The sequence below is a fragment of the Pleurodeles waltl genome, chromosome 9 (assembly GCF_031143425.1).
Source record: "Pleurodeles waltl isolate 20211129_DDA chromosome 9, aPleWal1.hap1.20221129, whole genome shotgun sequence".
Lineage (NCBI taxonomy): Eukaryota > Metazoa > Chordata > Amphibia > Caudata > Salamandridae > Pleurodeles > Pleurodeles waltl.
The window spans coordinates 171,526,520-171,670,698 of NC_090448.1; the positions used below are offsets into that span (position 1 = coordinate 171,526,520).

At 44.0% G+C, this 144,179-nt stretch overlaps 1 protein-coding gene across 1 annotated transcript; it reads right to left on the minus strand.

Annotated features, from left to right (window-relative positions):
* Positions 1-9,999: 9,999 nt before the first annotated feature.
* On the minus strand, positions 10,000-116,857 carry SNTN (sentan, cilia apical structure protein). Its single transcript, XM_069206518.1, has 4 exons — positions 116,737-116,857; positions 73,594-73,634; positions 69,226-69,365; positions 10,000-10,415 (listed from the first exon to the last, which is right to left on the minus strand). Exons 1-4 carry the CDS (start codon positions 116,745-116,747, stop codon positions 10,257-10,259), a joined length of 351 nt encoding a protein of 116 aa, XP_069062619.1. The 5' UTR covers positions 116,748-116,857; the 3' UTR covers positions 10,000-10,256.
* Between the last annotated feature and the right edge of the window lie 27,322 nt (positions 116,858-144,179).

Below are 144,179 nucleotides of genomic sequence, written 5' to 3' on the forward strand. Positions count from 1 at the left end.
AACTCAAGCACTGCTGAACAGGGCAAGGGCCGCCAACTCAAGCACCGCTGAACAGGGCAAGCACCGCTGAACAGGGCAAGCATTGCCAACTCAAGCACCGCTGAACAGGGCAAGCACCACTGAACAGGGCAAGGACCGCCAACTCAAGCACCGCTGAACAGGGCAAGCACCGCCAACTCAAGCACCTCTGAACAGGGCAAGGGCCGCCAACTCAAGCACCGCTGAACAGGGCAAGCACCGCCAACTCAAGCACCGCTGAACAGGGAAAGGACCGCCAACTCAAGCACCGCTGAACAGGGCAAGCACCGCCAACTCAAGCACCGCTGAACAGGGCAAGGACCGCCAACTCAAGCACCGCTGAACAAGGTAAGCACCGCCAACTCAAGCACCACTGAACAGGGCAAGCACCGCCAACTCAAGCACCGCTGAACAGGGCAAGCACCGCCAACTCAAGCACCGCTGAACAGGGCAAGGACCGCCAACTCAAGCACCGCTGAAGAGGGCAAGCACTGCCAATTCAAGCACCGCTGAACAGGGCAAGCACCGCTGAACAGGGTAAGGACCGCCAACTCAAGCACTGCTGAACAGGGCAAGCACGCCAACTCGAGCACCGCTAGCCCATGAGTGGCAGGGGCACTGACGCAACAGGGACCGTCACGGGGTGAGTGATGCACTCTGGGCACCAGTCCCCCTCCAGAACCAGTGGAGACATGCATCCACTCCGTCTGTCCTTCCCAGGATGAAGCACTCTGGGCACCAGTCCCCCTCCAGAACCAGTGGAGACATGCATCCACTCCGTCTGTCCTTCCCAGGATGAAGCACTCTGGGCACCAGTCCCCCTCCAGAACCAGTGGAGACTGTCATCCACTACCTCTGTCCTTCCCAGGATGAAGCACTCTGGGCACCAGTCCCCCTCCAGAACCAGTGGAGACTGTCATCCACTACCTCTGTCCTTGGCAGGATGAAGCACTCTGGGCACCATGCCCCCTCCAGAACCAGTGGAGCGATACATCCACTACCTCTGTCCTTGGCAGGATGAAGCACTCTGGGCACAAAGGCCCCTCCAGAACCAGTGGAGACTGTTATCCACTTGAGAGACTGTGGCTTTGCACTCCCCAGGATAAAGCAGTGGGCAAACCACCCACTGAAAAGACTTGAGAGACTGTGGCTTTGCACTCCCCAGGATAAAGCAGTGGCAAACCACCCACTGTAGAGACTTGAGAGACTGTGGCTTTGCACTCCCCAGGATAAAGCAGTGGGCAAACCACCCACTGAAAGGACTTGAGAGACTGTGGCTTTGCACTCCCACGGATGCAGCAGTGGGCAACCCACCCACTTGTGAGACTTGAGAGACTGGCTTTGCACTCCCCAGGATACATCAATGGGCATTGAGCCCCCTCATGGATCTGGCGTTGTGCACTCATCCGGCTGAGGTGCCCCCCTTACTTTCCCCCTGAGGTGCCTGTTGTATTTCTATCTGATGCCCCTGCAGTGTTCTCTCTGTTTTGATCTGGTATCGTGTGTGGGCCTCACCCATGAATTTTGGGCCCAGTGGTCCACGGACTGTGAATAGTGCAATACCTTGACTACTATTCTAGGTGTATATTTTGTTAATAATAGTGTATATATGTATATTTTTGCTAACTGAATTTTTATATATTACAATAGTTACACTCATTTCCTTTTGTCTTTGCATTCTTCCTTGGGGGTTCGGGGGTGTAACTATAATGTATAGATATGTATTAGTGTGTGTGTTGTAGTGGGTGAGGGTGGGGGTGTTGCGTGCTGCGTGCTGCGTGCTGCGTGTCCCTGTTTTTTCCCTCCTCCCTCCTGTGTCGTAGGTGCAGTACTCACCGTGGTCTTCACTGCCGGCGTTGGTGCTCCTGGTACAGGAGCAAGAAGATTATCGCAGGGAGAATTTGGTGTCCTCCTTCCTTGTGGAGTGTGTAGAGGTGAGCGTTTTCCCTTCGAAATTCCTGTTTCTGCTGTGTTTTTATCCGCAGTGAATCCGCCCTGGAAAAGGTGGCGGATTGGCCTGTCATAATAGTGTGGGCGGTACATTGTTCTCCGCCTGTCTGTTGGCGGTGACCGCCGAGCTGTTTGTTTGTACTGCCGTGGCGGTCGGAGTGTTAAAGTGGCTGTCTTTGTTGGCGGTTTCCGCCACGTTCGTAATTTCCAAACTTTTTCCGCCGGCCTGTTGGCGGTCTTACTGCTGCTTTAACACCGTCCGCCAGGGTTGTAATGACCACCATTATGTTTAGGGGGTTTAAACACCGTCACCATTTTAACAGATCACAGAAACTTACAACTCCTTAAGTCCGCACGTGCTTTGTCTATTTGACAGTAGAGATGGTCCAACATTTTTTATGACTACGACCTCCTTGTCCAGTTCCAACCAGGTTGTAAGAATGGAAAAGATGGCACACTTTCTAGACTAGCTCACACCATTACAGAACAAGCAGAAGAACCACCCTTTATCATTTCATCAGACAAGATAGTTGGGGCCACTAACCTTGATTCAGACTTCTTGCAAGAAGTGCAACAAGAGCAAGAAAGTACAGTAGCCATAGAAACTCTTCAATACCACACTACTGACATTACTAGCCGTGGGGAATTAAAGTATGTAGCACAAAAGTTATACCTACCCACAAAAACACTAAAATGCAAAGCATATGAGTGGTGTCATGTCAGTAAACTTGCTGGTCACCCAGGGGAAAAAAATACTCTAGAAATCCTTCAACAGCATTTTTGGTGGGCATCCATATCCAAAGATACAAAGACCTTTATAGGAAATTGTATGACTTATGCCCACAGGTCTTTTGCAACCCTTATCTATACCACCTGCACCGTGGGACATGGTATCTTTAGACTTCGTAGTAGAATTACCAAAATCTCAAGCTGGATTTACCACCGTTCTAGTTGTGGTAGATCATTTGACCAAGGTGGCACACATAGTCCTCTAAAAGCCTTACCCTCGGCTATACAATTAGCCCATGTATTCCTACAATAAATAGTCATTTTACATGGTCTTCCTTCAGTAGTCGTGTCTGACTGAGGTACACAATTTGTCTCCAAATTTTGGAAATGTATTTGCCAGGAATTGGATATGGATGTCTACCTGCATCAAGTCATCATCCAGAATCAGATGGACAACCGAAAGAGTTAACTGGTGTATGGAAAATATTTACATTGTTATTTCCTAGGCTCAGAAGTGGATTGGGCTGAGTGCTTGTGGGAAGCCAAATTTGTGTATAACAATGTAATCTATGTATCCACTGAATATTCACCTTTTGACTGCACTTATGGATATCACCCTCCAGTGTTGGAATTGAGTGCAGTACCCCAGTTAACCACTCCTGCGGTACAAGACGTTTTACAACAATTGAGCGACATTCAAAAAAATGCGCTAGACAATCTAAAATTAGCAAAGCAAACTTACAAAATATATGTAGACAAAATAAGAAATCAGGTACCAAAATATGAAGAAGGACAAAAGGTTATCAACTAAACACTTAAATTTGAAAGGTGCACAAAAGTTTCATCCAAGGTTTGTGGGTTCTTTCACTATAATCAAAAGGATTAGCGAGGTGGCAGTGAAACTAGAACTTCCCACTTCTCTACCAATTCATCCAGTGTTCCACGTCTCCTTATTAAAACTGGTAGCATACTCTATGCATTGCCCAAAAATATCTCTTCCAATCCTAGTAGATAATCAACCGGAGTATGAGGTCAGGGTCATTCTAGACTCTTAACAAACTTTATTATTTATTGGACTGGAAAGGTTTTAGGCCGGAAGATCATTCATGGGAACCGGCAGGACACGTACATGCTCCCCGATTGGTTTGTCAGTTCCACCATCAATACTTGACAAACCAAAACCAATTGGGAGGGGTGTACTGTTGGGTCTGCAAACCCGAATATGCCCCAGTAAAAAACTACTAAGTTGATCATTTGCCTTTGCAAGGACCACTGCTTGTTTACAGAGACCACTGCTTGTTTGCAGAGACCAATGCTTGTTGGAACTAATGCTTGTTAGAGACCAATGTTTGTTTAGGAACACATGTTGCACAATCCTCCAGCATCTCTGTGACTCAGATTGGGTGTGCCTTCCTATGACTCAGACTGGGTGTGGCTGGATGCAGCAGGTATTTAAACGACACCTGACCTGAATGAATTGCTTGCTGTAAAGGTCACCGGCTGCAGAGAAGGAATCTCAGCTCCTCAGCTTTTGATCCTCACATTCTGTTCTATCCAGCATCTTGGAAGAAGAAGAGACAGAGGGAATTAAACCTTGAAAAGGGGGTAACGCGCTGCGTGTGCTTTGCGAGCAGTTGTTGCTAAAACTTGATACTTGCTATCTTCAAACTTGATAAGAGAATGCTCCTGGATGCGATGCACCTAAAAGGGCACATCTTTGGGTTTTAAGGTCATTGGGATGTTCACCACTAGTCATGCTAAAACTCTTATTGTAGTTACTTGCATTGTACCACAGAAAGGAGTTTCTATTGAACAATTATTATGAAAACGATAGACTGTGAATACGTTTATTGTCGCTGAGTTTAATGTGGCATTACTATTGTTGTTAGCAATACGATGCACTGTGAATACCATTATCATCACTAAGTTCAAAGTGACATTTGCATTATTTCAAATTGTTGCTGGTCATGAGGAACATTCTGTGTTTGGCGCTTAAACAAATTTGAAGCTTATCTTTGCCATGCTCAAAATTACTCTGTGATGTAACAGTGATAAGCCAGTTGTTCATGAAGTTGAACGCAATAGTTAAATCCTATGTTTTCATAGTAATACAACATGAACCGTAATCCTTGATATTAACCTTATGTTTTCAGTGTGATTTAAACATCGAATTCCGCTCCTCGCAATACTAGCACAGTACAATGATTAACCTATGAATATCTGGAGAATCTAATTCCCTGAGAGTTTGTTCTAATTGTTGTTGCCTATGTAAATGTCTATGAGTCGAGTGAGTCAGCATCTTCGGAAATCTCAAGGTGTAACACGCTAGATATCCACTGAATGTGAAGGAACATCTAGGTGGCCTTAACTGAGGTGATGAGGGACTAATCCAGGATCACAGTGGGAGTAGTTATAGACAGTATAGGAGGTTCAAGGCTCTTGTTTAATTAAAGGTAGTCCACATTGTTTCTGAAAATGCATAGAGAGAAGGAGAGCCATCAAGGTACATCTATTTTGCACATCATAGTTTAACATTAGAGCATACAAGGGTTATGAGATATTAGTTATTTGACTGATGTGTAAATTATCATAGGAAAGACAAGCTCTTCAAGAACCATCACCAGGCATCTAGATCCAGCCCTGCGACTCCAGTGTCTCTCTCCTTTTCCCATCCATCTCCTTTCCCCCGGGACATTGTGGTGCCGATCGTGTGTATTTAAGTGGGGGGCACCCAACATTTAGGTAGAATTGGGATCAAGCAGCTTGGTCAACATTGTGTCTCCATGGGACGAACAGGTTAGTGCTTGACAGTTTTCCAGCTGTAATCCTAAAGTCAGGCTGTCAAGCCTCAGCCACATAGCCAGGGGTTCGATGGCGAGTGTTAGTAGTAAAGGAGAAAGAGGGCAGCCCTGTCTCATACCTCTTGAGATTTTATATGAAACCAACATATATTGCCCAGTCTTTGCCCTGGCTATAAGTACCTCATACAGGTCTTTGAACTGTGTAAACATGAGGTGCTATTTTCCAAATTGCCTTAGGGTTTGGAACAGTGACGGCCACCAAAGGGTTTCAAAAGCTTGTTGGAGGCCGCTGGCCAAGCATGCTGATCACGGCAACTCCTCAGGAGCCATTTGATACAACCTCCATATGTTCAAGGATGTGCTGCTTTCTGGGGTGAACCAGTTCTGGTCACTATGGATCAGTGAGTGAAAGGCTAGGAAGAGTCCCAGTGCCAGAATCAGGATTTTGAAGTCTTTATTTAGAAGGAAGATTGGGCGGCAGATAGACTGTGCAGCTGTCGGTTCTCCCAGCTTTCGAAGCAATATCACTATTTCCTCATTGGCCATGTCAGGGAATCTACTAGTATCCAAGGCTGCTTCATACAGTTTTGTAAGCCAGGGGACTAATTGTGTGGCAAAGCCAGTGTAGAACTCTACCAGGAGGCCATCAGAATCCAGTGACTTGCCGATTGGTAATTGTTGGATTGCTTCCTTGTTGTCCTGTTCAGTGGTTAGGGCTGTGAGGCTCTCCAGTACATACTCAGGCATTGTCTGAAATTGCCTATTTTCCAGGAAAGAGACTATTACCTCCATGTCTATGTGGATGTGGTAGTGGAGTGCCTGATAATAGTGATAAAAGGCTGTATTGCCTGCATGTTGACCTCATGTCCTTCCTCTGTCCTCATGGAAAGTACTGGTGAGGGAGGTTGTCAGGGTCTAATTAACAACTCCAAGAGGTGACCCGCCCTATCTCCCTCTGCATGTGTACGCTCTGGGTAGGAGTTATAATCCAAACATCAAATTCTTTCCAACAGGGCAGAGTGATGTTTTCATTCTTCCTGGAGACTTGGCTCAGTGATAGGGTTGTGTGTTGCCTCCTCACACAAGGGATAACAAGGAGGCCTCCGGGTTCCTAAGTGCCGCAAACAGTACTCCCGGGAGTCCTATAGTGGTGCATAGACAGGGGCCCCTGATCACCACTTTAAATCACAAGTGAGGAGGCCATACCTTCATTTAATCTAAAGTAGTCCTTGATAGTGCCTCACAGGGCATCATGGATCATCGGATCTTCCAGCCATTTTGGCTGAAGTTTCCAGCTGGGGATTGGGGTCAGCACTCACGCCATCGAAACGTGACCTCCAGGGCAGATCTTAGAGCGTTTTGACTACGTATGGTCCATGGTATGGATGAAAATACAGTCTAATGGAGCAGGCAGTCTATATGGGGAGAATAGAAGGAGTATTCTTTCATGATAGGATTCCGAACCATTCGGTAGTCTGTTAAAACCCAATCATATACCCACATCCAGTTAGCCTTGTCATTATGAAAAGGAGGAACACAAGGTAGTCGGGGATATGATTGATGTTCCACAATATTATATACGGAGTTAAAGTTTCCTCCCACTGTTAGAGGGATGCCAAGAAGGCTGTCTGAAAGATATTTTGTGCATAAATACTGCCTAATACGAGTAGTGAATCATCTAATCATCCTCTTAGTAATATAAACCGTCCCTGCTGGTCTATGTACTCTTCCTGCACGTGAAAGGGAATGTTCTATTTTAGCCATATGGCTGCAGCCCTTGCATACATAGTGTATGTAATATGGTATAATGGTCCACATCATTTATGTCTCAGGTTATCCCCAGGGGGGTGTAAAATGGGCCAAAAGTCCAGACACCTGGTTGAAAGAGAACTGAGACCCCAGGTGCCATAGTCAGCATAGCAGGGGTTCACAGAGATGATCGTATTCCAGTTTACCTGCTCTCTGCTGGGTCTCATGGGTAGAATGATGGAAATTTCACTCTGCTGCAAGACATACCACTCACATCCTGAATCTCGGGACCACAGTAAAGGTCATTTGGTCTGGAATGCCACCTCTGCAGCCACCTCAAGGTTCTGTCATCTCTGATTTTCTGTGGTGTGGAGATCATCCAACGAATCTCTACCCTCCTCCTTCTGGCCTGGCGAGATCCCACCTGCTGCCATGATCATCAATAAGAGTCCGAAGCCCCCTCCTGTCTCCAGAATCTACCAGGAACTGGTCAGCCCAGTGAGGCTCTTGGTTTTCCATTACTTTGAGCTTCGCTGGGAAAAGTAGAGCATACTTCAGGACAACTTCTCTAAATCATCTCTTAGCCAAAAAGGAATCCCTCTGGCATTGAACTGCCTTGGAAAAGACAGAGAAGTAGCATTACCTTGGAGTTATCCACCATTAATGACACCACTGTCCTGGTATGTGGAGAAGATATTGAGCTTTATCACAATGGACCTCAGGGGTCTTTCAGAAGGAGCAGGACCCGATGAGTACACTCAGAGGGCATGCTTCACAGCGTACTTGGGAGGAAGGCCCTAGGGAAAAAAAAAAAATAGCCCTAAGCGAGGGTCATGGCACTGGAGCCTTCTGTTTTTTCTGGCAGGCACATGGATACAGAGGCAATTACACCATGTCCTGTCCTCAGCATCCTTAAACATGTCTTCCAGAAGATTTAAATGTATTGGTTGTACATATAGCTTTCGACTGTAGCACAAGTTCAACAAGGGTTGTGTCCATTGTATGTTTTTCTCTTTCAGCTTTTTTTGGTTGTCCCTCAAAATATTAAAATCTTTGGCTATCATGTCCATTATGTGCTCCAGGGCCGTGCAGAAGTCCTCTATGGCTGTGAGAATACGGGCAATGTCACTAGACTGCAATGGTGTGTCCAAGGGGCACAGAGCTGGGGCAGACTCATCCAGGCCAGTTGTTCTCATCTTGGGGGTAGATTGCAAATTTTTCTAATTTGGGCTTCCCAATGATGTAGCTCCCCAGAAGGGCCCCTCAACACGGCCCAATCAACACAGAAATGGCAGTGAGAGGTCGAAGCCTGCCAGTCCTCCAAAGCCTGAAGGAGGCACGAGCAGCAACAAGAGTTCCCACAGGGTGGACACAGGTCTCCAATTGACAGCTTTGCAGGGGGCAGTTTAGGGCCCAATCTCCTTGGCATGGTCACACACCCTCAAACTCCTCTACCAGGGGTACAGTCTGCCCACAGCCCCCCTGTCCCTCTGCGTGTCAGGGCAGCATGAGCAGTCATGTCCGGCTCCTGGTCCGGTCCCAGGCATCCTGCCCCAATCGGTTCACCAGCCGCACACTCCAGTAATAGTGTGGTCGAGCCCCACCAGTTTTGGGCTCTTGCTGCAGATGTCTATCAGGCCATGGAGGTAGGGGGCAGCCCCACATAGCATACCGCCTGACGGCCAAGTTTCCCCCATCATGGTGGGGGCCTCGACAATGACACCAAGAATTGCCACAGGAAGTGTCCATCTATCTCCTCACTTTTGGGTGACCAACGGCACTGTTTTTTCCAGCAGGCTGCATCTCACTGGATCCGTCCAGGGCCTGCCTTTTCACTCCGCATGTAGGCAGGTGCCAGGTCCCGAGGCTATTGATGGGAGTCTTGGGCGTACCTCTGCAGCCCCTTCTACCGCTGACCTGCCATGTTTGTAATGGCTCTCATCGGCCGATATGCATTTTCTCTGAGCATTCTAGGCCAGCAATGTGCTACATGAGAAAGATTGCCTGGTTTGATCAGTCTCTTTCAAACCAACTTGCAATTTGAGACCAGTGAGTTCCAATATCGAAACCTAGCAAATCATACTAAGGAAGAATCCTATAGAGGTGTACGGCACTAGAAGAGTTTCAATCTGCGGAATTGAGCGGAGTTACATAAAAACTCCACAAGATTCAGCAGAGTTCAGTGAGCGGGCAGAATTAGGGTATGGCTTGCGCAGATGTTTAGAGCTGGGAGCTGAAACCAGCGTGAACTGCGCCAGAGGGCGCTTCTTCTTTCTGCTGCTCAAGTACATTTTCTACTCGAGCTACAGCTTTCTTGCTGGGAGGTATTCTAGTGCCTGAAAATTGCACTAGGGGAAGCAAATTCTTGCTCACCAACCTAATGTTGGGGAGCTGCTCACAAGAAAATATGTTGCCGTGTGACGGATGGCAGTGTTTTGACAGAACTTTGTGCTCCAAGCGGAAAAAGGAGTGGGTAAGACTCCACAAGTTCCGCAGGCGGAGGGGATTTTTTTTACCCTCCTCTATAATCCTAAAGAATTGCAAACTGGTAATAGAGAAGCATGGCACAAATAGTAGCGTAAGGAAACCTTAGGAGGCTCCCCTGCAAGGAATGGTGAGGGGGCCCCTGGCAATACCCATACACCTGAGCTGACAAGCTTTATGTATAGAAGACTGCACCACCACACCCCACCCCACCCCTCACCACAGGGTTGCAGAGTTGTCCGTTATGCCCCTGGGTACATATGACTTTACAATTCATAAACTGTGATTTGGTATTCTTGGCAAATCATGAACCACAATTGTGCTCTTAAATCGACACCACAAATTTGCTGAAAATATACTCAGGAAGTTGCAGCTTCTCATAAATTGTTTAGTTTTAAACTAGTACATAATGGAAAACATTCTGTCCTGTTGTTCGACAAAGGTCACCATGTTTACTTTCCGGAAGGCAGAAAATCATAGGACATTTCACACATGAACATATACCTATGCAATTTCTGCAAGAACTCATTTAGTATTTTTCACCTTTTTAAGATCATAAAACAGTTCAGATAAAAGAGTAAAACTGAGTAAAATTATCATGAAGTCTTCGAAATCTATCCTGTTGTCTTTGTCTTCTTTGAGGTTTGCCATTAACTCCTTGTATTTGGGTTTTTCTTCTTGCCCCTGTAAAAAGAGGAATGTTATTCCATTTTTTGTCATGTATTCATTTGTGTTACGTTTATAGCTCACATGTTCAACCTATTTCTGTTTGAATAAATATTTAATATAAATTGCAGGTGAAATCTGACTATCTAGATTTACAATAGATCACGTGACAGAAGTAAATAGTCTGCTAAAATGAGTACTCCTTAAATTATTTGCAATCGCTAATGGCAATTTAACAAGTAAACACACCTAGGGATTGAGTTTGTGATGTTATTGACGAGTATCGTAGACCTACATTGTATGAACAGGCACACTGTTGACATCAGGAGCTGATAAGGCAAGGAAACTGTGCTAAGTAGAAAAGTATCAAGGGGGCGGCGGGCCTGGAGGCCAATGATCATTTTCAGATTTAAAATAATGGTGTTTGGGGCTATGAATGATTGTTATAGCCTGTGACCTTTAAAGCTGATTATTCCTGGAGGGGGGTACTAATATTTTTTATATTTTTGACTACATCAGGTAAATAATGTTCACTATATCTTTTTATTTTTTTAATACTTTTTAATTTTTCATATTAATAAATATAATGATCAGATGCAAACCCACCCATATCAAATAATATTAGTGTATGTCCAAAGTGAACCATGTCTATGAAATGTATACATTTTCCAACTTATACGTGCAAGAACATTAAAAAAAACGCCATGATTACCATATCAAACATTCCAAACATTGATTACAGAGCCCACTGTAATATACCAAGGTGCACATGTGATCTAAAATCCCCTTATGTCTGTGTGAGGTGACAACACACCACCCAAAATATTTGCTTGGGCATCCATGGCTGGCAAAAGCCACCTTCTCTACCATCATACATGAGTTCAGTATCTGTACACCAGGGCACGTATTATACAATGGGTGCACTGTCCCTGTATGCATTATGGCATACCTTTCCACGCCCCCATGCAAGTGAGGGAAAACCCTCTCATGATAGTGCTGGCACTACATGAGCAGCAGTGCTATGTGCTATCAGATTTACAGAAGGGGCCGCACAAGCATCTGCAGCCCTTTTTGTAATTCCACAGTGCTCTGAGGGCACACAAAGCGGACACACAAGCCTACTGCACCCCAGGACCCTGCGTAATATGGCCTCAGGTATCTATTTTAGTGGGCATATGACTACCTCACAATTGTGTAATGTTTTGTTGCTGAAATAAGATTGGATAGCCACAATCCTATGATCAAATCTTGCTGCATCACATTTAACTGTGGCCAATTGTCCTACATGAGCTTAACCATTATGTCATAGCATAACTAGTGTACCAGATGCATCATCAACAAGTGTTTCAAATATAGCAGAAATTGCCTTTATAAAACTGATATTAGTAATACCTGATGTTTCAATTGGGAGGAGTCTTGTATATCAGGGAGCTAGTCAGCATACTTGTAAAATGAATGTATCAGTCAGAGGCATCTAAGCTGTTGCAAGTTGCCTAGGGAGAACTCCTCATGAAGGATTGTGAACAATTTCATTCCATTTCCAACTCATACATCTTTCATTTTGAGATTATTAAATGATCTCACCTGATCTCACCTACAAAATCTAATCAAAGTCTGTTGATGATTTTGTCATACAGAGTTGTACAATATTGTTTCTAGGATAATTACCATTTTCCATCCAACTGCTACTGTGGCATCCCTAGAGGACATTCCTACCATACTAGCATATGTAGTAAATTGAGCTAGCATTCTTTCCCCATCAAAACACTAGGATAGCCTCTCTTCCCCATGGCATGTCTGTCAGTCACCAAAAACAGCTTTGACTGCAATGAAGATACGATCATTCAGATCTAGGTGTTGTGATGTCCATTAATCCTTCCTTACATCTGGAAGAACACTACCCTCACTATACACTACACTGCATATGGGCACCAGCGATATTATTGAGGTGCATCGATCTTGTAATAGGGTACAAAGTACTGCCTCTGAAAATGGAGTATTTTGTAGGATATTTATACATTTAGTTAAGGAAATGCTTATCTCTAGTGTTGTTCTAACCAGATGAGAGATGGAATACATTTGTTTTTAAAACAGGTGAGCTCAGCCCCAAAATTCCTTTCCTTAAGAAAGAAGAAGCACAGGTATTGGAGGTCCTCAATAGCAGCATAAATTGACATATCACACCATCTGAAGGACACCACTCAAGTAAAGGAAGAACAATTAATCTTAAAGGCAGAGTGGCAGCCCAACATACCTCCAAATGTATTCCTATGGAAATGTCTGAGTGAGCCATGTACAGATGGAGTTCATCAATGAACAGATATACACTGACCCATCTCAGTCCCCTAATCTGAGCACCCTGGGCAGCTCAAAATTCCTCCAAATGTCCATAGAAATGTCTGAGACAGCAATGTACAGACAAAGTTCATCAACTAACAGATATACACTGACCTATCTCAATCCCCTAGTCTGAGCATCCCATGTAACCTAGCAGGTCAGTGGCTATGGTACCAGGGCACAGAGTAGGGGGACCAAGGACAACCCTGCTTTGTCCCACTTTTCAGCTCAAGCACTGGGGACAACACCCTACAATACGAAGCCCAGCCCCAAACCAGTACTCTTAAGAAATAAGAGCATAAATGGTGATTCAATCAAGTTGAAAGAAAGAATATCTACTGATTCCTCAAACCTACAATTGTCTTCCACACATTAGTGTAAGTGACATAAATAGGTCTTGTGTATCTATGAAGCATAAAAGACAATTGATCAAAATGGACAACAGACTTTATGGCCTTTAATTGACAGTTTGCCGGCATGTTGGCAAGGAGTTTCAATTTTATGTAACCAGAGACATGGCTCTTTATGAGCGACCGTGAACCATTGGTTTCCTGGTCTTGTGTATTACTACTATTGTAGGCATTTGAATTTCATCTAGTAAGTAACTTTACTGTGTCAGAAGCAGAAACAGACAGAAAATGTGCTTAACAAACCTGCTGGCCACCCTCTTGTACAAAGTGGCCCGTAGACCCCTGGGATCCAGGAGAATCCCCCATTTAATTGCACAATCAGTACAGAGAGTTCCTCTTTTATGATCTCTTCATCCAGCTGAAGTCTCACTAGTGAACATCACCCAAAAGCTAATAATGTTTCACTGTATAGTAAGTGTCAATCATACAGAAATCAGTAGTGAGAGGTGAATTGATGTGCTATTGCTACTGCAGCCTTACACAGGGTTCCAGCTTTATTCTGTAACCCCTGTAACAAGACCTTCCTCCTTGCAGATGACCAGTTTGCTAGTTCTATGGCCAATCTTACAGCTGCCTCAATATTATGTCAAATAGCCATTTTGGCAGCAACATCTACCATTATCCTACACTGTACATTATAAACATAAAACTGTCCTAGAACGTAGAACAAGGGAGTCCAAAAACCATCTCTCTAACTCAGTGGGCTCCTGATTCATATTACTAACCCTCTGAATCATGGCTGTCCTCTACCCCATCACCCCATCATCATACTTATGGTTTGACCCTGAAGCAATGCCTTATAAGTCCCCAAAAGTGTAATAGCTAGAATAACTAACCCGCAGTATCCTTAAAAGAGTCAGGTCCACCAAGGAAGACAGGAGCCTTATTTAAAGTATGGCAGACAGGATACTCCATCAAAAATGGGCCTGCTATCCCAACAGGCCTATTAATGCCATGGGATAAAGTGCATTTTTAGCATGATGGATGGGATATCTACCACATTTGTGAAACAGTATTCCATCTGCTAAGCCCAAACTCAAGCACATAATCACTTCATCTCTGAGTTCCCACACCTCCAGGAGTCCATGATTCAGACACCATGCATAAAGAAGATTGTCTCAAGTGGACAATAATCTGGCACACCGCAAACTAGAAGCATTGAATCCCTAAGTGTAAACCTCTGCTGGAGTTTGTGTGTAATCTAGTCTTATTAAGGCTTGTCTAAGAGCTCTAGAGTCATAAAAGAACTGTTGTGATTCCACTTAAGTCATACATCAAACATCCATTAGGCTGTTCTAATCTCGACCAATTCCTGTCATCATTCCTAAATTTAAAATGACCAGTCACTTGGGACAGTTGTAACAGCAGCAGACCTACCTGCTCCAGCTTAGGCACCTGAGGTCTAGAGGGAGATGTATTGTGACCAATGCTAACTTTTTACCACAGCAACATAGTATTCATTCTCAACCAGTAAAAGATTGACCTTCTTAATCAAATCATGACCCCTCTGAGCGTGATGTAATGCCTGAGTAAGCCAAGTGCCCTATCATAGATCAATCTTAGGATTCAACTCTTTTGGATGATGGTGGGCAAGTGTATAAGTACAGAAAGTAGTAACCAGCTCCCTCCACTCCTCCATCAAAATGATCAGTACCTCAGAGTCATACCTCTTACTCTCTGATTTAATCAGGATGCACATTGGTCTCCCTGGATCCAGTCTAGGTTGGAAACTCCTTGGTTCATCTCCATCAAGAGGACCACAATTGGAGGGCTCACAGCATCCATCTACAGATCATAGGTTTTTGGACTCTTCTTGTAGGTCCATGGACCCCATCATCCATTACTTCCACTCCACAGAGTCAAAGTCAAAGTCCAACTCAGGAGTCAGGAGGTACCAAGACTTTCATTACACAGTAACTTGAAGTTGGGCCGGGAACAGAATCATGTGTTTGATATCTCTCTTCCAAAGGTCCTTAATGACTGCCACAAAAGCCAGGGCCCATTGATGTTGATAACTGTCTGGGGCCATTGATGCTCAGCAATGCCTGTTGCAATTGATGTTCTATCTAAGACCATTGATGTTCATAACTAGTTGTTGCAATTGAGGTATGTACAGCATTTACTCATTGATGTTCATTACCTCTAGAAGAAATACACTTCCCAATGCCTGAGGTTGTAGTTTTTGGTAATTCCTAAGGGTTTGTTGCTCATTGCTGGAAGTTGTATTTAACTGAGGACGGATATCCATAAGCATAGGCACATGGGAGACTGTTTACCTGCTAAAAGATGTTCATGTGTGTGAGGGTGACTGTGTGTGGGAGTGAATGTTTGTGCATGCATGTATGTGTCTGTGGGGTGGAGTGCATGTGGGTGTTGGTGTGTGTGAGACGTTAGATTGATGGTCTGTGTGTGCACGGATAGTTGTGAATATTTTGCTCTGTTAGCATCCAGGCATAAATCAATATTTTATGTCTGCTTGAGCCAATCTTTTTAAAATATTTTTTCTTCTCATTATATTTTTGAATATTTGGTGATTTTTGCTTTAAAATCAGGAATACATGATAGGATCTTGAATCCCTGTACTTCCAGTGAATTAAACCAAATGACAGAGTTTATACATACTATTAGAAGTATAGTACCCTACTCTCAAATAGTTCCCTACTGAAAAATACTAATTCCCCTGAAATCACTTGGGTCTGTTTCTTTTCGAACAATACCAGGCTTTGGCATTGAAGGAAATTGATTCTTCATGCAAAATATGATGGAAATGGTCAAAGCTGTTCAGCAGCGGTGTATATTAGGGCCAACTTTTTTCTCCATTTTCATCAACATGGTTGTTGACCATCTTAACACCTGGGAAGTCGATGCTCTGAAGCTGAGCAGAATTAAGATTCCTACACCCCTCTTCATGGATGATACTCTTCTTCTCTCCAGGACCCCATCCGGCCTACAAATCCTTCTATCTAAATTTGAGGAATGTTGTTTTTCTAAGGGACTCAAAATTAACTTATAAACAATTAAAGTAATGGCTTTCAGACCCCATAGAAATTTGAAGTATAGATTTACTTCAAGCAAACTGCCCTAGAGCCAGTCCAAACCTTTGACTTCATTGTTGTAAGGATTACCAACTCTCTATCCTGGTCCCCCCAGATCCTCAAGAGTAGACTGATCATCTCTCATAGTTCTTCCGGTATTTTAAAAACGCATACATCTTCACAATTGCAGGCACTTTCCCAAGCACTGAAGTTTATAGGGCCAAAGCTCAAACAGCCATGCTGTATGGTGCAGAATTATGGGGAACTACCAACCATAAACCTATAAAGGTTAAAGAGCTCAAGTTTATCAAATCATTGCTCAAAGTACCCCAGTGTGCACCATCTATAACTGTTGGCACTGCCCATAAAGGTATCAAACATCTTGCTGCCCTTAAACATCTCCTATGTTGGGTTATGCTCTGGTCCAATAGCGAACTGGACTTGTACACAAAGGATCTTCTAGAAGTCATGTACCTTGATACAGGACACAAAATCAAGTGGGTGTGCACCTAAATGAATGGTTTGCAAAATTAGGCCTGCAGTCATTCCTCACGTCCCCTGCATCTATCCACTCAATCTCTAAAGCACTCTTAACAAAGCTTATTGGGATTTTAGTGGCTCAGTGGCACTAATCTACTGTGAGAAAAGGCCTCTTTTTGTCTTGGTTAGCCCCCACTTTTTGCTTGGTACTTGATGTGGTCTCATAGTTGTTAGTGCCCAGGGCCCCTTCTAACCAGGTTCCCTGAGCCAGATATCTTTCCCAAAACTGTTGTGATGCATTGGCACAATTGGCATCACCTTTAGCTGCCACTATAAGTCCTCCCTAGTAAATGGTACTTAGGTACCCAGGGCATGGGGTACTAACAGTAGGCTCCTGAGGGCAGCAGGGGCCATGCATCCAGATACACACAGCATGGCCACGGTAGGCTGAGTGTCCTGGTGTAATCCTAAAATGCAAACTTGACATGGCACACAGCCTGTGTGCCCTGCCCACTTTACACTGCATGCAATATAGGTAAGTCACCCCTCTGCAGGCCTTCCAGCCCAAAGTCAGGGTGCACTATGCTGTCTGTGTGTGTATAGTTGCATGAGCAGTATGCCCCTACTGTGTCCTTGCCAAACCTGGGATACAGTAAGTAAACAGAGCAGCCATTTTACAATGCATGTGCTGGACACTGGTCAGTACGAATTTCACAGCTACATGATGGCTACTCTGAACCTTGGGTTGTTTGGTGTCAAACTACTCAGAATGATAAATCCAAACTGGTACCAGTATTGGGTTTATTATAAAATGTACCCAAGGGTCACCTTAGAGGTGCCCCCTGAAAACGCGAACTACCCTGGCACGGTTGCTGGCTGGTCACAACCAGTCTGCCTCCACCAGACAAGATTCTGGAACCCTGGGTTGAGAGCTTCTGCTCTCTGGGTCCCTGAACAGAGCTCTTCCCCTGTGGAGGTGTCACACCTCCATCCCCAGGAATGTGCACTGCTGCTAGCTGCAGATGGCCGCTCCCCTTGCAAACCCCCACTTTTGGCGGGAGCAACAGCGGGAAAACACACAAAGGGCAGGAGAAGTGGTCAGCCCCAGCTTACACCACCCCTAAGGTGTTGCATGTGAGGTGTCTCCTCTATTACAATTTCCTCCATCTTGCATGGAAGGAAAATAGCCAATCAGGTGTAGGGAAGTGACCTCTGCCCACAGGAGGTAGTCACTTAGTGGGTGTAGCCACCCTAAGGTCGATGACCCATTGATTACTACTAGGTACTCCCCTAAAAGTCCACTAAATACAGTATTAAGTGGGCTCCTCTAGACCAGTAATTCAGATTTCAAGGACAAATTAAGAATAGTAACAAAGAAGACCCATAGCTTGAGAACTGAAGTCCTGCTGCACTAAGAAAAAGGCACCAAAAACTGCCTGCTGCTCCCAGGACTCGACAATTGTCACTGAGGGGTTGCTCAGACATCAGACAGATTATGCAAACCACCAGAGGACCTCCACTCTTCTAAAAATTGCCAAAGATCCCTCCTTCAAAGTGAAGGCATCATTCTACTGCAACAAAGACCAAAAGACCAGGGACATGCAGATCATGGACTGGCTACTGAAGAAGGAACTGGACACCACAGCCAGACAAAATTTAATCCAACTGACCACAAGGACAGCACCTACCAGTGTGCCAAGTATGGTACCACTACGATCTCCAGTGGCCGAACAGTGAAATAGCCCCAGGCACTGGTCACTCCACATCAGACACCCAGAAGGACAGTCCACTTTGGACTAAAAAAGGAACAGAAGGAAGCCCCCTTTAAGGGATTTCAGAAAACACCAGGATGCCCCACTAGAGTGCCCCTGCTGACCTGCAAGTGACCCTCAAATTGACCTACCTCCGACTTCCAAGGGCACCTTTGTGCATGGCTCCTGCCTCACAGATTTGCTTTGCACCTAACCGCCTTGTGTCCTGCACCAAAGATCCAGCTGTGTCCTATGGGTCCCCACCCCTTGCAACCTCGACACTTCAAGGGAACCAACTGGACTGACTTTGAAGTCCACCTGTACAGTGCTTTTCCAAGTGGATCCCCACAGTGGCCTTGCACCAGCTCCAACGACTTTTCTGCAGCTGCTCCCGCTGAAACTGGGAGATGCCCAAACTTCTCCAACTGGTCCAAGGGCCTGTTGATGACCTTGACCTACAACCGAGAAGAGACATTGGTAAATGCTATGCTTGATTTTATACGCATATTTTAAATATTTCTCCATTGATTCTTATGCTGCATAATTACGCACAGAACTGAGACATTTTCTAAACTTTGAAATTCGTAACTTAAAGAGTGCTTAACCAATTTTGATGATCTTGGTCTCAAAACTTTTATAAAAATCTGAAGTATTTTTTGTAATTAGTCTTGAGTTATTCGTCTGAGTATGTGGTCTCATTTATTGATACTGTGAGTACAACAAATGCTTTGCACTTCTACAAGATTAGCTTAACTGCTTGTCCAAGCTACCATGAAAATTAGAACATTAGGTAGTCTAGGGCCAGATGTAGCAACGTAAAAATTAGCGAGGTGCAAAGTGCGAGTCCATGCGACTCGCAATTTGCACCTCGCAAATTGGTATGCAGTACGGTGTCTCAGACACTGACTGCAACTCGCTATGGGGTCGCAATGACCCACCTGATTAATATTCATGAGGTGGGTCGCAAATTGCGGCCCCATAGCGAGTATAGGCACTCGCAAACATGGAGGCCTGCTGTAGTCAGCAGACCTCCGTGTTCGTGACTGCTTTAAATAAAGCAGTTTTTTTTTTTTTAAGTGTAGCCCGTTTTCCTTAAAGGAAAACGAGCTGCACTTAAAAAAAAAAACGAAACCTTTAGTTTCGTTTTTTTTTCAGGGCAGGGAGTGGTCCCTTGGACCACTCCCTGCCCTGAAAAAATATTTGTGGGTCCATTCACAAAGTGGAAGGGGTCCCACGGGGACCCCTTCCAATTTGCGAGTGGGTTACCATCCACTTGAAGTGGATGGTAACTGCGATACGCGGTCGCAAATGGCATTGCATACCACTCAGACTCGCAAATAGGAAGGGAACACCCCTTCCTATTTGCGAGTCGGAAATGCATTTTGCGAGTCGGTTCCGACTCGTAAAATGCATTTCTGCATAGCAAAGAGGCATTTGCGCCTCGCAAACGGCGATTTTCGCCTTTTGCGAGGCGCAAATCCTTTGCTACATCTGGCCCCTAGTTTTTACCTCTGTAAACCAACGTGTGGTTGCCCGGACCCTCTACAGAGTGTGCCTCGTTTTCCACATTACATAGAGGGTCAGCCTCCTACATCTAATAACTTGGCATCTCTAAGTTCCCAAATTTCGACCTATAAACCATTTCCTAAATTTGAGGCTTTCCTTGATGAGATTTTCCCTCCCCTTGGGAAAAGTCTTTGTATCAAATTCCACTTTGGAACTCTACCTCTAAAAGCTTTCACCAACAAATGGCCCTCAGGTTCTCCTGTTTCATCTGAGTGCAATTTGTGTGGGTACACAGTTAAGGACATTGACCATTTTTAGGGTCGAGCCAGCGTTGCATGCGCTCGCGCATGCGTATCGCAGCGAGACCCTTTAGTTATTAGAAAAGGGCTCGGAGCCCTGTCGACGTCACATCAGTGTGTTTGATTGGTTCATGGGCTTGCCTAGTAAAATCTGCTTGCTTTCATTAGTGGAAGGCATGCACACGTCATGCCTTTTCCGGTGGTTAGCCCTCCTCGAGCGCAGCGACCAAGTACAGAAAACATGCGAGGCTCGCTGTTTTCTGTCGGATTGTGGACTACTTTTTCTCTATTTTCCTAGCGCGATTTCGCTTGCCAGAAGTCGAGCGCTTTACACAGTTATTTTCACTTTTTCGGGTTAGGTACATAAAAGCACTTTTGCCGATAGATGAATTGTCGGGTTAGGAGTTTACAACGCGATCAGCTCTAACATGAGCAAACGCGAGACCCGTTGCATTGCAAATGCTTGTTTGTTTTTTCTGTCCTCATTATGCTGGCCCTAGACACAAATGGATTCGCCCTTTGGGTCTTAATCTGGGCCTCAACAGATTTTTGACTGCCCACAAGATGTTTATCAACAATTCCTCCAGGTGTATAGTGTTCACAATCAGCAGATACTTGTTTGGGGATTGGACCATACACTGTAGTCTTTCTCTAACTCAGACTTAGAACTCCCCTTGTGAACCCGGATTAATAACTAGATTTTAAATCTTTTTTACACCAAGCTTGAGGTATGCTGAACCCAATTGGATCATGATGCTTAATTAGTATGCACTTTAGCAGATTGTTAGCCTTATCAGTTTTATTAATGCGCTTTATACCCACATTGTGTGCGTGCGCCTACCTATTAAGTTAGGACAGCATTTACCCCTATTTTGCCTAGGTTTATTTTGTTATATTCTAGTACCTCAATTTGAGTTAACATATTCGCTTGGGAATTCTGACTTACTACTAGTTCTCAAATACCTCTCACAGCAAGCCTGAGCCCCCCAGATTCCTATTGGTTATGATGCCTCATTATCATGGACCTTATCTTAATGCTAACTGTTGCTGTTTACTTAATGCACTTTATTTGCACAATTGTCAATTGAACTGTTACTGTATTCCGTGATTTTAAGGCTTGCTCTTTTTATTTGTTGTAAATAATGTGTAACAAGTTTTTATAATCTACTTCTATGGCCTTTTGACCGAAATAAAGTTATTTACCTACCATAACCTTGCTGTTACTGTGCTCATAGAAACCTTTTTAATCCATCATCAATGCCACTATTTGGTGTGATATTTCCTAAAAGAATATAAAATCCTCCATCTTCAATCTTTAAAATATTTATTCTTGGATTTAAAAAACATTATTACAATAAAACACACATAAATACTGTACTTACAAACTACCAGTTACTCAGATCATCAGATCATCCAAGAGGCAGGAGCAAGAGAAAAAGTACTTGTCCAAACCCCCCAAAAAGAACCCCTACATAATTGTAAGTTTATAATATTATTATATCAGTCACGGAGAGAGGGTTATCACCCAGATCATTCAATTTGTTCTCAGAGAGCTGAATTCAAAAATACCTGTAGGAGCCAGCAACTGGCCACCTCACGTGTAAAGTATCAATAAAGTGCCATGTACTGTGCTTTTTCATGCATCCGTAGGTGAATTATACTGCACCATCTTGCTTGTCTCCTATCTGATGACAGTAATACAAGGTAGGTCATTGGATTCATTGTTAAATTCCCAATTACGTATATAACTCTAGAGGCCTGTCTGCCTAAAAATAGGATAGCTTTATACTGTGCATTCCAGTACATGGAAGGGTACATTGAACTAAACACTCATTCATGTTTCCAATGTGATGCCAGTTGGATATGACAAGAGCATACCCCGGCGGACATTTCCATTAATGCAGAGGGTATGCCGGGGATGAAGTGTCACTTTTACTTTCTCCAGCGCAGATATAGCTAGTTCAAAGAATTTAAAAAAGCGGCTCATGAGCTGTAAATCCACCCCATGGAGCCACTCATTAATTGCTGCCTCAATCAACTTTACGCCCAGTTGGTTGAAGCATTCGCATAGGAGCTTTTTTTCCTAAGGGACAGTAGAGTGGACATAAGCGGATTATGTGTGCTATCGATTCCGAGCAATACCCAGACCCTCTGCAGCAGACACCCGCAGCACTGTTCTTCTGTGATTGTAATATGTTAAAGGTTAGCAACATAAATCCCAGTCTTACAGATTTATTTCTTGTAGATTGCTCCATGTTTGAAGCCAGCTATGGTTGCGGAACATCTAGGGCTTGGATGTTAATAAAAGCTGTGCTTTTGGCTACCTGAGGACATCCTCTCTATTAATCTTGAATGAAAACAACTTTGCCACTGACTTTACAAGCATTTTAAATTGATTGTAGTCAGTCTTGTTTTCCCAAGATTTTGTCCAATTGCAATATGCCATTTCCAGTGTGGATGTTGGAAACATCAGCAAACTCGTTCCAAATCAAGCTTTTTAATGATACTTCGGAAGCACTCCTCAGTCTTAAACTAGAATTAATGAATTATAAAAGAGTTGTAAGATCCACCATTCCAAGCTATAGCCCTGCTTTTTGGTAGGCCGAATACCGCCCTGATTGCATCTAAGTATTTTTTTCTTTAAGATATTATGGAGCTCTGAACCCCATGTCAGAGAACCATATAAAGTTGTCGGTACTAGTCTTGTCCTGAACTTCTCTAGGATGTAGACACTTTTCAGGCTGTTTAGATTTTCATGAATTTTCCACAATTTCTTTTACAGATACCTGATGCGAGTTGAAATTGCCCTTAGCTTATTTTTAAACAGTCTTTTTGCATCCAGCCATACACCTAGATATAGATAAGTTTCTTTAGCTGATTTTCTTTGATCTCTTATCCATCATTTGTACTTGGTGTTGGAGTTGCAAATTTCAGTTAATCAATCAATCAATCAGGATTCTTATAAAGTATGACTGCTCACTGGTAAGAGTCTCAAGTAGCTGAGTGGGTTGGGCGGGGTTGGATCTGCGGTTCAGTTGAAGTGCCAGGTCTTGAGGTCCTTCCTGAAATGCAGTAGCGATGGTGATTGCCTAAGGTGGAGAGGCAGGGAGTTCCAGGTCTTCGCAGTGAGTTAGGAGAAGTATCTTCCTCCAGCTGTGGTCTTGCGGATCTGTGGGATGGTGGCCACGAGCAGTTGGGCGGAGCGGAGATGTCTGGTGGGAGGGTAGAAGGAGAGGCAGTGGTTGCGGTATGCAGGTCTGGCGTTGTGGAGGGCTTTGTAGGTGTGCGTGAGGAGCTTGAAGATAATTCTTCTGTTGATAGATAGCCAGGGAAGGTATCACAGGGGCCAGGTGATGTGGCTGCGGTGTGAGATGTTCAGGATAAGTCTGATGGAGGTGTTCTAGATGTTCTGTAGTATCTTTAGGAGTTTCTGGGTGGTGCTGGCGTAGAGTGCATTGCGTAGTCGAGATTGCTGATGACAAGTTCATGGGTGTCTGCTTTCCTGGACTTGGTGGGGATCCTGTTTTCAATTTATTTCTGCTTGACAAATTCCAGGAGAGCAGTGATAGCTGATTTTCCTTTTTTATGCTAATATGGTGTTAAAGAGTCCATTCTCCTTCGCCATATTTACAATGTGGCACAATGTATGCATTGCGCCACTTTGTAAATCCTTGCGCCACATTATGTACTTCGCCTGGCATTATGTATGCAATGGGGGGCGTTCCCATGCAGGGAGGCCCATAAAAATGGTGCAGTGGAATTTACAACTTTTCACTGCACCATTTTTAGAGTCATTTTCAACGTCTGCCTAAGTCAGGCAGGGGTTAAAATTACGCACCCATTACTTTCAAAGGGCCTCCATTTACTTAGCAGGATTAGCGCCAATCATGCATAGTGCCACAATAACTTAAAATGTCTTTGACGCTATTGTCCAAACGAGCACCATGGTGCACCATATTGTAAATACAGTGAACACAAGGTCTTAGGGGGTGCAAAACAAAGGGGCACATCGAGCTGATGCATCACTGTCTTGTAAATATGGCCCTAAGTGTGAACTCATTCTGAGATTTCAGTGTTCTTCCTGGGCATGTCTGGATCATGGAATTGGTCCACGTGTGATTTAATAGGGTAGAAATTTAAAAGATTGCATCTCTTTTTTCTCTTATCCATTTTTTTAAATGTTTTTTCAGTATTTTGTTGTTTCTTGATAGCTTTTCTGGGCCTCTATCGCACTTGGTACCCCCATTCTCTACGTTGTTGTCTACAATGTCCCTCCTCAGCGACTGAGTGCTCTAGAAATGAGCCTTTTGCTTTGTTGTTGTTTAATTTATCGATAAAATTATCACTTATTGGGGGATCTGGGGAGATATTTGTAGATCTCTCACGTTGAGTACAGAGCTTGCAGCCCCTCTTATTTGTTTATGGTCTGGCAGTGTATTACTATGATCCCCTCTCCTGCAACCAATCATTTGAGAGTTCAGGTCTTCTCTTGTAGATGTTGCTCAAATGTGGATTTACCTTAAAAAACAAAAGAAAAGATATGTCTGGCAAAACGGGAACAGTTTGTTCAATTAAACATTACTGCCAGGAGAGCAGCTACAGAACCGAGGTCTGTGGACTGTCTATCGATATACATTGATTTGCAGAAGGTTTTTATACATTTCTCTGAAGACCATAAAGCAATAAAAAGCATTCCTTTCTTGGTAAAAAATGCAAACATTTGTCATGGAGTCATAAAAACAGTTCCAGATAATGAATGCAGGTGGGCCCGACCTTGCGTGGACACAATGTAGGCCAGTGAGTACGTGTCCATAAGTCCGATCCGAGGGATGCGTGACTTCTGTGTGTGTGTTATGTTCCAATTGGCTAACTACATGTGGCATCCAACTTTATGGTGTTTTGCGAATGCACGCACCCCTCTGGCTGTGTGCGTTTTATTGGGGCCAATCTCTGGGGACCACTGTGGTGTCGCTGCACTTGTCTGTGGTATCTGATCTGAGTTTCCTGTTTGTGCGGCAGTCAGCCAGCTAAGTATTATCCCACCTTTCAGACACTAACTTCAGGCCTAGGTCTCAGAGCCTGCCTGACCATGTACATATATGCGGGCGTTGACAGAAGGTTCACGACAGGGGAATCTAATAATAGCGATGCGACTTCGTTTATGTATATGAATGTATTGCAGTGCGCATCAACATCAATTACTCCAATATTGACATTGGTACCATTCTATTAAAGACGTATCTCTGACTTGTAGCCTTTGGTCCTTTTCGATCTGCATCCATTCTGTTATCATTGATTAGTAATTGCTTGGAAGCATCCCCAGTTTTCCAATGATATTGCCACAAAAGCAATGAAGTTCAAGTGTTGTACAATTAATATTAATTAACAATTTACTCTCCAGTCCTTACAGTTGTATATTCTCAAGAGAATTTCAAGTTGGACATCTATCTCAAGTGACTGTATGTTCCTGACAGCCAGGACTAAGCTCCAAAGCAATATCATTGAGTTCAGAGTGGCTACTGCCAGATCTAATGATACTTCATGCTGCCGGGGTGTCCACTTACTACTCTCCTGAGAACTGGGGCCATGACGTTCTGTTTGGCATGTTGAAGCCTTGAGATGTTTGAGTTGTTCCTTTTGCTGAATTCTTTCATCTATATGGGCTGTTGTATGATTCTCCATTCCCCATTTGCCAGCCTTGTTCTCAGTTGCACTGCTGATTTCCTTCCAGCTCCTTTTTTCTTCTCTGGCTAGCCACGCAGATGGCTTTCTTTCTACCATTTTGTTATATCCCTTCATATTTTTGCTTGACTGAAAGCTTGGGGATCCTGATCACTTTGGGGTCTCCACCTGGGTATTCATCCCCCATGTTCTACATGTTACTATGTATGTTTGACTATCTGCTGTCTGCTTCTCACAGTTTTGATCCATCTAAACTTTACTTGTTGGGCATTCCGTTCCACATTATTTGAAATATAGGGTTGTCGTTAGCCAATGGAGGGGATGTATGTTTTTGCTGTGTACTTCAGATTGTATCATACTCTATTCTCACTACACCATATCCCTTTTCTGTCCTGAACCTTATAATAGACCATTGTTCTGCCTTATTTGCATCATGACCTGCCCTAGCTGTCAAATCAGGCCTGGAATATCACCCTTAATCTCTTTGGGTTGTCCTGGGTTGTTTGAATTGATTCTGACATATCATCCCATGCGTATTCCTCAACATATTTTATGCACTTTCATGTCTCCATCGCTTTTATTTGGTTTCAGAGAACAGAGGATTCTATAATGGGTCAGATCAGGTCTCTGAATGCATTTGATGGATATATTTTCTCCCATAAGAAAAGGCTTTAGTGACGTTGGTGATTTCAATATTTTTCAGTATCAAGTCGTCTATAATATCTTCTATGTCTCCTTCACTATGATGCAGTTTTTTTATGTGCAAGTAAGCTCTTGCTTCCCTATCTGCTTTAGTTGGGAGCATAGCTGTACTTTTCCTGTATTATTTAGGGAGGCCATTGCCCCTGTGGATCTAGTAGGGGTGCTCCCAGCCTTTTGAAACTTAGCACTGACTTGGATTTGCCACATCTTGCATGTTCAAGGGAGGTAGGCCCCTGATTCTCCTCCCCTTTAACACTCTGATTGCATGGCCTTCAATCCCCTTTCCTTTCCACTTGCTTATAAAGAAACCCTGCTTTGGGTTGACCTTCCATGCTTCTCAGTAATTGGCAGCATGCGGATCTTTTAGTATAGCAGTAGTATTCCCCTTATTAGTATGAGTACCTCTGTGTGGTTGGGCCCCAAAAGTACAATGGAATGGGAGATTTAGGGAGTGGAAAAGATAGTGAGGGGGTTGGGAGAGCTCTGGGGTGCACAAATCACAGCTGCTTCTAAGTCGGCAGTCCCCGCCCACCACCATGCTGAACCCTGCACCACTGTTCCAAACTAGCTTTCCCTGGCTCACCTCCCACTTACCACCTGCTCACCTCCAACTTCTCCAGATTGATTAGTAAATGGTCAATGGGGATGAAAGTATTATGCATGTTAAACTGTATTTCCTAATTATGTCTGTGGTATATCTCTGGTTATATGGTTATGTGAACTTGGGATGGGCCTCAGTTATTAACAAAATGTAGGACTGGTCTTAATCAAGTATTCATGTTTGGCAAAATGGCTGATGACTGCCCAGTGCTTTAGAAATAGATGAATTCAACAGGAAACAGTTTGTTGTTACACATTATCAGTGATAAGGGCATTGGGTAGATGCTTTCATATTTGTTGTACGATTACTATTACGTGATTCTGACTAGAGCAGTGGCAATGTAGAGTAGCCTGTCTTTAGTTGCTTTGGTAAGTGGCTGTTCCTCTATTCCAGGAATGGCCATGTTGTTTTAGGAAACAGTATCTGAATGCCATGTAAATTTTGTGCATGTGTCTGTATGTCTCCTACGAGTACCTGACAAGTGAATCAGGATGAAGGACAGCGGTTGCCAGGCTGCGAGTTGATCTTATTGGGGGCCATGGTATAGCTTAGTGCTAAAGGTGGTACAATGTAAAGGAGAACTTCTCTGATAGTGTATTATGGAATGGAGGCAAGGCAAGAACAGGCCTAACGTGATATTAACTATGAGAGGGTATAAATTAGTTAAATATGTGTTATTGACCATTAATAATTAAGGCCTATGTTGTATCAGGAGTCCGATAACTGAAAATGCTGTTCTGAGAGATGTGGTCATATGTGATGTCTCCCTGGGAGAATACGTTGAAAGTGGCAACTTCAAATGGTTTAAAGGGAGTGTGGGAATCCAGTCTCCCATGTGGCTAAATCAGTGGGATTAGAAATGCGTGTCTGCACACACTCTCTCCTGTTGGATTTGGCTGTCAGGTAGGGGAATCTGTGTCTTTTGTTCCCTCTCTCGTCTTTGGTGTACTTTAGATAGAAAGTATTTTGACCAAGATACTCTTCGTTATATAATGAGTTAAGGTGTTTTATTAAATTGTAGTCTTATTCTCCCTATGTCCCATTGCAAACTATAAATCTTTAGGATAACCATGATCGGTCAGCCATTGACGTGACCACTGGTGCTGGTTAAATGTTGAGGTAGAGCAAACATGAACCTGTGTTTGTGTTCCCCATTATCTGGAAAAATAAGCTTCAGGATATGCCACACACTTCTCATGGATCGCTAGGATAGATTGACAAGACCTTTAAGCTTTACAAATGATCAATTTGGGATGGCATGCATTTTGTCCTGCTGCTACTGGAACAAAGCTATGTAGATGGGTAGTTAGCTGCTTGCCTTCCACGCAAGGGCTTGGGAAAGGTGCATTAATCCTTGGGGCGTCTTTTGATCTCAGTTCTATGAGTGCATGCCAGATGAGATCTAATGTGGAAGACCATAGGTGGTTTATAGATGTGCCAGTAAAAATGACTGTCCAAGCGACCCACTGACCCACTTTTCATCCTCACTGGAGGGGTTCCAGGCAGTGTGTGAGCTGGTGCGGTCAATACTTTTCCAGTAAGGCAGGGTGGGTGCATAACTTTGTTGGTCTTTCAGATAGCCAAATGTAGTTGCTTCATTTTCTAACTGGCAAAGTGATGGTTGTATAATATTAAATTGATAGAATCTCTTGTTTCCATAATCCATTGTGATGTCACAATGGTACTACCAATGATTTTTGATGGATGGAGTTCTGCAATATTGTGTAGATTCGGATGCAAGTAGGCAATCATTTTATTGATCTCTTATAAGAGGGCCTTTCGGAAAGTAAAAAAAAAGATCTTAAGGTGCTAAGTATGCTTGAAAGAAACCAATGTAATATATACACCTCTGCTCACAATAACTAGTAGATCCATGAAGATGAAATGGCATGTGCCAACTACATCCTCCGGTGCAAACAGGGGCGGGAAGCAGTGGTGCTGTGAGGCTCAGTCCCTTTCATTTGTTACCTAGCAAAAGCTCTCTGTATTTCGTAGGTAGTTCTTTTAAGGTTTAGAGAAAATGAGGAATACTTTTTTGCAAATGTCTCAATGGGGCGGTCAAAATGCCCAGTCACATGTCCATGTCAAACTGACTGCAATGCTCCATAAGGGACACTAACCAAGACAATAAAGAAAATCTCAATGTTGAATGAATCTCCTACTGATCAGAGAGCAAAGTGGATTGGAAAGGCAATTGCCTGTCATATATAAGATCTTTGTTTAATTATCTATTTGAAAATTTAAAAGTATGCCTTCACCAGTAAGGAAAATAATATGCACCGAGAAAGAGTTTAAGCTCATATATCCAAGCTAAATTGAACCAATGAGGGTAAGTTTAAAGAAATAATGCTTGTCGAAAAAAAATCCGGGTTTGATAGTATTATATTTTTTACTGTCATTTAAAACTTTAGGCGAAACACTGCTTGAGGAAGTGCCCCCTTCAGCAGACTCGTCACTGAGCGACGAACATTGTGTGGTTTATCGCCTCAGGCGCCAGGGTTTATTCAAAAACGTCTGTGTTTCCCCTTTGAAAACACACAAATAGAGATCAACTTTACTTGATGAACAGAAAGAAGATAGAAATAAATAATACCCCAGTTTCCCTAATTTAGCAGACAAAACATCTTCCTTAACTGTAATTTGAACTATGTAGCTTTTCTCCAAACTACCTTTCAACAGTGAATTTGAAAGTCAAGTCTGTAATAAACACAGGTGTAAATTATTCAATAGAGATGCAAAGAGTAACACGCCTACCTTCTGTTCTTTACATGTCGTGACTGAAATGTTCAGTGTTGTCCAATGGATCTATCACCTTAATTAATTTAATTACTGCTTTCTAATTTCCTTGGCTCAAAACCTCCTAGTAAGTGCTAATGTCAAATGTGAAATGCTACCCGTAAACAAAGTCATTCAATTATATTTTCGACAAATACAAACGTGTAGCATTTAACGTGAATTTTAATATTATTATAGTCATACAAACCTCTACATTTGTAGCAATGAAAATAGAAAGAAATGATACATCTGCAAATCAGCGAACACGTTTTTTTTTTTAAATTAACGCTGAAGGCTTTTTCTAGAAAAAAATGACAGTTATGCGCCTTTTTTTTTAAATTAAAATCTAAATATATATCAAAAACTTTTTTCTGACGATGTGTGATATAATTCGTATGGATTTTAATGTTCTTTACCTGGCTACGCCACAGTTTTGAAACGTAAATAAGTAGTACTCTGCATATATTCCTCTGTTAACCAAAAATGTTACTTGGTTTAAACTAGTTCATTAAGTTCAAACCAGTGTTCAATAGATGCCACGGAGACTAAGCCGAAATCGCGCTGAAATCAATATTTCGATAGAATACTGACCAACATGTTACAAATTTGCCAAGTCGTTTGACTTCGACAAATGCTTCTGTGAAAGAACAGTCCCATTGTACATCTCGTAGCATCAGGGTCATGGCGAAGTATTATAAGACTCCATCCATTTGTGTGCCCTGTGGTTAATCTTGTCCAAGTGGGCAACCCTGTCCTTTGCGGTTGGATGTGATGTCTTGAGCATTTTTCAGATTTGGATAAGGGCTTGGATGGTGCATTATACAGCAGACTTGTCCAAAAAGTAGCTCTTGAGTGTCAGTGCTTTGCACCAATAAATTATCAAAGAACGATATACAGGACCAGGACCACCTGAGTCCCAAAGTACTGGGGGCCAAAAGAATTAAAGAAAACCTTTGCAAGAAATAGTCAAAAAAGGTTTATTCAAAATTAAGATTCATATTGAAATCAAAAAGATGCTTAGGCAATCAAGCAATCGTGTTATAGTCCTAGCCCCTTGATATATCTCTGTAAAAAAATTGTTGTCCAGAGATTTTCATTTTTGATTTGTGTCCTCAGAGATTTTCATTTTTCATTTGTGTCATTAGAGATTTTCATTTTTCATTTGTGTCATTAGAGAAGTAATTTAGCCTGAGTAGACATTGCAAATTCAGGCTGACTTTTTTTTCTGCACATTTTTTAAAATGCCTGATATGGTGCAGTGATGATGTAATATTTAAGGAACCATGAGGCCTATATACTTCATTTTGGTATCATAACATAGGTTTTGGTGGGCTGAGTAGTCTTATAGAGACAGAAAATAACTCATCAGATCAACTCTTCCATCATTTTCCAAATTGGGGGCTGTAGTAGAGGTAGAAGAGACATATATGGAAATGAAACAAATAAGAATGGTTTTTAATCCTTTTATGTATACGCCAAACAATGTTTATGATCTGAATATGAAAAAAATAATGTTAATCACTCCTGTTTCAGAGACATTTTCAAAGTTCACTTTATTTATTTCAGCAATCCAACATAGAGACTGTCCAGTAACAAAGCAAAGAAAAGGCTGCAACACATCCAATACAAAGCACATCTTATAAGGTTTCAGGTGTAGGAAACTACTCTTCCAACATGGTGTGAAATGGCACCATGGACTGATAAACATGACACAACTTTGCAGAACGTGTGTTACATAAAGCAGGATAGTTTAGGAAGTGCTTAAGTATTTAATAATTAACAATGCCCTTCACTCTATAAGCAGGGGAAATGTATTTTCACTGCTAAACAATAAGTAATTTAAATAGATTAACAGTTGTAGAGTCATGGGCTCATTTTGTCAGTTTGCATGAGCACACTTATTTTAGTCTCAGGCCTGTGACCTGTGCCCTTTTACCTAGGTCATTTAATGTATTCCTTTTTATTATTTTAGCATGGTTTCATTTTATCATGGGTGTGTATTATTTTCATCAGCTGCCTTTCCACGCAGACATTTATTTGTTCTTTTGCTCAACATTTTATCTTGTGCCGCTGCTCAAGGTTTTACATGATATCCTATAGCCTATTGCCTGTCTAAGAGTACCGACTCTCCCTTACATAGAAAGATGCCTAAACACCACACTGACAAAATAAGGTTAGAGGGAACATTCTAGCCAGCCTTCTTACGCTGAACCATGTTGTCGCAACACTGCTGAACTTGGTCTTATCTCTTGAAACACTGGGAGGACTGACACTGTCTGAAAGGAAGCCAATGCCCCATTCCTAAATAATTAGCAGGGGTTTGCCTGTGATCCACTAAGTACAGGCAGATACATTTCTATCACTGCTATGCAGTCATGTAGATGCTAGAAATGTGGGTAGGGATTTAGATTCACTAGTGTCACACTGAAACTTTTTATCTGGTTCATGCTCATGGTCACAATAATAATCATACTAGGTTTCATTTTCCTAATGATCACAGATCAGTCTTTTTTACATAGAAGGCAGTTACTTCAGTAAATTATATTGAAAACTCTCCCGCATTTCTCTGTCTGTCTTCTCATATATGAGAGTTATGTAACTGAGAGAAAGGGGATAGATCTGTTCTACCATGACTTACCTGAGGAGTCAGAGTGTCATGCGTCAGGCTGCTATGAATCACTTTTGCTTTCTAGGTTCGGGTGAGGTGCTTCGAGCTAGTTGAAATGGTTAGGCCAGCAGCTGCCAGATTGTGTGGGATCAACTCAGTTGCCTACAAGCAGTGGTGCCAAAACCAGCAGTCTTACCTCCATGGTGAGAGTCCTACGACATGGCGCCACCAATGTTGGTTAGACACTATCTTAGTAGGGATCCCAAGTGTCTCTGTCTCTTTATATAGTAAAGACACCAAAATCACCTTAAAAACACAACACATATTGTTAATCTAGTGCAGAAAAAATGCAAACCAACCTTGGATATTTCCATTTTTTTTTCTGCCAGTCTCCAGCACCTCGAAGCAGGGATGTAAATGCCTTTACAGCACTTGGCTCCTAAATGGCATTTTGTCCCCTCCCTCAGGTGTATAAGAACAGTCCAGGATTGTTGGTCTCAGCTTGTGTAACATCAATATTACATGATATTGATCCTGAGGGGGTTATCCAATGTAGATAACATCTATCTCAGAGATGATGACCTCAACATACATTTGGCCGGGGTGGATCGCGTTGTTCTGGGATTTGCTGCACAAGGCTCCAAATTCATTTTCAAGGAAACAAAAATTGCTTTTGTTAGTGCCCTATTCTTAGGATACAAACTCTCAGGTGAGGAAAGAGCCTGGCACCCCACCTTCTAGAAAAATTACAATCTCCCATTACTACCAAAAAGCTACAGTCATTGCTGGGATTTTTTTACCTTTGGCAGGACATACATTCCAAATTAATGCACAATGCATAAAACCTCTATATGACATGATTTATCCAGATTTCTCAAGCAAACATTGAACACTGAAACATACATGCATACTCAGAGCATTACAACTAGACATGCTTGAAGCTAAACACCTAAATACACATGAAAATACAACAAACTTGGTCATCAGAGTAATTCCTGGTGCCATCGGGTTCACATATATAACATTCAATGGGGGTGACTCCGACCCATCGCACACAAATCTCATTTGTACTCCAAAGCTGAACAGTGTTTTGCACCACAGAAAAAATACTGACTGCTGTCAAAATGGCTGTCATAAAGGCAATACATCACACCCTGGAGAAGCTCATCATTGTCGTCACTCCTATACTAGTGAGAGAGCGTAGCTTACATATCCTATATTAAAATGAAATGTCTATATATTAATGTGTGATGATGCTGCATAGAAAACTATAATAATAGCGATTTGCTTAAACGTGCACTTGAATTGTGACCACGAAGAATGGCCACCAATGTATACGCAAACTAATAATGATGAATAAAATGTTTATGTTATGTTCAATTAAGCTTATATTGACGTTCGTATTGTTGAATCTGTATTGAAAATCTTCATAGGCCTTAAGTTAGCGTGAGCTGCAGTTTAGCTGCCTGGCTCTCATATTAAATGCATTTTTCTGTTTTCCAGTGTGCTGACTCACAAGGGGCCATGACCCTGCAAATGTTCTTTTTCTTCAAACTTGAAAGATGAATGTAACCATGTTAAATCCGTTCCCAAGTGCATCTTCGGTGCCTTAGTTTAAAAGTTATAAATTAATTGAAACAAATGTAGATTAATGAAATGTACAAGGTCACTTAGACCGGTGAACAACGAAACTGCTGACCCAAAAGATATGCCAAGAAATGCCAAAATATGAAGTAACGCCAGATGTGCCACCTCTGAAGACGTCAATTATGAAGACCAATCAAAGACCTGTGAATTAATGTGGGGTGACAATTGGGATTACCGAATGTTAAATTTGATGGGTTAAAGATAGTGGGGTATAGTAAATGTCCAATAGAATTTTGGGGGAATGCACTACGAAAAAGGGATAAAAACTCATGTCACTGAAAGGTCGAGAGAATTAGGTAGGAAATGCTATTGATTTTATCCAGAAACTCTGTCACTCTGTTTGGTGATTTGAGACTTATTGAAAGAATCATCCTTGCCGTTAGACTGCCCATTTACACTTTCCTCCTTATGAGGGAAGTGTCTCCTTTTGCCCTTTAGTTAAGTCCTGACTGATGGCGATTTGACTGATGTCCTGAAGATGAAGACTGAACCTGTGCACTGACCTAACCTTTGGAGGGTAATTATGACAATGCAATTGTAATTTGTCTGTTTGCTTTTCCTTTCTAGGTACCAATTGCTTGCTTTTGACAGAGACCATAGCTAGATGTTTTCCAAATTGGTGTTCTAAATTGTTTTGCATGAAGCCCAATATGCGAATGCTAATCAGTGGTTAGGACAGGTGTTACCAAATTGACGCAAATAGACAAACAACTGAGACTATGCTTTGTTGAACTAACGTGATATCAATACTCTGCTATACTTTGATCTATGTTTACGGCGTGCTATGTTCTGATGTTTGTGATTCCTGCGTTAATGAAATCTTATCACAGCTGCCATATCATGACTATGTTATTATGCTTCTTGGTATTGAGGTTAACCCATTTGCTCGTAGACTGTAATGAATAGGGAGTATAATTCATAAAATTCTATTAAACTGGTGTGGTTATTCATGGCTGGAAGGTCATGGTTGCGTCATCAATTTGATTAATGACTTTGACTAAAGTGAAATGTATTGTTGTGATAAATATTGATGACATTATTGATATGTTGATTGACATATTGATTAGCTGTCTCGTCCTACGGTGTCTCTCAACTGGGTCAAAAGATTCATTGCCCTAAAACGAGTCCTAATGTGCAATAAATTAACATAGAGGGACGCGTTAGCACTAGCACCTGAAGCTGTTACCAAAGCTAGTGTACCAAACACAAAAGCATTACATCCACGTTGGATTCAAGGGGCGACCTCTCTGATGGGGACTGATGTTGATTATGTTTTTGATCCAAAACTTCAGACCCAAGAATTCCTTCAATATGATCTTGAATACTCTCATGTCACTAACATCTTGCCTCTTGAACAATATCGGACCATCATTTATAATGATTGTTCAGCCCAACCAACTGTAGGTACAACACCAATACTCTGCTGCTTATGGAGCCGTTAGCGGGGTAATGAGGGATGGTAAATTCTTTCCTCAACATACCTACATTCAGAACCTAGGGGACTGCACAGCCCAACTTGCAGAGCTTAAGGCTCTAATCTTGGCACTGGAACACATGGATCATGAACTTTCAACATTGATTTTGTTTGATTCGTACTATTGTGTCCAATCCTTCAATGAATACTTTCACTATTGGCACTTAAACGAGCTCAGAGATTCCAAAGAGAACACCACCCCCACAAATTCTTGTGGTGGAGGGTAGCAGTTTCTTAAAGACAAGCTACCAAAGGCTCATGTAGTTCATACAATGGTTCATCAACATGTTGGAATACATGCTGTAGGATATACTTTGGCTGATGAAGCAGACAAATCTGCAGTAGCTACATCTTCTATTGCTGCAATTACTTGATCTCATACGAGGCTGAATGATGTCACACTGGCTGCTGTGAAGGCTTTGGCAAACAGCAAGCCCTTACCTAAAGTATATCCTGCAAAATATTACTACCGCTTAAATGCCCATAATGATGCATTTGCAAAAATACTAGGCATGGGCAGAGCTCATGGAGCGGCACTCCGCGGAATTCCACTGAGTTACCTAAAAACTCAGTGGAACTCCAGGTAGTTCTGCCCTAACCGTAATTAGAATAATTGGTTACATGAACTGCCGGAAACAGCCCCTTCACAGGTTTTGGGTGCTTGTTCACTTGATTCAGGAACCATCACCTGAGCGCACTATGCCAACACTCATTCTTCACACCACTGTCACACACGCACCAGAAATCATTGCACATTCCAAATGAGAAACACTTTGAGAATACCTCAGGCAGTGGCAGAAACATCCAAGATGCACTGCAGTGCTATCCTGGTGCCTTCACATCAGCTCCTCAAATTTTAGACAGTGTTAAATTTGTTTATGAGCACATAGTATTAAAAATGCAGTAGCTGTTTCATAAACTTCACCCGATTAAGGGCATTTAAAGCAAGTTATAAATGTAGTTTCAATATATAATTTTTGCTGAATAGCAAAGCCATTTACCACCAATTGGTGTGCCTGTGAAAGAAGCTTTCAGATAGCATGAGTAAGTCTGTCTTTGCACTAGCCGAACATGCTTCCTTAGTTGCTGCAGTTGATGGCCCTTGTCTCCACTCTCCACTCGCAGTTACTTTACAATTGTAATCTCCATGCTGTGCTCAACTCTGAGGCTGGGGAGTTTCAGCCAGTGCCACTGCACCGGCTGCCGCCTTACACTCCGCGAGCTGGGAGCCCTCCGTCCTAGACTCTTGTCCTGGTCTCTCTCAATCAGCACCACTCTCAATGGTTTCGCACATACACACTGATTTTTCACATCAGTTTTTCCCTCCCTAAGGTCAAGCAATGCTCCCGCGCCAGGAGCTCCCAGTCCAGACGTGTAGGAGGCTGGACTGGCTTGTAGTGAGTACCTAGTGGTACTTACACCTTGCACCAGGCCCAGTTATCCCTTATTAGTGTATAGGGTGTCTAGCAGCTTAGGCTGATAGATAATGGTAGCTTAGCAGAGCAGCTTAGGCTGAACTAGGAGACGAGTGAAGCTCCTACAGTACCACTAGTGTCATATGCACAATATCATAAGAAAACACAATACACAGATATACTAAAAATAAAGGTACTTTATTTTTTATGACATTATGCCAAAAGTATCTCAATGAGTACACTCAGTATGAGGATAGCAAATATACACAAGATATATGTACACAAAACCAAAATATGCAGTAATAGTATTAGAAAACAGTGCAAACAATGTATAGTTACAATAGGATGCAATGAGGACACATAGGGATAGGGGCAACACAACCCATATACTCCAAAAGTGGAATGCGAATCACGAATGGACCCCAAACCTATGTGACCTTGTAGAGGGTCACTGGGACTATTAGAAAATAGTAAGGGTTAGAAAAATAGCCCACCCCAAGACCCTGAAAAGTGAGTGCAAAGTGCACTAAAGTTCCCCAAAGGACATAGAAGTCGTGATAGGGGAATTCTGCAGGAAAGACACAAACCAGCAATGCAACAATGATGGATTTCCAGTCGAGGGTACCTGTGGAACAAGGGGACCAAGTCCAAAAGTCACAAGCAAGTCGGAGATGGGCAGATGCCCAGGAAATGCTAGCTGTGGGTGCAAAGAAGCTGCTACTGGACAGTAGAAGCTGAGGTTTCTGCAGGAACGACAAGGGCTAGGAACTTCCCCTTTGGAGGATGGATCCCTCACGCCGTGAAGAGTCATGCAGAAGTATTTTCCTGAAGAAAGACCACAAACAAGCCTTGCTAGCTGCAAGTCGTGCGGTTAGCGTTTTTGGATGCTGCTGTGGCCCAGGAGGGACCAGGATGTCGCCAATTGCGTCTGGGGACAGAGGAAGCGTTGAGCAAGACAAGGAGCCCTCTCAAAAGCAGGGAGCACCCGCAGAAGTGCCAGAACAGGCACTACAGAGTGGAGTGAAATGGTGCTCACCCGAAGTCGCACAAAGGAGTCCCACGTCGCCGGAGGACAACTTAGGAGGTCGTGCAATGCAGGTTAGAGTGCCGTGGACCGAGGCTTGACTGTGCACAAAGGATTTCCGCCGGAAGTGCACGGAGGCCGGAGTAGCTGCAAAAGTCGCGGTTCCCAGCAATGCAGTCTGGCGTGGGGAAGCAAGGACTTACCTCCACCAAACTTGAACTGAAGAGTCACTGGACTGTGGGAGTCACTTGGACAGAGTTGCTGGATTCAAGGGACCTCGCTCGTCGTGCTGAGAGAAGACCCAGGGTACCGGTGATGCAGTTCTTTGGTGCATGAGGTTGCAGGGGGACGATTCCGTCGACCCACGGGAGATTTCTTCGGAGCTTCTAGTGCAGAGAGGAGGCAGACTACCCCCACAGCATGCACCACCAGGAAAGCAGTCGAGAAGGCGGCTGGATCAGCGTTACAGAGTTGCAGTAGTCGTCTTTGCTACTTTGTTGCAGTTTTGCAGGCTTCCAGCGCGGTCAGCAGTCAATTCCTTGGCAGAAGGTGAAGAGAGAGATGCAGAGGAACTTGGATGAGCTCTTGCATTCGTTATCTAAGGAATCCCCAAAGACAGAGACCCTAAATAGCCAGAAAAGAGGGTTTGGCTACTTAGGAGAGAAGATAGGCTAGCAACACCTGAAGGAGCCTATCAGAAGGAGTCTCTGACATCACCTGCTGGCACTGGCCACTCAGAGCAGTCCAGTGTGCCAGCAGCACCTCTGTTTCCAAGATGGCAGAGGTCTGGAGCACACTGGAGGAGCTCTGGGCACCTCCCAGGGGAGGTGCAGGTCAGGGGAGTGGTCACTCCCCTTTCCTTTGTCCAGTTTCGTGCCAGAGCAGGGCTGAGGGGTCCCTGAACCGGTGTAGACTGGCTTATGCAGAAATGGGCACCATGTGTGCCCATGAAAGCATTTCCAGAGGCTGGGGGAGGCTACTCCTCCCCTGCCTTCACACCATTTTCCAAAGGGAGAGGGTGTAACACCCTCTCTCAGAGGAAGTCCTTTGTTCTGCCATTCTGGGCCAGGCCTGGCTGGACCCCAGGAGGGCAGAAGCCTGTCTGAGGGGTTGGCAGCAGCAGCAGCTGCAGTGAAACCCCGGGAAAGGCAGTTTGGCAGTGCCAGGGTCTGTGCTAGAGACCCGTGGGATCATGGGATTGCACCAACAATGCCAGGATGGCATAGAGGGGGCAATTCCATGATCTTAGACATGTTACATGGCCATATTCGGAGTTACCATTGTGAAGCTACACAAAGGTAGTGACCTATATGTAGTGCACGCGTGTAATGGTGTCCCCGCATTCACAAAGTCCGGGGAATTGGCCCTGAACAATGTGGGGGCACCTTGGCTAGTGCCAGGGTGCCCTCACACTAAGTAACTTAGCACCCAACCTTTACCAGGTAAAGGTTAGACATATAGGTGACTTATAAGTTACTTAATTGCAGTGTAAAATGGCTGTGAAATAACATGGACGTTATTTCACTCAGGCTGCAGTGGCAGGCCTGTGTAAGAATTGTCAGAGCTCCCTATGGGTGGCAAAAGAAATGCTGCAGCCCATAGGGATCTCCTGGAACCCCAATACCCTGGGTACCTCAGTACCATATACTAGGGAATTATAAGGGTGTTCCAGTAAGCCAATGTAAATTGGTAAAATTGGTCACTAGCCTGTTAGTGACAATTTAAAAGAAATGAGAGAGCATAACCACTGAGGTTCTGGTTAGCAGAGCCTCAGTGAGACAGTTAGTCATAACACAGGTAACACATTCAGGCACACTTATGAGCACTGGGGCCTTGACTAGCAGGGTCCCAGTGACACATACAACTAAAACAACATATATACAGTGAAAAATGGGGGTAACATGCCAGGCAAGATGGTACTTTCCTACAAGACGTCATGAACATGCTTGAGTCATGTGACAATCAGGTACCCCCTAGTGAGTCTGAAGAGATAGCCAGCCCTGTGAGCTTGGTTGTATGTCCCGTTCCCATGGCCCTTATAGATCACAGGGGAGCGATCAGACAAGCTGAGGGAATTACTATGTTTTGAGGCAAACCAATCAAATAACTTGAAATCAACAGCATGGGGTAGATGACAGTAATTGCACTGACTGAGTGGTATAGAAACATACGTTTCTGCACCGGTCAGTGCAAACATTGAATACAAATTGTCAGACAATTATACAATTTGTATAATTTTGCCAGTAATTCTTGATAATTGAGCATAACTCTTTGCTAATTAGTATTTGAAGCACAGTTAATACAATCTCAGTAGGTGACATATATTTTCAGAAACATTCGCATACTAATAGGATAAAGTCTAATTAATGTTTGTTAATTGCCACATTTGCTTACTAGCTCAGTTTCTAGTCACCCAAAATGTACATGTTTCCCGAAAGTCAATTTTGGAAGATATTTAGAGGGGTATTTAATATATACTACTCTCGCCACATCTTAAGGGGTTTGCCGACCCTTTCAATATCCATGGAAACCTTTGTCCAATAAGGCAAACGCCTGGAAGGCCACCCTCATGCACTCGAACCTTGTATTCTGTATGAGCTGTTCATTTCCACCAGCAGCTCTGAATACAGACACTTGTGTTCTGTTTGATTAAATAATTCCAGCAGCAGAATGTATTTAGTAATTCTGCATTACAAGAGAAAGGTGGAATAACTAAATTTCTTCAATTCCGTGGGCGGACTTAAAAGTTCTGGCCACCCCTACAAAATACCCACCCCTACAATATACCAGGGGTGGGTGTTCGTGTGATCACCAAGACCCAACATCAGATCTCATCAACGCAGCACATGAGGGGGTTGCTTTTGCCTATGATGGTGGTGGCTACCATCTCACTCTTGCTAAAACAGTATTGGTGTCCAGGTCTTTACAAACAAACCAAACAGTATGTCCTCTGTTGTGACATCTGCAAGCAAATAAAAGGGTCCATCATCAAATGCCCATTACAGCCCCCCCCCTTAGTTTCAAGCAAACCACATCAGTGTGTGTACCTGGACGGTTGTGGTCCCTTATGACCTGATGGTACATACAAATATGTACTAGTCGCTGTTGAGTTATGCTCCAGATTTCTATAGGTATAGCCACAACGATCAGCTGATGTCCCCACTGTTATTAAAGATTTGCAAGTCTTCTTTGGGACGTATGCTGTTGCAGTATTCCAGGGCCCTGCTTTTGCCTCCAGGACATTCAGGGACACCATGGTAACAATGGGTTTTACCCTGCATTTCTCGTCTCCCTACCATCCCAAGAGAAATTCAGGTGTTGCTTAAAAAAACCAAGACTTAAAGCAATTAACAGCTAGAGTATAAGGTATGGGCCGTAGTTGGTTGCACCACCTATATGGAGTCCAGAGCGCACTAGATATTCTGCCCAGAAGGTCTTTGCGAGGACGTTCTCAATATGAAGTCCTGTTTGGGATGCCTATGTATGTCCCAGATCTTGATTGTTCTGGTGAGGTGGCAGCAGAACACCTTTTGACATTAATGAACATGTCACTGTCTTGCAGTAATTACAACAGTTCTGTGATGAAAACTCATCTGCACATGCCGCCACCGAGGTAATGAGGGATTTTCCAGCAACACCCACCGGCTGGATTCCTAAAGTCGGTGATCTAGTGAGTGAAAAAAGTGGTGTAAAGAAGGAATTTGGCCCATTATATATAGCACTGGTTCCAGTCCTGGGAATACATGGTATCATTACTCTCATTTTACCACCACTGCCTGGTTCTGAAGAAAACTGTTTAATTTCAGTTGACAATGTCAAATTACACCATATGGCCAGTCTTGCACAGTAGACCACGAGGACTCCTGGATAGTTTCTCAACTTGTCCCACTGCCGTTCAGGATGTACCTCTACTAACACTCAACAATGAAGAATATTATTCCCTAAGCTGGGGGAGGGTGCAAATGAACTTTCATTATTTCCTGTCACCACACCATCAAAAAGTGGTGTAAAGAAGGAATTTGGCCCGTCATATATAGCACTGGTTCTGGTCCTGGGAATACATGGTAAGACTACTGTCATTTTACCACCGCTGCCTGCTTCTGAAGAAAACTGTTCATTTCAGTTGACAATGTCAAATTACACCACGTGGCCAGTCTTGCACAGTAGACCATGAGGACTCCTTGGTAGTTCCTCAACTTCTCTCACTGCCATTCAGGATGTATCTCCACAAACATTCAACAATGAAGAAGATTCTTCCCTGAGCTTGGGGAGACTGGAAATTAACTTTCATTAATTCCTGTCACCACACGATCGACAAGAAATGTCAAAGATTCTGAATGATACTATTCATATTCAACACAAATGGATGGAATTGTTTGCTATGAACCAGCAAGGGATACATCTGCCATTCGCTTTCAACTGCACTGCCTCCAGTTTTTGCAGAAACTGCTTCTGGTTATTTACCTAACATTAACAATTTGTTTTCAAACTCTTCAACATCATCTGCAGCACCTGTATCAAAAGCGCAACAGCTCTACATGTGGCTTAATCATACCTATCTTATTCATCCATTGTACTCTCTGTGGATACTTCCGGCTTTGCTTGCTTTTTTACCTTGGATTGGATTAGTGATTCTCTTCTTTTTGTGGATACATGGTCATTACCTTTCTGAATGCTCTGCTGTTGAACTGGTGAATGAGGTTTACATTTTAATTTACTGTTCTAAGATAGCCGAATGCCACATTAGAGCAGTAAACTTAAAAATGGTTGCCATGTGTTACAGTGCATATTCCATAACGGGTCACTAAACACACATCACAACACATGCATGTGCACTCATGCACATTGATGACCATCTTAAAATGGGTTTTCCTAAAAAGAAAACCCATTGCAAGATTGCTGGCCATACATGCATACGTGCGTATCGATGTATGTGCATTTGTGCTATTAGGAAAAAGCATTGGCCAGCCAACAGCTCAGCCTTTTTATATTTGAGATCTATTGGCTTTCCCAATGCTTTATACCACACATTTCCAAAAAGTTCCCTGCTAATGGATAATTACACGGATTTCGATATTTAATGCCCCAAAATTCATATTTCCTGGTATTTACTGGGGTTTGTCCCTTGATACATATCAGCAGATTTGACTTGACAAAATGTATCCGAAGGATAAGCCTTTTATTGGTCCTGGCCCACTCTGCAGGGTCACCCTAAACTTTTTGATGTCACGCCCGTCCTTTGCTAAAATAATTTTATTGCCTTTTTTGGGACTCTTTTGCACTTTACTACTGCTCACCAGCACTAAAATGCTTGTACTCTCTCCTTCAAACATGGTAAAATTGGATTACACCTAATTAGCACATTAATAAATTGGTACTACATGTACCCAGGACCTGTAATTTGAATGCTATTAGTGGGCCTGCAATACTTGTGCCACTCACTAAATTAGCCTTTTAAAACATGCCTCAGGCCTGCCTGTAGTGCAGTTTTAAATCAACCTTTTGCCAGGCCTAAAGTTTAGTTTTTTGTTTTTAATACATATGTCACCTGTAAGGTAGGCCCTAAAGGCACATAGGGCAGGGTGCATTGTATTTAAAAAGTAGGTTTACATGTCCTGGTAGTGAAAACTCCTTTTTCATGACTGTATGGCCTATCTTTCCCATTAATTAACACTGAGTTACCTTACATTTAATAACTGATAACTTCGGATTGGGAGCAGGTAGATAAATCATGTTTACACTCAAATTAATTGCATCTTAAAATCCTCCTTAGTGGTAAAGTTGGCATTTCTTGTTCTAACCATTTGTGCCTTTTGCCGCTATCCTGGGTCTCAAGCCTTTGAATGGCTATTGCTAAGGTGTGTCCATACCTGCTGGACAGTGACACAAAAGGGTCATAGGTGTGGACAGGATGGGCCATCATGCCAGAATGGGTGGGGGTGGAGGTGTGCCGTTCCCCACCTTGTTAAACCTGGCATCCTTGGTGTAGTCTCCCCTATCTTTTTTGCCTTTACTTCCAATGTTTTGACTGTGTACCAGACTCTGTTTTTGCTGGTTTTGTTACTCTGGGCACTTTACCACTGCTGACCAATGCTAAAATGCAAGGGTTCCCTGTGTAAAATGCATGTGTTTATGGCTTTTTCAGGATTGGCACATTAGCTTTACTAGTAAGGCCCTAGTAAAGTGCGCTAGAGTTGTCCAGGGCCTGTAAATCAAATGCTACTAGTGGGCCTGCCGCACTAATTGTGCCACCCACCTGAGTAGCCCTGTAAATATGTCTCAGAACTGCCACTGCAGTGTCTGTGTGTGCAGGTTTAAATTGCCATTTTGACCTGGCAACAATACCCACTTGCCAGGCCCAAACCTTCCCTTTTTATACATGTAAGGCACCCCTAAGGTAGACGTTAGGTCTCACCAGGGGCAGGGTGCAGTGTATGTTGAAGGTGGGACATGTACTGATGTGTTGTACACATCCTAACAGTGAAATACTGCCACATTTGGTTTTCAATATTGCAAGGCCTATCCCTCTCATAGGTTAACAGGGGGACTGCCTTTAAATATTTTTTAAGTGCAATTTCCCTTTGGGAGCAGATAGAGACTTGGAGTTTGAGATATCTGAACTCACAATTTTAAAATACATCTTTTGGTAAAGTTAGTTTTTATATTGTCCAATTGAAAATGCCACTTTTAGAAAGTGGGCATTTTCTTGTTTACACCATTCTGTAGCTCTGCCTGCTTGTGTATTCACTGTCTGGGTCAGACTGACACTTGGGCTGTTTTTGAATCTCTACTACGCAGTGATACAGTGGGAGCTGGGGTGTAGCCTGCATATCCTGATGGGTCATCTGGGCTAAAGTGGATGGAGGAGCTGAGACCTATACCTGAATGGGCTGTGCCTGCCCTCACACGATGCAGTCTCCAACCCCTTGGTGTGAGTCTGAAGCTAGGCCTGGGCAAGGCAGTGTGTTGTGAACAACAGAGACTGTCCTTTGAGGTTTCTCTACCGCAAAGGCAGAAAGGGGTAAAAGTAGTAGACCCAAAAACCCAGATTTTCAGATTAATTCTGTACTCAAGAGAAGCCTCTGACAAGAGGAGCTGAAGGAGGTGTACTGCCCCTTTGCCTGTGACTGTGCTTTGCTATGTTGGGCTACAGTTGCTGCTCCTGCCTGAGAGAAGACAAAGACTTGAATTTGTGGTATATTCCTGCTTGTGAAGTGTCTTCAATGGCTTGGATTGAGCTTGCCTCCTGTTTTGAAGTCTCAAGGCTATCAAAGACTTCCTCTGTCAGCATATGGACTCTCTGCTGAGACTTTGACCCTGCCAAGCGGTACCCTGCCCAGTCCCTGAGCCCTTGAAAGGTGAAGCTGGTAGAACAAAGACTGAAATCCACTCACACTAGCCGTGCGGGGAAAATTTCAACAACACCTGCAACGTGGCTGTAAAAATGATGCATCACCTGCATTGCGGCTGAGAAATTGACACAGCATCTGGATCGCGCTGGGAAATCGATGCATCACCTACATTGCAGCTGGAGAAACGATGCAACACCCGCTTGCGGCTGCTGAAAATGACATAACCCCCACACAGTGCGGTTTTCCATCACCGTGTGGCCAGATTCCTCACGCATCATTGCTGGGTGTAAAAATCAAAGTGAACCTGCTAGAAATCGGCGTATCACTCTCTTGCGGGAGTGAAAAACTGCATATTGCCTACCTGACCGGAGAAGAAATGATGCACTGCTCCACTTGCGAGTAAGGAAGCGATGCAGTGCTGACGTTTTTGATGCACGCTCACCTGTGCAGCTTTATTTGTGACGCAAACCATAAACTTTGTGTAACAACAACGTTTCCACTGTTTTCTATGGATTAAGATTCTATTATTATACCTTTTCTTGTGTATGTTGGGTTTTTGTCATTCTGGTCTTGTTTGATTTAGATAAATATTGGCTATTTGGCGTGGTGTCCATTTTGTAGTGTTTTCACTGTGTTACTGTGTGTTTTGTTACAAATACTTTACAGATTGCCTTTGAAATAAGCCTTGCTGCTTGTGCCAAGCTGCTAAAGGGGTGAGCAGGGGTTATCTTAAGTGAGTATCTCCCTTGCCCTGACTGGAGTGACGGTCCCTGCTAGGACAGAGTGCAAACTGACTGTCAACCTGAGACCCCATTTCTCACACACCTACACTTCAAAGGGCTTGCCTGGAGCACACACAAAGGAACCTGACACCACTCTTCTTATCACCTCAGACTTCTTGGAGCCTTGACATGGGAAGAACTTTCCAGAACCAGAAGTGGTGGTAGTATAGGGAATCCCTCACTTGAAAGACTGGCACCAGGTATAAATATTTGGACCCTAAAAACACATCTTCAGTACACTCTTTTATCTGTGGACGACACAGAAGAAGGACTGTCTCATCCCTCAGAGGACTTTCCTGCTGTTTGAGGTCAGCCTTGTTCCCCAGAGAACTGCTCTGCTGCTAGAGGTCTGCCTTGATCCACAGAGGACTGTTCTGCTGCTACCTGTGGGCTGTCCTGCTGCTTGAGGACTGCATTTTTCCCCAGAGCTCTGCCCTGCTTGAGGTCTACCTTATTCCTCAGAAGACTGTGCTGCTGCTTGAGGCCTGCCCTGCTCTCTGAGAAGGCACACTGGACCTTCTCCTTTCATCCCAGGCTTCTTGAGTGAATCGAATGGTAAGTTGGCTGACGTCCTGTTCGGAGCTATGGGGACACAACAATCACCAGAGGCCCCATTGCAACTGTCAGGTGACCTGCTGCAACTGGAAATGCTTGAGCCCTGCTAGCCTGTGCTAGAGCGAGTCTCTGATCACCAAGAGGTGTCTTCTCAGGTCCTCTCTGCCTGGCTAGTATCAGAGTGAACTCCTCTTCAAGAAAGGGAGAAATTTGAAAGTTTTGGGCTCTTTGTGATAATGAATAGGCCCGTTCACACCACAATCCTGCCGTCTGTGGCAACCGCTAATGCAAGACTAAGGTGAACCCAACTCTTTATGCTACAGCGACTGCTAGTGGCAAAGGCAATGCAAGATCTGCACTTCACCCTACAGCAAACATAAAATGTGGTGACTAGTAATGCGGAGAGTCTGTAATGACTGTCTGACATACCCTACTGGATCTTTGCACTACAGCATAAACCATCCGTGACTCCAGGCCTGCTCTTCGCACAACACCAATGACCATCCACGACACTCTCCCTACTCCTCGGAGCCTACTACGTTCTGAACTCTTTGCACCGGAATTTTAGAAGCTAACTTTTTCACGGGGACAAACCTGATCCATGTATCTGGCCCACACTTTATCGCGGTCAGCCTGAACGTGTCACTTTGCTCTAGTCTAGCACGACCAAACGACTGCAACTGGCACTTTGTGCTTTTAGGTGGTATGCTTACCTAAAACTTTGAAATTATATATCTCTGGTTCTGCTGGCTGGATTTTTGTCTTTACTGTATCCTTGTATTTATTACCATTTACATTATGTTTTTGCATTGGTTTGGTATGTTTCCTGTGTTGTATTATCAAGGTATTACTTTTTGTTTGCTGCATAAATACTTCATACTTTGCCTCTAAATTAAGTCTGACTGCTTTGTGCCAAGCTACTACAGGATTAGGCACAGGTTAGTTTATTGACTTTTGTGGCTTACCCTGACAAAGATTGTGGTTGTTGCCTCAGTGGGCCTTCCACTCCCTTCAACCAATTACGCAGTCTCTTACAACTTTTTTAACAAAACCCAAATTTCTAATATGTGCAGCAGCACAGTTTCTGGAATTCAAAACTGACCATACGAGGGCCTCAGTGTTTTGCTTTTGACAATGGAACCTGATTTAGCTCTTGGCGGAGAGAATACTCCATCACAAACGCCCTAACACATTCCCCTTAGGTTACTATGGGATCATAATATGGTGGATGGGATATCCATCATGTTTGTGATGGAGTATTCCCTCTGCCAAGCTCTAATGACCTGGCTGTGGTGCCATAGAGAAGTTGCAGACATATCTCCTGGAAATGTGTGTCTGTTGGCCATATTTTGAGATTCCTTTAAATGTTCTGAAAGTGGCTTTTAAGTATGCCTAATCCATTTATGTTAGAGATTAGATATTCTAATGGATGTATGACATGTGTGACATGACCTGCTTTGTTAATGTTTTTCAAAAGTAGGCAAAGTGGCTAGGGTCATTGATAGTTTGTAATTTGTTTAAAATGAAGTTCACCTATTATTATTTAATAATACTTTATGAACCAAGGTCTGTAAGGGTAGTGGTAGTTTGAGGAGCTCTTCCAGGAATAACTTGTTTAGCCTGGTGTATGGCAGATGAATGTAAGGAAAAAGAATGGGCTTTTTTCCTCTATGTATCTTGTGGCCATGTACATGAAGAAACTGTGCTTTGTGCTCTGTATTCTGGTGCACACGCAGTTTCTTGAAGAATGCTACAGACCAGCACCATCCTTTCTATATTACCCAATTTCTTTCTCAGTTTTATTGTGCCTTGTGAGAGAAATTAAGCCATAGTAATGCCTGACCTATTGTCAAACCATGTTTCTTTCAGGCCCTTCCCAGTGATTAAAATAGGCCTGGTCAACATCCACTGAGTTTCTAATATCAGTGAGCATTAGCAAGGCTGATTTTACAATATAGGTTGGTTTCAGTTGCACCATAAGGGAGGTGGGGGGTAGATAATTGTGTTTATTTGACTGGTGTGTATGCCTTCTTATCCTTTGTCATATCTAGCTATTGGAGTTCAGTCCTCTAGGTTTGGACTGATTGCAATCTTGGCCCTACTGTGATATCATCTCACATTCTGAGTTATGGGTATTACCTTTCTCTTTTATTCTTTTTAATGGTTACTGTTTGAGTGGCATAGTTTGTGATCTTTGTGATGTGATGCTCAAATCTCCTACCTTGGTGCATGGAGGTCAATTCACCAAAATGCCAGGGGTAAGGGAAAGTGATATCACACACCCTTTGACCTTCCCTTTCACTCACGTACAGACATGCTTACCCATACACATACACTCACACATACACACAATGTATCTCAATAAACACACTCTCATCGACAAGCATGCACACAACATACATTTAAAATAAAAAATTTATTCCCCCCAGCTGCTAAGGAAAGCAATATTCCAACCAATCGTACTTCATTTTTTAGTGCACTAATAGTGAATAAAGTCATATTTTTCACTTTCAGTGTAATAAAATAAATTGCCAGAAATGATGCAGAGTTGAGCACCGCCCGAGCCATCCCGGTGTTCCTGGCACTGATTTTGCCAAATCTGAGGCCAGGTGTCGCAAAGGCAGTGCCAGGGGTCGCAAAGAGCAGGCCAGTGGTCACAGCTGTGACCCCTGGCAAGCCCTAAATAACAGACACGCCTTGGTTGTTATTAAACATATTGGTGTATTGGCTTGAGAGGTGAATTTTTTTTTTAGACGGCCTCCCTGTTTGATTTGATTAGTTGTCTAGGTTTTGAGTTGTCTGTTCGGTGGTGATGGTGAGTTAGATTAGTAACCACAGCTTTTATGCTGGCTCTGGTGGGTTTGTACGCTTAATTCCAAGGAGTGGGTGTCCTGTGCTATGGTTAAGGGGTGTAGAATGCAGGTCTGTCTGTTTTGATTGGTCAATGGTGCTTCCAGATTTTGCTTGATGGGTTTGGATAGCCTGTCTTTTGCTTGCTTCTTAATTTCTTTTCTCCCTGTTACGTGATTTTCTGCGGACTGTGTTCTCTCTTGGTCTACCCCATTTCTAATACCAGTAGTGTTGGAGCTTGGCATGTCTGAGTTCCTAATGTGGTCATCTTTTGTCCCACTGGGGTCCTTGTGTTTATATACAGATTATTTGAAATTTTAGTCACTTATCAATGTTTGCGACATTTTCAATTTATGTATTTTGTACATTTGGTAGAAGATATAAGTCCAACTTTGTCATGCCTAGGTCTCCCCAGTATATCTTTAGTGGCAATAATTATAGGACAAAATCTACAAGAGTGTTGTGTTTGACAGGAGCACACTGATGCTACCTGAGTCTTTACTGTCTCTGCATGACATCTGGAAGATAACTGTGGTATATACCTAATATTTTTGATATGGAGAAAGTTTTCTTTTGTTTCTTTTTTACTACTTACTGGGGTTTAAATTCCGTTTCTGGTTTTCATGCAGCTCCTCATGTCTCAGGTTTTTAGCATGATTACAGTTGTGATTGCACAATATTCCTGTATCGTTAAATGCTTTATGTTTTTTGTGTCCAGTTGTTGTTTAAGCTAGTTGTTGTTTAGCATCTTTCATTTTTAGCTAGTCATTTAAATAGTGGTTTAATTGTTTCAATTTTGTCATGCCTATTATACTATATTGGCTCTTTCTTTTTTAGCTTGTTGCACCTTAGGTTTTATTGATGTATTTTCCCTGGACTCCTTTATAGGATGACTGCTTTGTGTATTCATTTTTGCTGATCCTTCTTCTATTGTCACCTGTTATTGATTCACTTTGCTTTGGGCATCAGTGAGTGTAGCAATATTTCTGTAATTTCTATACATAAAATCAGATCAGACTCCTCTACCAGCTCCTTCACTGTGGGCATCTGGAGACACAAGTCCAGAAAATCATTGATTATTTATCAACATCTGAATTTAGATGAACGTATGTGCCTGCTCATAGAAGCGTTCCCTAATTAGGCTTGGCTGCATTGTTATCTTTCAGTCTCATAGGTTTTTGCTTCTGGATCACTCCAAAACAATACATCACTCCTTCATGGGCAGTTAACAAGTTACCCCACAATCCTGGCTCTGATTCTTCTACCTGGTTTTCTGAGTTGTAGCTACTCACAGATCTAACTTCGAGGTGCTGGTTCCTCTTAGCATTCTTTGAACAATTTTGCTGAACGGGTTACTTAGGGATTCCCTTTGATAAAGGCTTTAATGAAAGGGAGCGAGAATTAATAGCTCCATGAGTTGATTTGCCACAGAAAGGATTCCATTCTTACCCCACACCCAAGTAACATGTTTGAGCTTAGATGCCATTTAACATTTGGTTTTGTTTTGTTTGGTGGGCAAACCATCAGCACTGCAGTTCAGCAGAGGCTCTTGCCTCCACTCCCCTGACAGGGAACCACCCACCATATGTATAGACCCCTGCCTGCCCCTTAGAGATCTTTGTGATTTAGGTACATCTGCCAAACTGGCAATGCTTAGCCAGTGAGTTTGTCCCTTTCTTAGAATATTTAATCCAAGTCCTACAGAGAAATTCTTCTACCCTTTGATTCTCTAAGACAACACACAGCACTACCCAACTGACCCTTGTAGAGGTAAGAGTTGAGATGAGATGGAGAGCAAGAGATACTTAAGACTTCTTCTGAGGGAAGGTAGGCAGGGTTCTTCATTCTTCTGATCCTTCTTTCAGGTCTCTGTAAATTTTCAGGTAAGGTTTGGCAACATACCATTTTTATCCTATTAACTAGCCAGTAATTGGTGTCTATCAGAGACACAATCCATGCAGCTTCCCACCACTAGCCATCTCACTATTTCAGTACATCCTGCTTCACTTGTTTGAAAACGTTGTTTGGTCCAAGAAAGCCTTTATTCAAAACGGCAGAAGTCAGACACTCTGTCCAGAGTTACTTGCATATCCAGCCCTATGGAAACAGGGAACCACCCTTAATCTGACAGAATGCTTTTGCCCTCTTGGGAGCAGAAATATTTCTAAGAGGGGTCCTCTGATGAGATGCTTTCTCCACACCAGGCCCTCCTGGTATCTTCAAGTCAAATGTCATGGCATAGCACAGGCCAATTAGGATACCACTCACAGATGGCACATCCTTGATAAGTGATCAGTGGTTACCCACCGCCTGCCATTAAAGATCAATTGTTTCATGGCAGTGCACCTTTCCACACCTCCTCTTGATGCCTATTAATGCCACGGATGAAGAGAAACCAACTGAACTAGTTTATTATTTCAGACAGCACAATATATGATTAGTAAAAGTTCCATTCGACTATAGAACTACCTTCATCACTATATTACATTTTTGATAAATGGCAATGGCTTTTAACCACATTTCTACATTTCCTTGCCCACAATTGCAAAAATAGTGTGTGGCCTTTCCACTTTGACACTTTACCTACACAGTGAAAACTACATGATGCAGCTGTGCACTACAGAAAAATGTTTTTTTGTTTTTAATAGATAGTATGTTGCACTTGTATATATTAGGTGATAGTTTCTACACATCTCAAAACACTTTACTTTGACATATCACTATCACTGTAGGGTTCCAAAGCTGCAACCGGCCATGTCATATTGGTAAGAAGACATACTTTTACAGTCACATATTTGGTTGTGTAAATGGACACTGCCTCCCACATGTGACATTCTACTTCTACACCACTGGTGCACTTCCTGTGCAACTCAACATTTACTTACTGGAAAGTGAAATAAGTTTTTTATGTGTGGCCAATTTTGTCACATGTTATAGGAGCACTGTGGGACTGAATTGCGGTTTCACAGTGCATAGAGTCTTCATACCAGCAAAACCCAATCCATAAAAGGGAGAAAAAATACTAGACCAATCATAAATGGTAATTTTGCTACAACTATTTTACCTGCACGATAACCCTCTCATTATAAAACATAATCACAGAGAAATTACTATCAGAGACATCATATCAGTATTCATACAATAGAAATGAAACAAAGAAAAACTACCATTGAGAAAAAGAGAAACACACAGCCCAGTCATACTGACAAAGAAATGGCAAAGTGAAAAATTAAATTAAAAACAATATTTCAAACTTAAAAATGTAGTTGCTGATTTTAGTAACACCACCATTGTCTATGTTGGAAGCCACTTACCTAGAGAAACATTATGGCAGGTACAGATGTTTTAAAAAAAATCTAATTTACAATTATTTCCTACATGCTGGAACAGGGAGTGCAGTCAGAAATTGAAGGTAGTGGACATTGTGGTTCTTTTAAGTTGGAGTAAGTATTCTTGGAAAGTTAAATCAGTGTTGCACATGTAAAGGCTGACGCCATGTTTAACATCTGCAAGTTGAGCATCTTGAGCATATATTGCCAGATTTATCGAGAGGTTGCATTCTCCTTGCATCGCACAGGATGACTCAAGGCAGCACAATTTCTTAATTCATATTTATAAAGCCATGCAAGGGGCGATTTGTGCCACCATTCACAAATTTGTAAAGAACAGGAATTCAGCGGAGAGGTTTTGCTACATTAAAGTTACATTACGAGCTGGAAGGCATTCCTTGGGTGGAACTTGTGCGTTCCCATGTATCAGTGCTTAATTCGAGCCCATGGTTGCAAGTCGGGCCCAGCAGGGAACTCATTCTGGTGGACCAGCACTTATTTTGCCCCATCAGACATCTCCAAAGGGAGGGAAAGACATACAAAGCGGAAAGAGGAAGAAAGAGAAAGATGGAAAAACGGTCAAAAAGGAAAAATGCAGGTACTAGCAAGAGTGATACAAAAGGGCAGAGAGTGTCTGGCGGGGGATTAAAGAGGCATGAGATTGATCCAAGATTCAGGAGTCTTTATATTCACTGTGCCAATATTTCATTACACTGGTTGTGGGCTTTGGAGTAAACCCCTGAGCACTGGCAGTAATTCTTATACAAATAAAGCACTGTGTGCATCCACCCATGGATTTGATGTATTTCAGATTTACAAAGGTTTGCAAATCTGGTATTGTATGTGATTGGTGTACCTCCCAAAGGATGAGGTAACAAAGAGAAAAATCTTTTTTTCTCCTTATTATTTCCTCTTTCTATTTGTGATACATTTTGCAGCACACATAGAAAGAGGAGTATACCTCTAAGAATTGTTTTTGAGCAGGAGGGTATCCTGCAAAAAGCAATCTTCCCATAACGTAATTGCCCTTGCAGGCATGACACAAGGGTGGCACAAGGGTGCGTGCGATAGCGCTAGGCAGCACACATCGCATCAGAAGTAGGAGGGATCAAAAGTGTGCCATATCTAACTCGATATGGAGCATTTTGGTCATCTCGGTTCATGTAACCCAGCACAGTAACTTTGCTTGCTGTGCTGTGTTGTGAATAACATTAGATAATATGTCCTCAAGGTTTTTTAAGCATCCTTATGGAAATGTCAATGTTTGTTACATAGTTTTCTCATGTTGACGATTGGACAAGTTTGTCTGGCTCCACACAATCAATACCACAGTTCTTACGCTCTTGCTGAAAGGCATTGTTATATTAGTTTGTGTTACTCTTAATTAACATAGAACATGTTGCCTGTTCAAAACATGGACGACTTTCCAAGTGAGAACGTTTTAAAAGCGTACCCTTTTGCACTTAAAGATTCGTGTTCTTTTTTCCAACTCTTTCTTATGGATATGTATACAAGTCACAGACAACGTGCAAAGGCCATAATTCCGGAATATTTACTTTCTCCTTTTTCTCTTTTTCATTTATCTGACAATTTTCTTTTTAAGAAGACACGTTCAAAGGTCACAGTTTTCTAAATTCTAGGTAAACAGTTGATAGTTTAGCCATTCGATTTTACAGTTGAAATATCTTTTTTACAAAAGAAACTTTAATGGCTTCGGATTTTTTTTGGCTTCTGGCTTGAGAGTGCGGCGGTCATCAGACAATTATGTGAGCATTAAGAGAGAGGAGCTTTGGCTACGCCCAAACGATGGGATCGAGGAGCAAATATTTGATAGGGCAGAAGAAATGCGTTTCCACTCAAAATGTGCTTGCACTTCACACAGCTATGAACCTGTACCTGTAGGATGAACTTTCAAGGGTACTCACATGACATTGTAATGCTATCAAAGTGTCTTAGATCAGTGGTTCCCAACCTGTGGCCCAGGGACACCTGGGGGTCCGCAAAGCCACCTCAGGGGGTCCGTGACTGCTTAGAAATTTAAATAATGTTAACAGATTAGGTCCCCAGCTTTCAGTAATGACTCCGTAGGGGGTCCCCAGATTGCAATTATGATTCAGTGGGGGTCCCCAGGTTCCAGTAATGATAAAGTGGGGGTCCACAGAAGTCAAAAGGTTGGGAACCACTGTCTTAGATTCCAAGATAATTTATGTTGTTTTTCTCCGGCAGGAGCACAGATGATGGAGGGCAGTCATTAACACATGTGGATATTTAGGCCTCTGTTGATAGTGCAGCTGTCATCTGATCATTTAACCTACACCAATATTATTCTACATGTCTTTGCCGCCAAACAAAACATATTTGTTCCACTGCTATTAACTTCAGTGTGACACAACATTCTTGTAGAGCCAGACCTATGAGCATTGCTAATGCTTGTATAAACAATGATTTGTAAGGTGCCTGAAGCAGTAACTTGTCAAATGTTTAAGCCACATAAAGGGAGTCAACTGCTTTGCTTTTCCTTCCTCTGGATGTTAATGTAGAGTCTGTTGCAGACCACATGTTTTTGTTCCAAATAAATATTGCTAAACATTATTGCTATACCTTTGACTAACCTGCAGGTAAAGGTCATTGTACAGAAAAATATATGTCAGTGTCAGTGGGTGATGATTATCAATGATGATTACAACATGGGAAGATCTGTTAATATTTATTTGAGAAATCATGGCTCTTAAGTAAAGGAAGAGTAGTCAGTTCCCCAACTGAGAAGAGACAGCACATGCATTTTTTGTGACATTTTGTGGTTCTTTATTTTTTAGTTACATTGGTGTTTTTGAGATTCTATTTGCAGTTTTTTTGGTCCTGAAGAAGGGCTCAGACTGAAATGTATTGGAGGTGGTATCAACTGCTTCTAGGAAACTCTTTAAGTTCCCACCAGAATAGCTTTTTTAATTTCCTCAGTAAGTGCATTGTTAAAGAAAGTGAGATGAACTGAGTGCAGCTCTTTAAAAGCACTCACCTAAGCCGCATTTTCCTGCTATTTAACATTCTCTCCTATCAGTAGAGTGCCAGTCAGACTGCCATCAATCATCATTTGCTGAGCTGACAAGCTCACAGCTTTTGCGACCCCCCTTGTGCCCACTGCACTGTGAGCTTTTCCACACAGGGCTCATGTTGTCTTTCCCCTGTGGCATCTCACGGCCTCCTGCAACCCATGGTCCCTCTCCAAGAGCTGTTCACCCCCTTGAAACTCCTGCACCATTGTTCCCTCTGTTTGATCTCTTGCAAGAGAACGTTGTGTTTTCAGTTGATTAGCTAAATCTGCCATTACTTATTGATTTTAACCTTTTGTGCTTATGTGTTCCACCTGCCTTGGTCATTGGTGCCAATTGCTGTGGCCTATTGACTCCAACGGCTGATGCTCTTTGGTTCCACCTGCCATGGTTAATTGATTCCAACCATCACTTGCACCTACCATCAGAAAAGGTAATATCTGTTATTTTAACATGTGCTCTCTCTCAGGTTTCCTTTGAAACTTTCCGGCCTTGCATGTGAGCCCATGCCTTTCTGGAACAGTCTCTCTCAAAGAATATAAATACCTTGTCTGAACCTGAGTCAGGGCTTGGCCTCGTTCCGGTCCTGCACAAGCATCTTCCCTGCACTCCTCTTCCGAGTCACCCAGAACCCTCCAACTCTCTTGCTTTCAAGCTCTCCTGTTGATCCCATGATCCTGATTACATTGACGTATCCAGTGTGCTTGTGTTCAGAGCTATGATTCCACCTCAAGTCTTCCGCTGGATTCCAGTTGAAGAATTAAAAACAGAGCTAAGTACTTGATCCTCACGTTAGTGCACCCTAATCCATAGATAAGGTAAAATTGGACATTATTTGTTTCTCTGTTTCTGAAAGTCCTAGTGCTCTGGACAATATAACTCATGGGCGCGCTAAACTTTAATTGTCTCAGAACTGAAGGTCTTCATGTCTGTATTTCTTGACAAGTTTTGCACCAAGAACATGGAAAGACTTTGAGTGCACAATCTATATATTCGAGTTTGAACTAAACATTCTTTGTTAAGACATTCTTAGGAGTGACAGAACCTCCAGCTCATTTTTGAATTGTACATGCTCCTAAACATTATTTGTGATGAAGCCTGTAATTTATATTATTGTAAATAACTGTTTAAATAATATATTTTGAAACCTCTTACTAAATAACTCTTTTTGTTGTTTCTAGTGCACTGCACTCACATCAACACTAAAAGGTCCAGGGAGTACAGATCCTCCTATGTAGTGTCCCAAGGCAGCAGAGCAGACCCAGTGATGCAAGCCTTTTTTCCCTTGTTTTTTCCTAACCCCCTTCCCTTCGAAAATAGTGTATGATTTTAGGGTTGTGGTTCCTTGATCATTGGCTGCCCTCTAGCAGGATAGAAGATCCAGCACTGTCTCTGCTGACAGAAGCAGTTGAGTGTATGACAACAACCCTGAGGCCTGTAAAGTCATCATCTTGGCAAAGTCACTGCATCCACCATTGGTGGCTGAGTGTTAATGTAGCCCCTGGTTGCTCCAGGCTGAAGCCCTGTAGCACCAGGCTCTTCACATCCACCAGGAGTTAGAGCCAAGCCACCCACCTGTTCACAACTAGTCATAGGGTGGGGTGGAGTCTGCAGTCTTACTGACTCCACCTCATCCTGTGACAAGTTGTAAAAGGTGGTAGTAGAGGCTGCAGGTGGCAATCTGGGAATTGGAGGCTGTGCAGCTTGTCAGCATGGGTTTTGAATTTGATAATAGACTGTGCTTGTTTAAAATATACTGCTCCCAGTGCTTCTTTTCGGAGTGTGTCACTGACTCAGGGCCGCAGACACGTGGGGCCACGCCACCATATATTTTTGACTTGCCCCTCTAAATGTGAGCACATGAGGTCACAAGATGATGGATTTCATTTGCATGTGCTGTTTAAAACAGACTTCCAAAACTACTCCTGTACCTGGGTGGATGGTGACTTGATTGTTTAGAGACGAAGTAGGAAGTCTGGGCCTGAGGCCCTGACCGAGTCACACTAAAGCTTGATGCCAGAGAGCAGTGCAACTGATGCATTCAATGTCAGTGCATAGCTGCAAACCTGGAACTCTCTTGCATTCCAACAGCAGTGCACTGAATGTAGTTTACACCCAGAATGTGCTGGTGCGTGACTGAGCACTTAAAAATCTATGCGTGTGGTCTCCCTGCCACACAGTCAATCTTCGTCCTGCCTGCCCCTGTAAGACCAAATAAAATTTTGCTCGGCTGTCTGTACCCTAATGGAGTTCTAATCATGGAATCAGAAACGTCCTAGTGGGAAGCTGGACTCATCTACTGGAGACTCCATTACCGCCATCAATGGTAGGTCATTGACTCTGCATACATCTGTAAATATAAAAACTTGCAGTACCCAGAGCACTAAAAACACAAGAGTGTTGTGCCACTGTGTTAAAATGGTGATGTTTTAAAATAATAAATAACGTAACTCTTATATGTTGAAAGCAACTCCTTTGTCAAACAGAGCTACACCTTTGTTTGCTCACAATTTAATTTCAAACAGTCCTGATGTTTTTTTAAGTGTACTTCATTTATGGCTCTCAAAAGGCACTCTCTGGTCAGGGCTGCTTGCGATAATAGAGAGCCTTTCACACTTCCAGTCCAGAGCACCGCATATGTACAGGTATCACCATGAGCAGCAGAGAGAGGGGAGAGAGAGATAAAAGGAGAAAGAAATGATTGGGGAACATAAGAGGAAAATCAATGTTAGAGACAAAAGAGTAAGAGATATTGTGAGAATGAAGAAAGACCATGAAGGAGAGAGAATGAGTCAAGAGGAGTCGGACAAAATGTTAAAGTTGCAGAGAAAGGTAAGTGGAGGTGTGTAAGGAAATGCCTCTTTTTGTATGGCCACCCCCCAAGTTTTTGGACTGATGTTGCTGGACTTTTGATTCTAAGAGTGTGCTGAGGTTTTGCAACCATACCTCTGTGCCAGCCCCCTGACTTTAAAATGTGTTAGGTACTTTGACCTATACCCAACTGGTATGAGCTAACTTACCTATAAGTCGCAAGTATGTGGTATTCAGGGTGTCTAGGGTATGTAAGTTAGAGGGTCATTCCAGGGATTGCAGCACTCAATGAACTACCCTGTGGGTGACACAGGTAAACTGAGTCTCCCAGTCCACCATTGCAGACTTAAAACTGGTTGCTAGCCACACATTAAAGGCAATGGCAATGGAAAAAACAAGCCCCCCCCAATATGTGAAAGACACCCATAAGGCAGGATGTCATGTATCATATTGTACAGGCAGAACATGTGTTTTACATGTTCTGGCAGTAAAAAAGTGGAGCTCTAGTTTTTATTGTGGAAAGACTTGGTCGCTTGATTGGTGAGTACCAGGTTGTATGCTGATCCCTCAGCTGTGCTAACTCCTGAATGATGCGACCAAAGTTGATACTCCAAGGCATCAAGCAATTCATTACATTAAGCCCAAGTTGAAATGAATGTGACGTTCCAGTGCGCAACTTTTACAAAGTTACTACTTTCTTGTCTTTAGACCCCTGTGCCCTTTCCCGTTCATGGGGCTGTGTCTCTGAAACAGCTTTTTTACCGCCTGGGGAGATGTGCTAGCAGCTCCCAGGAAGGACTACAATAAGGGCTACATAGGAGAGAGGTGTTACCTCCCTCATTCAGGAAGCCACATGAATGCTGGCCCAAATGGCAATCTTGAAAGGAGACGCCACCTTTGAAGGACAAATGGGGAACACTTGGGAGAGGGGCTGCTCTATTGTTTAGGAAGACAGGCTAGCACTACAGACAGGGTATGCGAAACCAGCTGTCAGTCCAGTTTTCCAGGGGTGTGTATCTACACCTCTGGGTTGGGTAGGGAACTGTGGATGCCAAGAGAGGGATTCTGCTAATGTTGAAGTGGGAACAATAGTGCATTCTGGGATAGCCAAATGCCACACTTTGCATGAAGTTGTCATCAAGAGGGCGCAAACCTGGTAGCCCTGGTAGGCTATTAACTGCATCTAACCCTAAGGGCACTTGATGAGCATAAAAATGCACTCTTGGTACCCCAAACATAATTCTTGAATAGAATGGAAGATGAAATGAAGAAGGACTGCCCTGCTACAGCAAGGAACTGGGAAACAGAGGTTGCACCAGTGTGGACTGCATCTGTTGAATTGGGTGGCTAGCAAAGGTAAAGGGACTGTACTTACTGTATCCTACTTATGGAGAAGTAATTTCCTGAGCTCAGCCAAAGCAAGAGACTCCAATGATCATTGGCTGGCCACCTATTTTTAGCACACAGACTCAACAGCTGAAGAAGCCTGCTGGAGTGAGTTGGTAGCCCAAATCTTCAAGCCTCTGTTTATAGTCACTGTGCTGCACCAGAGACAAGGACCTGATGCTCAAATATGCATTGGAGTGCAGCTTGGTCACCGAGCAAGATAAGTTATCACCTAGGAAAGGATTTGGCTGTAGCTGTGATACCGGATGACTGGTAGCCCAGGGGTGACTGGACTTTTATCAGGACGAGAGGACTTCAAGGGACATCGACTCCTGTGGCAGGATCACCTCACTAACTTTATGGACTGAGGAGTCGCTGCAGAAAACACTATTCAACCACATCTCATCCACAGTATCCTTGAGCACCTTCAGCATCCTGTATCCCGTGCACCAGGACCAGTTTGATAGGAACCTATAGCAAAAACATAAATGTGTCTGGAACTTACTAAAGACCGCTCCTTCCTTGGAGGTTACTGTTTCTGAGGGCCTTTCTGGCACCCTGACTGGCTCCCTTCCAGAGTTGGTCACCTAAAGTATCTCTAACCAACTGCAACACTACAAGCCAAAGTTTTTGCTGAAAACGTTTCTGAGTGTCACCGTTGTTGAATTTGTCAAAGCTTATTTACACTTTAGTGAACACATGTTGTTTAATGTACCTTTTAAATTCTGTAACTTCCAAACCCTCCAGTGGATCTTTTTCATTTTGGTGTTTGAAAATAAACAAAAATACAGTCTATTTTTATGCATTGATATTAGATACCTTGAGTTCCTTTTTGATTTCTTCTGCAATTGTTTTGGTGCTGTTTAAGTTCCTTATACTTTTTCCTTTGTGTAAGCCTTGCTGTTAAAAGCCACAGCTATCCAATGTTAAGTTAGAGGGCTTAACATACAAAACCAACTAGTCCTAAAGGAGTTGGTCAGTGTATTACGCAGTGAGGTCACACAAACAATACACAGCGTTTCCTCACATTGGTAGCTAGCAGTGGAACCCTTGAGACCACTAAGAATCTGCTTAAGTGGTAACTTAAAAAAAGATGGTTGTGCCTCCCAAGCATTTGTCAAGTTGTGTTGACTCCAGAGGGCTATTTCCAAAAGGAGTGCTAAAACTTTTGAAGGATTTGGGAAACATTTAAGAAAGTTGTGGCAATGTTTCATAAAGTTCAAAAAAATATTTGAAGAAGTTTTCAAAAAGTTTTTGACAAAGCTCAAGGGGCTACTTTTTGAGCAAGGTAACATGGAGCCCGACATGACCAACTTGTCCTCCTTCAAAAGTTATGATCTCAGGGCATTTTGCAGGAAGATCAACACGGGGACCAAAACCAGGAAGAATAAGTTGATCAGGACACTCAGAGCTTGGAAAGAGGTACACAGAGTACCTCCGTGCCTGGAGAAGGAATTACTCCAAGGTAGCAGGTGAGAGGATTATGTAGAGGAAGATAGTGAAAGTGTCATTTATGGAACAGGTGGGAGCCTATTCCCTACACAAGGCCAATGGTAGCTTAGGGGAGCATGCTCAATCACAAGTCAGGAGTCCCCACAGAAGGACATGGCAGCTTTGGACCTAGAGGAGAGGGCCGTAGATCTGGCTAAAAGAAAATTGTTTCTTGAAGAAATGAGGGCCAGGTTGGGAAGTTCTGATAGGGTAGCCCAGGATATCAGACTGAACAAAGGGTTTGTCCCTAGTTATATCCAGGGGAATTACATAGACAAGTGACTGGCCTCATAAGAGAGAGCTCGCAAGATGGCTATATAACACTGGAGAGCACTACTATGGGAGTTAGTACCAGTAGATGGTAGGGGTAGACTACTCACTCTAGAGGAGGAGATAGCTGACTCCTACTCCAATACGATGGTAGCACTTGTGGAACTCTTTGGTTTGACCCCTGAAGAGTACAGTTATAAGCTTAGCATAACACAGAATGTGGCAGCACAGACCTGGGTTGCTTTTGTTGACACATCAGGTAAGGCATTAGATGGTTAAATTAAAGACAATGAGATAGACACATTTAAAGGGCTCTACACTTTGATTGTCAATGAGCACATTCTAACCAAATGTCTTTCAAAGACATTGCACCAACAAATAGTTGACTCAAAGCTGTCTTGCCCAGGGAACTGAGCAAGACAGCTGATGCGTGGTTCAGGCCCCCAAAATGTTCCTGGGAGGTGACCAAAACAAAGGTGATCAGGTTCCCCTTCAGAGGAAAGAGGGGGATAAAGATGAAAAGACGAATAGCCCCAGATTGTTCCCAAAAGATGCCAAAGGGGTGGTCCAGAGCCACAACCCATTCCGATGGGATGGGATACTGGGAAATAAGTTTGACCCCTCAAAAGCTGGGGTGTGTTTGACTGTAAACATTCAGGATGGAAAAGGGGAGATTCTATGTGCAACAAATAGGCACCCACTGGTGACCAGTTCAAACATCGGCCAGTGTAGGGATGGGGTGCAAAGTTGCCCCTAGAGATTCTCAAAGGATACACAGAGGCCAGCTTAGTGTCCATGGGTGATGAGAACATTGAACCTTTGGCTCACTGGCCTCCTGGAATGGAGAAATATAGGCAGTGGCCAAAAATCAATGGGATGGAGGTGAAGGCTCTTTCAGGGATACAGGTGCTAGTGTAACCATGATAGTGGACAAACAAGTTTGCCCAGACCAGATCCTGAGGAAGAGTATGAGACTGCCAATGCTGACAATGTCACAAACTCCCATCCCATGGTTGTGATGGACTTTGAGTGTGACGAAGTTGCTAGTTAAAAGAAGGTAGCTGTGTTCCCTTCCATCATAGAGATGTATCTGCTGAGCAACGACCTAGAACCTTCTGTTTAGGTAGAAGTAGAAAGGAGGACCTATGTAAGAATTCTGGGTCTACCTGTGTGGGTGTCTTTTACAACACATGCCCTGGAGGAGAGTCACAGGATCATGGAGCATGAAACTATGGACCAGGTCCTTAAAGCCAAGAGGAGGGGCAGGAAGGCTGGCTGTCTAGCTTCCAAATGTCTTCAGTCCCAGAGAGAACCCAACTCTCAGGAGGAAAGCCTGGTGCCTGAATAGGATAGCTCCTCGTAATTTGACAGACCTGCTAGAACACCAAGGAGCAGGAGGTCTCTCTAGGGAGGACTTGAGTAATGGACAGAGGACCTGCCCTACTTTAGAAGACCTGTGACAGTTAGCTGTCAGACAGGAGCAATGAAATACAAGTGGTACACGTAATGTACACTGGGAGGGAGGACTTCTGTACATCGAACTAAGGGACCCCAAACCAGGAGCAACCAGAAGATCGGTGGTACTCTGGCAGTATAGGGAGTTTCTCCTTAACCTGTCTCACAATATCTCCTTAGCTGGTACTTGAGGCAGACCAAAACCTGGGAGAATCTGGTCAACTATCTGTACTGGGACAAGATGTCTGAAAAGGTCAAGGAGTTTTGTCGCTCCTTTGTCACCTGCCAATCCAGTGGCAAGGCAGGGGAAAAGACAAAGATTCCCATGATACCAATTACAGTGGTGAGGACTCCCTTTCAAAGGATGGGAATTGGTATTGTTGGCCCTTAGACACCCCAACAGCCTCAGGCAATAAATTTATTCTGGTGGGAGTTAACTGTGCCACCAGATACCCTGAAGCTATTCCCCCTAGAACAGTCACTGCCCTTGCAGTAGCTAAAGTCCTCCTTGGAATATTCATCAGGGTTGGGTTCCCTAAGGACGTAATAACAGATAGAGGCACAGATACTCTGCCTGCTTATCTGAAGGCCATGTGGAATGTGTGTGGAATGTATATGTTTACCAGACCCTGCCATCCCCAAGGAAATGGTTTAGTTGAGAGGTTCAACACAGCGATCTAATGGTCTTGTTGATTTCTTCTGCAATTGTTTTGGTGCTGTTTACATGCTTTACCCTTGATTCTTTGTTTGTCTTGCTGCTGAGAGCTCCAGCGTTAGAGGGTCTAACAAATGAAACGTACTGCTTCTAAAGGGTTTTTTGATGTATCTCACAGTGAGGTACACAACCACACCATATAATACTCCCTTCTTCCTCACAAGGTGTGATGAAAGAGCAGGTGAGAGGGAGGGATGCTAGGGAGAAATGGGAGTCAAAATAAGCTAGAGGAGTGGAGGAAAAACTCGAAAAGGACAGGAGCACAAGGACAAAGGGAAGAATGAGATGAGAGGATAACAGTGAAAGACAAATGTAGGCAAATTTGATAGAGAGCAATGAAGGGAGTGCAAGAAGAGCAAACCGATAATAGAGATGGAATGTGAGGAAGAACTACAGAAGCAGAGATATGGAAATAGGAACAAGAGAAAGCAAGTGAAAAAAAAGGGAGCAGGAGGAATGGTAGAGTGGTAGGATAGTGATGGTGAGTGAAAAAAGGAGAACAAGATATTATGAAAGTAAAAGATAAATTAAAACAAGTGTAGAGAGAAAGAAGGATGAGAAGCAAAACTAAAGTAGTCGGCGCCAACAAAGGGAGAGATGAAGGAGAGAAAGTCTGAAGTTTTGAGATCTGTAACACCAAGGAAAGGATGGATAGTGCCTCACACACCATCTTAGTTCCTTTCTGGTCCAGCAGCATGGCATCATCTTTACTCTATGGACAGTGTAAAAGAAATACTGCTGATGAACTCTGTTAGGCTGCGCTTGGTGCCAGGAGCCTAGACTGTGGAGGCCTGCTGCTCTGTGCTCTCTTTCATTGTCTGGTTCTTGACAGACTGAGATGCAACAGGAAAATATCCCAGTTTCAGCTCCTGCATGCTAAGCCGGTCAGCGTCCCTTTGATCTAATTTGTTGTTTTACCACCCCAACCTATAAATATTGACTGTGAGTTGCACTAAAAGAATCTGTGCCCTATCCTAGCATTATAAATTTGTAAACCTTGTATCAACATTATACAAACATGGAAATGGCACGCATAGACAAACTAAACACTTCACAGGACGTGGACTGCCTATGCTTGTGAAGAGGACATAGTAGAGAAAAAGAAAAGGAAACTTTAGAGTAAGTATGGGTGGATGATAAGCAGGAAGCTGATTCGAGAGGAGACAGAAAAGTGCAAACAGAGATGTCAAAGAGAAAGGGAGAGGAGTAGTTGTAAAGCGTTGGGAGGGAGACCTGCTCAACAAGTACACTGTATTTAAGTAACTAAAGTGCTAGAGAAGCTTCAGCAGATCAGACTAGGTGAAGACAGAGGAGGTCTTTAGAGAGCTAATATAAGTGGTTATTTTGGACATGGTGTACCCAAACTTGTGGTACTTTCTTGTTAAATCAGGATGGGGCACGCTTCTTCTGCAGTGCATTCATACATGTTCTGGATGGAATAGGTGTGAGGACAGTGCATACTAGGGAATTAGCACACATAATGTCGCTGTTAGGAGTGAGTGCAGGACATGCATCTGCAGGCCACATGGATGAGGTTGAAGGGAAGGTCGGGGGAATCTCATGCATTGCCTATGTCCTGCAGGTGATAGCAATAGTAAAATCAGGACATATCTTACAGGTACTTCAGGTAGGTATGAAGACAGGACATGCTTCTGTGGACAGGCATTGCAGCAGCTGGGGTTTAGGTGGAACATATTCCTGTGTTTCTAATATGCTGCATTGACAAAATAAAATGTGCTTCCATTGACAGCTACTACAACCGGGGGGTTAGGCAGGGATCCTACAGTGTACAGATGTTAAGGGTGACAGGATACCCTCCCATGTGATAGTGCGTTCTCCAAATCTGCATAACAGAATGGTATGCTCTTGTATATCTGTTATGCAGCTGAATACAGTACTACATTCCCAACATTCTGTCAGTCTGCATCTTGGGATGAAGGTAGAACATGCTTTCTCCTGAAGCTGATCTTGGCCTGTTTAAACAGTGCAACTGCATCGCTTATGATTTAGATGTCATGTGCTTCACATGCATCAACCCTCGCTCAGGAAAATTCCTCCTCTGATCTATCCCTCCTCTGCTGTCAAAGGAAGCAACAAACAATAAGGTGATGGATAGAATGTTTGAATTAATCTCTGCAACTGGGGATCACTTGTGCTAGATCCCCATCCTTCATTTTTCACCCACCATGCAACTATTGCTAGAGGCTGTAAATTTATATTTTGTGCTTACAAAATGTAAATTGATACTTGTGGAATGATATACTCACTTCCAATATTGCATGATGCAATAGGATGTGTTAGCACATGTAGTCAGAAAGAAAGAGGATGTTTGTTCTGCAATAGAAATGCCTTGGAAAGTAAGTAAACCTCTGAAAACTGATTGGGAATGTATCTGCAAGGTACATTTCCACTCTGAATAAAGCTGAAGATTAAGGGCCCGATAATGGGTTGGGTGGCTGGACCACCACAGCTCCAATACGGCGGTGGTGAGGCGGCCATTAGGGCGGCGGCCTCACCCATCATGTTACGACATTTCCGCTGGCCAGACCAGAGGAAACAATGTGGTGGGTTTGGCCTCGGTTCCCTCAGGGCTCCCTCATAGCAGTCAGTGTGTACTCTGAGAGTGCTGGCAGGGGGGCCCCTGCACTGCCCACAACATGTTTGTGGACAGTGCAGCACCACTCCCCGTGGTCCCCAGCACAGCCTTTCCACCAGCCTTTTCACCTTTTCATGAAACGCTGGTGGAAAGCAGTCATAATCAGCACAGCAGTGCCTCAGCACTGCCGAGGCTGACCACAACTTTGACTGCCACCAACCCATCGGGATATCTGATCCCAGCAGAGGTGGCGGTCTGACCACCAGGATCGTAATCCAACAGTTGGACTGCCAGGATTGCAGCTGTCCGACCTCCACCACGAGTTTGGTGTCCGAGTACCGCCAATCTCATAATTAGGCCCAAAGTTCCTGTCAGAGGCTTGTGTTTATGTTAATTTGCGTGAGGCACTGCGTGTGTTGGAATGTCTTGAAGAAACATGTGGAAATGAATTACGTCTCATCATGGGATAGTAGAGCTATATTAAATCAGTTTTCAATTTCAATATTAAATTTACAGCTAAATACCATGATCCAAGTGGTTAGTTTGGAGTTTAGTTTAAACGCCTGATATGATTCAGCTATCATGAGTTCTCTGAGATATCTGCATTCACTTTAACTCCAGGAGAATAATAAAATCTCAGAATTGTGCTAGAACCGGATGCAATGTAGTGATTGTAAATGGGCTTCATCAACAGCAAAACAGACCTGAGTGTTAAAGACATTCTATGAACGATTCAGTCGGCGTCAGGAACTAGATCCACTTCCTTCAAAATATGAAATCAGCAATTGAAGCTATTTGAAATCTAAGCAGTCAATTTCCCTAAGCATAATATCATCACATACGGGTGATATTTTCCTGTACAGATTCCGATTACCATTCTGATATATTAAAATATTTAAATTTAGATCACGACAGCGTGCACGATGTACGACAGCCTTTGGCGGTCGCAAACAGCAAAACTCGCCAGTTGAGGCCACAAAATGGGCAGGTACTATGTACCATCCCTATTTTGCAGGTCTGTCACAATTAACGACTCACAATTCGGAAGGGGTGTCCCAAGGGCATCCCTTCCTATTTGCAATCGCAGGTGGATGTATGATTGTTTTGTGACCGCAATTGCGGTCGCAAAACTATCGCAGTTACCACCAATTTCAAATTGTGGATAACCCATTCGCATATGGGAATGGATTTCTACTGGACCCCTTCTTCTTCGTGAATGGACGGAAAAAAAGAAAAAAAAAAACTTTTCATTTTTTGTTTGAAATGCATCCCGTTTTCCTTTAAGGAAAACAGGCTGCATTTTTTAAAAACTACTTTGTTTAAAAGCAGTCACAGACATGATGGCCTGTTGTACCCAGCAGGCCACCATCCCTGTGAATGCAGCCATTCCTAATGGGGTTGCAAATTGCGACCTACCTCATGAATATTAATGAGGTAGGTCATTTGCGACCCCATTGAGAATCGCAAACAGTGTGAGGTGCACTGTTGTACAATAGGTTTTGTGAATCGCAATTTCCAACTCGCTAATGAGTCGCAAATTTCAAGTTGCAAAACTCTGGGTCGTACATCTCGTCCTTAATCCATTATTCTCGGCCCCAGGTGTAGCTTTAAGAATTGCACAAATGTATGGGAAATATTGGTGCAGTTTAAAGGTTAAATTTACATGGTGCCATATTTTGCTGATGGCTTTCGATTCATAACACTGTAAAATCTGGAAACGTATATCTGGTAAATATGATACATTATGGAAGTTTTAATGGGCAACTACGAAATTGCGAGGTACATTTGCTATATTACACAGGATAAAATATTTTCACATGGGATTAATCTTTAAGGTTACAAAATAATCTCAGAATTACCACTTGGAAGGACTGACTGTTACCAAGAGTAGATCTGGGAATTTCAAAAAGTCTGAAAATTCACAAACATAGTCACAAGTCTGATTTCTAATTTAAACTTTCTGAAAGAATCAAAACTAATAGTTTGAATTATTAGTTCCTACATTAATAAACAATACAGTTAAGTGATACAGGCCTCTGATTAAAGGATGGGTGAAGATCAAAATTCACTAGTAATAGTGGGAACTTTTGATAAATGCTGGGCTAAGCTCTTGAACATAATCTGACTTCTCCAAAGTGATGTTTAACATGTCCATCCACATCAAATGTGATAGTTTCTCCAGATGCTGAGCGTCTCTGGCAGTTCAGGGTGAAATGTTTCTATGAAGAGCAGGGTTAGTACTGATTGGCATAAGGTGGGTCTATGTTGAGAGTGGCCCAGTGGGTGACAAAGGGTGGGTTGGAGTGCTTCCCACGGCGATTGCCAGTGGTTTGTACTATTTGCAAGCATTCCCCCACCACTCTTTGTGAGTTTAGTGTCTGGTAGACGATTATTCACCTCCAGCAGTGCCCACTGACTTTTACTATTGAATCATTATTACCTGTAGAAAATGTGTGAATTCAGTTTGCAGCAGTTCTTGTATTTCATCTTTGGCAAGTTTACCATCAGCATCCGCATGAGAATTATAGACCAGGGCTACAGTAGCAAGTGCTTTTTCCAGATCCGACCCTTTTCCGAGAGCTAGACACAGATTGAAACAGAAATAAACCAAATATGATTATAAACGTGTGTACCTTACATATTTTAAAAAAAACATTAGCATCACACAGAAAATGACACTAATAAGGACATGGATGATGATTACCTGTGAAATCAGTGAAAGAGGTCACAAAGCCAACAGTACGTATGCATTACATGTAGGACTGTATTCATAGTAACCTAAATATTCCTGCTGTGGAACACACCATTGTGAGTGTGTATATTGTTATGGCTCTTTATTCAGGAATTAAGGCTTGGTATTAAAAAAGTAAAAAACTTACCCTGAAATTAAATGGCATCATCAATCACATATCACTTCACTACGTACATAATCCATTACATCACTCATGGTTTTCAAAGCCCCTACTTCCCAGAATCAACTACACTCAATCCTTGGTCATCACGAGCATGCTTCCAGAACCGAGACTGCCATTACAAAGTCCTCCTGAGTGCAAAAGCTTGCTGCCCTCATTTTCAGATTCAGCAGTGGGCTTCAACAAGCACTGCGGTCAACACCACAGCTCTCTCTTGCTGTCAGTGGAGGTTTCCTCTGTTCCTCTTCCTACAGAGATGCAAGCAGGGAAACAGAGGAAACTATTGCTGTCACAGAGAGGGAGCTGCATCTTTAGCAGCTCACTCTTTGTGACAGCAATGCCGGCTCCCTCAGGAGGCAGGGAGCCAGCAGGGACCACAGGGGTCTTCAGGGTCCCCCTGCGGTCTTATTCCACACTGGGTGCACTAGAGGGCACCCATGAGAGATAGCTGGGCCCCAGGGGATGGGGTTCCCAATGCCGAAATTGGTAGAGGGAGAGAAGCCATGTCCCCCCCCCCCATGTAAATATACTGGGCCTCAAGGGTGAGACCCTATCCCTGTAACCTTTGCTTTTTTAAGTGAATATATATATATTTATATATATATACATATATATATAAATTCACTTTAAAAAAACAAAGGTTACAGGGATGTTATGGGTTCTGAATTTACTCTCATAAAACTATAGACATTCAGCAATACCTATACCTTAGGCCTGCGGCCAACCCCCATAGTCCACCCAAACCCGTGCTGTGCGGGGGATGGTCGCAGGGCCTGTCTCTCTTGGCATCAGAATAGGTGTGAGAGGGTGTCTCTGGGTGTGAGAGGGAGTCTCTGGTCTTTCATATTGGTTGGGGGGGGGTCGTGTAGCTCCACTCCCCTGGCTGATTTTGGCCCCGGGGTGCACATTTCCCGGGGCCCGGCCTTAATACATATTCATGGTCAGCTCTAGGGTGGAGCGACCGGTGCCACCGCACCGGGTGCTGACTTCAGGTGGGGGCACCATGTTTGCAAGTTTATTATGGTTTCAAATGCATCTGCTGACATATTTCTTGCTTCCAGCACTTTTCTGGGAACAGTAAAAATGTAAAGATGTTCTTCCTGGAGAAAGATGGAGTTTTGTCCAGTGGAAGTTTTGACCCATCATAAGATAATGCCAGCACAGAGGGCTAATGCGCCTGCTGCAAAGAACATCTACCATGCAGATCACAAAGTGCATGTAATGTGAATAGGTCAGTTGGTTACTGCTTTTGTCACAGAGATTCTTTTGTAGCTTGCAGTTTAGCAGTTAAAATACTAATATTGAATAGTGAGCAATAAACTCTCATCAAAGAGCTGCATTAAAACTTCAAGGCATAGATTACAGCTTTATGATTTTTTCCCCAGTCTTTTGTTAAGCTAATGTTGTAAAATTGGAAAATTTGAGTAGAAATCAATTCCTGTTATTAAAGAGAACCCCCAACCATGGCGTTACGTTTTAAATAATGAGTTTGTGCTTTTCCAGAACAAGCACTCTTAAACTATACTGCCTACCAGTATGGATGACATGAGTCTTTCACCATGTAGTTTTCTGTCCTATTTAACATTGTCTATACACTGATTTACACACCTATGAGTGATTGCCTCTGTGTAATGTGTGTGTGATGTAATGTGCTCTGACATCCTAAACTGGTATGAGTGGCGCTATAAAAATTATTAAATGCATCTGAGAGAGATTAGTTATGGAGACTTGAGGAGCACCATTAAACGGTGGTAGTGAGGGAATCCATGGCAGAAGTGGTCATTGGGGGGTGCCAACAAACATTATCGCACAGCCTGCCACTAGTGCTAAGGCCAGCCCTGTACCTATGTTATGTTAGTGGTGAAGGGGGCCGGCGCAGCTCCACTCCACCTGCTGATTTTAGCCCCAGGACCCCACCCCCATGACCCAGCCTCAAAATATTTTTTCTTTAGCCATGAATAGTGTGGCCTGGGGTTAGGGTCTGCAGTTAGTACCTCTAATCCCAACATTTACTTGACATGGCCATCAAATACGTCTGCTGAGTTTTGGGTGCACGGCCTGCAAATAAGCTTCCTCCACCAAGGGTCTTCTGCCCATTATCTTTGGCCATGCCCAGTGAGCTCTAGGTTAATGGAATGCACTAAAATCGATACTCTTCTCTCCTTCTCCATAAATCATTATAATTTTCTTTTCTGAGAACAAAAATATGCATTCACCCAGGCCCTGCTCTAAATCCCTGGTCTCCGTAATACGTTTGGTAATGTCATCTATGGTGGCATTTATAGAGCTATATATGACATTGTTCTTGAGGTTGTGAGCTGTGAATTGAGTATTTATGATTGCGTTATTTTGCTTAAGAATAACATTTCCTCAACAAACGTGTTTTATAAAAAAATATTTTCTCTGCTTTTTGAAGATTCATTAAATCTATCAGTCAATTTATTAACTCAATACATTGACCTTGTGTCGTGGTATTTGAGTGTACCCAATGGGATCTGGGCAAATTGTGCAGCCTATGGCCATGTCCAGTTGCCCACTTCCTGTGCCTATGGAATCTGATGCAAATAGCTTTCACCTGTGCACAGCGCTCTCCAGGAAAAGGGTGTGTCATCAGTCCAAATTTTCCACCCCGTCTTCCTACCCCTAGAACTGAAGGTGTTCAGACTTTAAACGTTGCCTGTGAAGTTTGGTAAAGGCTGAATGTAGTTTCACTTTGACGAAGCAAAGTTAATCTTTTTCCAAAGTGGTGTATCGCCCAAGTAGGACTAGGCCTTAGGCTGCAGGGAGTCACCGTCTAGTCTTCTCCAATGGCGCTCAGGGCTGCCTTTAGCCGAGAGAGGCAGAAAGGAATAGCTGCATCTCACCCAACAGGAAATGTTGCTAGGTATTCACGCCTAGGAAACAAACATGATCTGTGTGTGTGTCTGTCTGAGAAAGGAGTGAAATGTATGTATGTCAATGTCCAGGACGTGGCAAGGTTGCCAGGTATGTACATGTGTGAATTCAGAACCTCCATTTTTGGGGGACAGGATTACCTGGTATATCATTGTATTGTTTGAACGGTGAAGAGGTACGCAGGTCCATGTGGGTATGAGTAGAATAGCCCAATATATAAACCTGCTGTTGGACCGTGAAATGCAACTCAACATTTGCCCATAAATCATGCTGTTCAATGTATTGCATCACTAACAATGTCCTTTCTCGTACGCACATCTGTGCACTGTCATTTCACTGTTTACTTTACTGTTTTGATTACTTTTGAATCTCAGGGCACCCACTTGGTAAAGGGCTCTTATCCCGTTTCTAAACATTATTCTTCCTTATTCATCACATATTCGTCTTGTGCTAATAGCCTAAAGTACCTTTAAACATCACAATTCTGGCAGTTATTAGAAACAAATGATAACTGTTGGAGAAAGATATGCAAAGAGGTCTTATTACACTTAGGCCTCTCTTGCCTAAACCCTCATATCATATAACATAAAAGACTTTGACTTCAAGCATTCATTACGCTGATATTTATCAACCACACTGCAAGCCGATCATTTGTCACTGTCAATTGCATAAAAGCAACACAATTAGGCGCCCAGAGGTTGTGATCATGAGGATATCCCAACTCGACAGACAATACAATGTCTTGTGCTCATTAACTTCCAAGGTGTGTGATTACACGAGAGCAACCTGACTCCTAACATGTCAAAGTCGTACTAGGCCTCCTTTGTAAGTCATTTAACTTGTTATCTGGAGAAGCAGGGAGCATGGAATAAGAAGCCAGTTCATAATTAATTGATAAGGATCAGGATGTATGTATGAACTGATACACTTTTCTCTTCCAAGAATAGGATGGAGAGGCCTTACTTCAGAAAACTTCACTTTTCTTGTTTACTAAAACATACCTTTTACAGAAGCCAGTTGCTTTGCGATTGGTAAGGTATTGCTAAAATGAAAAAAATATATACATTGTAATTATTTCTCACATTATATTATACAGTACTTATGCAGGAATATGAGCAGAAAAGATACACTTTGCGATTACATAGCACCATCAAACATGATGGTATGTAAATGTTCACTCGTTGTTTGTAAATAAGTACTTCACTTTACTTTTTTTTCGGACAACTTTGATTTAAGGATTCTCGTCATATTTATTTATGTAAATGTGTTACTTTTAGTTCTAGCATTCGAAGATCAGGGTGGAAGCAAATGTCTCTCTATACATCACATTTCTGCTTACATTGGAAGGTGGATTGATGGAAACTCAATGTACATACTTCAGTTCCTTTGGCTACAGGATGAATGTGAATGTACAGGTCTCTCCTAACTTTTTGCCTCTGTTTCCCAGGTTGTTAATGTGTACTGGACTCTGTTTTTGCTGTTTTTGATACTCTGAGTGCTTTACTACTGCTGACCAGTGCTAAAGTGCAAGTGCTTCTATGTAAAATGTATGTGTAAACTGGCTTATTCCTGATTGGCATATTTTATTTATTGTAAGTCCCTAGTAAGGTGTGCTCTATGTGTTCAGGGCCTGTAAATCAATTGCTACTAGTGGGCCTGTAGCACTGGTTGTGCCACCCACATTAGTAGCCCTGTAAACATGACTCAGACCTGTCACTGCAGTGTCTGTAGGTGCAGTTTTAAACTGCCAATTCGATTTAACAAGTGTACCCACTTGCCAGGCCTAAACCCTCCTTTTTCATACATGTAAGGCACCCCTAAGGTAGGCCCTAAGTAAGGGGCAGTGTATGTTAAAGGTGGGATGTGCTGATGTGTTTTACAGTCCTAACAGTGAAAATACTGCTAAACTCAGTCTTCACTGTTGCAAGGTCTATCCCTCTCACAGGTTAACATGGGGGCTGCCTTTAAATAACTTTAAATAATAACTTTAAAGTACAGAGTCCCTTTGAGAGCAGATAGAAATATGGAGTCTGGGGTCTCTGAACTCACAATTTAAAAATACATCTTGCAGTGAAGCTGTTTTTTAGATTGTTAGTTTGAAAATACCACTTTTAGAAAGTAGACATTTTCTTGCTTAAACAATTCTGTGACTCTGCCTGTTTGTGGAATACCTGTCTAGGTCTGTTTGACACTTGGGCTGTTTGTGAATCCCCTTTGGAGTGTAGCCTGCATATCATGATGAGCCATCTGTGCTAGAGTGGAGGGAGTAGTCACTTACACCTGAATGGGCTGTGCCTGCCCTCTCACAATGCACTCTCCAACCCCCTGGTGTGTTTCTGGAGCCTGGCCTGGACAAGACAGGATCTTGTGAACAACAGAGTCTTTCCTTTGAAGTAGGCCTACTTCACAAGTCAGAAAGGGGTATAAGTATTGTTAACGAGTCCCTTTATGTCAATTTATACACATCAGGACTCGTTTTAGGCAGATGAATCTTTTGACCCAGTGGTGAGACACCGTAGAACGAGATAACTGATCAATATGTCAAGCAATATATCAATGATATTAACAACATATATCACCACAATATACTTTACTTTAGACATTGATTAAACTGTCGGCGCAACCATGACCTTTCAGTCACGAATAACCACACCTTTATTAAAGTTTTATGAATTTTATTCCCTATTGATTACAATCTAACAATAAGAGTATCAATCTCAAAACCAAGAAGCAAAAGAGCATAGTCACGATATGGCAACTGTGACAAGATTTCGACAATGCAAAGATCACAAACATAAAAGCACCAATGTAAGATATACACAGATCAGAGTGCATAGAACATCATATACGTCTTAGTTCAGCATAGCACAAAGTCAGTCACGTCGGTTGCGTCAGTCAAAGTGAACGCCTAATCTAACCACTAATTAGCATCAGCATGTTGGACTTCATGCAAAACAATTTAAAACACTAATTTAGAAAACATCTAACTAGGGCCTCTATCAAAAATACAGCTGTTGGTACCTAGAAAGGAAAAGCAGATAGACAAATTACGATAGCAATTGTCATAATTACCCTCCTCGGAATGAGTCAGCATACAGGATCAGTCTTCGTCTTCAGGACATCAGTTAGATCGCCGTCAAACTATTTCGTCTACGGGACGGGGGACACTTCCCTCATAAGGAGGAAAAGTGTAATGGGGCAGTCTATGGATGTGGATGGTTTATTTAAGTCTCAAATCACCCAACAGAGTGACAGAGTTTCTGGATGCAATCGATATCATTCCCTACCTAGTTCTTCGAATCTACTGTGCCATGGGTTTTTATCCCTTTTTCGTAATACCTTCCCCCAGAATTCTATTGGATAATCGCTATACCCCACTATCTTTAACCTATCATATTATACATTAGGTAATTCAATTGTCACCCCATGATAATTTATAACACTTTGATTGGTCTTCATAATTGACGTTTTTCGTAGGTGGCACATCCGGGGTTACTTCATCGATTGGCACGTTCTTCAGGTCAAAAGTTCTCTTTTCCATGGTTGACTGTCCTTGAGTGTTTCAAATATTGTTGCAAAAACGTATAAAACTTATACTAAAGCGGCTAGCATGCGGATGAGAAGAAACCTAACTTGCAACATAAAACAAAGAAAGAACACATGCTGGGTTATGGCCTTTTGCAAATCATCGCACTGGAAAAACAGAAAAATATGGTTTAATATGAGAGCTACACAGCCAAGTTTTCGGCTCACGCTAACTTAAGGCCTATGAGTTTTAATACAAATACAATCTTCGTAGGTGTTAACATATTCAATTAATCATAATGCAAGCAATTATTTCTTATAATCGACATTAATATATATGTGTACAATAATAACTTCACACTTATAAGTATGTTTAGAATGCATCCGAGCAAATAATATTTTATGATTATTAATGCAGCATTGTTAAGCATAAGCATTTCACATCTAATGTATATAATATTTAAACTACGCTCTCTCAGTATTGAACCCAAAACCCCTGAAAATTAGATCACTTCTGGAACCAAAAAGAACCTCTGCCAAGCAGAAGAGCTGAAGAGCTGAGGAGGAGTGCTGCCCCTGCCTGTGACTGTGCTTTGTTGGGCTATCCTGCAGTTGCTGCTTCTGCCTGTGAAAAGGAACAAAGACTGGACTTTGTGGTATATTCCTGCTTGTGAAGAATCTCCTAGGGCTTGAAATGAGCTTGCCTCCTGTTTTGAAGTCTCAGGGCCATCAAAGACTTCCTTCCCTGCCAAGTGGTGTCCTATCCAGTCCCCGGTCCCTTGAAAGGTGAAGCTGGAAGACAAGAGCTGGTTATCCACACACAGAACGTTGTGCGGGTACATTTTCGATGCATCATCTGCAACGTGGCTGATAAATGATGCGCCACTGGCTTTGCGGCTAAAATCTACGCTCCACCTGCATTGCGGCTGGAAGATTGACGAATCACGGCTGGAGTAACGATGCACAACACCTACTCTCAGCTGTTGATAACAGCGCAAACCCCACACAGTGTGGTTTTCTACCACTGTGTGACAGGATTTTCCACGCATCGTCCCTGGGCATCAAGGTCAACCCGACTCTGCGTGAATCTGAGGTGCCACATCCTGAAATTGACGCACTGCTCTCTTGCAAAGGAGAAAAACGGTGCATCGGTGAGCAGACCAGAGAAGAAATGATGCACGGCCTCCCTTGCGAGTAAGGAATCGATGCATCGCTGCCTTTTGCAATGCATACTTGCCGTGCAACTTTATTTTTTATGCTAACCAGGTACTTTGTTCAAAACAATTGTTTTCCATGGAGTAAGACTCCTGGCCCCATATTTATACTTTTTGAAGCAAACCAGCGCCGGCGCTGGTTCGCGTCAAAAATGTTACCGCCGGCTAACGCTATTCCTACGCACCATGCGGGTGCCTTATTTAAGGAATGATATTAGCCAGCGTTGCAGAAAAAAAAATGACTCAAACCAGGCAGCGCCGTCGTAGGGGAAAATGGGGGTTGTGCGTCAAAAAATGGTGCAAGTCAGGTTTGAGGCACAAATCATGCCTCAAACCGGACTTGCACCATTTTGTGATGCACAACCCCCATTGAAATGACTCCTGTCTTAGCAAAGACAGGAGTCATGCCCCCTTGCCCAATGGCCATGCCCAGGGGACTTCTGTCCCCTGGGCAAGGCCATTGGGCACAGTGGCATGTAGGGGGGCTCACAGATCCCTTAACGCCTGCACTGACCCAGGCGTTAAAAAACGGCGCACTTCAGGCTGTGCGCTGTTTTTTAATACCCGCCTCCTCCTGTGCGTCAAAATTACACTGGAGTATAAATAAGGCGCACAGGCCTTAAAGTCATTTTTTGGGCGGGAACGCCTACCTTGCATGTCATTAACGCAAGGCAGTTTCCTGCATCCAAAAAATTACGCACACAGAGGAATTTTGACGTCGGCGGGCTCGGGCGTCAAAGTTTAAATATGGTGCACGGTTTGCACCGAATGTGCGTCAAAATATTTGACGCACATTTGACGCAAACAGAGTATATATATGCCCCTTATTCTTTTGAAAATGTATATTTTAACTTGTGTATGTTGGATTTTGGTCTTGTTTGATTTAGATCAATATTACCTATTTTTCGAAACTGGTGTGGTGTCCATTTTGTAATGTTTTCACTGTATTACTTTGTGTGTTGGTACAAATACTTTACACATTGCTTCTGAGCTAAGCCTGCCTGCTTGTGCCAAGCTACCAAGGAGGCAATTGGGGGTTAACTGGTTTGTTTCTTCTTTGCGCTGACTAGAGTAAGCGTCCTTGCATGGACAGGGGGTAACCTGACTGCCAACCAAAGACCCTATTTATTAAACTATGCGGGTGAAGTCTAGAGGTCAGCTGTGACTGAGACTCTTCTTATTCCAACTAAATACATACCTACGAGAAACTGGGTCTGTAAGGAGTACTTGACTCATCCTTGGTACCTTCGTTCAAGCAAAAAGGATTTCCTCGGATACAGTGTTGTGGTACATGTACTACAAAGCCAAATAAACAATGCTCTTGGAGTAGTGCAATTTAGACTCAATCCTTAATACATTATCATTGAGAAATTTTGCATTTATTTTTGAAATTTTATTTACTGTGTGCCTTAAATAATATTAATGTGTATTTAAACGCATCAATGAAATTTAACTATTGAGAATTTGAGAATTTGAAGCTTTATAAACGTGCACACTATGGTTCATTTAAATTGTTTTTATGTTTTAATTGCTCATGTTGATATTTACACTTTAGGTTGTTTTTCATTTTGTGATTTGAATAACTTTATTTCAATCACGAGGATCATAAAACTACACAAAAATACAATGCACATAAGACTATCATCACAAAGGCTAACACAATTTTATCAAAGGTCAAAAAGACATTTCATGTCAGATGGCTGCTCATCATTTGCAAATTATGTTTTCAATGTTTTTTTAAGAAAGCTAAAACCAGATTAAAAACAGTATGAAATAAAAACATTAAAAAACAAACAATAGGGCAATCTTGTTATCTACCAAGAATAACAAGTCACAATAAAGTGCTAAGCCATAACTTTACAAAGTTGCAATAGCGTACTAGGCCATATTGATAACACAAGCCACTCTCTATTTGAGGGTTTGCCGACTCTCTAACCCTCCTTCCACTGCCTTGGTACACTTGGTACGCCTTGCCCATACAGAGAGCAGAAATCTAGAAATTGAGAAAACCATCAATCTGCTTAAGTCAGTTGAGATAATTCTATATGCGACAATATGGTGACATATACCCAGCATCCTACAGAAGGGTGCTACCCATCTAGATCTTTGAGAGTGAAATCCAGGGCACAAAACAGTATGTGAGGTAGTGACTTCATAGCCTTGGTGCAGACTGCACATATGACTAAACATGGTGCATCTCTGGACCACTCACTACAAAATTGCTTGGTTGGAAGTGACCTGTACCTGAACTGTGTGTAAAGTTTGCAGGCCAAAGGAGGGGTTATTTCATCTATAGTGGACTCGTATGATGTCAGCGGTTTAACATCAAGAGAATTCCTTGCCACAGAGCCTCTGCTAGATATATTTATTAGGGCAGAGATTGATTCCCAATACATTTCTTTTAGCATGCTTTCAAAATTGCACCCATCTCTTCTGGAGAAACCACATACATTCTTGCCCCAGTTTTCCCAAAAGCAGTCATATGGAATTCAGCCATCATATTTCAGATACACAGGTTGGCAACATAACTATTTCAAGCCCACACGGTAGTAACTCTGCCGTAGTCCACAGATCGTGCCAACAAATAAGCATTCTGCACTCTATTTTCTGGGCAATACATCTGAGGGAAAAATCAAAACACAGAGGAATCATCAGAGTACTCGCAGGGATGCAAGGGTCCCTCTTGATCCAATTGGGCTAAAAACCATAAACATGGTATTAGAGCTGTTTAGTTCCAGTCCCCCCTCCCTACAAAAAATATTAAAGTGGTGTAAAAGCTGCTGTAGGCCCTTGGAGGTTTTAGAGAGTAACAAGGTTTTGTCCACAAATAGGACTGGCTAGACCCTCTTGCCGCTCACCTCATCACAGTCATCTTTATTCAAGAACTCCACCACCCTATTAATATACAGGGAATAAAGGTGGGAGCCAGCACACAGCCTTGTCGGACACCAGGATTTATACTAAAAAGCTCTGTAATCTGGCCATGTTCACTTCACCTAACCTGCGGAAATGTTAGCATATGGATACAAATTTATATATTCAAGCAATTTTCTGGGATTCCCATCTCTTCTAGGACCTTCCAGAGCAAATCTCTAGTGACCATGTTGAAGGCAGCACACAAATTGACAAAGCCAACATACAGTTTGCCTCCATCGATTAGGGCTGTCTTCCAATAAATGCTGATAAAGTGGAAGATCTGGTCAACTGTGCTGACTTTACATCTGAAGCCTGCCTGGGATTTCAATAGCACATCACAGTCTTCAATCCACTCGGTGAAATGGGTGGGGATCTGTTTACAAAAATTTTTTTTACAGCATTTATCAAAGTGATATGCCTGTAGTTGGCCGAATCATTGCAATCCCCTTGTTTAAAAATGGGAATGATCTCAACCAGTTTCCAAGATTTGGGAATCTCCATGACTCCTAAAATTGAATTAGATAGCAAATTAATATAAGAACTTCAGACTCCCACATTAGCTAGTTAAATATCACTGGGGATCACATCAGGGCCTGGTGTTTTTGCTGCCAAACAGGAAGAAGTAGGTATCTTGGTTTCATTTAATCCCAGTACCAAATTAGAGGAGTCACTTTCTGTGGGATTAGCCTGCTCAGGAGGCTGCATGAAACCTACCTCAGCCTAGATACCTTTACCTTACAGAGGTTACTAAAATGACTAACCCATTGCAGGGATTTAGCACTAAATTCTATACTCCTCTTTGGGCCCCTTTCAAAGACTGCACTGGTGTTCCAAAAAGTTTTATTATCCTTGGTTAATAGGGCATCATGTTAGGCAGCCCATTAGGAACTTTCCCACTTTCTCTTGGCCCTCTCCAGTTCCAGCCTAGAAGCCTGTCTGGACTTCACAAGTGAATCTCTGTAGCCTGCTTTGGCTGTGATAAGATTATTTTTTTCTTCCTTGCAGGATTTGGTGTACCAGGGTACCCAGGTCTGATCTTTCTTTGAGGACCGTCTTCTGGTGACGAGAAGACCCCTGATCCAACTGAAGAGTCATACTCTTCTAGAGTTATTTCGGCTCTCTCTTCCACATGACTAGCAGTAAGATTTACTACTGCCTTCTTGACAGTTTCAATGACTCTATCCAGCACATTAGGGTTTCTTTCTACCCAATTCCATGTAATCACTTTGCCCTTATTGGAATATGTAACTTCCCCAAATCCTGTTGGACAATATAAACTTGTTTACAGAACATGCAACCTTCTAAAGAAAGGGAAAGTGCATTGTGGTCATTGCCCTCCCTATCCAGTACCACTATATCCCTAATATAGGGTCAGAAAGCTGATTTTAATTAGGAAATAATCAATTCTGCTGGTGTAGCCTGCTCGATTGAAGCTGTGCTTACCACTTCATCCAATGGGGCACTTCCATTTGCTGCTCTCAGATCAAAGTTGAGAGCTAATTTAATGGCTTTGGCTGCTTGTGGTGTCCACTTAATGTATGGTAGATCAATTTTAGGGGTCTTTCAAAGGGGATCTCAGAAGGTAACTCAGGCACATATGCTATTAATGGTTCCATCATAGTATTAAGATCCCTGGCAACAATTACGTAGGAGTCATTGGGGAGGTTAGCCAATAAATATTCCAGCTCCTTTAAAGCCCTAGTATCACCTGAAAGGCCTTTCACCCGATTATATAAATTGAAAATTATGAGGGTCACCTCAGACAGGAATTTCAGACGAATTGTCAGTAGATCAATTTAATCTGTCTGAATAGGGGTAATTGTGCATTGAAGGCTGACCTTAATGCAAATTGCTAACCCCCCAGAAGGTCTCCCCCAGCTTGATTGGATTGAACTTGTGCAGAGGCAGAAATTACTGTTCATAGAAATTTTGGCAAAACGCCAGGTCTCTTGGAACAGACAAATTTATGTGCCTTGATGAGCTGGTACAACATTCTTCCACAGCTTGCCTTTAATCCCTGCCACATTCCAGGAAGTATTTGAATCCTTTCTTGGAGCCCTGCTGTATAATTACAGAATGCAAAGTGTCCTTTCTAATACCCTGCCGTTTTCTGTCATTGGGGCCTGCTTCTTTAGGACATTGCCCATGCTGTCACCTCACCACTAGCCTTGCAGTTATGTCCCCTACCTCCATAATAGTTTAGTCCACCCTGTCGGTTAGAACCTGGCAATGTCACTGTGTCAGGGTTTAATATAATGTTTGTAGGTGGGGGGCAGTCGTAGCATTGAACATCCTATAGCTAAGTGTGATTTTGGTGTTGGCATTGCAAATTAGGTGTGCATCTATCACCAGGAGACTCTCTATCATATAACTACTGTAAAATTAAACTTTGAGGACATTACCAGCCTCTCTACACTGCAGATGTCAATTCTGATAATAGAATAGCAGTGTTTTACTTCTCTAAACTAGTCAGTTACTTTTTTTGATTAGGGCTTCCTGACCATCTCTTGCACCCACAGGCAGTTTAGAGGCCTGATTGAGGTAGACAATATTTTGACTGGTGTGTTGCAGGGATCTCAAATAGTCCCCAAAAGTTGCCCTACTCCCCCAGCCTGGTGTTTGTGGGGGCATCAATTCAGAAACCTTTAGGCATAGAAAACCTACTTGGGGAGGAAAATACCTCATTGCATCCCTCTGGGCCTTTTACCCCCCCTTCCAAGGCAATTACTTCTCTTGTCCCCCATCTGTTGAGTCTGATAATATCTCATTGCACTGCATTGTGTTGCAATAAAAAGGCTCACTGAAGAGGGGTTGGGGCATAGTAAGGCATGTTCAGGCATAGGGGGATTGCAAGATCCAGCAACAAGGGTTGGGGGTCTTGAATCTGTACAATTAACAGGCTCCACAGTCCTCTCGTCCTCCTGTCCTGCACAAACATTTATCTTCCTATATTCTAAAGCTTCCCTAACCTTTGATTCCAGTCCCTGGACCATGTTTTTAAGCACAGAGACTTCCTCCTTTAGGCTACTGATTAGATCAAAAAAGACTCTCAATGGTTTTTGCTGACCTTATTTTGTTGCCCCCTGGCCTCCCCAGAGCCCCTCTTTCCATACTTGCTTCCTTGCTATAGAGAACTGAAAACCAATTGTTGGACTCCAGCCCCAAACTGCATTGGTATGATTAGAAACCCTCCATCAGCAGCCTGCGCTTTGGACTTTGAACTATTGTAGCCTTAGTTGATGCTACTGCTCGTTTAAGTGTTTTATCAAACATTTCCGGAATGCATTTTGTGCAAGTGTCAGGGGGTGGAGAAAGTGGGAAGAAGGGGGGCTAATCCTCCCTGAAAGAGTTGAATTAAAAATATCAGTGCATTCCTCGATCAAGGTGTCAATTCTGGCAGTTGCACATTTGCCACCTGCTGATTTCATTAGTTTTTTGGCTCTGCTCTGACCTTTGTCCCCCTCAAGCAATCTTCTTTTAACCACAATAACTGGTAGAGCCCTACTGTGATGTGTTTTTAAGGATTCAAGTTGTAAAGACAAGGCATAAAAACTGTATAAAACAAGCTCCCCACTAAGGGCAGCAGTGAGGTCAGTCAAATATCAACACCACACCCTCTACCTCTTCATTTAAAGTAGTTCAAAAGTCCCACAGAAACTGAAAACAGTCTAAACCAAGAGGCTACCGAAACATGCAAACAGTAAGGAATTCCAGTGGCAAGCATTGGAGCCCAGTCTCCTTCAGGAGTGGATAGGTGCACCCTTGGCCTGGGCTTTGCCCGGGTGTGGCCCATGAGTGTCCCATGCTGTGGGATTGCAGAGTACTTTTAGAGTGCCGTGAAGAGAGGCCCTGCCCCCTTTGAGAACATGCAGCACCTGGTCCTCCTGGCATGTTGTCTGTTGGGAGAGTGAGTACCCTGAGGTCCTTTAGGGTGAGGGAGGTAGCATGCCCCCAGAGAAGCTGTCAGGATGACCCTCTCTGCAGGAATATAAAGCGCTTTTAGAGCATGTTGAAGGGGGTCCGCTCCCTTTGTGAACATACAACACCTGCTCCTCCTGCCACAATGTTGTTGGGAGAGTGAGCCCCATGAGGTCCTTTAGGATCAGGGAGGTAGTGTGCCACAGATGCTGTCAAGATAACCTGCACTGCAGGATTGCAGAACACTTTTAGAGCATGGTGAAGGGAGACCCTATCCCCTTTGGAAACATGCAGCACCTACACCTCCTGACACAATTTTGTTTGGGGGAGTGAGTCCCTTTATGTCCTTTAGGGTCAGATAGGGGGTGCGCTCATAGTGATGCTGTCAGGATAACACCAGTTGTATTTGCAGAAGTAGCATGCATTTCTTTTATTCATGTTTTGCATTTAATTTGAAAGTGATATTTTTGCATGCACAGTCGTATATTCGAAATGCACATTAAGGCCCTCATTACAGCCCTGGTGGTCGGTGTTAAAGTGGCGGTAATACCGCCAACAGGCCGGCGGTTAAAAAATGGGATTTTGACCATGGCGGTTACCGCCATCCAAAACCCCCACTTTAACACACCGACCACCAGGGTGGTAACGACCGCTGGGCTGGAGACTTTGGTCTCCAGCTTGGCAGCCGTCACTAGACCGCCGGAAGTATCAGGACCCTGCATACCGCCATGGATTTCATGGGGTTTTGTACCGCCACAAACTCCATGGCGGTAGGCACTATCAGTGCCAGGGAATTCGTTCCCTGGCACTGATTGGGGTCTCCCCCTCCCCTGAGTCCTCTCCCAACACCCATGACCCCCCTACCACCGCCCAAAGGTGGTAGGACCCCCTATCCGCCCCAGCCCCCCACCCCCACAGAAACCCCCACAAACACCCCACACACCCCCTAAACGCACGCTCACACCACTCACACACATACACGCACACATACATGCACACATACATACACGTCACATTTCCCATACACACATTACACCCCCGCATACATACACGCACTCACACAACCCCTCTACACACTCACACGCACCCCCCCATGCACGTACACACCACACAACACCCCCCCATCCCCTTCCCTAACGGACGATCACCTTACCTGGTATAGTGATCCTCCAGGATGGAACGGGATCCATGGGGTCTGCTCCGCCGCCAGCACCCCGTCACCAGAACACCGCCACGCCGAATACTGGGTCGTATTAGAGTGGGCAGTGTTCTGATGACGTGGCGGTGACGGTGTAGCAGCCTCCACTTCACCGCCGACCGCCAGTATAGCTGCTGGCAGCTCTCTGTCCGAAAAAGGGCAGAGAGCTGCCAGCAGTCATGATATGGTTGGCGGAAGAGCGGCCCAGTGGAACCTCAGCGGTCTTGAAAAAAGACCGCCAAGGTTGAAATGAGGGCCTAAATGTTTAGTTAAAGTTAGTCTGATTAGAGGCCTTAATTTTAAAATGTATTGCTTGCTTTGTGTGTTCTTTATTTTGCAGATGTTTTCTCATGATTTCATTAGCTATAGAAAGAACTATTGTTGTATGTATTACTTCACTGATAGTAAGGCCTGAGAAGAGAAATCGTGGCGGGAAATATGAAGACCTAATGAGCAGATTAAGGCCCTCATTACAACCCTGGCATTCGGTGTGAAAGCGGCGGTAATACCGCCAACAGGCCGGCTGTAAAAAAAATGGGATCACAACCATGGCGGAAACCGCCAACTTAGACAGCCACTTTAACACTCTGACTGCCACGGCGGTAGCAACAAACACTGCGGCAGTCACCGCCAACAGCCAGGCGGAGGACAATGTACTGCCCACCACATCACAACCCGCCTATCCACCAGCTTTTCCGGTGTGGTACCAACGCCATCAAAAGCATGGCAGAAACAGGAATTGGAAGGGAAACCACTCACCTCTCGACACTCAACGAAGAACCAGGACGCCTTGGAGCCCAAGCTACAGGTCCTACCAATGCTGGTCTACCTCCTCATCTACCAGGAATACGAAAGGCGGCAGCGACGACCACGGTGAGTGATGCCCCTAGCACATAGGGGAGGAGGGAGGAAAAAAAGAGTGACACACACACACGCAACACCCCCTCCCCCACCCTCACCCACAACACTATACACACAAACACATGCAGCAACATAACATTTACACCCGTTAACCCCTGGAAGTATGCAAGGACAAAAGGAATTGAGTTAAATCATTGATATTTTAGAAATAGGCAGATACACGTGACAATTTGAGAAACAGTATTTACAAAATACAATATGTACATAAGGCGGCACATTGTCCATGAAATAGTCAGTGGGCCACTGGGCCAAAAAGTTATGGGCCAAGCCCACACTTGACTCCTGCCTCAATACGGAGAGAACACTGCAGGGGCATCAGGTCGAAAACACAAAGGCACTTCAGGCGGACAAGGAAGGGGGGCACCTCAGCTGGAAGATGGAATAACGCCACTGCTCCTCGAGGGGGCTCCATGCCCACAGTGATGTCCTGGGGAGTTCAAAGCCACAGTCTCTCAAGTGGGTGGTTTTCCCACTGCTTGTCCTGGGGAGTTCAAAGCCACAGTCTCTAAAGTGGGTGGTTTGCCCACTGCTTGGTCATGGGGAGTGCAAAGCCACAGTCTCTCAAGTGGGTGGTTTGCCCACTGCTTGGTCCTGGGGAGTTCAAAGCCACAGTCTCTAAAGTGGGTGACATCTTCCACTGGTTCTGGAGGGGGCATAGTGCCCAGTGTGCTTCTCCCTGCCAAGGAGGGGGTGAGTGGATGCCTTTCTCCACTGGTTCTGGAGGGGGCTTTGTGGCCAATGTGCTTCATCCTGCCAAGGAGGGGGTGAGTGGATGCCTTTCTCCACTGGTTCTGGAGGGGGCTTTGTGCCCAGTGAAGAAACACTTGCTTTTTGGCAGTTCCAATTCCCTCACCTGGGTGTCTGAGGCACGAGATTTGCACAGAACAGGTGGCATGAGAGTCCTTGGAGGCAGTGCTAGACTCCATCCTGCGGCAGCTAAGGCTGCAAACTGGTGGTAGTGCCGGTGCTGGTGGGGGATGCTGCAGTGGTAGTGGGAGGCTCTAGCACTTCTCCTGCAGCCTCAGATGGCTGCCCACTGGGGCTTCTGCTGCTGACAGTTGTGGTGCTAGCGGCAGTGCAGGTGGCGATGAAGGTGGCGGTGCTTGCGACGGTGCCTGCGGCAGTGCATATGGTGCTGCTGACCTTGGTGCAGGTGCCGGTGCTGCCAGTGGTGGAGGGAGGCCCCAGCCCTTCTCCTGCAGCCTTGGACGGCTGCCCACAGTCGTGGTGTTAGCGGCAGTGCAGGTGGTGGTGCAGGTGGCGGGGCTTGCGGCGGTGCTTGCGGAAGTGCATGCAGCAGGGCTGCTGGTGGTGCTGGCCACGGTGAAGGTGGCAGGGCTGGGGGACGTGCAAGTAGCCACCAGGCCTTCACCTGCGGCCTCTGTTGGATGAAGTGCCTTGCCTGGTGTTTTCTGCCCCTTCCTCACCTTGGCAGATGGTGGTGTGACCTTGGCTCTGGCAGCTGGAGTTTTTGAGGAGGCCTTGCTGGTTGGTTCGTGCTCTTTGCCCTTTCTGCATGCTGGCCTCTTCTTCTCCTTGTCAGGTGACGGAATGCTTTTGTCCTTTGCAGGTGTTGGTGGCACACTGGCTGGGCTGACGGGTGCCCCCTTTGAGCCTCTGTGAGTTGCAGGTACTACAGCGGATGGCTACTTGGTGGCTGAGGTGCTGGCATGAGTTCTGGACACCCTGGCCCAAGGGAAAGGACGGGGGAGGAAGGGGTAGGGAGGAGGTCAATGTTTGTCAGGAAAAGCTTCTTAGACACACTGGGGTGAGAAGAGGGAGAGGGTGTGGGAGTGGAGGAAGAGGGAGTGGTTGAAGGAGGTGTCTGTCTGCTGAGTTTGGCTGCAGGAGCATGGGCTGGATGCTGTTGGGAGGTGGATGGCTGTTGGGTGGGTGGATGCTTGCGTTTGTGTACTTTGGGAGGAGGGGTCACAGACACACTGGGAGAGGACACAGGGGACGTGTGCATGTTTGTGAGGGTGGTGACTACCCGTGAGGGGTGTGTTGTGATGGGCGTGCTGGTGATGGAGGTAGTAGATGAGGATGTAGTGCATGCAGGTGTGAGTGGAGACGCTACTGGGAGGGAGGTGGATGAAGAGGAGGAGGGGGACACAGTGGAGGCAGTGGATGTTGGTGTGTCTGCATGGGTATGGTGCTTGTGTGAGTGCCTGTGAGATGAAGTGTGGTGCTTGTGTTTGCCTGAGCCACTTTTGTGTGTTGATTTGGGTGAATGCTGGTCTGAAGGTGTGCTTAGGATTGGCTGGGGTTGAGGGGATTGGGACTGGGTAGAGGAAGTTGGAGGGGGAGGATAGAGACAGGGACAATGGCTGCCATCAGTGCTGAGGCCAGAGCCTGAAATGCTCTCTGTTGGACCGCCTCGTCAGAATGAATGCCCTCCAGGTATGCATTTGTTTATTGCAAATGCCTCTCGACACCCTGGATGGCATTCAGTATGGTTGACTGCCCAACAGTGAGTGATCTCAGGAGGTCAATAGCCTCCTCACTGAGGGCAGCAGGGCTGACTGGGGCAGAGCCTGAGGTGCCTGGGGAAAATGAGATGCCTAGCTTTCTGGGTGTGCGGGCACGGGAAACACGCTGAGGGGCTGCTGGGTGGGCGGTGCTGGCGGGGGGTGGCTGTACCTGTTATTGGGGTGGGCACAGCGGTGTCTGCCACTGCCAGGGAGCTTCCATCGGAGGAGGAGTCGCTGTCTGTGTTCTCCCCTCCTGTCCCCATCGTGGTGCTCCCCTCCGTCCCACTGGTGCCCTCACCGTCGGTAGATTCGGCCTCCAGACCCATGTGGGATGCAGCTTCCTCCGTCGCCGGTGCCTATGCTCCTCTGCCAGATGATGCTAATGCACACCAGGACAGGGTGACAAAACAAAAAGTGGGGGGCAGAGGATACACTTGGTCAATGCCAGCAATAACACCACCGTTGGCATACATAACACACAGGGAGCAGCCCTATGCACTAGGCAATGCACTAGCAGTTACTAAGGTAGTCACCAGCCCATGGGGTACAATGCCTAACGCCATTAGCTGCACACCTGAAATCCACAGGACCCTGCCCATTAGTAGATGCCCACTAACACTATTGGGTTATGAGTGATTCTGAGCCCGTCCAACAAGGGACTTACCCTGCCAGCTTCACCCTGACCTAGGGGCACCCATAGCCCATATCCCCCACCCAGGTAACTGGTAACGCGCGCAAAGTCTGGATTCTGAATATGTACTCACCACCCTTGTGGCTGCTGTGATGCCCTCAAGCGCCCATCCAACTCCAGATAGGCCACCGCCAGGATGCAGAATATCAGGGGGGTCATGGTGTGACAGGTACCCCTTCCTCATTGGGAGGCCAGCCCAGCTGGGCCTCCACCGTCTTCTTTGCTCAGCGGCGCATGTCCTCCCACCTTTTGCTGCAGTGGGTGCTCCACCTGTCAAAGACCCCAAGGGTCAGCACCTCCTTGGCGATGGCACTCCAAATACCCTTTTTCTGATGGGCGCTGACGTGCACAGAAAAGACAGCAGAAAAGGGAATTAGTTTAACCGTCCGGACAGTCAGACTCATGGCCCACTAGATCCCTCCCATCCCCTGATGCACATACATCGACCACCTTACATGCTGCACTCCGGCCTGGATTCATCTGCCCCCAAACATTTGGCTTACACACACAGCACTCCATACATTCATGGCCCACGCATCATGCTCACAGTGTACTCACCTGTTTGTCAGGAGGACCGTAGAGTAACGTGTACTGGGGTAGGACCCCATTCACCAGTTTCTCCAACTCCTCCGCAGTGAAGGCAGGGGCCCTTTCCCCAGACACATGAGCCATTGCCGCTTCCAGACACAGGTCACAGCAGCACTTGCAGTGTAGGTCCTTTCCTGTTGAAGGTCAGGTAGCAAGTGAGTGAACAGCGAGAAAATGGTGGTGACGCCCGCAGCGGTGCGTACCATCATGATCGGCGTACAACGCCATTGGTGCCTGGAACACATAGGACCCAATGATAACCAATGCACACTTGCGCGGCGGTCATCGACCGCCTACAGCGACGGTGCACAACGCCAGCGGAATTACCTCATTTCCACTTGTCCCTCTTCACAGGTCAGGCAGCCACCATTTCAGGGGGACACAGGCCATGGCACCTACCTACGTCACAGCAGACATTGGCACAGCAACTGATTGTCAGATTCACATACTGGTTCTGTAAAGTAAGAAATTCATCATTAGTTTAATAGATCTGTGAATATGACCCTCTGCTCACCGTTTTCTTCCATAGGCTTCAACCGCTGAGGCTGAATATGAGATGGCGGCATCCTCCGGTGTACAGACGCCTGGTGGACCTTGCGACAATGGAGGACAGACACATTATCATAACATACAGACTTGATCGGGCCACAATCCAAGAACTGTGTGCCCAATTGGAGCCAGACCTGATGTCGGCTATCCGCCAGCCCACAGGTATCCCCCCTTTAGTGCAGGTCCTGTCAGTGCTCCATTTCCTGCCAAGTGATTCCTTCCAAACCACAGTGGCCATGGTATCAGGGATGTCTAAGCCAATGTTCTCAAACGTCTTGACCAGAGTGTTGTCTGCCCTGCTGAAACACATGCACAGCTACATTGTATTCCCCCAGGCCATGGTGAAAGCTGAATTTTATGCCCTGGGACATATCCCCGATATCATTGGTGCCATTGATGGTACAAATGTGGCATTTGTCATCCACCCCACCCCTGAGAAATGAACAAGTTTCCAGGAATAGAAAAAGCTATCACTCTCTGAATGTGCAGATGGTGTGTTTGGCGGACCAATACATCTCCCATGTGAATGTGAAATACTGTAGCTCTGTGCATGACACCTTTATCTTGAGGAATAGCAGCATCCCATATGTGATGGGCCAACTCCAGAGGCGCCGGGTGTGGCTAATAGGTGAGCCCAAGGTCCCCACACAGTATAAGTTGGTGTCTGGGTATGGGGTTGTCCCTTAGGGTTAGTATGTGTCTATCAGTTGTCCCTAGATATTTGCAGGTGTCTCTGGTTACCCCACCCTCTCATGGCTACTGACCCCAGTGAGGAATGCCAGGACAAGGGCAGAGGAACGTTACAATGAGGCACATGGGCGTACTAGGAGGATTATTGAAAGGACCTTCGGCCTTCTGAAAGCCAGGTTCCGGTGCCTCCATCTGGCAGGTGGATCCCTGTACTACTCACCCAAGAAGGTGTGCCAGATCATCGTTGCATGTTGCATGTTGCACAACCTGGCCTTGAGACGCCAGGTGCCTTTTCTGCAGGAGGATGAGCCTGGAGTTGGTCGTGTGGCAGCGGTGGAGCCTGTGGACAGTGAGGAAGAGGAGGCAGAGTAAGAAGATGTTGACAACAGAAGAAACATAATTCAGCAGTACTGCCAGTGACACACAGGTAAGACACTGTAACTTAACTTAACTTATCAGTTATCTGTTGGACATTGTACATGGCAGCCTGATTTCCCTATGTCTATGGCCACTTACTGTACCCTTTGGCATCTGTATTTTTAGATCTCTGTGACCTAGTTTGGCTCCTACTATGTGTTCTGCTGCCCACCAAAGGTCATTTCTAAGTATATTGGACTGTACATTTGACTTGCAATGCTTTGATTATATTTAAATCATTTGACAGACTCCAGATTAGTATTAGTTCCAAGGGTGTTTATTTACATGCTCATAAGTAGAGGGAGATGTGCAATGGGCTGGGCTGATGATGGAGGATAGTCCAGGGTAGAGTCCAATCTCTTGGTACCACAGGTGCATTGTCCAAGGGGGCATAGGAAGGGGAGCAATTACAGTTTACAGTGGACAGGGTGACAGTGTGGGACAGAAGGGTGACAATCAGGAGAGTCTTATTTCCTGGCGGGGTCTTTTCAATGTTCTCTGGCTTTTACCTGGATCGCAGGGACCGTTTGCAAGGTTGTTCTCCTTCTGCAGTGGGTTGCGTGCTGGTGGCCTGTTGTTCCTGTGGCAGGGCCTCCTGTCCACTAGCGCCAGCGGAGGTGGAGGGCTGTTCATTGGTTTGGCTAGTGTCAGGGGCCCGTTGGTGTGCCACTGCCTCCCTCATGGTGTTGGCCATGTCTCCCAGCACCCCTGCAATGGTGACCAGGATGGTGTAGGTGAGTTTGAGGTCCTCCCTGATCCCCAGGTACTGTCCCTCCTGCAGCCGCTGTGTCTCCTGCAACTTGGCCAGTATCTGGCCCATCACCTCCTGGGAATGGTGGTATGCTCCCAGGATGTTGGTGAGTGCCCATTGGAAAGTGGGTTCCCTGGGCCTGTCCTTCCCCTTTTGCACAGCAGTCCTCCCAGCTTCCCTGTTGTCCCTTGCCCCTGTCCCCTGAACCGTGTGCCCACTGCCACTGACCCCAGGTCCCTGATTTTCCTGAGTTTGTAGGGTTGTTTGGGGTCCCTGTAGTGGTAGACACACTGCTGATTGACGTGTCCTGGGGACAGTGGCATGGGCCCACTGGATGGGTGCTGTGGTGGTGTCTCCTGAGGGGGAGGCTCTGTGGTGGGTTGGGACTGTGGCAGGGGAACCGCCTGTCTAGAGGTCCCAGATTGGCCAGGTTGGTCATCCTGATCCAGGCGTGAAGAGTTGCTGCCGTCACTGTGGGCCTCTTCAGGGGAGGGAATGTATGTAGCTGGCACCTCCTCTCAAGTGACGTTGAGTATGGGTCCTGTGGAGATGCAAATGCTAGTTTATGTATCTGCATGTGCCATCTTGTGCATGGTGTGTTTCCCTGTATGATTGTGATTTCCCTGTCAGCCTAGCCTTGTGTGCGTGGTGATTTTGTGGGCTAGGTGATTCTCTCTACTGGCCATGCTTTAGTGATGGGTGTCCATGCAGATCTGTGATGGGTGTCCATGCATTGGTGTTGCATGCAGGACTTGGTATTGGCATGGGTGGGTTGTGATAGTGGGGTACATGTGAGATGGTGGATTGATGGGTGTGAGGGTAGAGGTAGTAGTTTGTGATGGCATGCAGGTAGGGTGTGGGGGATAAAGTAGTACAAATTTGACTTACACGAGTCCAGTCCTCCTGCTACTCCTGCGAGGCCCTCAGGATGCATGATAGCCAAGACTTGCTTCTCCCATGTTGTTATTTGTGGGGGAGGAGGTGGGAGTCCACCGCCAGTCCTCTGTATGGCTACCTGGTGTCCTGCAACCACGGAACACACCTCCCCCTCTTCCTGATGTCATCCCTTGTTCTTGGATGGTTTCCCACGGCGTTGACCCTGTCCACGATCCTTCGCCATACCTTCATCTTCCTTGCAATGGATGTCTGCTGCACCTGTGATCCGAATAGCGGTCACTCTACCTGGATGATTTCCTCCACCATGACCCTTTGAAAACCTTGGGTGTCTTTGGGGTGCCATGGATGTGGTGTGAGTGATATATGTGAGGATGTGTGGGGTGATGTGTGGGGGGCTGTGTTGGGGTGTGTGGTGTGAGGTGCTTGGATGGTGTATGGGTGATTGTGTTCTGTGGCTCAGATTGAGTGGGTGCTCCTGGCTTGTGTCTCTCTCTGTTGGCAATCTTTTTTTTTGTTGAAAGGTTTGTGGGTAATGTGGGTGTGTGTTTTATAGTGTTGTGGGTGTGTGGGTGTGATGTGTGTATGTGTGTCAGGTATGTGTAGTGTGAATTGTTCAATCTGGTGGTGTTTTGTATATGTGTGTGTATTTTGAGCGCGTCGCATGCTTAGTGAAGTCTTTACACATGAATACAAGTTTGATCTCTTGATAAGTATCGAATTGGAAAAGATCAAGGTCTCCTTGAATCATCTCATCCAGTTCAAACTTTCTGACCACATTCATTGCATTTGCTGTCATCAGAGACTGAATTATTTCTGTGCCTAATCCTGAACCTTCACTTTCTCTTGGGGACCCATTGGAAAATCTAATCAAATCATCTAGTTCTTGGGAATTAAGAGTATCATGTACTACAGAGTTATTAGACACTTCTTTCTCTGGGACTAGTATTGATGACACTCTGAGGTGAATTCCAAATAGACATGTTAGAATTTTGTGATCTTTGAGTAGACTCTCCTACAGTAGTAAATCCTGTCTGATTCATGGTTGATGCTGCAGATGAAACATAAGGAATATTCACCTGAGTATGGGATAAAGGAGTTCCTCCCATTTCTGCGACCATTAGCTGATATATCCACTCCAGTAGGGAGTGTAAAAGTATATATCCTGGTTCCTGCTGACTCAAGTTTATGCAACGGAAGTGATGGACCAATGACTATAATAGCGATTGCATCTAGGGCATTGGGAACAGTGGAGCTGACAGGGGCACTAGTCGCTGAACTCTCAACCATCAGGTTCAGACTCATATTTACTGGTGAGGTGGCTATTCCAGAGTGTTCACGGGCAACTGTATCATTCCTTCCTTTGGGGTCGGCCACATTATACAGAGGTTGATGTGTTGATGACAACACATCTAGGAAATAATTTCTAAAATTACTATCACTGTCTTCTCCCTCTGGGTTTCCTGTCTTTTTCTCCTTTCTCTTCCCTTTCTGTTCTTTACTTTTCTCAAGTTCTAAACTTGTCAATGCAGGGTACAGTCTAGTTCCCACGACTGTATCAGTTCTCTACATCCGTTGCTCTGCATCCCAACTATCATTGGCAAAGCTATGCACTGCCTTTCAGACTATTCCCTGATATTTTTCCCTTTCCCTAAGATGAGCTCTGAGCTCCCAAACATTAAGTGCTTCAAACTGTGCGGACCTAGGAGGTGGCTTCATTTTGTGCAATACCATTTTCAAGTTTTCAATGATTATCAAATTAAATGTGCTATAGTGTAGAAATATCAATGCATCTTCTTTCTCTGTGATCTTATGCCATTGACTCAGTCACATACATGTGTGAAGGTCCACATTTATGGCCATATAATGACATGGTGTGTCTTCAGGTGGTGCCTCTTACCCCTCTCAAACAGGTATTCTCACATCTCCCCTAATCAGAATGTATATAACCTTAAAGATTTTCATTTTTCAACAATAATGTCAATAATCACAAATAGGATGCAATTTCAAACAAGGAATAAACTCTTGTTGCTCACAATTTTCGTCCATTGTTAACAACCAATAACAGCACAGCACTCTATGATGTAGTCAACCAATAGCATTGCGCAACTAACACCAACCGTCCAATCTCAGTGCGGCACAGTGTGACATCTTCTCACTCCTCACAGTGGCTCACCCACCTTTACAATTCCTTGTGAACATTGCAATAAAAGCACAACAACAATGGCAAGCAGATTCAACAAACTTCATCTGTCCCACTAAAGAATTAAAAGTATTCAATCACACACGAAATTGTCCAGAGTGACACTTTCCGGCCTACTCTGACTCACTCTTGAGTGAAACCTTGACCAGCAGGAAATCACCTGGATTAGTGTAACTTCACCCCTGTCAACATGATCCACCACACTAACCACACCTTACTCTCACACAAAAGTATTTGTCCCTATCTCAATTATGTAGCTGACGGTACCTCAGGCTAACACCACAAAACTTAGCAGACAGTTACAACACAGTACTTTCTACACTGATAACTTATTACTATCCTGAGACCGTTGGCAAAGTCCACCCCGATAACCACTTTACCTTCTATCCATTGTGCACTTCCACATCCGCACAACAACTTAAAAATCACTGCATCACACCATGTAATCTCAGCAAAACACTGCAAGCTAGACATGAGCAATTGCAATGCACAATGCTATTGATGCTCACTTTTACGCTGTTATTATTTCATTCCAAATTTCTGGAATACCGCTAGTTCTCAGAGTCGGGACATGGGCTTTGGAATCAGGAATGGGTTGGGCAAGACTGGACTCTTACATGGACACAGTAATCTGAGAGCGCACAGGTAGTGATTCACAATATCTTATTTGATGGATGTTATTAAAATGACTGATACTCCAAGGGAGTTAGCAATAATAAAACAATTATATTTTCATGAAGCACATTTGGCCCCACAATAAGGACCATGAATCAGCAATTGAAGTTAAGTAATTTGATTAGCAATTAATAATCAGTCAAGTATATATGCAAGTCAGGAGAATATTAAAAAGACACAAGATTACAGCTGGCAAGCTGAAATATCACAATAGGTTCAGTCTCAGTAGGATAAGATACACAATAATCACATCCACAGCAATAAAGAAACTGAGAATTAGAAATAGTTATTCCTTAAAGAAACTCTGGTTCTATGACCTAAACATGAAAAAGTTCTAAAGACATCTAATCAATTATAGAATAAGGATATTTTATAGAGTAAGGTCTCAAGGAAATTCGGAAATGCAAGAAGGTGTCAGTGTAGTGAAGACTCCACTGGAAGTATTCTGTCATTGAAATAAGTGTTTAGAGTGAAGCTTCATGCTTGCAAGAATAAAGGAAGCAGAAAGGTCTGTAATCCTCAAAGTCTAAGGGAATCTGCTCTAACTTCTGACGGAGTGAACATTAATTAAACCAAACTGAAACTTCAGCAACAATCGTATCTCTACCCATCCCACAAGGAACCAATCATTTCTCTTCTTGTGGTGTGCATTTGAACATCACCTGAATTTCCCATCCTCAGAACTTGGACAGTTACTGCAACCTTGACCGTACCCCGTTCTTAATACTTGAAGAATAGAAGCCTTAGGCCCTCATTACAACCCTTGTGGAAAATGCTGCCTACCGCCTGCTGACGCCCGCCAACATACAGTGACCGCAGCGGTATTCTGCTACGGGTATTGTGACCCACACTGAGAAATCCGCCACTATACTGACACCCACACAAGTCCGCCACACGAAAGGTCAGTGATAAACTGGCGATAGCAAAGCCCTAACTGTCACACCAACAGGAATACGCCCACAGTATCACGACCCACGAATCACTGCGGCGGTCTTTCAATCTTTGGCTTATGATAAATTGTCTGAATTTGCCCAAACCTATGATGTAGATTTAAGTCACACCAATAAGTTGCAGAAAAGCTATTGTGTATGTTTTGATGAGAATGACATTTGCAGTATGCGAACATTAGGAATGAAAATGCAAATTGAGGGATTATTTAGTAGAATCCTAAAATGGAGTGAGGTAGATAAGTGGGAAGGCAGCTGGTTGAAGAAGACAGATCAAAAGTAAAAAAAGGGAGATCTACCTCCGTCTTTAATGGATGGAGAGGGTGCTTCAAATGTTCCATTGACTGAAGTGCCTGGTGGAGGTTATGTTAATGTGCCTTGAATAGGTATGATATAGCGTCATTCACCAATGACTTCCTCAAATTGAGGGAAAAGCCAGTGGAATGGTACACACAGGTTGAGCAATTTGTGAGGATTTCATAAGTCTTGTGGGTGGGTTTGAATACCTTCTTCAACACTGTGATACAGAGTGATTTGTGGGCAGAATGTGAAGTGGTTGTAGAGTGGCCAAAGAAGGAACTTTTGTGTCTTTGTGTGTGACGAGATTTAGACCTGAGATTCATTTGAAGATTCAACAGCGTTTTTTCTGTAGGCAGAATAAATCAGTTGATGGAATTTTAAGATACTAAAATAATTATAGTAATGAACTGGAAATGAAGCAGAACCACTTGAAAGAGAGATTGATGGTGGCACAGGTGAAAGCATCACAGAGAAGAGGTCAGAGTCAACCTTTTGTAGGGAATGTTGGTTCTATGCAAAGAGCAGGGAGCTCCTGTGGTACAAGGTGCAAATGGGTTCCTGCAGAGGTCTGGGTGTTCCAAGTTACCCAACTACTGGGAATGATGTGACAACCTTGAAGAGATTGAGGCCCATATTTATACTTTTTTAGCGCCGCGTTTGCGCCGTTTTTTGACGCAAAAACAGGGCAAACTTACAAAATACAATTGTATTTTGCAAGTTTGCGCCGCTTTTGCGTCAAAAAACGACGCAAATGCGGCGCTAAAAAAAGTATAAATATGGGCCTGAATCCTTGTCATTATTGCAATACATTAGGGTATTGGAAGTGGGAATGTCATCTGAATCCCAACAGCATGATGAAAGCAAACTAAGTTCAAAATTCAGGGTTTACACAGCCCCAGAACAGTAACCCCATCCATTCACAGAATGTACTGAGAATGCAAAATTCTAATGTGCCCCAGGCTCCAATGATGCAGGTTCCACATGCCCCAAAGCTGTAGCAAAATGCAAATGGTTCCTGATTTAATTGAAACTAAGTCCCAAATTTAAATCAGAATTCCTTTCAAAATCAGAATGCAGTCCAGCAGTTTTCAGCACTCTTGAGGGCTACAACTTTGATTAGTCACAATGACCGTGCCTGAGACACAGTCTTAGAGGTAGCCCAGAGTGGTGCATCTGTAGAAGGTGAGGTGAATGGCCAATCTGTATCATTCTTGATGGATGCTGGTGCTATCCGCTCTACTGTTAGAACAGTGGACGTTTCAAACCTACCCCTGTCAGGAAAAAGAATCCATGTTGGTAGGAGTTGCAAATAAGCAAATAACAAACCCAGAAACATAAGAGGTATCTGTTAAAATAGCGTCCTGTGTAGAGAATCACCAGTTTGTGGTCTATGAGATTACTAAATTGTGATTTATTATGCAAATTAAACTGCACTATCTATTGTACTCCAAAAAGGAGTAGAATTCTAGACCCAGATGAAGATGTAGACTTTAAACTGATGAGTCAAGGGCCAGAAGTTGGGTTGTATCACGTAGAGACATCTGAGGATTTACCACTGAACCTTGAGGATACAGTGAAGCCTGAAGTCTGGGACTTTTCAGGAAAAGATATTGGTCTCATAAAAGGAGTTGAGTCTGTCTACATAAAAGTGAAATTCATGTTATCCAAGAACCCTACAGTATAACCTGACCCCTGAAACATTTGCTGGGATAACTCCGGTGACTGAGTCAATCATACAACAAGGCATTTTGAAGGAGATAATAGGGAGTCCATGTAATTCACCCATTGTGGGTTTGCAGAAGCCTAGCTGTACATGCTGCATGGTGCAGGACATTAGAAAGAATAATAGTATTGTTCTTCCTTGTTGTCCCATGGTACTGAATCCAGCTGTGATTTTGTTTCAAATTCCATGTGAGGCTGAGGGGTGCACTGTCATAAATTTGTGTCAGGCATTTTTCTCTTGCCTGAGGACAGCCAGTACCTCTTCATCTTCTGATTCCCGAACTGTGTTTTCACATACTGCCATGTCCCTCAATTTGTAATCAAATCCTCAAAATGAATCCTTAGGCTCTAATCATGCCCTGTAATTCTGTCCTAATTCCGCATATTGCAACATAGACACCATTGCATTATTGAACCACTTAGCTGGTGTACATAAATGGCCTGATTAATACGTTGGCGGATGGAATACTTTGTCACAAACATGATAGATATCCCATCCGCCATACTACTAAACTTGTAAATCAGTGGGTGGGATATCCGTCATGTTTGTGAAGGAGTATCCCATCCTCAGAGGTCATATTCAGGCCCAAAGTGTCCCCGATTAAGTTTCAGTATTGTCATTAGGAAATTTTGTATCTTGGCCATCACATTGAGAAAGGAATCAGGATGGCATCACAAGAAAGAATCTGAGCGATTCTGAAAATGAATAACCCAACCACCCAGAGAGAAGTCAGGGTGTTTTAGAAATGGTGGGCTACTGTTGCCAATGAATACTAACTTTTCTCTAGTGGCCAATTCTTTACAGAGGCTGACTCGCAAGTATGTGTCTGATCGGATACCAAGGAACAATGACTGCTTGATTGCCTTCCTAGAGTGAGCTGAAGTCTCTGTTGTGCCTTGTGTTAGACCTGGCAACCCAAGAGTGGTCTTTATCCGGACTTTTTGCCTTTCACCTCTTGTTTCGCTTTATCTTTTTGTTGGCCTTTGGACTCTTAGCACTATACTACTGCTAACCAGTGCTAAGGTGCACGTGCTTCTCCCCTAAACATGGTAACATTGGTGTGTCCACAATTGGGGAATTTAATTTACTTACAAGGCCCTTGTAAAGTTGTAGACATATACTCAGGGCCTATTAATTAAATGCTACTAGTGGGCCTGCAGCACTGATTGTGCCACTACTTAAGTAGCCCTTTAAACATGTCTCAGGCCTGCCACTGCAGAGCCTGTGTTGGCAGTTTCACTGCCACTTCGACTTGGCATTTAAAACCTCTTGCCAAGCCTTAAACTCACCTTTTATTACATACAGTATGTCATCTCTAAGGTAGGCCCTAGGTAGCCCATGCGGCAGGGTACTGTTAATATAAAAGGCAGGGCATGTGCTTTTAAGTTTTACATGTCTTGGTAGTAAAAAACTCAATACGTTCCGCCCCCCCCCCCCCCCCCCTACTGTGAGGCCTATTCCTCTCTTTGGCCAGCATTGGGAATTCCTTAATATACTGCTAAGCTGTGATTACTGATCAGAAAGGAGTACGTTTGTCACGTTTCATATCATTGGAGTGGTAATGATAAATCCTCTTTACTGGTAAGGTCAGATTTAACATTACTATTTTAGAAATGCTACTTTTAGATAGTGGGCATTTCTCTGCTTTTGCTGCTCTGTGTGCTTTGCAGCCTGTCTCTAATAAATGCCTGGGGTAGGTGACAGCTGAACTTTGCGCATTCCCTCTAGACTGCCACAAACACAGGAAGGGAGGGTGTGGCAAAGGACTCATCTGCATTCATCTGCATTCTGATGGGCCAATCCTGGGCAGGAAGGGTAGAGGGCAGCTGACAGTTACACTTTAAGAGAAAAGTGCCTGTACTGTCACAAAGGGCTGATTACTCCCTACTGGTTGTCTGGAGCCAGGTCTAGAAAGGAGGTATCCCTGCGCACCATTCTTTGAAGTCGATACCACTTCAAAGGCACATTTGAGAATAAGTACTGGTCCTACCAAATCAGTACATTACTGAACTTGGGAATTACTATGCTGGAATAAAAGCTGCTGTGCTGTAAGAATTGCCACTCTGCCTGGACTGATTTTTCTGAGGAACTGCTTTTTTGCTTTGCTGAGCTGTCCTGCTGCCTGCTGACCTCTGCCCTGCTGAGAACAAGGACTGGAACCATCTCACTTGAACCCAGAGTGACTCCAAGGGCTTGCTGGCTTTCCACCTATTCTTCTGTGGTCTCAGGGACATCCAAAGCCTGCATGCAACTTTCCTGGTGATCTGGACTCTGCCACCTGTGAGTCCTGTTATCTGACATGCCCCCTCCAGTTGTAAGCCTCAGAAGTGCTTTCTGTGAAAAAACCTATGCATCAGACTCACTGCACTGGTCAGAAGCGACACATTGCCCCTTTCTCACAGAAGCTGTTTGATGACAGCGGAACCAAAGCCTGCGCAGCCCAACGACAATGCTCTGCACGGCTTAATGAGGCTATTCACATTTATTTCAATGGAGTTTCGATGGCGACATGGGACCCGACTGCAAGGCTTGATGAAAACGCAGTGGCCCAACTGTGTGGAAAATATAGATGCATCACCTTCATGGACTCCAGACCATACAGAACAACGCAGGCAGACTCAACATGGACCTCCCCAAAGGGACCCACATTAATCTCCACCTCAGAAACCACCACTGCCTCCCAATCCAGAAGAGATGCTAATTCAAGATCCTCATGCTCACATACAAAGCCATCTACATCAACTACTGCCTGAATTTCCACCTGCCTGCAAGATGCCTGTGCTCTGGCTCCCTCATCTATCTGCCCCCCCCACATCCATCATAGCCGCAACAGTGGCCGCTCCTTCTCCTACAATGCCACCAAGTCCTGGAACAGCCTACCCCTTTGCCTCCGAACAACACCCTCACTGACTGAATTCCGAAAACAACTCAAGATCTGGCTCTTCGATGGAGACCCAGCAGCCCCAGTGTTCGGAGAGCCATAGAGGTGACAGTGGCACATTTCAGAAATTACTAATTGATTGATTTGCTCCTCAACATCAATGCTTGCTCTTTCCAAGGCCCTTTTTCAGCAGACCCTGCGTGGGTCATGTAGCCGACCTACCCTCCATCGCCGTAAGCCTGAAATTTGGGTGTGCACCAGTCCATCGTGTAGGGTGGGTAGTAAGTAAAGTATAAATAATTTATATTTTTTTTAAATAATATTAATTATTTATTTTATTATTAACTATACACATATTGTAAAAAATTTTTTTTTGAGTTGCATTTTATGTGCCGGTTGTTGGGTATCTAGGGGTATAAGGTGGTAAGTGTAGTAAGCAATAATTGATTCATTATTAACTTTGATAAATTATTAACTATTAACTAATTGTTAATTAACTATATACATTGTGCAATTATTATTATTTTTAATTTAGATATATGTTAAATGTTAGCCTATATTGTAGGAATTTAATGAAATAATTATAAAATATTTTTATTTTATTTTAGTTATTTAAAAAAATTACAATTATTTTAATTGTTTTTTTACATATATAATTAATTTTATGTTAATAGTTTTATAATTTTATGAAATTCATAATTGTATTAAAATAAGGTACGTTTTTTAAGTGAAGTACTTTCCCTACTGTTCCGGAAAATAGATTGGGAACAGTAAATTTTATCTCTATTTAGTCCAACATTTTCCTTACTGTTGCACAGACTGGAGTGGGAATAGTAAATTTTACCCCTCCTAAGCCTAACGATTTTCCTACTATTGAATCGACTGGAGTGAGAATAGTAAATTTTACCCCTCCTGAGTCCAATGTTTTCCCTAATGTTGCACAGACTGGAGTGGGAATCCTACATTTTACACCTCCAGAGTCCAAGCCGTTCATTACTGTTGCACTGACTAGAGTGGGAATAGTACATTTTACCCCTTCTGAGTCCAACACATTCTCTACTTTTGTACTGACTGGAGTGGAAATAGTACATTTTACCCATTCTGAGTTCAACGCGTTTGCTTTCCGTACTGTTGCACTGACTGGTGTGGGAATTATATATGTATTATTTTTAGAATTTAAAACTTTTCTTTATATTGTTTAAATACATATTATTATTACGTTTTTGGGTGTTTTAAATACTATTTGTTTTAATTAGTAATGTTTGTAATATATAACCTATTAATACAATGTATTTTTTTAATTTTGTTTATTTTTTGTGTAAATAAATTGGTACGTGTTTTACATTTTTACATTTGTTCCAGTTTATTTGTTATTGTTTTTATTGCTTTGTGTGTGTAGATATATAGATATATATATATATATATATATATATATATATATATATATATATATATCCAAATCCATATGCTCCATACAAGGGCCACAGACCCTGTGGGGCGGCCTTGGTTGCAAAAGTGAAGCACCCCATTGTAATATTAATCCTAACACAAAAGACCAAGGCACCAATTTACGTAAATCTGAGCGTTTATTCACCCTTTTAAGAAGCAGGCTTGTCAAATCTCCTGACATGTTTCGGCACGCAGTGCCTTGTTCACAGGTGAGTAGAAACAAATGTGTTTACTGCTAGTGCTTTTAAATTATCATTCACATGACTCCATAGTCGAAAATACGATTCCCACAATGCACTGTTCAACACTTATGTCTTTGTCACTGGAGTGCTTAAATTTGAAATCACATCACAGGAACCCCGTGAAGAGCTTATACGGAGCAGATGGATTGTATTGTATATGTGCGTGTGTGTGTATAAATATATATATGTGTATATATATATATCTATATATATATATATATATATATATATATATATATATTTATATAAATATATATATGTGTATATATTTATATATATATATATTTATATAAATATATATATATATTTATATATATATATATATATATATATATATATATATATATATATATATATATATATATATATATATAAGTTATTGAAAAACCCAAAGGTTACAGGGACGTTATATTTACGACATAGAAACAATCAAAAACATAGAAATTCACTTTAAAAAACCAAAGGTTACAGGGACGTTATAGTTAGCCTCACATTTGAAACGTACTAAACCATCGAAATTCACCAGTTATAGTTAGTTTTATCTCAAGTAACTATAACTCGTGCCCTAAGGTAACTATGACTGATTGGCTGCCAAAACTTCAAATAGAAAATTTTCGCAGACATTTTTGAACTTGGCTTCAGCCAAGTCCCTAAAAAAGAATTTAAGTAAAAAAAAAAGAGGGCAGGATAGAAATACCCTGACATCCTAGCCTTGATGCTGGGGTCTCCTTTGGACCAAACTTTTTTTTTTTAAATGTTAGCAAAATTTGAGGAGGATTCACTGAAAATTGATAAAAAGAAACAAGTACGGTCTCCTGTGCTTGTTTAAAATGTAGTCGCTGTGTGAGCCAGGTTCAGGGGCATGAGGCCATACAAAGAGAAAGGAGGGTGGTGCATATGCCCCCCCTGTATAGCTCTTTGAACCCCAGGGGCTGTCACCTCGCTTGGGCTTTTTTTAAATATAGAGGAGTGGTGGCTGCATGGACCACCCTCCGGGGGCTTTTCCATCCCTAAATGCAAACATGTGCAGGGGGGCAGGTGGACCCCCGTACCACCACCACTCTGGGGCCAAACACATAATTGCAACCTGGGGGAGGGCCCTAGCATCTAGGGTCATATCCCAAGGTTCCCACCCTCGAGAGATCGATGTTTGCTTTTGCCTGGTGGGAACCGTGACAGCTCCTGCCAAGCAAGAGCAAACTAACTCCACTCAGAGCAAGCAGGAGCTATCAAACCTTTCCCACTTGCTTGGAGTGGAATTTTCATCTGAAACAGATGAAAGAGTGTTCCTGCATGCAGGGAGCTAAATATTTAGCAGCTCCCTGCTTGCAGGAGCCCTGCCACTCCCACAGGAGGTGGGGAGCCGCCAGGGACTGCTTGGGCCTTGAGGCTCCCCGTGGTCCCTATCATTGTATGTACATATACATTAGTGGTATGCAGGTTTGTTTTCTCTGCAGTTCCACCTTTAAAATTAATCAGCAATCCTCGATGGAGGTGTTTGTATCTTTAATGCACAGTGTCTTATGTAGTGATACTACGCACATGGAAAATGGCCTAGAAGCCCCGCCCCATATACATTCCGTGGTATGCAACATCTTCCTTCCCTTTTCCAGGGGTGATAGAAAGCTCACTAAAAGGCCCCACAAGTGTGTTTCCTGTCAGTTTTGGAGGCACGCTCTTGATAGACAGGAATATGATCACATCTCGATCAAGCAAAGAAGCACTTACATCTGTAAAATGCAAATCATCCTAACGTCTTGCAATCTGTAATCCTTGATGGAGGTGTCTGCATCCTTGCTCTTTCAAGTGCAATATTTTATGTAGTGATACTACAAGCATGTAAAATAGCCTAGAAGCCCCGCCTGTTTGGCCCCGCCACAAATACAATAGTGGGATGCAATGTCTTCCTGCCCTTTTGCTAGGATGATGGACAGCATACTAAAAGGCCCCTTCAGAGCATTTCTCATCAATTTTGGAGACAAATTCTTGATGACAGCAATATAATCACATCTCCAACAAACATATTAGCACTTACTTCTGTAAAGTACAAATCATCCTAACATCCTGTACATAGCCAAGGCAAAGCAAGTGTGTTTTCTCTGCTGTTCCACCTGGAAAAGTTTTTTGTAATCCTCAATGGAGGTGTTAGCATCCTTGCTCTTTCGAGTGCAATATCCTATGTATTGATACTAGGAGCATGTAAAATGGCCTAGAAGCCCCGCCTGTTGGGTCCCGCCCAAAGTGCGCCGGGTATGCCCAGACGTGGTTCCCAGGCTCACTATGCTACTGGATTCAAGCTAGCCTGGCTGATGAAGGGTGAAACCCTGAAACCGGTCCCAGGATGCTTGTTTCCGGTCCAGGGAGGACCTGGCCTGGGAGTTCGGGCTGGACTGTTCCCATGAGGAACAGGGTCAAGACTGATTTGCATATGGCTGGGTCTAAACTGGGGTGGGATGGTGAGCAAAAGAACGATGGATTAAACCCAGATTTGTGACTGGGGGTGAATGTTTGATTGGTTCCGCATTTCATCTTTCATTTGTGTTTTGCTTTGCTTTTGCTGCCATAAGTGCGCCGGGTATGACCAGACGTGGGTACCGGGCTCACTATGCGACTGGATTCAAGCTAGACTGACTGATGAAGGGTGAGATCGTGAAACTGGTGCCAGGATGCTTGTTTCTGGTCCAGGGAGGACCTGGCCTGACAGTTTGGGCTGGACTGTTCCCAAGAGGGACAGGTTCTAGACTGATTTGCATATGGCTGGGTCTATACTGGGGTGGCATGGTGAGCAAAAGAACGATGGATTAAACCCAGATCTGTGACTGGGGGTGAATGTTTGATTGGTTCCGCATTCCGTCCATCATTTGTATTTTGCTTTGCTTTTGCCGCCTTAAGTGTGCTGCGTATGCCCAGATGTGGGTCCCAGGCTCACTATGCTACTGGATTCAAGCTAGCCTAGCTGATGAAGGGTGAAACCCTGAAACCGGTCCCAGGATGCTTATTTTCGGTCCAGGAGGACCTGGCCTGGCAGTTTGGGCTGGACTGTTCCCTTGAGGAACAGGGTCAAGACTGATTTGCATATGGCTGGGTCTAAACTGGGGTGGCATGGTGAGCAAAAGAACAATGGATTAAACCCAGATCTGTGACTGGGGGTAAATGTTTGATTGGTTCTGCATTCCATCCATCATTTGTGTTTTGATTTGGTCCCGCCCAATATACATGCATGTAAGGTCTTTCTACCTTTTTCCTGGATGATGGATGCGTGGGTTGGGTGTTTTTAGAGGGTAGGTTGCATGGCCTGGCCGCAGGTCAGGTTCTATTGCCAACCCCCTGCTGCAAATGGCTGAAGACTGTGCATGGCATGGGGATGGGTGCTTACAGAAGTAGGCCACAGGGTCTAGCCATAGGCCTGCGGCAAACCCCCTTGTGCACAGTGGAATGCCAGGCATGGTGTGGTGTTGGGTGGTTATAGGGAGTAGGTTGCAGGGCCTGGCCACAGGCCAGGCCCTGAGGACATCCCTCACCGTTCATGGCGAAGCGTGTCAAAGGCTGGTGGGTAAGACGCTGGGCCCTGCAGCTATCACTCTGCCTCATACGACTGAAGGCAATGCATGCTGTTGGGTGAATACAGGGGTAGGCCACAGGGCCTGTCCATAAGCTAGGCCCTGTGGCCAACCCAGCTGCGCACAGTGGAAGGCCAGGCATGGTGTGGCATTGAGTTGTTATAGAGGGTAGGACGCAGGGCCTTGCCATAGGCAAGTCCCTGGGACCATCCCCCTGCTGCACCCGACTGAAGACCATGTGTGGTGTGGGGTTGGGTGCATAAAGGGATAGGACACTGGGCCCGGCCACTGGCCAGGTCCTGTGACCAACCCCCGCAGCTCATGGAGGAAAGCCATGCGTGTTGTTGGGTGGTTATAGGGGTAGACTCCAAGGCTTGGCCGCAGGCCAGGGCCTGCGGCCAACCCCCGGCATGCACAGCCGAAGCGTAGCATGTGGTCAGGTGGTTACAGGGGGTAGGACGCAGGGCCTTACCACAAGCCAGGCCCTGCGGCCAATCCCTGCCATGTACAGCCAAAGGCCATGCGTTGTGTGGGGTTGGGTGCTTATAGGGGTTGGCCACAGGGCCTCACTGCTTGCTAAGCCCTGCAGCCAACCCCATGCCAATCCCCATGCACATGCAAAGGACGTGCGTGGCACAGGTTTTAGTAGCTGCTGGGGATTGGTTGGAGGGCCTGGTTGAAGGCCGTGCATGGTAGTGGTTCGATTAACGTAAGGTGATTAAAATTACTTAACATAGACCATAGAACCTTGGAAATTTACTGATAAAAACCAAAGGTTACAGGGACGTTATAGTTTGGAAATATAATTTTTTTTTTTAAACCTAGAAACTCACTTTAAAAAGCAAAGGATACAGGAACGTTATAGTTAGGTTCACATTTCAAACATACAAAACCATAGAAATTCAGCAGTTATAGTTAGAGTTATTTCACCTAACTATAAAGTCCTTGTAGCTTTTACTTTTTCAAGTGAATGTATATATAGCTACAAAAGCCAGATTTGTGTGTGTGAGTGTGTGTGTGTGTATTTTTATATCTATATATATATATACATAGCTTTAAAATCCAGCCTTGTTCCCTCCGAGCTTTTAGAGCCAAAACCACAACGGTTTCAGTGGAAGCTTGATGACTAGGCATCAGACTTTGAGGGATTGTCACAGTCCACAGCCTTGAACCTTCCCCTACTGAACGATTTGACATCTGTTTCAGAAGACTTGTTAGAGACTACATTAGAGGGTAAAAACGTTGACCAAATTAACCCACTTGGTATATACACCCCACACTCCATCTCAGTTAGTCTATGGTGTCTTTGGTATCTTTTTGCTCATTCAGTTTTCTCTCTATTTTTCTAAATGGATTTGTGACATTTTGTCAATCAATCAATCAATCAATAGATTTATAAAGCGCGCTATGTACCCGTTAGGGTTTCGAGGCGCTGGGGGTGGGGGGGTGTTGCTGCTATCGTTCGAAGAGCCATGTCTTGAGGAGTCTCCTGAAGGTGAGGAGGTCCTGGGTCTGGCGTAGTGAGGTGGGGAGAGAGTTCCAGGTCTTGGCGGCGAGGTAGGAGAAGGATCTGCCGCCAGAGGTCTTGCGCTGGATTCGGGGGACGATGGCGAGGGCAAGGTTGGCAGAGCGTAGTTGGCGTGAGGGAACGTAGAAGTTGAGTCTGGAGTTCAGGTAGCAGGGTCCGGTGTTGTGTAGTGCCTTGTGTGCGTGGGTGAGGAGTTTAAAGGTGATCCTCTTGTCCACGGGGAGCCAGTGGAGGTCCTTCAGGTGGGGGGAGATGTGACACCGGCGGGGTATGTCGAGGATCAGGCGGGCGGATGCGTTCTGGATGCGTTGGAGTCGTTTGATGTCTTTTGTTGGGATGCCTGTGTAGAGTGCGTTGCTGTAGTCGAGTCTGCTACTGACGAGGGCTTGGGTCACCGTCTTTCTGGTTCCTGTTGGAATCCACTTGAGGATCCTGCGGAGCATGCGGAGGGTGTTAAAACAGGAAGAGGAGACAGCGTTGACCTGTTTGGACATGGTGAGAGCGGAGTCGAGGATGAAGCCGAGGTTTCGTGCGTTGCTGGCTGGGGTGGGTGGGGGGCCGAGGGTGGTGGGCCACCAAGAGTCGTTCCAGGCCGAGGGGGTGCGCCCGAGGATGAGGACTTCCGTCTTGTCGGAGTTAAGTTTCAGGCGGCTGTTGCTCATCCACTCGGCGATGGATTTCAGTCCCTCGTGGAGGTTGGTTTTGGCGGTGAGAGGATCTTTGGTCAGGGAGAGGATGAGCTGGGTGTCGTCAGCGTAGGAGATGATGCTGAGGTTGTGTTGGCGGGCCAGTTGTGCGAGGGGGGCCATGTAGACGTTGAATAGCGTTGGGCTAAGTGAGGAGCCTTGGGGGATGCCGCAGATGAGGTTGGTGGCTTTGGAGCGGAAGGGTGAGAGTCGGACTCTCTGGGTTCTGCCGGAGAGAAAGGATGAGATCCAGTTGAGGGCTTTGTCTTGGATGCCAGCTTCGTGGAGACGGGTTAGTAGGTTGCGGTGGCAGACTGTATCGAAAGCGGCTGATAGGTCCAAGAGGATCAGGGCTGAGGTTTCGCCATTGTCCATTCGTTGTCTGATGTCATCTGTGGCGGCGAGGAGTGCGGTCTCAGTGCTGTGGTTTCGTCTGAAACCAGATTGAGAGGGGTCTAGGATGGAGTTGTCTTCTAGGAAGTGGGCGAGCTGTGCGTTGACGATCTTCTCGATGACTTTCGGTGGGAAAGGGAGGAGGGAGATCGGTCGGAAGTTTTTGAGATAATTGAGGTCAGCCTTAGGTTTCTGGAGGAGGGGTTGGATTTCTGCTTGCTTCCAGCTGTCCGGGAAGGTGGCGGTGTTGAAGGAGAGGTTGATGGTCTTGCGGAGTTTGGGGGCGATGGTGGCGTCGGCTTTGTTGAAGACGTGATGTGGGCAGGGGTCAGAGGGAGATCCTGAGTGAATGGATTTCATGGTCTTTCGGGTTTCTGCGTCGTCTACTTGAGTCCAGGAGGTGATGCGGTAGGCGTGGGAGGAGTTGTTGGGGGTGGGGTCTGGCGGAGGTGAGGTGTTGAAGCTGTCGTGGATGTCTGAGATTTTCTGGTAGAAGAAGGTGGAGAGATCGTCGCAGAGTTCCTGGGAAGGAGGGACGTCGTTGGCGTTGGGGTTGGAAAGTTCCTTCACTATGCAGAAGAGTTCTTTGCAGTCGTGAGCGTTGCTGTTGAGGCGTTCTGTGAAGTGGGAGCGCTTGCCGGGTCGGATCAGTTGATGGTGTTTGCGGTTGCTTCCTTGATGGTAGCAAGGTTGTCGGGTGTGCGCTCGAGGATCCATTTTTTCTTGAGTTTCTGGCAGGTGCGTTTGGAGGTGGTTAGTTCGTCCGTGAACCAGGCTGGTTTTTTCTTTCCTTGGTTGGCGGTGGGTCTCTTGAGTGGAGCTAGGATGTTGGCGCAGTTGAGGATCCATTGATGGAGGTTGATGGCGGCGGAGTCCGGGTCGGTGGGGTCGGGTGGGGGATTTTTGGCGAGGGTGCTGGCTAGTTGATCTTCGGTGACTTTTCCCCAGCGGCGGTGAGGCGGTAGAGGGGTGCGGTGGTGTTCAGTGTTTTTCTTGAAGGTGAAATGTACGCAGTGATGGTCGGTCCAGTGGAGTTCGGAGGTGTGGCTGAATGAGATGTGGTTGCTTGAAGTGAAGAGTGGGTCAAGGGTGTGTCCGGCGATGTGGGTGGGAGTGTTGACCAGTTGACGGAGTCCGAGGATGGAGAGGTTGATGGTCAGTGATGCAGTGTTGGCGTCATTGTTGTTCTCCAGGTGGAAGTTTAGATCTCCCAGGAGGATGTAGTCTGGAGAGGCGAGGGCGTGGGTGCTTGCGAGGTCGGAGACGGTGTTGCTGAAGGGGGCTCGTGGTCCTGGGGGTCGGTATATGAGGGTTCCTCTGAGGGTATTGTTGGGGTCCGTGTGAATCTGGAAGTGGAGGTGTTCGGCTGTCTTGAGGGTGTCGTCCGTGTGGGTGTGGATCTTGAGGGTAGATTTGTGGGCGATGGCTATTCCTCCGCCGATTCCGTTGGTGCGATCTCTTCTGGTGATCTTGTATCCGTCAGGGATGGCGATGGCGATGTCAGGGGCCGAGGAGTCGTTCCACCAGGTTTCGGTCAGGAAGGCCACGTCTGGGGCGGTGGTGTCGAGCAGGTCCCAGAGCTCGATGGTGTGTTTTCGTGCGGAGCGTGTGTTGAGGAGGATGCAGTGCAGGTGGTTTGTGTTGGTTGTTGCTGGCTTCGTTGTTCTGTTGCAGGAGAAGTTGCAGGTGCGGCAGGAGAAAGGTCCTTTGTTGTGCTTCGGGGTGGCCTGGAAGCACTCTGTGGAGGGGCCAGGGTTGAGGGCGAGGAGTTCGCTGGCCGAGTATCGGAGACAGGGGGTGCGGGGGCGTGAGGACCAGGGGGGTTGGCGCTGGGTGCGGTCCAGGCGCGGACGGGCGCAGACGGGCTTGCCTCTGGCGCGCCTCTGGCGCGCCTGCCGCGCACGTCCGCTGCGCAGATGCGCAGCGCCAGCCTTTAAGAAGGGAGGGGGGAGGGGGAGGGAGGAGCAGCTGGGAGGCGGGAGGGAGCGGCGAATGGGGGAGCGAGGGGGGCGGGGCCGCAGGGAGGCAGCGGCAGGGAGAGAACTGCAGGGTGGAGCGCCCAAGGGGCGAAAACAAGAAAAACAATGCACAAAAAAGTCGGGCACAATATGAAAAACAGTCACAAAAATACACTAATGGCACAAAATACAATCGGGGAACAGCAATTAGAGGGGCACAACGGGGGCAGATGCGCAGGAGGCAAGGCGCGTGAAAACAATAGAAAAGCACTTACAGGACGGCGGAAAGCGGCACAATAAGAAGGGGCACAACGGGGGCAGAAGCGCAAGGAGGCAGGGCGCAGAAAAAATTGTAAAACACTTACAGGACGGCGGAAAGCGGCACACGGGTCAAGTGAAGCTTACTAGAGCCCACTAGACACCAGGGATGAGGCGCAGGAGGATGCCTGCGGGTGGAGGAGGGCCTCGAAAACGCTAGCAGCAGCGTGGGCGGGGGTCAGAGGCAGGAGACAGCAGGTTGGTGCTGCGGACGTGGGGGGCGAGCTCTAGACCTAAGGCAGGTCAGAGGTCGCTCACTCGCGACGCGCAGCGCCAGCCATTAAGAAGGGAGGGGGAAGGGAGGAGCAGCTGGGAGGCGGGAGGGAGCGGCGAATGGGGGCGCGAGGGGGGCGGGGCCGCAGGGAGGCAGCGGCAGGGAGAGAACTGCAGGGGGGAGCGCCCAAGGGGCGAAAACAAGAAAAACAAGGCACAAAAAAGTCGGGCACAATATGAAAAACAGTCACAAAAATACACTAATGGCACAAAATACAATCGGGGAACAGCAATCAGAGGGGAACAACGGGGGCAGATGCGCAGGAGGCAAGGCGCATGAAAACAATAGAAAAGCACTTACAGGACGGCGGAAAGCGGCACAATCAGAAGGGGCACGACGGGGGCAGAAGCGCAAGGTGCAGAAAAAATAGTAAAACACTTACAGGACGGCGGAAAGCGGCACACGGGTCAAGTGAAGCTTACTAGAGCCCACTAGACACCAGGGATGAGGCGCAGGAGGATGCCTGCGGGTGGAGGAGGGCCTCGAAAACGCTAGCAGCAGCGTGGGCGGGGGTCAGAGGCAGGAGACAGCAGGTTGGTGCTGCGGACGTGGGGGGCAAGCTCTAGACCTAAGGCAGGTGAGAGGTCGCTCACTCGCGACGCGCAGCGCCAGCCATTAAGAAGGGAGGGGGGAGGGAGGAGCAGCTGGGAGGCGGGAGGGAGCGGCGAATGGGGGCGCGAGGGGGGCTTGGCCGCAGGGAGGCAGCGGCAGGGAGAGAACTGCAGGGGGGAGCGCCCAAGGGGCGAAAACAAGAAAAACAAGGCACAAAAAAGTCGGGCACAATATGAAAAACAGTCACAAAAATACACTAATGGCACAAAATACAATCGGGGAACAGCAATCAGAGGGGCACAACGGGGGCAAATGCGCAGTAGGCAAGGCGCATGAAAACAATAGAAAAGCACTTACAGGACGGCGGAAAGTGGCACAATCAGAAGGGGCACGACGGGGGCAGAAGCGCAAGGAGGCAAGGCGCAGAAAAATAGTAAAACCCTTACAGGACGGCGGAAAGCGGCACACGGGTCAAGTGAAGCTTACTAGAGCCCACTAGACACCAGGGATGAGGCGCAGGCGGATGCCTGCGGGTGGAGGAGGGCCTCGAACACGCTAGCAGCAGCGTGGGTGGGGGTCAGAGAAAGGAGACAGCAGGTTGGTGCTGTGGATGTGGGGGGCGAGCTCTAGACCTAAGGCAGGTCAGAGGTCGCTCACTCGCGACGCGCAGCGCCAGCCATTAAGAAGGGAGGGGGGAGGGAGCGGCGAATGGGGGCGCGAGGGGGGCGGGCTGCAGGGAGGCAGCAGCAGGGAGAGAACTGCAGGGGGGAGTGCCCAAGGGGCGAAAACAAGAAAAACAAGGCACAAAAAAGTCGGGCACAATATGAAAAACAGTCACAAAAATACACTAATGGCACAAAATACAATCGGGGAACAGCAATCAGAGGGGCACAACGGGGGCAGATGCGCAGGAGGCAAGGCGCGTGAAAACAATAGAAAAGCACTTACAGGACGGCAGAAAGCGGCACAATCAGAAGGAGCATGACGGGGGCAGAAGCGCAAGGAGGCAAGGCGCAGAAAAAATAGTAAAACACTTACAGGACGGCGGAAAGCGGCACACGGGTCAAGTGAAGCTTACTAGAGCCCACTAGACACCTGGGATGAGGCGCAGGAGGATGCCTGCGGGTGGAGGAGGGCCTCGAACACGCTAGCAGCAGCGTGGTTGGGGGTCAGAGGCAGGAGACAGGAGGTTGGTGCTGCGGACGTGGGGGGCGAGCTCTAGACCTAAGGCAGGTCAGAGGTCGCTCACTCGCGACGCGCAGCGCCAGCCATTAAGAAGGGAGGGGGGAGGGAGGAGCAGCTGGGAGACGGGAGGCGGGAGGGAGCGGCGAATGGGGGCGCGAGGGGGGCGGGGCCGCAGGGAGGCAGCGGCAGGGAGAGAACTGCAGGGTGGAGCGCCCAAGGGGCGAAAACAAGAAAAACAATGCACAAAAAAGTCGGGCACAATATGAAAAACAGTCACAAAAATACACTAATGGCACAAAATACAATCGGGGAACAGCAATTAGAGGGGCACAACGGGGGCAGATGCGCAGGAGGCAAGGCGCGTGAAAACAATAGAAAAGCACTTACAGGACGGCGGAAAGCGGCACAATCAGAAGGGGCACGACGGGGGCAGAAGCGCAAGGAGGCAAGGCGCAGAAAAAATAGTAAAACACTTACAGGACGGCGGAAAGCGGCACACGGGTCAAGTGAAGCTTACTAGAGCCCACTAGACACCAGGGACGAGGCGCAGGAGGATGCCTCTGGGTGGAAGAGGGCCTCGAACACGCTAGCAGCAGCGTGGGCGTGGGTCAGAGGCAGGAGACAGCAGGTTGGTGCTGCGGACGTGGGGGGCGAGCTCTAGACCTAAGGCAGGTCACAAAATAGAGCATTAGTAGTATCTCTTTTTGCCACTATCTTACCTCTAAGGGGAACCCTTGGACTCTGTGCATACTATTCCTTACTTTGAAATAGTGCATACAGAGCCAACTTCCTACATTGGTAGTGGTAGTGTGGTCGAGCAGTAGGCTTATCAAAGGAGTAGTGTTAAGCATTTGTTGTACATACACACAGGCAATAAATGAGGAACACACACTCAGAGACAAATCCAGGCTCTGTGGTATTTTGTGGTAGTGTTTACATTTAAAACTGGCTGTACTGTTGGCCTTAACACATATTTATGTAATGTGTGCCTGCTGCATGTGCCACAGCTCCAGGGGTTGAGCAGTGATTCTCTAAGAAGTGTATTTTGACCTAATCAGATTGTGTTAGTTAAGTTGGCACGGGTCACCCACTACCAAATTATAGACCAAATTTCTGAGAATAATCATTTAATTTATCAGCATTATCGGCTGTATTATATAAACAGCTGTGTGTCTGGGGTATTTGAATTTCGATGCAGTAAAAGCTGTTGGCAGAATGAATTTTAGTTTGCTGTTCACAATTCTATTTAATTGAATACCACTGGCAACAATGACAAATATGTTGCACGGTGTGGCATGGGGCTAGCATAACACACTGTGGCACTGATTCGTTTTGGTAAATTAATTTGTAAACGTCATGTTTACAGCTATGTTTACTTTTAAATTGCTCCCAGGAATTCCCATATATATTTCTGGCGGGCAAAATTGGTTTTATGCGTGTGTATTTCTTCATCACGAGTGTGGAGACATGTACTCGTAAATTCCACTCAAGGTTTGTGAAGTGGGCATTGGAATGTGAGGGCTCCCTTGGTACCTTGGGAACACCCGCAAACAGATATGCATGTGGGCATTCCCTCGTTGCTCTTTGTCTAGTTCAAATCTGTAAATTCTCATGGGTTTCATTTCAGCCAACGGTCTGGAAAATCAATTTCCAAGATGGAAGATTCCGGGATTTGGTGGGGGTGTAAGAGAAGGGCATTCTCCCTGGGGAAATGTGTTTTTCCAGGTGAGAAAAACAAAACAAACAGGAAAAAAGTGCATTTGTACTGGAGGCTTCACCCTCAACAATTGGCGTTCTCCTCTAAATAAAATACTGCAGACAGCGTTCACTGCCCGCCATCTCAAAAAGACAGACAGTAATTTATTTAGCTGATATAGTGAACATCGCCAACAAATGCCGATATCGCTCGCACAAAAAACTCGTATGTATTACAGCTCTGTAATACACAGCAATGCACTAATTTACTGGTACTACAGGAAAAGATTTCACACAAAATAAAAAACACCCGTGTATTGCTCGTAAGGAAGTTATTCCTTATCGCCGTCTCCCGTCCACTGGCTGGATCCTAAATTGAACCGTAATGTGGTTACAGTGGGTCCCTCAATACATGCTCCACTGTGGCTGGATCTCATCGGGTGATGAATAAAATGTTCTGGCCCAATTCATTAAAAGCATATTAAAATGAACTAATAACGAGTACAGCATTGATATAAAAATATTTTTTGTTTCTAATAAAAGTTCTCCCAACAAGACACATTTTGGTTGTGCTAGAAATGCTATCAGTGCTTAAAATGTCAAGCCATAATAAAGTGAAAACAGTGATGACGAGATTCGTGAAAGTTTAAGGAGCAAAGACAGCTCTTCAGGATGTTAAAGAGAGCATCCAACATATCTGGTTACCTTATTTAATCCAGAACGACTTAAATAGATATAAGCACGTCATCACATTTGGGAACATGTGGCGAAAATTAAACATTGGTACAAGAAAGGCTGATATCAACAACTAATGAAGAAACATTATCCATACCTTTTAGGCATATTGACACCTTGCCTACAGGAGCAGCGAACTTTGTAGAGTTTTGCGTTTTTCCTACTAGTTGGTTGTTAGAGTCCCTCAATGCATGTTCTTCACGTTGTAATAATGTCCCTAGGCAACCTTAGTGCAAACAACTCAGCTCTAGCTTTTGTGCTGTACGAACAGTAAACATTAGCAGCATCCTTCACGTGGTTTTATGAAAAATGCATAACTGCCACCTTTGATTGCACAACTCTCAAGATATGAACGCAAAGTACTTTAACAGAACACTTGGCAGGCTAGCACCGGAGGCCACGATGTTTACTTAGAAAGCAAGGCCTTTCATTCTCGTAGGGGTGTTGTAATATTCAGAAACAGCTTCTACGGTGGCCCCTGTAATGCCTCAATGTTCATTTTGAAGTGTTTTTTGTTAAAGGAAATCTTCGATGGAGTGTCACAAGATAAATTTCTCTGTAAGGTTGGGAGTTTTTTGTGGTGAATTTCCTCATACTGAATAAATGCTTTTATAAATAAGCACCAAATTGAACTAATTCTGTCTTTCATATTAATTGTGTTCTTATAAATGTGTTAGCTAATAAACTTTAATTTCATATTGGTAGACTTTTCATCCTTGGAGTGGTCTCCTCTAACTTTTTGCCTCAGTTTCCCAGGTTGTTGATGTGTGCTGGACTCTGTTTTTACTGTTTTTGTTACTCTGGGCACTTTACCACAGCTATCCAATGCTAAAGTGCAAGTGCTCCTGTGCTAAATGTGTATGTAATTGGCTTTCCATGATTGGTATATTTGATTTACTGGTAAGTCCCTAGTACAGTGCACTAGAGGTGCCCAGGGCCTATAAACCAAATGCAACCAGTGGGCTTGCAGCACTTGATGTGCCACCCACATTAGTAGCCCTGTAAACATGGCTCAGACCTGCCACTGCAGTGTATGTGTGTGCAGATTTTAACTGCCAATTCGATTTGGCAAATGTTCCCACTTGCCAGGCCTAAATCTTCCCTTTTCTTACATGTAAAACACCCCTAAGGTAGGCCCTAGGTAGCCCCATGTGTATTGTCTGTTTAAGGTAGAACATATACAAATGTGTTTTATATGTCCTGACAGTGAAATACTGCCAAATGCGTTTTTCACTGTTGCAAGGCCTATCTCTCTCATATGTTAACATGGGGGCTACCTTTAAAGTGATTAAAGTGTAGATTCCCTTTGGGAGCAGATAGACATGTGGGGTTCGGGATCTCTGATCTCACAATTTAAAAATACATCTTTTAGTAAAGTTGGTTTTAAGATTGTGTGTTTGAAACTGCCACTTTTAAAAAGTGGGCATTTTCTTGCTTAAACCATTATGTGACTCTGCCTGTTTGTGGATTCCCTTTCTGGGTCAGTTTGACAGTTGGTCTGTTTGCACCCCTCTCCACACAGTGACACAAAGGGAGCTGGGGTGTAGCCTGCATATCCTGATGAGCCATCTGTGCTAGGAGGGAGGGGAGGAGGGGTCACTTACACCTGAAAGGGCTGTGCCTGCCCTCACACAAAGCAGTCTCCAACCCCCTGGTGTGGGTCTGGGGCCTGGCCTGAGCAAGGCAGGATTTCACAAACAAGAGAAACTTTCCTTTGAAGTAGGCCTACTTCAAAGGCCAAAATGGGTATAAGAAGGGCACCCAAAACCACAGACTTTAGATCACTTCTGGACATCAAGAGGAACCTCTGCCTGGAGAAGAGCTGAAGAGCTGAGGAGAAGTGCTGCCCTGCCTGAGACTGTGCTTTGTGGAGCTATCCTGCAGTTGCTGCTTCTGCCTGTGCAAGGGGACAAAGACTGGACTTTGTGTGCCTTCCTGCTTGTGAAGAAATCTCCAAGGGCTTGTCCTGAGCTTGCCTCCTGTTGTTGAAGTCTCAGGGCCATCAAAGACTTCTCCTGACAGCACCTAGACTCTCTTATGAGACTTCTGCCCTACCAAGTGGTCCCTTATCCAGTTCCTGGGGTCTTGGAAGGTGAAGCTGGCATCCCAAGACTAAAAATCCATGCACAGACCTCCGTGTAGGGAAATTATCAACACAACTTCCGAGACGTGGCTGAAAAGTGAAGCGCAGCCGGCTTTGCAGCAGAAATCGATGCTCCACCGGCATTGCAGCTGGAAAATCGGCACACGTAGCTGGAAGAATGATGCGCAACACCCGCTGATGGAGGCTGATAACGTCGCAACCCACGTTACGTGGTTTTGCTGATACTGTGCAGCAGGATTTTCTAGGCAAACTTTGCTGGGCATGGGAAAACGATGCAACGCCTGCCCGTATCGGCGCATCACTCTCCTGCGGGGACAAAAAACAATGCAGGCCGACCTGACCAGAGAAGGAGAAATGGCACACGATCTCGCATGTGGGTGAGAAATCAACGCACCGCTTACCTTTTTCAACGCACACTTGCCCATGGGTATTATTTTGACGCTACCCAGGTACTTTTCAATGCTAACAGTGTTTTTCCTGTTCACTAAAGGATTTAAGTCTCTTTTGCTTTTAAAATTAATATCTTGACTTGTGTATGTTGGATTTTTGTAATCTCGGTCTTGTTTTGTTTAGGTAAATATTTCTTATTTTTCTAAACCTGTGTTGTGTCATTTTGTAGTGTTTTATTGAGATACTGTGTGTGTTTGAACAAATTCTTTACACCTAGATCTCAGAGGTTAAGCCTGCCTGCTTGTGCAAAGCTACCAAGGGGATGAGCAGGGGTTAACTGAGGGTGATTCTCCTTTACCCTGACTAGGGTGAGGGTTCTTGCTTGGACAGGGGGTAACGTGACTGCCAACCAAAGACCCCATTTCTAACACATATTGACTAGTTTTGCCTTTTGCAGCTGTTCCAAGATACCGCTTACTCAATTTTAGGTCTGTGTAGAGAGAGCTTTAATCACTCACCTGCTTCATGGTTTCCCAAAATTCTTAACAGATATACAGGCATATATACATATGAAAAGGGGCTTTTAGTTACCCCTTGCATGTATTTGTCTATCATGTATAATTCATATTTTGCTTCTGCCTTCCACAATTAGGGATGGGCTGAGCTGAGCTTGCTGAATTTTACTAAGTGGAATTCCATGGAGTTGCATGAAAACTCCCCAAGATTTTCTGCAGTTCTGCAAATGGGTGATAATTTGCACGCTGCGCTGATTTTTAGCACCAGGAGTAAGTTTCATCCTGAAACATCAGTGCGAACGGCCAGACTGCGCTGCTGCTTGAGTTGATTTTGATGCTGCTCGAGTAGATTTTCTACTCGAGGGGCAGCTTTCTCTCCACGAACTGTTGCGATTGCCTGCAACTGTTTGCAGTAAGAAGAGCTTGCTGGGTGCCCTCCTAGCACCCACAAATCATGCTAGGGGACAACAAATCTTGCTCATGCTCACCAGCTTACCTTTGGCTACCCACGTTTGAGGAAAAAACTCTGCCACACGGCGGTTGGCTGAATTTGGCCAGAACACAGCATTACAAGCGTAACACAGGGTGCCCAAAATTCCACCAATTCAGCCAGCTGAGTGGAATTTATCACCCACCCCTAAACACAATACAGAGTCCGGAGCAATGGAACAGTTTACTTCCTCCATTGACAGTCATGCCCGTGGGTAACATATATGTCTGCTAAGGAGTGAACTTCATCGCAGGGTTGGTGTGCCTGAGTTGCCCAGCCTTTCCTCCACTTTTATATTTATGCCATTTTTTGCATATTGCATTGGGGTGTGCACAAATAAATTAAAAAACAAGCATGGTAAACTTGCCAAATATAGACCTATTGTTTTTGTCATCGCATGTTTCGAACAGAGTCAGATTTTGTGGATTGTTTGAATACACATATTTACCTATAATTGTAGTACCTCTGAGCAAAAAGCCCATTTTATTCCACAGATGATCAAATTCAACACATGCATTTTACTTAGCTCTCAAACACAGTTTAACCTACTTATGGATATTGGGCATTGAGTTTTTCAGTGTTTATTTCTCAAGTACGTGGCACATGCAATATCAAATGTACATAAATAAGTTGGCTCAAACGTGCTGCAAACAGATGGCATGAAGAATGTAATTCCTGATCAAACCGAGGCAAAGTTTATTGCAGGGTGATAAGTAATGACGTGCACCATCTTGCTGTTCTTGGATTACCACTGCCAGAAAAAACAGAAGTCTTTAATTTGCCACTTCAAGTTGTCATTAGTCAGATAATTCATGGTCTTTTTAAGATGCTTAAGCTGTCTCTGTGCTCTTGTGCTGTCCTTGTGACTAACAGATGAATGCGAAATAGCATGTAATTGTAAGGATGCAGCAAACACGTACATATTATCAGAACGCATTAGCCCCTCAATTAACCCACTAAATTAAACAACACTAAATACTTGTTATTCCAGTAATCAGTCCTCAAACAGAAAAAAAAGTTTTTGCTATCACGCTTCACCGATTGCACACATCTTCATCAGCAAGTCAGGAAAAAAGTTGTGACAGTAACTCACAGTTCGGTTAGATATCTGGCTTCCCGTGTGATTGGGCGAAAATTAGAATATTATAGCGTGGGAGCGTCTGTCTCCCCGGCTTGAAAAAGCCGGTGAGGTATAAAGCAGCTTTGATTTACATTTTGAACAGATGAATGAATGCTCAAGTTTGTAATGCTTGTCTTGGCCGATAACGATCAGATTTAGACTATTTTATTTTTTCTCTAGATCTCATATTTATATTGTAACTTTATTTGGTTGTATATGTTCAATGTGAATTGAGATTACCGCATTAGAATTCCTAGGATAGATGTAAAGTTATAGGGATACAAGCGTACTATCCCGAGCGGCATATTTACTAATGTTTCAAGCATCACAGGGCAACAACAAAAGTTACTATGCTGCATGAAATGGAGACAGAAGGAATGTACCATATGCACTGGTGCGTTATGTGCGGCCTTGCGCAAATGCAGGCACCCATGTGCCATGCTGCAACGGCTGGCAGAGTTATGGCCAAGATTGTTCTTGTGCAGCAAGGAATACCTCCTGTACTAAAACCATCTTCAGATGCAATTTCATATTTCTTTGGGTGCTGCAAAATGCCGAACATGTGGAAAGAGGAAAACGCAACGAGAAAGATAGTAGTAATACAATTAATTCTCCTTGTTATGCCTCTTGGTGGTAGCCTCAGCATTTCGGTGCATCCCAGGTTTACTGCCTTTAGTAAATCTGGAAATGCGTCAAACTCCATAGGTGAATGCCCAGAAATGTCCATGCTGCACCCATGGAACGCTTAGTACTATGAAATGTAATGCAACACAGCCAAGCCACTGCGTTGCGTTATATTTCCTTTCAAAGTCACACAAGGCTGCACAAATGACACCTTGCGTAGCTTTTTAAATATTACTGACAACTTTGCATTGTCCTTACATCGCCTTCCTAAAGCAAAGGCTAAGTAAATCTGAAGCTAATTTTATAACTTGTTATTGAATGATCTGCTAATATAAAGCGTCACTGATCTCTGCACCGAGTCCTACTTTTTCTCTACACAATGTGAACCCACTTCTTGGAGAGATGTAGAACACTTGCCCTTGTCATTAACTTTTTAGTTTTTAAAACTCACATGCTTCTCAGGGGTATTCAATTAATGGGACTATCACATGATCCCAAGCCTTCCTATGCCTTCTTCTCAAACATTTTTAATCATTAGCTCAAAAGACAGCATCACATAAGGTAAGGGAAGGTAAAAGGGTTGTGTCGAGGATAGAAAGGGCTGGATTTAAGTTTGGCAGACGGTTTACTGAGTTACAAACATGACGGATATCTGCCTGCCTTTTTACAAGTGCCCCTTATCTTATGGCACTTGTAATAAGAAAGGCAGGATGTCAGTCACATCTGTAGGGCAGTAGTCATTCGCCAAACACAAAGGGGCTCATTTACTTGGTGTCCCTTCCTGTACATAAACAATTGTTAAATAATGATGATTTGCTACTGCTATGTGTGGTGCATTTTGCAGCACACATAGGACTAAGAAATCACCATTGACTGTTTATGTGCAGGAAGGGACACCTTCCTGCACCCAAACAATAATTCCCTGCAATGCAGGCACCCTTGCACCGTGCAAGGGTGCCTGTGTTGGCGCTAGGGAGCTAATGTTAGTGCCAGAACTAGGGAAAGGACAGGGGTGTGCCATATTGTAGTAAATACGGTGCATCTCTGTGTTTCTGAAATGACACAACGTGGCGCTGCCACATTTGGTGCCGCACCACTTCTTTGTTAATTAGTCCTTAAATCAGGCAGTGATGTATTGAAGATTACCTTTCCCTTTCTTGTGACAGTACCTACATTGTGAGTGTATTATCAAGCAGTTATGCATAGCCCGAACTAAAGCATCAAGAGAAAAACATGACACTGTTATATTTATCACCCTGTGTTTACTGAGCAGGTAAAGCAGATTGCATAATCACAAGGCACACTCTAAAACATCACAGTGCTAAAGGTTGAAGATAAGGTGCATTCTATATGCAATTTATGATGAATAATGATGGTCTTGATAAATGCTTATGTGGGTGACCTCCATAAGTCCAAAAAAGGTAACCCCTTGTGCCTCTGCCCATTATTAATTGAGACTAATCTGTCCTTGACAATAGGCAGTAAAGGTCGCAATGCAGGTCAAGTTGAATAAAGTTTGATTTTAGCTTTAAACAAAAACAAACAAAACGTCTAAAACATCATTTTAAATTTCACACATTTAAAACCAATTTTAAAATTGAGATACTTTAAAACAACTTCTAGTTGTTTTCAGTGATATAACAATGTTAGTGCCCCCTTAACTGTACTACTATTGGAAGCTAACACATTATTTTATGCAAACTCTTCATATAACAGTTAGTGCAGGGCAAATAAAAACAACATGAAAAAAATTAGCTCCTTGTATATAGCATTCATTTTTCATGCTTGTATGATTTTTACCAGCTGTCAGAATTACCATATAGCAACCATATGTAGCAAATGTATGTGTCAGGCTCTATACTGGCCACATTGGCTATGAAGAGAGGGATTGGTGGTACTCTGTCACAAACATAACGAATATCCTGTCCGCCGTATTACGATCCCATTATAGGCTATGGAGTTTGTAATACGGCAGAAGGGATATCTGTGAAATCTGTGATGGAGTAACCAGTCAAACAAACTCTAAATCAGGTCCAAAGTCTCAAAAGAACTGACCTGGGCAAATAGATCACCAATGACCCGTAGAAGAGAGTGTCACAGAGCTTGTCCTTTTAAGTCAAACGTTTGAGACAGATAATAGGCAACCCACGTGTTAATATAAATTCACAAAACTTCACGCTCAAAATTTACATCAAGACCAAAAAAGAAATTTCACCTTGCATAAAAGTTGCATTTGGTTTATGAGTATTATGGTTCCTAAATCCCTAATCCAGCAAGGTGGAGTCAGACTTCCAAAAGAAGCATGCTAAACAACTAAAAAATAATGAAATACCATGTTAGTTAACCAAATGTAAGAGCATGCAAATGCCGTGGTTCTCATATTAGTAGACATGTCTGTTAGGTCCGTCCATTAATCCCTTGCTACACCCATTTTTCCTTTCCAGCTACCCACAGTGTTGGAAATGGCCCTTTTGGCAGGGTTATCACCAAACGTTTTGCTTCTGACCTCCTGTTTTTGACTGTGTGCTGCAGTTTGTTTTTGCTGGCTTTAGGACTCTGGGCACTTTACCACTGCTGACCATTCTAAAGTGCAAGTGCTCCCTGTCTAAATGGTATTGGTGATTGGTTTATCCATGATTGGCATATCTGATTTACCAGTAAGTCCACAGTATAGTGAATCAGGTGTGCCCAGGGCCTGTAAATCAAATGCTACTAGTGGGCCTGTATCACTGATTCTGCCACCCTCAAGTAGCCCACAAACCTGTCTCAGGCCTGCCATTGCAGTATCTGTGTGTGCAGTTTTAAGCTGGCATTTCGACCTGGCAAGTGCACCCAATTGCCAGGCCCAAGCCTTCCCCTTTACTACATGTAAGTCATCCCTAAGGTAGGCCCAAGGTAGCCCCATGGGCAGGGTGCAATGTATTTAAAAGATAGGACATGTACCGGTGTGTTTTACATTTCCTGATAGTGAAATACTACTAAATTTGTTTTTCACTATTGCAATGAGTATCTCTCCTATAGGGTGACATGGGGATTGCCTTGAAATAACTTACAATTTAAAAATCCATCTTTTGGTGAACTTGGTTTTAAATTGTAAGTTTGAAAATGCCACTTTTATAGAGTGGGCATTTTTTTTGCTTAACCATTATGTGCCTCTGCTTGTCTGTGGAATACACATCTGGGTCAGGATGACAGTTGGGCTGTTTTTGAATTCACGCTAGACAATCAGGCAAAGGGAGCTGAAGTGTTCCCTTCATATCCTGATGGGTCTTCCTGAGCTAGATCGGTAGGAGGAACTGACGCTTGAACCTCATTAGGGCTGTGCCTGTCCTTACACAAAGCAGTCTCCAACCCCCTGGAATGTGTCTGGGGGCAAAGCAGGAAAAGCAGGGTCTTGTGTACTACAAATCAATTTTTCTGAGAGCTGCTTACTTCTAAGGCAGAAGTGGATATAAGTACTGGACCTCTGACCCCGCAAAGTTAGAACACTTCTGGACTGAGGATATTCTGCCAGGAAGAAGAGCTGAATGCCGTAGGAGGGACAGCCACTCTGCCTGCTGCTTTGTTGTGCTTGCCTGCTGCATCTGTCCTGCGAGTGAAAGGTCTGGGACTTTGATTTCTTCATCCTGCTTTCCAAGGTTCTCCAAAGGCTTGAGCTGAGCTTGCCTCCTGTTAAGAAGTCTCAGGGACATCAAAGACTTCACCTGCACATGCCTAGCCTTTTCCGCTGAGAGTCTTGACATGCCAAGTGGTATCAACTCCAGTTCCTAGGCCCTTGGAAGTGAAAGCTGGTGACCTAAAGGAGGAAAACCATGATCCGACGTGCCACAGCAGAAAAATCAACACAGCATCTGTCCATGGCTGGAGAGTCCATGCAGCCCCTGTCTTGCAGCTGCAGAATCGAGACAGTGCCTGTTTTCCAGCAACTCCATCAACACAGCGCATCTGGGTTGTCCAGGCATCGCCCATGGGGAGTCAATTTCCCATCTATCCTGCACCGCAGTAAGGAACCAAGGATACATGTCTGGAAATCAACGCATCGCTGATGTATCACTTCACCTGCTAGTAAGGAATCAACACATCGCTTTGCTTTTCGGCGCCTCACCTCTCCTGCTGCCCACACCGTCTTTGTTTTTGACGCATCCTAAGTACTTTATGCTAAAAAGATACAACCGTTGATTCCTATGGATTAAGACTCGTTGAAACCTTTAAATATCTTTACTTGTGTATATTAGATTTTGGTCCTGTTGGTCTAGTTTTATTCATATAAATATTGGCTATTTTTGTGCTGCTGTGGATTCTTTTTTAGTGTTTTCACTGTGTTACTGTGTGTGTAGAAATACTTTACACATTGCCTCTGAGATAAGCCTGACTGCTCGTGCCAAGCTACGAAGCTACCAAGGGCATGAGCAGGGGTTATTTTAGCTGTGTGGCTCTCTTACCTTGACTAGAATGTGGGTCCCTACATGGACAGGGTTCAAACCAATGCCTACTAGAGACCCCATTTCTAACACACAGTAACTTGGCGACCACATACACATTTTCACTGATTTAAAGCAATTTATTAAAAATGGCACTGCTGACAGTGTGCTGTGCTTGATTTTACATGATGGCACTTCTGAATCCCTAGTTTCTTTTGTTTAATAATACAGAGTACATTGGTTGAGAAGCACTATATGGTTGCCCAGTCTGACTCTTTTTTCAGACCCCTGACATGTAGATGCATGCTCTTCCTTTGCTTATTGGAGTGCCAGAGAATTTAAAGCTTGTTCCAACTGCCCAACAATCCAATGGCAGGTAGGAGGCTGCTGGCCTGGGGTGCCCTACAATGCTGCAATTCTCATGGTTCGTGATGAGCCACTACATAGTCTTGGGGGCGCAGGGTTTCTGAGTGTAAAGGAGCCTGCTATGCCTTTGGAGTGGCTCCAACCTGCTGAGCAGCATGGAGAGGTGGAGAGCTCCCAATCATAGTGCTTTCACACAAGAGAAAACTTTCTCCTCCTGTCAATATCTTTTGCACTCTCACCCTAGCTAAGTATCTGGTGTTGTCACTGACTAATATGCAGTGTGTGTCTATATGCATCACAATTCTTATAACATTCAAGGAGTTTACTTCCATTGCAAAATAGTCTCTGTTCTCACCTTGGACGAGGGACAAAAAGAAAGATCCAGCATGATTTCCAACATTGTAAATCAAGGGCAGCTTACAATATCAACCTCCATTTTTAAGAACCAACAATCAATGGACTAATTTAGAGTCTGAAGTCCAGATGAGCTGCCAGGAACTGTCTGTTCAACTATCTGCTGCCATGAAGGTCCATCCTCTTTAGAGTATGGTAGTTTGATAGATGGAATTGCATCACTGGTCCACTTTTTTCACCACATTTCTCTTGCTTCCTCCAGGGCAAAGGGACTCCATCCACTGTATTTAGAGCATATTTTTCAGTGATACCTGTTTTGGAGCAAAATAGCATAAATAGCCAAATGCTGCCCACAACACCCACACAATCTACCCAGTCAACATGTCACTGTAACTACAAGTCCTTGAACTCTCCCTGGTGGTGGTGGCAGAACACCAACATAATATACAACAACCTAGAAGATAAGTACAACTGTTCAAACTTTTAAAAATACAGTAAAACAATTACCAATGTCACAAAACGTAAAATTATGTACATCAAAGCATATCTAACAAAAATTTACCCTGCTTGCCAAGTGCCTCACACGTACCCATATAAAATACATATCTAACACAATGTTACTGCCCCCTTCAAATCAGTACTGCATTTTATTAAATGGGTAGGCTCAAATAAACATACCAAACACATAGGGGGTCATTCCAACCCTGGCGGTCGACGGAAGCACCGCCAACAGGCTGGCGGTGCTTCCCTGCCCATTCTGACCGCGGCGGTAAAGCCGCGGTCAGAAAAGGGGATCCGGCGGTTTCCCGCCGGATTTCCCCTGTCTGGGCTGAATCTCCATGGCGGCGCTGCAAGCAGCGCCGCCATGGAGATTCCGACCCCCTTCCCGCCACCCTGTTTCTGGCGGTTTTTACCGCCAGGAACAGGATGGCGGGAACGGGTGTCGTGGGGCCCCTGGGGGCCCCTGCACTGCCCATGCCACTGGCATGGGCAGTGCAGGGGCCCCCTAACAGGGCTCCAGCATGATTTTCACTGTCTGCTTAGCAGACAGTGAAAATCGCGACTGGTGCAACTGCACCCGTCGCACCCCTGCAACACCGCCGGCTCCATTCGGAGCCGGCTTCTATGTTGCAGGGACTTTCCCTCTGGGCCGGCGGGCGCTCCTTTGGCGGGCGCCCGCCGGCCCAGCGGGAAAGCCAGAATGGCCGCCGCGGTCTTTTGACCGCGGAGCGGCAAATGGTGGTGACCGCATGGCGGGCGGCTACTGCCGCTCGCCGCGGTCAGAATGACCGCCATAATGTTAACACACTACAACTAAAATTACTTTTATGCCATAGGAACTAAACGTATTTTTAAAATGTATGTAGACTACCATTAAGTATAATCAGAAATGGTTAATTAAATAACACAAATATTAGAAAGCTACCCTTGATCCCAGTGAAACTCCTTACCTCACACTCCACAAAAATATTATTCAACAATTTACCTCAAACAGATATTACCACAACCCATATAGTTCCGTATTGTCTTACAATCTTGCACATATTTCAAGAGAAGGACATACATTCACCTGTCAGACATTATACTCATGTAGATAACCTTCATATAGATACACTAAGGAGCCTATTTATAAAGAGGTGGCTTAATATAGGGCAGCAAGCAAATTTTCTTTGCTGGGTGGTGTCATCTGGAGACAGCAGAACTTTGTCAATGATTCAAACAATGACACGTTCTGCTCCCTCTATGCACTTTGGGCCTCACAGTGCCACCATCCCAGGCATCCTTGCACCATAGTGCATGCGTGTTAGACCTGACAGCCTTAGGGTGATCTTCCCCCAAACATTTTGCCTGCTTGCCTTCCGTTTTGCTTCCTTAATTTTTGTTGGCCTTAGGATTCTCTGCACTTTACCACTGATAACCAGTGCAACAGTGCTTGTGATCTCTCACTAAAGCATGGTTTAATTGGTATATACCTAGTTGGCATATTTAATTACTTATAACCACCCTAGTAAAATGCACTGCATGTGCCCAGGGCCTGTAAATTAAATGCCACTTATGGACCTTCAACAGCCACCCACTTTACTAGCCCTTTAACCATGTCCCAGGCCTATCATTGCAGAACCAGTATGTTCAGTTTTACTCTGCCATGTCGACCTGGTACAATAATTCTTTTGGTGACCCAAACTTTCCCTTTTTCTACATGTAAGTCAACCCTAGGGTAGCTCATGGACAACCCAGAGGGCAGGGTGCAATGTATTTAGAAGTCAGGACATGCACTTGTAAGTTTTACATTTCCTGAAAATGAAAAACTGGTAAATACATTTTTCACTACTCAGAGGCCTACCCCGCTCATACAATAACATTGGGGATTCCTTAGCATGAGACACCATCAGGAGCCCAGGGAGAGGGCAGGTCTTGTGAAGGGAGACTTAAAAATCAAGCTCGCCCCAAAAAGCAAATTTAGAGACGAGGAGGCCTGAAGAAAATGCTCCTGTGGCCTAGAGCTGACCTCCAGGAGTAAAACACCACCTTCCTCAAGCAAATCAGGTTTAAGAGCTGAAGGAAACAAAGAAAGAAACCTGGTCACTTGGGTAAAGGTGAGAAACGAAGTGCCAGGTCCCTGGCGTTAGCACAACCTTCAGTCTTAATTATTAAAGGGGAAAGGGCATGCATGGGCACAACACCCCTGAGTCACCCTTTCCCAGGAACCCCATCTCCTGTGGCCTGATGCAAAAGGTCCTGGAGACCAAAGCAAGAGGAAGACGGATACTCTTCCACCTGAGCCCATGTCTGGTGGGGTGGGTGTAACAAATATCAAGGTTACTACAGCTGCAACAGAATTGCATCTGTTCTAGATGCCAGGGGATTAGTGGATGGAACCTGCTCCCACACAGCACTGAGGAGGGTTGCCCAATGTGGAGAGCATGCAGAGAGTGTGGAGTACTGAGGCTTCCCCCATACCTCCTGCAGCTCCTAACCCAGAAAAAACAACACTGATGTCCCAGGTGGGACAAGGGCTCCCATAAAATGAAATAGAAACGTGTCACAAGGCCTTATGTGAAGGAAAAGAAAAGCATTTCTGTCCCATCACAGCCAGTAATAGAATAATAAAATATGCATGAGGGCTCACCCGATAAGGCCCTAAGGCAGATCCAGAAATCAGCATATTGTTCATTATGGTGCTCCAATAGGGTCAGGTAAATAGGACTCTGAGTCATATCTAACTCAATATAATGCTTTATTGACAATGTTGGCGATTAATAATGCAAGGTTTTACATTACAATGAATAGTATTGAATGTTGGGGCTAGCCCCATTGATTTAATTGATGTTGTAACAGTGGATTATAACATGTTTCTATTTTTACTAATATGGTGACACCCTGATAAAGCCAATAGGCATGCCTCATTGATAATTACTTCCCCTTATTTTGTTTTTTTGTATCTAGTACAGGTTGGGAGGATTGTGAATATGGCTTCAGGGCTTGCTGTAGGTGTGAACTGCTCTAAGGATGTCACCAAATGCATTTCAATTTACCTTATTGTATATATTTGTACATTTATAAGTTGCATTTAGTAGAGTGTGTTTGTGTGTTTCAAAGTCATTTCTCTTTCTATAAGAAAAAGCAGTGACTGGACAATGATTTATTGACGGTTGCTGGTTGTGCACCAATTAGCTGTGTGTACTAGCCCACACCACATCTCCTGCGTAGGCTTTGGACTGCTGTCCTTCACCATCCTGAGAGATTAAAGTGATACAATGGGGGTACTTGGTTTTCAGTAAGGAGAAAGTTGCAGAATGATGATTTGTGAAGGACTTGCATCCTTCACAACTAATAATAACCCAGTTTCTTATAACAGGTGTTTTATCAAAGTTACCTACCATATGTGGGGCATGTGTGTCAATGAACAGAACTCAGAATTGATGTTATCATCTGTTGCTGACCTATGGACATTTGGTATACTTTTGCCTGTTAGCACAATGACTTTGGAAAACATGAAGACAGTCCAATGTTTTGCTAATGACTACTATTTATGTTCCTACCTTATTTAGAGGGTCAGTTGTCACTGATGCTTAACAGCGAGTTTACGTTTTAATAAACAGATGGGCTCATTGCATAGGTGCATTGAAGCTATCATGTTTTATTTTTCATTATGCCTCACACAACCTTTGCTTTTTAATTCTGTACTTCATAATGTTGTGTCTTCTAGCCATGGTCTATATGCTGACAACTGTCTGTAAGCATTGTTGAAGTGTACTTCTCCCTTGCTGGGATTTGGGATGTAAACATATTAATGTATTCATTTGTAATAATAATAAAATGTTAAAGTAAGTTCGTACACAGTAATTTTTTCAGAAAATATATTAACTTCTATGTTGAATGAAAAAAATAAAGATTAGCCAACAGTTGTACAGAGTCCTCTTCCAGACAACAGTCCATGAGCAGATGAGAAATTTGTTGACATCCGGCAGATAAGGGGAACAATGCAGATGCTTAGACCATTTTTGCACCTCTTGGTGGTAGGTTCTTTGGTGTTGTCTTTAACTAGGCCAGATGATCCACCGTTCCCAAGGAACACTAAAGTGGCCTGAGTGTCAACAGGGGTGGTAACAGGAGACTTGGTGTCGCCCCTTCTGTGAGTTGTCAGCTGTAGAAACTTTTGGGATCAAGCTGACAGTGGGTGGTACATGACCAAAGAAAGTGGCAGCTAAATTAGACACTGCTGCATTCAAAGTCCCGAAACTATCCTGCACCACCCCAGAATGTAGAGTTAGGGCATTCAGTTTGTCACGAAGGCTCTCATTATTCTATTGAGACTACTGGATTTGAGCGGCAGAATAGCCTGAGGTGGGGGAGGGACTGAGTCTAACCCACTACAGGTGACACCTGTCAGCCTAATCCGGATTTTGCTCCAGCTAACTAGCAGTGCCTCATCTCTACCCACGAGCAGTGATGATTGGGCAGCTGAGCCCATGACACAATTATCTCCTCAGGTAAATTGCAGTCACTCAGATCACAACCGTTTCTCTCAGTTACATTAGTCTCGCATATACAAGGACAAACAGAGGCAGTATATGTTTCAATAAGGTTTTAATGAAGCAACTACATCTTAGATAATAAAGTATGTACTGCAATAACCAGGACAGTGAAGCATGACAGCATTAAAATAGTGATGAGGAGAGTAAAGCATAAGAATAACGCTACCATACTGTCACTAGAATCATTAAACTAATTCCTATCTAGGCTATCTTAGAGCACAGTATGTTAAATTCTATTTCTGCCCTTCATGGGACCACCAAACTCGTAATGACCACCTGAGAGTCCAAGTTTGAGTGGCATAAATTGCTCACAATTACTTACATAAAGATTTATCGACCTGCGCTTCGGTATGAAACAAAAAGGCGGCCAGTCTCACAACCCTTTGCTTACATACCCACCGATCAAATAAAAAGGGCTGTATACATGAACTATGTTTTCCAAAATTCATCACATAAATACTCATAATTGTCCACTGTATCAACATTTAAATGGCTCAGAATTGCTTGTATGAAATGCTGAATGGGTGCCATAGTTCAACTTTTTTTAAATCTAAATGCGACAATATTTTTATTGTTTATCATTCAAAGTCTGGAAATCTAAAAAAATACGGCCTAAATGGTGCCCAAGTGGGCATATTATGTAGCCTAGATTTTTATATATCCAATAGGTCCTAAAGACAATTACACAACTGGGTCGTAACAAATGAATATATATTGAAACCTTTAATCTTTCAATAAAACCATTAACCATTCGATAGTGGTTGGTGGTTTCCAACACTCAAGTGTTCACCCAATAAACTGTAATAACATATATATTAAACTAATCATACTGCACTAAGGTTGTCCAGAGACTTACTGCTATTTCTATATTAAATGTATAGTAAATTTTACAAGTGTACATGTCATTTTCCATCCACATTCACCCCTCTTAGTACCACGCACACACTGCCCCAATGATATATGTGGATTGCATCCTGCATAGAGACAATGCTCTGTTGCACCTGTAGGTGTTTTAGTAACACAGTCTATTTTAAAATGTTTCAGATTTTCCACTCCACATCATTAGCTTCATGAAAGTGTTGCACTGTACTGCAACTGTTGTTGTGATTTGTTATCACCCCACCTGTGCTCTAGAATTCACTTTTTTGTGGGTAGGTGGTACTTCCTGTATACCATTTCATGCATGAGCTTATAATCACATACACCACTGTCACCACATAATCTGTTTTACATGTCATACACTTGGTAATATTCCATTTTTGTTTAGTGACATTTATTTAAGTCACATTCCTATACATTGGCACTACATTTACATGCCTTTCAGTGGCCATTAGTGCAGGTACACTTGGTGGGGGAGTAAGCCAGGGTGTTGGGACTGATAACAGATGGGTATGGACTAGTCTGCCCTTCAAGGTCGCATTTTTCCTACAGGTTAAAGCAGGGCTGGTTCCTATAATTTCACTCACGACTCATAATTTCTGAGGATATCCTAATGTTTATGTAGCATCCATTTACGGATGTAAGAAATTGGGTTACTGGCTGAGGGGATGAAACCCTATTCAAGCAGCTTTCACAATCATTGTCAGGGTAAAGTCAGAAGCAACCTCCAAACTAACCTGTGCTCAACCCTCTGGTAGCTTGGCATAAAGCAGTCAGGCTTAACTTAGAGGCAGTGTGTAAAGTATGTATGCAGAACTTCAAACAGTAATAAAGTGAAAACACAAGAGGAATCCCACAGCAGATTTGACAAATTGGAAAAATAGAGTGAGTTGTAATAAATAAAACAAGACCAAAATGACAAAAATCAAATCAGTAAAACCGGAGATATGCAAGTTAAAGATTTAAGGGACAATAGCACCAAAAAGTATGAAGTGCTAGCTTTGGATATCAGGTTGAGCCAGACAAAGCCACAACTACACACCAACTGCAATAGACGCCAGGCCGGCTAGAGGGAACCAGTTAGGCCTGCAGAACAAGAGTACCTTAAATCCTGGTTGCAGAGTGATGCAAAGTCCTTGTGCTGAGCACTGGCTGGCATCAAGAAACCACTGTGAGTTCCTGCACCAAGATTCATCACACAGCAAAGCCAGTGACAGTCAACAGGAGCCAGAGGCACACATTTTTTTGTCGTCATCAAGTAGCTTGCGAAGACTTGAGTAGTGATGCTTCCAGTGCTGAAGTCCAGGTGCATCATGCTGAGCCGGTGCAGATAAAGCCACTGAGACTTGCAAGGACTGAGGTTGAGATGTGCTGTGCTGTGCTGTGTTGGGTTAGACCAGTTTTTGGCATCAAAACATGTCCTGCTGGGTCTGAATGGCAGAGCTGGGTCAGTTTTCGACATCAAGATGAGTTGTTCTGGGTCTGGATAACAGAGGCCCCTATTTGATGTGCAGTCCTGTGTCAGAGCTGCAAGGAGCTGCAAGACACCTGGCCAGTTGTCGGCATTAAGATGCATCCCACTGGATCAAGATTGCAAAGCTGTCAATGCGAGGCATGGTCCTGCATTGAAGAATTAGTGGTGCAGAGAAACGTATTTTATTTCTGCAGGTAGAGAACAGGAGATCAGTGGTCTGGCCTTTGGAGATATTGGAATCCTGGGAAGCACAGTCAAGCAGGTTTCAGCAGGGCAGCTCACGACAGAATAGTCCTTGTGCAGCAACAGCAATCCTTAGGCACCAGAGCAGTCCTTGGGCAGCAAAGCAGGTCATCAGGTGAGTAGTCACAGCTGGGCAGAGCTTTTTCCCAGCAGGGTCAATAGTCCAGTAGTGAACTCAGGAGTTGAGGTCTGAGGTCCAATATTTATACTTGTGGCTCACTTTGAAGTAGGAGAAACCTTAAGAGGTTTCCATCCCTGAAAAACACTTTGGATCTTTCTGTCTCCCTGCCCTGGCACCAGATTGTCTGGGGTCACAATAGACTAGTGTCAAACCCTTTTGTAGGAGTGCTCAGGCAAGACCTTAGTGATGTAGAAGTGTGCGAGGTGACAGCTCCTTCCCATTTATTAACCCAGATTGTCCCATCCTGCCACCACCTACCTCCGTTTTGTCTCACTGCCTGGAAGCAATACACAAAGAACAACTGTCAGCTATTCCTAGTCATGTGATCCAGAATGTAATCCGCAGACAACAAATGGTTCAGACAGGAAAATAGCACTTTCTAAAAGTAACATTTTCAGAATTGTGATTAAAAATCCAACTTGAATCACAGGGTTTACAGGGCTTTTAATTATAATTCTATGGGCACCCAACTCAACCTGTTTTGCTGCTCCCAATCTGAACGTCATTACTCAGTAAATATAATAAGGAGAATCGAATTTATCCTATGGGAGACGTAGGGCTTGCAGTAGTCAAAGGTATTTTCACTATCAGACATGTAAAGCCTAAAGGTACATGCCCAACATTTTAAATACACTACACCCTGCTCGTTGGGCTGTTCAGGGCCTACCCTAGGGGTGATTTATATATTGTAAAACAGAAGTTTTGGGACAGGCAAAAAGGTTTATTTTCCCAGGTCAAAATAACTGGCTGCAATGGCAGGTCTGAGACATATTTAAGGGCTACATAAGTGGGTAGGACAAGCAGCTCTGCAGATCCACTAGTAGCATTTACTTTACAGGCCCAGGTACATGTAGCACCCCTTTGCTAGGGACTTATACATAGATTACAAAGGCCAATTGAGTGTAGTCCAACAGGGCACTTGCCTGGGTATGTTTATATAATGTATGGTTTTGTGGTACTCATTGTGTAGTTTCTGTCAGAGTTAGTTCTGTAGTGTATAGTATGCTCTTCTCACTTACATGGCAGCACCATTAGATGCCAGTTTCAGCATTTTGTCGAAAGGAGCCTATGCACCTAAATCTTTCTAGAACTTATGAGGCACTCTAAGCCTCAAAGTGCATTACTTTGACTTATAGTGGTTGCTCCCTGGTGTCTGGACAAAGTTTTACCTTTTGGATAAGCTCTAATATGAGTGAAACATGTCAGATGTTGCTTTAGTTCAATCCAGGTTGACTTGGATGGTATTCTATCAATCCAGGGCTGTAATACTATGCCTGGAGTGGTAAAAGGCTTATTTTTCAGCTTGGCATGAATGGCACTTGCTAATTTAATGCTTAAAAGCTATGATGTATAAATGGCAAGACGCTCTGTCATGTTCCTTGCTCTGTGTGGATGGAGCTGTGCTACTCCAATACTTAAAAAATTGCTAGAAAAACTCACATTTGAGGTGAACTGAATTGGAGGGTTGGTGGTGTTTTAGAGCAGTGGTGATCAACCTTTCGACTTCTGTGGACCCCCACTTTATTAGTACTGTGACCCAGGGACCCCCACTGAATGATTTTTGGAATCTGGGGACCCGCTAAGGATGCTTTGCAGACCCCAAAGACATTGTTCTCCACCTAAAATCTGGAAACTAACCAGGGTTCATTAACATTTTGAGAGAAAAAGAGGCTAAAGCAGACCCATGTCTGCCTCTAGTAATACATCACATAACAAATTGATACAGTAGTCAGTTGGATAGGTACAACTATGTTTTATTAGTTCCTATCCTGAAAATATTTGTCTACCCATGCTAGCTACCTACTAAAAACCTGGGCAATTCCAAGAATTGAAAGAGGTGGGCTCACCCACGTAATGTGACATGCTACATTATAGGCCACGACACCTCACCCTGGTAAGAAGACATTACAAGAACCAGCTTGACCTCAAAGGGGACTGTCTTGAGGGAATTAGTAGAAATAATTTATCTAGACATTCATCTAGGACCCAGTTTTCCTAACTAAAAAATACCTTGGGATAAACCACAATAAATACTTTATTAGGTGGCACCTACGTATGAGTATAAATATAAAAAGAGCATGTTCAGAGGATGTTACTACGTACCATGGCCCTAACATGCCTCTGTGCTGCTCTTATGTTTCTGCCCACAGCTTAGCCTAAAACAGGTCTCGGGCACTCATCAGGGCTTGTTAAGGAACCCTATGCTAGTCTATTTTGCGTATGTACAGGAAAGGACCTAACTCCTTTGTTAAATCAAAGACAATTAACCTGATTTGAGGGGAAGATAAAACATAGAAATAAGTTAGTCAATGAGCTACGAATCATACCACATAAGCATCATGTGGCCGATATATATTTTTTTTAAAGTGCAGGACTTAAATGCACAATTGTGCCAAATATGATCCTTCACACAAATACACACTTCATGCTCGGAGGGGTGAAGAACATGTGAGGATAAATCCATGATGCATTGCAGTGTACCACCTACAACTTTACCTAATCCAGAAAGACCTCTTTCCTCATTGTCATTTTAGGGGTGGGCAATTCCTACTGGAAAAATATATATATATTCATACATATATGTTGCAATAAAATGATAATAGGTTAAGGCCCTAACTCTTTTAGGGGTTAAATATTGCTCCATTTTCCTACAAATAAACTAAAGTAAAGTGCAGTCTTCAATGTGGGCACCCATATTCTCTTCACAAGCCCTACTTCACACATGTAGCAGTGTGGGCTGTGATAGGGACTCAAGTGTCTTTTAACACAGTTTTAGAATGGCCAAAATGTAAGTCACTTAGTTCATCAAGGAGATTCACTCTCTGCATTCCTACCCTACTCCTGGCACAGCTGTCTGGTAGAACGACCTGGAGAGAATGTGGTATTTTCACATAGTCATGTGCCTCCCTTAATGGATTTGAGTTCATCTCACTTGTGTTAATTTATGTATTGCTATCACCTGTGGAACAGGCTGTATCAGAACATCTGTTTTTGTGTTATTGGTCCCAGGCCTTATTGGTTTAGGAGGATGCGCCTCCTGAAGGATGCATATATATCCTGTAGAGCCTTTCTCATGGTTCATAAGTGGTACAGTTTAACCAACATCAAATATTGTGCACTTATCATGAACATAAACAAAGGACAATGTTTGCAACCCTCATGTAAACCAAAGAAAAATGTTAGCCATTTTGGAGCTGAGCATACAGGTTTGAAATATATTAAAACATAATTCTGTCTACCATACAAACTGGATTGCTAGCAGATTACTCACTCATATTAAACAAAGTTGGCATAATTAAGGAAGCAAAATTATGCAACATTATCTCCAATAAAGAGTACTAAAACAATGTGCCTCAATATAAGACTCAAATACTCTGGTCCTCATATCAAATAAGAGGACCAAATGCCTGATATTCATCCATTCAATTAATATACTACATGTATTCAAGTAAAAAGCAATTGCACCCAAGTTGGCATATATCATAATACACATACACTCCGAGTAGAACCATTTCCTATGTCATCCTCAGATATCAACAATAAGATGAATCATATCAGAACATCAAGAGCAATACTGCTCAAGTGTTATTATTAGGGTATTTTAACACCCAACTGGACTAATAACATAAATCATCACATGCCAACAGATACCATGCCAATCCCTTTTCCCATAGAAATAACATCAATCAAAATGATAAATTCTTAAGAAAATAAAAAAATACATATTGTTATATGTATTTTCTTAGCTTCACTAGCTCCTGGGTCTGACGTGCAGGAAACCCCAGTTTACCTGTGTAAAAACAAAATAGAAAAAAAAAATCTCTAAAATCAAGTATGAGAACCTCAACACTACAAAATGCTAGTAGGAATAGTAGGAAGTTACATCACTCTATAACTAAGTTATCCCATTCCTAACCTAGGTGTACTGCCATTTTGTCTTCAGAATTTAAGCCATTTGGAATCAAAGTTTTGAAATCTATGATGTATTTAGATTTCAATCTGGGTAGTTTACCAATTCTATCGTCCCTCTAATATTTGTATCAATCCTATAATTCACTAAAAACTATAACAAATTGCTATTGTGATGGTGAACAACATGAAAATATCTGGCCACTGGATATTGTTTATTGTTGTGTTGGATGGCCCTGATCATTTTTAAAATGAACTTTTTTTGCCATATGAGTCATGCTGCGAAATATACAGTTTGTCGCAAGGGTGCTGCCAATATACATTTTGTCACAAGGATATCTAATACAATAAATACAGTAATCAGAAGTACATGTCAAAAGTTTCCTCATCTCAAAATCTTGGTTAGTTTTGGGAACTCTAAAGCTTGCAGCAGTACTGCTGTTCCAATATGGCTGGCATCTAGTACAACAGAAAAATCCAATCCATTTATACTACCTTCAGTGGCAATGCTCTTGCTTGCTCGAATAAGGTTATGGCTTAGGATATCTTTCAATGACTTACTTTTTCGGGTATGTAATTTTAGGATGTTCTACCACATAATTTGACCAGTTTATTATCTTTATTTAACACATGCTAGTGTTTAGTTAAAATACCCCTGACTTGTTTTGCTTGATTCAAAAATGTTGTGTTAATCTTACACTGTCTTCTTCCTCACTCACATTTTTTTCTATGAGTGATATATAGAGCTATATTGAGAGATATAGATGTAGATAATATATATATATATATATATATACATACATATATATGTGTATAATATAACATAACAATATAAATAAATAACCTAAAGCGTAAATCTGTAAATCTGAAACTGCCATTAAAAGGCTGGCAGAGAACCAGGTTCTAATCAGCACTTATGTTCAAATCAAGAAAGGACTTCTTATCTGTGGAATCCTATCATGGAAGACTGGTAAAGTCAGACAATATTTTCAGTGTATTTTTTCCCTACGGAAAGGAAAGACATTTAATGATATTGTTTCAGCAGTGTTTTTATATATATATATATATATATATATATATATATATATATATATATATATATATATCTATAAAGGACTCCCAATAAGGTTTCTATAGTACTTGTTTACAACATTATTTAATTTTTTGAGATGGACCGATGTCCAATGTGTTTATGATTGCAGGAGATTAAAGACTATTGCACTTAAGAACCATTAATTGAACCTTGACTGATATTAAGGAATATATGTTTGATTTACCAGGTGTGTAAAACATATACACTTGAGCATGTATTAGCATGAACTATTACCTGAGATAAGTACCTGTGGAAGTAATCGTCTTGTGTTAGCATGAACTATTACCTGAGATAAGTACCTGTGGAAGTAATCGTCTTGTGTTTCTTTTTAGAAGTATTGCATAGCCAATTCAGCCTACAGGACCCAGCATCTAAAGAATAGGGGAAGGGACATTAGGTAATTCCAGCTTAGTTTACTTACAATTGGGAAAAGAGTTCATCTGAGTATTCTAAGCACTAAAGGGTGTTTTTATATTTGTAGAAACCTGAAAAGACACCAGACATCGCACTAGGAAAGTCTGGTCTGGTTCTGGTCAAGGTTAGTCCCTTCATCCCAGTGGATCAGGCATGACTTCTTCTGGGGTCCGAATGATTCATAGGGAAGTTGGAAACCATTTAATTCCTTCAGAAAGGTGCAAGTTGGACACTCATCCAGTGATTTCTTGACAGAAGCACCACTGAGGCACTTATCTTTCGCTGCCTAGCTCCATTCTCTCCCTTTTCCACACCATCCGTTCCTTTCCGTTCCCACTCTTTCCATTCCAATCCATAATTTATCACTCTCTTCCTCTACCACTGTCTCAATTCCATCACCATTTGCTCTACTCTCTTCCAATTTTCTCTCTATCACTTTCACCACCTCTTCACTTTTTTTCCTTAACCTTTTATTGTCTTCCCTTATCTCTACTTACAGGACTGCAACACTACTGAGAAGTGCCAGAATTTTCTGATCAAGTAGAGTACTGCAGAGAAATGCCATTATTGTATGATTACAGTGTAGTAGTACTGGGGAGAAGAATGAGCTGGAAATGCCGATTATTTACAAAACGTGCATTACATTTGTGTATGTTGTACACATGTGTGTATCGTAAGGGTTCTGCTTAATTCTCATCGTATGCTGATGATACCAAAATGATTTTAGGTTTCAGGATAGCCTTATATTAGTGGGAGGTGAAGTCACATACCAGGACTTGGCAAAGTTGTCCAAAGTCAATGCCACCCCATTTTTGCGAGTGCAGCTGTTGTCAGTGGCACGAGCCTCCTGGTTTGGCAGCAAACGTGAGTCCTATGGCCATGTCACAGTATCTGTGTGGGTGATACTAGTGGCACCTCTTGGAGTAACAGCAGGAGTAGCAAGTTCCATGTCCAAGTCACAGCAGTTAATGCCAGCTGAACACGACTACTGGGAATGACAGTCGAGTGGCAAGTGGTGCAGCTGCCATGTTTAGTTACTGATACTAAACAAGCACTTCATAGGCAGACTCCTACACCTAATCCACCAATGAAATGGCTGCAAATCTGTGAATGTGAAATATTCCTCTGGGCTGATCTAACAATGTCAATGATATTTTCTTCAAGCAACGACTATGAAGGACTGACCCAATGGGTGAAGGGGACTCGCCTTAAGATCCTCTCTGTGTTTGTGTTTGTGTTTTTGGTCATTGACAAAAGTTTTGGCTGTGTATGGCTTAACAAGTTTTAACATGAGTAATACAAATTGCTTACACTTTCAAATCATCTATATAGATGCCTTTCAGCTGGTGTTTCATAATTTGGAAGTTGCTACTACAATGTTTGTTTTTCACATCTTGCCACCATTCAGAGGAAGCCAGGTATGCATAATTATGCTAGTTTAAATCAGGGTGTACAATCTTATTGTTTTTCATGCTGTTTTAAACTAATGCAAACATTTTGAGTTATTTAGCAGAGTGTTTGCCTTTGGATCATTTTCAGCAACGATTTTTATATTTCTTTTATTCCGCTAAAAGTCAGAGTATTTCACATGATTTTCGTTCACTTTTTAGGCCAGAATTATGATGCGTCTAGCTGTGCCCCAACACAAAGGGCCATTAGTTGTTGTGCCATGTGTTAATCGTGCCATATTTCTCAACCAATGGTTTGTTAAACTGTCAGTCATGAAATACAGGGAGATTTCAAATTGGTCCAGTGCACATCCTCCCAGAGCTAAGTCCAAATGAATAAGGTACACTGTTCCACAGGGAAGAACCACAGGTCAAAAGGGCACTCTAAAAGTAGAAGACAGGGCCCTCATACACCCAGCAGGTGTCATGCTTCATCGTAGGGCCTGCTCCTCATCGAACTGGCGCTGCAATGTCTGACAGGCCCCTAAAGTGGGCTCTTTGCCAGAGATCTTTTTGAATGGAGGCTGTGGTTGGGAGTATGGGTAGATTCAGACCTACAAGGAAAAGTGGGAAGCTGGAGGGGATGGATTAAAATTGTCTCTAGACCCTGTCAACTGTATGTTTATTTTAGGCATGGGGTCTAGGTTAAAGTTAAAAGCAAGGGGAGTGGGAAAGCCAATAAAGTTCCTCAACTCTGCCAAAACAGAAGTTGGGAAAAGGAAAAATTTATCCTTCGTCGCTAGAAAATGGTCGACATGTTTCATGGCTATATTGTCCATGCGGATCAGTTTGTGTTTCTTTAGGACCAAAAAACAAAAAAACTCCTAAGCTTCACTGAAGAACTCAAAAGTGTGAGGTATGTGAAATAAAAACAACTTACATAAAGAGCTACGCAAAAAAACCTTAATAGGTTGGGATCTGCAGGAACAAAAGAGCAGAGAAAATTATTGAGTTACTTGTATCATAAAACCAGCGTCCAAATTGTGCAAATCTTTGAAAACATGCTTTCATGCTATGAGTCACAACATCAGCCTGACTTGTTGTGAACCCACCAATTCCATGTGTAATTCACAATGAAAGGCTGAGCATAATAAGCTAGGTTTCTTACCCTCCTATATAAGTCGATGAGCCCCTTGGGACAATGCGAGTGGAGGAACTAATGTGGCCCTGAAATACACAAAAACTAAAACATGAAAAAATAATGTGGTATGGCAATGTTGCTACAAATGACAAGTCACATGGAGGATACATGGTTACCTCCCTATATATGTGCAAGATCAAGCACAAACCGCTGTATTAAAGAAGAAACTACACTGTGTGCATCAACGAGATTAATGATCTCTAGTGTCAACATACGGTGAATGTAAAAAAAAAATTGTAGCCGCTATTCAGAACCCACTGGTAAGGATGGTATCAGAGTGCATGTTATACACATGTAGAGTGTCATGTAGGCTGCCATCTGCACTAGAGACCCTATATGGTGGACAGATGATGTGGTGGTGTGACACACCGTTAGGCATGGGATATTAGGGTAGGGAACTCAATGGAAGGCACATTAGCCTGGTAGAGCTTGTTTCGCATAGTCAATGGCATGTAGACGACAGCGGCTGTTACTGCAAAAATGGACCACCATAAGTCTAAATAAAGAATAAATAGGGAGCTCACAAATCAGTGGGTTCCCATGAGAAAAAAAATTAAAACCACATGGCATGAAATAGCAATGGGAAGATAACTAACGTTGGTTACCAAACCCACACACCGAAGTATACCCTGTAATCACACTCCCAGGAATGCTAGGGACTCGGACATAGCCCAGAGTTGGTCATGGGCGGCATGTCCATAATGGAAAAGTAACCAGATAATAAGGCTTAGAATGTAATAAAAAAACACTATGAAAAAGCAATTCCGCTTATTCGCCGGGATCGGGAAAGGAAACAAACAGGGCTTACACTTGGGGATATTGTAGCCTGGCAGGCCAGGTCCCGCTAAAAGGGGAAAGCAAAGTTTTACAAAAAGTACAATTGCCTGCTGATGTCCTTGCGCCAAGACCTACCTGGCGGCCACAAACCTGGAAGTGACGGGTTAGATGAGCCGCCGTGTATAAGAGTAGGTCACAGACACAGTAGCCTATCAGGAAGCAACAATAGAGCTGGAAGATCGCGGGAGGAGAGGTAGAGCCACCCATTATTTGAAGTGGAAAGGGCACTTGTTGTTACGTTCATATGCATATCCAAGACTCACCAGAGCCAAAGCAGAGAAAGTAGTGAAGTTGCCATGTGATAAAAACCAAAAAGGAACTTGTAATTATGTCCCATCAGTTTGCTTGCTCTACAATGGCACCTTAGAGCCAGAGCGGAGTGGGAGACATGGTTCCCTTTGCTACACTGGCTGAAATTCTGCTATGTGCCAAAAATGGAATTGAGGTGAAAAAAATCCCAGCATCTCATCAGTTTCGAAAAAGGATACAGAGAGTAAC

Excerpts from the sequence above, each read along its gene's own strand:
- SNTN (XM_069206518.1), bottom strand. Across the intron at positions 69,366-73,593 it reads GCAACTGGCTTCTGTAAAAG|CTCTCGGAAAAGGGTCGGAT; the intron begins GTATGTTTTAGT and ends ATCTGTGTCTAG. Across the intron at positions 10,416-69,225 it reads AATTCACACATTTTCTACAG|GGGCAAGAAGAAAAACCCAA; the intron begins GTAATAATGATT and ends CTCTTTTTACAG.